The 144,179-nt window shown below is 36.0% G+C and overlaps 1 protein-coding gene across 1 annotated transcript; it reads right to left on the reverse strand.

Annotated features, from left to right (window-relative positions):
• Nucleotides 1-46,720: 46,720 nt before the first annotated feature.
• LOC149548350 (uncharacterized) lies at nt 46,721-119,104 on the reverse strand. The gene is made up of 12 exons (XM_089794251.1): nt 118,916-119,104; nt 115,488-115,567; nt 115,115-115,199; nt 64,657-64,737; nt 64,495-64,565; nt 64,375-64,399; nt 64,213-64,283; nt 47,687-47,759; nt 47,502-47,603; nt 47,164-47,286; nt 46,956-47,069; nt 46,721-46,828 (listed from the first exon to the last, which is right to left on the reverse strand). Exons 1-12 carry the CDS (start codon nt 119,102-119,104, stop codon nt 46,721-46,723), a joined length of 1,122 nt encoding a protein of 373 aa, XP_089650377.1.
• Between the last annotated feature and the right edge of the window lie 25,075 nt (nt 119,105-144,179).

Raw genomic sequence — 144,179 nt, forward strand, 5'->3', positions numbered from 1 at the left:
ATGAAGCTTGTAAATACCTCTTGTACAACTTGTAAATCTTATACCTCAGCTTGTAAATCTTGTACCAAAGCTTGTATCATACCTTGTAAATCTTGTATCATAGCTTGTATATCCAAATCTTGTCCAAAACTTGTACCATATTCCATCTTGTAAATAATCTTGTATCTTAGTTTGTATCCTATCACATGCACAAAAAGAATCCCATTTTCCTTAAGTTTTTCACAAAACCATCAAATTATCCAACTATCTTTCCAACACACTCTAAAATATTTCCATCTCACAAAACCCAAACATGAACAACCTTGTACATTTGTAACATATCTTGGTCTATCAGCTTGTACATCCTCTTTAGCTTAGTACCATTGTATCTATCCAGCTTTCATGTTATTTCATCCTTGATCAGCATCTTGCACACATCGCACAACCCTTGGTTAGTTATTCCAATGCATCCTTTAGCTAGATCTCCTATCACCAAAGTGTTATTCTTCTTAGTTCAGCTTGCTAGACGCATCACTCATCCAAATCCATCAGCTTAGGTGCTCTCCGATAGATCCTTGTAGGATATAGTTTTTCTCATGTCTGATCTTGGTCCGTTAGTACCTCGTCCTACCCATCTCATTGGCAAACGATTCTCTTTTAGATTTTCACTTTCTTTTGATTTGGAATCTTTCCTTTGGGTCTTGAAGTATCTTTTCCAAGAAATATTTTTCTTCCCTCCTCAAGGTTGCTACGATCTTCCATATCATGGTATACTGCGAATGGGGCAATCTGAACGTAAGGTTTTGATCAGGTCTTTTGTTTATTTTTCTTTTCTGCTTGTGGGTTACCCAGTGTCAGTTCCACGTTTCTTCCTCTAGGATTCATGTGTGCTACTGGGGCAATCCTTGCGTGTTTGTTTTGAGTCAAGTCCGTCAGTCCTCTAGATAGTTGGTGGAAAGGCTTTGATGTTCTTGGTAACCTTGGCAATTAACCAACAGTCCTATAGCAAATCTATTGCTCAACTACATGGTGGTACTTCTTTTTGAAGTATGCCCCTGCTCAAAAAGCTTCAATGGAATCCCTTCATCTCCATTATTCCCCATCCATATCCAGCATCTATCTCTCCTACCCCAGCTTATGCATCAGTATCTCTTTGAATCAATCATCACTCTTAGCTTTAGGGATCCACAATCTTAGTCTTAGGATCCGCCAATCAAATCAATCCACCAAGCCTTGTCTTTCGAGATCCACAATCCTAGTCCTAGGGATCTCTGAAACCCATCTCTCACCAATCTAGCTCTTTGAAATCCTGTTGCATCAACTTTATAATCCCCTCATCCTTCTCCCTATCTTGGATTCCTTTTTATGGTGCTCTGCTCCTTCATCCTCCATCTCCCCTAAAGTCTTAAGCTTGCTTCCTCTTGTGCATCTGATTCTCCTTTATCATTCTCCCATAGTGAGAGTTTGAGCTAATTCAACCCCTTCTCTTTGCCAATCTGAGTCTCCTTGCTTATCTCAAATTCTTGTATTTTTCAAGAAGCTGTCGAGCCTCATTTTCTCTCCCCACTGCCTTCTTGAGGGGGCATCTCATAGTCTAGTCTCTCCTTCTTATCCAAGATTGGGGCAACTTTCTTGTTAAAACATCTTCTCCATGTCGTTTATATCCGAAGTTCTTTGAAATAGTGTTGTTTCAACACTATGTCAAGGAGGGGCAAAATGTAGACACCTAAAATCCTTTAGAAAATAAAGTATTTTTATTTTTTGAAAAAGTCCCTAATGACATCATTATTAATTAATTTATCTATTTTTATGCCATTAAATCCCTTTATCTTAATTAAAAATATTTAATTAAGGAATCCCTCCCAAAAATGTTTAAATCTTATTTAAACATTATTTTCTTATTTATTAATTATTTAATTAATAAATTGACCAAAAATCCCAAAATAAATAAATAATTATTTTTTTGCCCAAAACTTGGCCAATTTTTTTAAGACCACTAACCTCTTCCAAAATATTCTAATCCTTCTTTAATTTTGATTAAAGGCTAATCCCATCATTTCTTACCCCTAATCCCAACTCGAAATATTTAATTAAGATTAAATATTAATCCTCATGTTTATTAAAAATACTTTAATAAATATCTCCTCAACCCAAACCCTTGAAATAAATAAAACTTTATTTATTTCCTAAAAACCTTATTTATCCTCATCCTAGGAAGTTCTAGACTCTTCTAAAAAGTTTTCATCCTCATCCAAAGCCTAGACTCTTCTAGAAGATGTCAATCCTTATCTTTGACCCTAATCCTAATCCCCCCCTAACCTTTTCACATTCCCTAAACATGAGTTAAGACTTGCTAACCCAAGCCAAAGCCAACAAATATCTCCTCCTTCACCTTCCCTCATTAAATGCCATCCACTTGCCCATCTCTAACAAGCCTAATCTAATCTTAACCCAAGCCTAATCCAAGCCTTAATCATTTGCACATTCCTAAGTCAAGCTTAAGACTTTCTTAATCCAACGCAAGTCAAAATATCTCAACTCTCTCACAAATATCCCAACCATAAAACTTTATGAAGCTCACAAAGCCATAAATGACTTTTACAAGCCCATTCATTGCTCTTACAAGCCATTATGAGGGTCTTTATGAGCTTTGAGCCTCCTTTGTTGACCCCTCAACTCCTGTTGCTCTAACCAATGACCCTATGACATGTGTCACTCCTTGATTGACTGTAAGGAAGCACAATCCATGTGCTCTCCTCTCATTCAATCTGAGCCCTCCATAAGCTTTCTCCTTTTCTTCCATCTTAGCCTTCCATCCCTCAAGCCTCTTGCCTATAAATTGGATCTTTCCCCTTTGCAAAAACAACACAATCTAGAAAGTAAAGCCATAATGCCATTTTGAGAAGCCATTTTTTTACATGAAATCCATTCACCAAAATCTATCAAAAATCCTTCATTAAAGCCCATTTGAGCATTTGAGCATACATACATAATCAAGCCATCTTAACTATTAGACACACCTCTACATCAAGTGATCATCCTCATTGAGAGAGCCTATCCATGGCTCATTCTCATTTGAGGACTTCACTTTGTCTCTCATAAAGTTATGTTAAATTAGTATGCAAATGCTTTTTGATTGTTTTAATTTAGTGTTTCTAACATAATAAAGTAGCATATACAATCACAACTACTAGGCTACAAGAAGAACTTTCTCAAGTTTCTAGAATTTTTGGTTTCTATACGTATTCATATTTGTTTTACATCTTGGCCTGTGGCAAAGAATGGAAGAGTTTACCACACTTTATTGGAATTAGAGAATGTTGATTTATGAGTACTATCCTCTCTTGCAGAAGAGAAAACCAGAAGGTTTCAAGGTAGTTCAAGACACTTTCTTGGCTAAATTAGTTTTTGAATTCCAAGGGAAAGAGAATGTGAGGATACCATAGGAATTTACTCAATTGATCGATATCTATGGTAGTTTCATTACACAAATTCAAAATTTCACCTACCTTAGGGTTGGAGGATATGAAGGAAAGCCTCTAAGGTTACCTCAACACTGCTTGGATCATTTTTTGTTGATTGAAATATGTAGATAATTCACAGAGGTAAAAAATAATTGTAAAACTTAGAAAGGCTCTGGCTACACTTTCCGCATTGAACTTGGGCATTACAAATGCAATACAATCCAAGATCCCCTTAAGCTTAGAGTTGAAATTAAATCCATGAACCTGTTAACCTATTTTGCTAGACCTAACTTTGGAAGTCAAGAATTTTCCCTAAGGTCCTTCGAGCTAGGTCCCTCTACTCTCCATGTTCCCTATTTAGAAGATTTATGGGCTAACTATCAAGATGATTTTGAGGTTAGGAAGAGGTTATGGTCTAGATTGTCACTAACATAGATTAAGGATTGTGGTCTCTCACTAGATACCTCTAGAGTTTTCCCATCTTACATTGAGCAAGTGGAAGCTTACCGATTGCCAGAAATTGATTGGACAATACTAGAGGATGATGACCTGCATATAAGAACCTTGTCTATCCTAACTAGAAAAGAAAAATGAATCATATGCAAGAGACAATCAAAATTAGTGGCCTATAGTGTTCAAAAGGTTCATTCTAGCTCAAGTTCACCCTTAGCTTTTCTTGGTACTAATGAAGTTGTTCCTTCTATCACTACAGGAAAACTAAAGTCAAGAGTTGAACTTGAACTCCCTGCTCAAGGTTCAATTTATCTTCCTCCTTCTATCAAGTGGACTCACTCTCATAGCAAAAAGAAATAGGAACAAACAAGTATCTTGAAAGAGAATTGTGATAAGTTAGTAGCAATTGATCTTGTCAGGCCTCCCCCTGACCCATCATAACATAGTATAGTAGTTTAGTTGCATTTCAAATACTTTATATTTTTGACACCTTGTTATACTTTAGACTTGTTTGGGACATTTATTCTGACTATTAGATACCATGTGATGATTACTATATGAATTCTTATTTATGATGATTACGACTTATTATGATGTTTGATGATTAAATTATATCCATGTTTCTAGTTTCCTAATCTATTGATGGATATGTAATCATGTTTTACTATCAATGTTAGATAAAATATATCATGTTTAGTTGAAGATGCACATTAGTTTAGAAATGGAAAATGTAATTAAAATTTATGGGAAAAGGTTATGTGTTATTTCCGTTATGGATATAGAATTGATTTAGGGTCTGTGTGTGTGTGATTTTTCTATCTCGGACTACTAACATGCGTGTTGAGAGTGCAAAAAATAACCATTGTAAAATAGAGAACCAAGACTATACCTTTGTATTAACTAAGAATACCAAGGTTAGATCTAATGAAGAGATCTTAACCTCATTGTTAAGTATTTTACTTCGTGAACGTGATGTGAATGAGTGTTATAGATTAAATTAATGTTTAAGTGTATATTTTATAGTGTCACCTAGCACTTGTGTTGTTATGTGTACAAGTGGCAAGTCAGATTTAGATATTGGAAAAAGACATCCAACCTTAGTCCTAACCAATTAGAAATGTTTAAGTTTTTTTCCCTTGCAAAAATATCATGTAGAAGCTTTAACTAGATTAAATTTTGGATTCCAAGTTTAGGGTGACTTTAGAGGGCTTTATTAGAGTCTCAGTGTATCCTTTTAGTTAAATTAAGTTACCTACATATTAGTACTATATGTTAGGGCTTTAATTTTGGTTTTACTTAAGTTTAAATCACTTTTTTAACCCTTTTAAAATCCCATTTTTCACGTATTGCAAAAATGGGAAGAAATATTACCCAACTTCTCACCTTATCTTTAGTGAGTTGGAGTTCCAATCAAATAGGGAAACATGTGTGGAATTAGATTAATTTTTCTCGTTCATCATGGAGAAAAAGAAGGATTTTAGTTTCTTATTGAAGGGAATTTGAAATAGAGTTTTCATTCACCCACTCTCTAGTTTTTTAGAATTTTTTTTGAAGGTTGGATATTTTTCTGTGTTTTAGAAATTATGTATTGTATTGTTTTTCAAAATAAAAGTTGTGTAAATTTCGCTACAGTTGCATATGATTATTGTTCATTGTCCATGTTGTATTGTTGGGTGTGGATGAATTTCTATCACCCTATATTCACTTTGATTTTGTGAGAGTATGATGTTATAGGTGTGGAAGGAAATCACTCACCCTTGGGAGGGAAGTAGTGGCCTTCAGGTGAAGGAGTTAGTTGGGCCTTTCCCCTAAGTGCAGAGTCTCTTCCCTAGAAGGAAGAGGGATAAGCATGTATTATGGGTTGCATGTGCCAATACATTGTTATGCACTTTGGGGGTGATAAGGGGAGAATTTTTATGAGTGTTGAAATTTATTTTATATGCCTTGTGAAGGAAAATTTGAGTTTCTATATATGGCTTCTCCTAGAGGTTTTTGGCACACCTTCACCCAGTCTATTGGTTGTTATGGTAACTTGTTGTGTAAGCTCAAAAGGGGTGTTAAATTTTGTATACTGTAATTTTTATTTTATGTGTTTGTGCTTGATTTTTATCCAGTTGGTCTTGGTTCTCCAAGATTGATGGGTGGTCTCATAGAAGCCTAGCGTGGGAGGTGAGCTCTCCATGGTTTTTAGTGTTATTTTCTATAGGTTTTCAAATGGATTTATGTTGAAGAAAATATTGAAAGATTTTATTTTCTATTAGAGATTTCAAGATGGTTTATTATGAATATTTGTAAAATTATTATATTGTAAAAGATCACATGTAGATATTCTTTCATGTATTTTGATTTTTTGTAAAGATCCAATTGTGATTTTAATTTTTGAAGAGACATTTCAATCTTGTGAATATATTTCACTTTAAATATTTCCTTGAATACGATTAAAAGTAATTGAAATTTGTAGCGATAATTTGTTAATGATTTGATATGATTTCTTAAAGTGTTTCAAAAAAATATTAAAATTTAATAGCATGTATGTGTTTGTGTGCATCTTGTTCAAAATTTGGGCATGAAAGATCTTTGACTTAAGGGAAGAAACCTCTGTTGGAAGCCCAAGTGGTGAGATAGAACAACATAATAAAAAAATAATAGAGGGAGCTAACACTTTAAGTTCAATGGCGCTCAATTCATCATGCGTGTTGCAAACCCCTCCTCCTATAGAGAATCATTCTATCCCTAATTGGTTTGAGTTGTCTATGAGTAAGAAAGGGAGAATAGTGCTAGAAACTCTCCTAGTGAGCAATATGGTATGAAAATGTATTGGGAAGACTCCTAAATCTAAAAAGGAAAAATTTGAGACTATATTGAACATTGATGAGAATATAAGGCAATGGGTAGCTAAAGTAATGAATCCAACGATTGATAAGGGCATAGATGAAATAATTCCCCAAGATTATACAGTTGAGAAAACCATCCTTGGTCATGCATCTAGGGTAGCAAATATGAAGATATGGATCGCAGGGAACTCTAGGATTTCCCATTGCATATGGAAGGATTAGAGGGACAAACAAGAGTTAAAGTAATCATTGCAAAAAATAGCTCAATATATGCATGAAATCAAGAACCCAAATACAAAAGCTCTGCCTACTGCCATTTATGTCATCGATGTTGAGTCTTTCCTAAACAAGAATTTTATTGAATAGATCAAAAGGGATCATTCCATTTCCCAAGCTTATGGTGAGTGGTTGAACATAGATCATGCCCAAGCAACCATTTATTTCTCCCACTTTATGAATACTAATGAAAGAGTTGATAAATTGATGACTACCCTAGAATCAGAGATGAATGCCTGGGAATCTAAAAAAATTAAGTGGTATGAGTATGTCATTGACATTTTGTTAAATGGATAGTAAATTTAATGATAATAGAATTGATCGTATGGTTATTTTTGGTGCATTTCTTTGATAATCGTGTGGTTATCTCATTTGATGGTAGTTTCGTATGAAATTCCTTTTTGCATAGATGTCATTTCATTAACTATGCTGAAGTTATGCTTTCCTTTTTTTTTAGTTTGACGAGCCTAATCATGATCTGTAATCTTGAAGTATGTTTCATATGACATATATCAAATATTAATTTCTCAATTTGCATTATTATTTTGTGTTTATGAGAGGATGTTTCACTTTCCTTAAGTTCTTCAGGTCAAAAGAGAAGATATTATAATTCATTTATAATAAGAGTTGTATTGATGAATCATTGTAGAAGGGAGTTGTGCCTTTAAACATAGAGAGTCTTTGCAAGTTTTCAAGACTCATTTGTGGTCAAATTTATTTTCCCTATTAATATAAACTGAAATAACTAGGAGGGGAAAACTATTTAGTAACACATATATACTAAGCCCCCCCTCTCATACACATACACATTTGATGATTTATATATTAGAGAAGTCAATCATATCTATTATATCAAGCTCATATATACATACACACACATATGTTTATGCACGCACACACACACACACATATAATGTGTAATGTAATATAATATAATTAGATGCTTGTTATCCATTACCTAATACTCTTGCTAATATTTGTTTGTAAAATTAATTAGTAGTGGTAATAATAATAATACTTAGGTCTTGTTCCAATCTGCCTATATATACACACATAGGGACATGACCCTATGTAGCCATTGGCCATGTAGTATCATGCCCCTATGGTGGCATGTAATTCTCTCCATATTTATAATGCTTTTTATCGAGAAAACATGATATCAATCACATCGACAATACCCTATTTCCTCTTTGACAGATCAATACTTTAAACAATACACTAGTCAAGGAAATAGTATTATAATGTAATTAATATCTAATATTATTAGATTATATTCAATCTAAATATATACATTAGTAAGTGTATCAAACAATCAGTCTAAAAGATCTTCAGACTTAATCAATTAGATTGAAACCAAAAATGTAAATAAAAGATCTATTTTCAAATATCTATCAGAGATCCTTGAAACATTTACATGGTATTAGAGCCATCCTAATAGAAAAATTCAATCTCAAAATTGTTAAATATTAAATTTTAAATATCTTAAATTTAAAATGGTGAATCATGTAAGGTTAGAAGAAAAACTTGAAGGGGCTTCAAACTTTTCCTCATGGAAGATACTGGTAATTATTATTTTAAGAGAGATAGAATTAGAAGACTCTATAGAGACAAATAAATTGATACCAGAAAATGATCCAAACAAGACAACATGGAAAAGGCACAACAATAAAGCCATGAAGATTATTATAATCAATTCTGTAAAGGATCACATTCTCCCCTCTATAATAAGTCTTGAGACAAATTTTGAGATGTTTCCACAATTCAGAATACTTTCAAAAGTAATAACATTGTTAGATTGATAACATTGAAGAAAGATCTACTATACATCAAAATGAATAATGGAGAATCAATTGTGTCTTATTTTGTAAGAACTTCAAAGTTAAAAGATCAACTTGTGACTAGTGAAAATCAAGTATTAAAAAGACTACCACTATCTTGGGAAACATTTATTCATGACCTAAGTTCTCAACCTGATCTTCCTATGTTTGAACTACTTAAAAATGAATGTACTCAAGAAGAGTCACGATTATTGGAGGAATCAATTTAAATCAAGAGGGAGACATTCAAGCTCTTCAAGTCAATACCAACAATAAGGAAAGAAAGGTAAATTCAAACAAAATAGAAAGACATTCAACAATTCATACAAGAAATGAGATTGGTCAAAAGTAAAATGCTTCAAATGCGACAAATTTGGTCACACTTATAATTTATTCATAGAATAAAAGAAAATTCAAGCAACTCTAGAAAAAATCAAAGATGAAAGCTTTGCATTCTATCTAGTATTTTCAAGTGAATTAAACTCCAATGAAAACACTTGGATTATAGATAGTGGAGTATTACATCATATCACAAGCTTTAGAGATAAATTTGAAAACTTTGAAAGATACTCCTCTGAAGAAGTAACCATTGGAGACAACTCTACACACCTAATAGAAGGTATTGGATCACATTCAACTCAACTAAATTTAGGTATTACTCTTCAAATTAAGAATTTTTTGTTTGTACCTGGTATAAAAAGAAATTTGGTCTCTATCTCTAGTCTTACTGATCAAGGGTATTGAATCACCTTCCAAAAAGATAAAGTACTATCTTGGCCAAAGAGTTCCAAAATCAAGAAAGCTATATCCATTGGATTTAGAGATGGAAGTTTATATTAACTTTGTAACTAGCAATATTTATCCCTAAATCATGAAACATCAAACTTAAATGAAATATGGAATAGAAGACTAGGTCACTTTCATTTCCATGCCTTATCATCCATAAAAAAATTTGTAACTGGGTTACCTAGTCTTAAATCTGATCATTTAGGCATTTGCAAAGGATGTGCCCTAGGTAAAAACACAAAAGGGTCCTTTCCCAAACGTGAACACAAATATAATTATGTACTTGAACTTAATCATACTGATCTATGTGGTCCTATGTTTGTACCTTCCTTAAATGGATGTCTCTATTATGTGATCTTTATAGATGAATATTCTAGGAGAACTTGGATTTACTTCCTTAAAATTCAAAGAATTCAAAGCCCTAGTTTAAAACTCTTGGACAAAAAATCAAAACCCTAAGATCAGATAATGGCATAGAATACATCTCAGAAATCTTTAAAGATTTTTGTGTTTCTATTTGGATTAAGAGGGACTATTCAATACCATATAATCCTCAACAAAATGGAGTCACATAATAGATAAATAGATCCATTATTGAATCAACTAGAGCTTTGATGCACGATCAAAATCTCCATACCTCTTTTTGGGTTGAAGCTTCTAATATTGTAGTTTATACTCAAAATAGATGTCCTCAATCAATATTTGAAAATACCAACTCCTAAAGAAGTATTTATAGGCAATAAACTAGACCTAAGCCAACTAAGAATATTTGGGTGTCTTGTTTACATTCATATTTTGATAGAAAAGAAAAGAAAAGAAAAAGCATCTAGAAATAAGGGTATACTCATTGGATGTAGTGAATCAACCAAATGTTACAAGATCTATGTCCTTGGACAAAGAACTAGTGAAATCAGTAAAGATGTAAAATTTTAAGAAGAAATTGTTTTTAATTTTTCCAAGAACATCGATGAGTCATACTCAAAACCTACTACTGAACTAGATAAGAATCCTTTAGTAGAGAATGATACTAAACATATTACACCTCCTATCCCAAATTCAAAGAATACTAAAAATCCTAACAATGAAAAGAGACCACTTTGGGCTAGAAAAATGATAGAATAAAATCATATAGAACCTGATGAAGTAGTTAGAAAAAATAAGAGGACAAGGAATCATTCATACTATATAGAACTACTCTCTAAACTTATCAAAATAGAGCCTACAAATATCAAAGAAGATTTATCAAGCAAATCTTGGAAAGATTCAATGATTGAAGAATTTCAATCCATATTGAAAAATGATGTGTGGGATGTTGTACCTAGACTGAAGAATAAATAAGTTGCCTCTTTTAAATGGCTATACAAAATCAAGCATGCACCATATGACAACATTGAAAAATACAAAGCTAGATTTGTAGCTCAATGATTCTTGCAAAAGGAAGGAATTGATTATGAAGAAATATTTTCTCCAATCGCCTGGTATAGATCTATTAGAACCATCATAGCAATTGTAGCATCTAAAGGGTGGAAGATACATCAAATGGATGTCAAAAGAACATTCTAAAATGGTTAAATTGAAGAAGAAGTATATATTGAGCAACCCAAATGATTGATCACTCATGAAAAAAACTCTCACATATGTAAACTAAAGAAAGCATTATATGACCTTAAACAAGCATCGAGGGCATGGTATGAAAGAATAGGCATGGTATTCCAAGAATGTATCTAATCCTAACATATACTTAAAAATAAATGGAGATGATGTGATTATTCTTGTATTCACTACAACATTTGGGGTCAAATTGTGATAGCAATTTTTAACGATGATATAATTTGTGGTGATTTTCATATTTTTTGGGTGATTGTACCTAACAGTGTCACAATACTAATGTTGGCATAATAATTGTGACACCCTTGAGAGGATTAAAAAAACAATACAATCATTTTCCATTTGTTTTCATTTTGGAGAGAGTTACACCTAAAAGAGGTGGAGAAGTGTGAACATTGTGATGGCGCCCTTGTGATCGATGCATTTGGTCATTGTGCCCTTGTGATCTCTAGATTTAATTGTCATGGCCTTTCTCTATGATTTCATTGTCATGTAGTACCCTTGCTTTGTGATTTCATTATCATGTCATGTCCTTGCTCTTTGATTTCATTATTGTCGTGCCCTTGTTATCTGTGTGCCCTAGCTTTGCGATTTTCTTCAAGGGTGAGAAGGGGTATGTATGTATTAAAAAAGATTCCTTGTAAACATGCATATCTTTATATTTTCTTTGAAATATGTATCTCTTTATATATTCAGAGAGATCTATTTCAAGGTACTTATTGCATATATGATCTAGCTACATACATATTCCAAAATCCAAATAATAAAACAATAAACCTCACTCAACTCATGCTAAGTGACTTACCTCAAGATCTTGCACAAAAATAATGTAGACCACAAAAAATGGGCAGTGTTCACAAGAAATTTTACAAAAACATATCATAGAAAACATTTTTAGAAAGAAACAAGCCATAACTAGTTAAATGGGTCTAGTTGTTGATTAGTAGGGTTGATATATACGTATATTTAACTAGATTATGGAATCTAAAAGGGAATGAGCCTCATGATTATGCATATGTGTTTGGTGCATTTCTTTCATGTGATATATATCTCTAGATTTTATTTTCATGCCCTTGCTCTATGATTTGGTTGCCATGCCCTTGTGATCTCTGCATTTGTTGTCATTGCCTTGCTCTACGATTTCAGTGTCGTGCCCTTGCTTTTTGATTTTGTTGCCATGTAATGCCCTTGCTCTATGATTTTATTGGCATTTTGTGCCCTTTCACTATGATTTCATTTACATGCCCTAGCTCTATGATTTTCTTTAAGGGTATGTAAATGTTAGTTTATTTTCCTTCTAAATAGGTATCTCTTTATATCTCCTTTTAAACATGTATATCTAGATATATATTTTAAGGCACTTATTACATATGAGCTACACAATAGAAAAATTGATCCAGCTACATACATAATTCTAGAATCTAAATAATAAAAAATAAACTTTACTCAACCCATGCTAAGTGACTTACCTCAAGATCATCCACAAAAATAATGCAGACCAAGAAAAATGGACAAAGTTTGCAAGAAAGTTTACAAAAACATATCATAGAAAATATTTTCAAAAAGAAACTAGCCATAACCAATTAAATGGATCTAGTTATTTTTTTGTTGGGTTGATTACAAATTCTTATAGAGTTGTCATCATATTAGGTACAATAAAATGAGCAATTAGTTGTTCCTAGCTAGGAGGATCAAATACAATTTTCCAAGGTGATAAAAATGCATATGTAAGGAATTGAAGAATAAATTTAGTGAATAGCTGAGTGTAAGGAGTTGAAGAAGCAAATTCTCATTCTGTATAAATGTCATAATCATGAGGCTCATTCCCTTGTAGAAGCCTCTAGCACAATGACATTACCTCTAAACCATGCAAAGGATGTTGAAGTGGTTCCCAACCTTCAAATACTCTTATAATAATTTGATCTCAAAGACACTTGCAAGTGATTCCAATGTCATAGTACTTACCACAACACTTTCCTAGATATTATCCAGTGGCTCCCATAATATCCTCTATGTTGTCTACCAATTGCTTCTATCATGCAGTCTCTTTCTAAAGCCACTCCTTCTCCTTCTTTTTCTAAAGCCACTCCTCCTCCTTCACTCTCATGCCTTAAGTTTTGATTATCAAAATTTTGAACATCTGCCTCTACTATATCAAAATCAACTTCACATTGTGTTGTAACTCTAGCATAGGTGTTTGACCATTGATAACTTTCATTTCAACATTCAATTTTTTAGGATTAGTCAACAGCCTCACTTGTAGACCTCTCATGCCAAGCACTTTTTGTAATATTTCAACACCATGTTCTTGCTTCTAAGCTAATAGTTCTTTAGGTGCATTTTCTTGTAAAACATTAATTTTGTTGACCAATTATAAACTCTTAGAAAGTGCATTGTTGTTTTCATGTATGTATGTATATATAATAATGAATAATAATAATATTTTCATGTATGTCAAAATAATAACTAACATTACCATTGGATCATATAATAATGAAGTAATCAACCCAATTAATTAGCAACTACACCTTTTAAATTGTTGTTTCCAATGCCATAGTACCTTCAGATGCATTTTCTTATAGAACATTAATTTTGTTGAACAATTGTAAACTCTTAGAAAGTGCATTATTGTTTTTATGTATGTATGTATCTATATGTGTGTGTGTGTGTGTGTGTGTGCATATGTATATATATTTGTATGTATTTATGCATGCATGTATGTATATAGAGAGGTCTTGTGGATTATGGATTATGGATTATGGATTATAAACAAATAAGAAAAGAAAACATGACATTAATGATTCCCCATTTGTTTTGATTGATTGTGGAGAGTTGTGTGTGAAAGATGATGGAAAGCTCTAAATGAGGGAGGAGAGATCTAAGAGTTGGTGGATATTAGTGGAGATCTATGATTTTGTTGCAGTTCCCTTGTGATCTTCATGCCCTTGCTCTGTTATTTTCTTTAAGGAGAAAGAGGTGCCTATGTAAATGTTCTTTTATTTTCCTTCTAAACATGTATTTCTTGTTCATATATAATAGCTTTGGTTAGATTCAAGGATAACTGATTATGATGATTGCATGCATATGTGCATTTATGTGTGTAAATCAATTCACTATGTGAACTTCTTTACATACATACACAGATAGTTGCATATTACTTGTACTACATTATATTAGTCATTCATGTCTTCAATTCACACAAGAAATTATCCTAAGCATTCAATCAAATTTATTAATACCAAATTAAGTATGCAGAAATCTATACTTACAGATTATATTATCTCTTGGTGATTGAGTAAAGATCTCATGCATAATATCGTCTAGGTAATGATCAAATGCATTCACATTAAGTCATAATAGGATTAAGAAGATGATCTATTTATGTTACTTTATACTTGTTTTCTTGAACATTTTGTTTAGCATACTCAATAATACTAGAATTATACAACTACCACTGGTACTCTTGTTTATTTTATTTAATCATATACATTTAAGACTATTATTTTTCTTAAAATTAGACTGTATATTGTTATCACTACAACAAAAATATAGATCTCTAATAGTTATCATTTTTAATTTCAAGATCTTCATATTTAATATGAAGAGTTTCCACTACTGGACAACAGAATAGCCACAATGAGGAGCCACATAGCTCATGGATTTTTCCACCAAATTATATTTGTATTCTATTTTTGTCCTTCAAAAATATTATAGGTGAATTTTCTTCTAATTCTCCATATATTTAATAATTTTTTGTTTTTCATTTGAGGTAATTTTCTATTATCATATAGAGACATCTATCATAAGGATGGACATGCCAATTTTGATCATCTCGCTTTCAATGTTAATTCCCTATCAAATTAATGAAACTACTTGCAATTGACACCCTAATTTTTTGCAACTTTCTTGATCAACCATTCACACAACCATCTTCCTCACACCCCACTTTCTAATCTTCTTTAAGTCTCTCTCCTCTAAAGACCCAGTACATGGAGCCATTATCATCATGAGTAGACTCACACTCCTTAGACAAATTCAATATAAACTATTCATACCAAAATAAGTATGCATAAATCTATAAATACAAATTATATTATCTCTTGATGATTGAATAAAGATCAAATATAGTTTTCCAATGTGATAAATTGCATATGCAGATGTATGTATATATGTATGTATGTATGTATGTGTATATGTATGTGTCTATGTATGTATATATGTATCTCTACATCTCATTGTCGTGCCCTTGTGATCAGGTACTAGGGGAAATATAAAGAGATACATGTTTAGAAGGAAAAGAAAAGAACATTTACATAGGTACCTCTTCTCCCCTTGAAGAAAATCGAAGAGAAAGCACTACTAAATTTGGGCCCAAACACCAAAAATTACACCGCTAGCACAAATTGTTGTCGTAATTTGACCCCAAATGCTATAGTGAGTTGCAAATTGCACAAAGATCACAAAGGCACAACATGGAAATGAAATTGTAGAGAAAGGGCGAGGAGATCACAAGGGCACAACAATGGAATACTAGATCTCCACCGATCTTCACCAAGGGCACGATAACGAAATGCAGAGATCATAAGTGAATGACAAGAAAATGCATTGATCACAAGGGCATGGCAATGAAATATCCACCAACATTCAAATCTCTCCACCCTCTTTCACACATAGCTCTCCACAATCAAAACAAATGGGGAATGATTTATGTTGTGTTTTCTTTTTTTTGTTTGTATCTAAAATAAAATTTACATTGTTATTGTAACTCTACCATAGGTGTTTGATCCTTGATAAATTTTATTTCAACATTTTAACAATCAATTTTTAAAGTTCTCTTCATTATGTAGTCCTTTCCACCCTAAAAACCACTTTGTTACTTCATTAAAATTAGGACTTGAACAAAGCCCATATTGAAAAAACCAAATAATAAAACAATAAAACTCACTCAACCCATGCTAAGTGGCTTAGCTCAAGATCCTGCACAAGAATAATGTAGACCAAGAAAAATAGGCAGAGTTTGCAAGAAATTTTAGAAAAGCATATCATAGCAGATATTTTTAGAAAGAAATAAGCCATAACCTAGTTAAATTGGTCTAGTTTTTGATTAGCTAGGTTGATTACAAATTCCTATAGAATTGTCATCAAATTAGATAAAATAAAATGAACAATTAGTTGTTCTTAGCTAGTAGGATCAAATACTGTTTTCCAAGGTGATAAAATTACATATGCAAATGCATCACTTTAATGCTAGCATGAAGCGCATTCCTCAATTTATATTGAATGGTTGGATATAAAGGCTCTATAAGTTGGCCCAACAATGGAAGCCAAGGATGTAACCATGCATGTATTGGCAGAGTTAAGGGTAAGTGCACCAAGTTGTGGTGCCAAAAAGATGACACCCTTTTTTTCTAACTTTACAAACCGTTTACATGCTATAGTGCACATGCGTTATGGCTTGGGTATCCCAAGACATAGCGTGTATGTGCTATAGGGAATATGCGCTATAGCATGTACGTGCTTTATAAAATCCAAAAAAATTATAAATGGGTTGCAAACCCGTAGCCCATTCATTTTTTCCTTATTTTGCAATTTCCTCTCCTCACAATGCGTACGCAAATTTAGCAAATTGAAAATTTTTTCCACCTACCTCCTCATCATCGAAGTTCAAGATTGCGATCACACTATATGTTGTCTAGCCTTGTTTTTGCATTGTTTTATATCTTTTTGTATTGTTTTATAGGTGTTTTTCATTTTTTCTTTAAATTTGTTTATTTATTTAGATTTTAATTGGTTTCTTATTAGGAAATGTGAATAGTGAACTGGAAAATCCCCAACAAGATCAAAACCAAAACCCTCAACAAGATCCAAACCAAAACCCTCAACAAGATGAGAATCAAGACCCTCCACAATAAGAACAAGAAATTCCACAACTTGCACCAATTGGAAGGCCTCCTCCTGGCACACAAGAGAACATAATAAATAAAATAGAAAGAGGCAAAAATGAATTAGAAGCACTCATTGGTAGGTTAACATTATTGGTTATCATAATATATTATATGTTCCTTCATGTATGACATTATTGGTTAACATAATATATTATATGTTCCTTCATGTATGAAATTATTGGTTATCATAATATATTATATATTTATTCATGTATTACATTATTGTTTATCATAATATATTATGAGGTTGCATGGGTACTTGTACCCACACCCCTAGTGCTTGTACCCACGTAACCAAGTACCAAGTACATGTATCCCAAGTACTGGGTACTCGATGGAGAGCATCATAGCTAAGGACCTTGATTGAGATTTTGGATTTTTTTTAAAAAAAATTTATTTGTGTATCAGCTCGTTGTTTATCAAGCTTAATTCAATACCTAATTAGTTCAAAACTTTGATAGAATAATGATTAACAATAAACTTTATCATTGTTCAAGCATAAGTTTATCATTTTCAACATGTCATTGTCATATGATTTATGATCTTGTTCATGTTTAAAGTTTTCCTTCTTTGTTATTTGTTTATCAAGCTTAATTCAATATCTAATCAGTTTGAAACTTTGATACAATATTGATCAATAATAAGCTTTATCAGTGTTAAAGCTAGAAATTTATCATTTGCAATATGTCATTGCCATATGATTTATGATCTTCTTGTTCATGTTTAAAGCCTGCCTTCGATGTTATGCATCTAAAAATTTATCATAAATTATTATAACAAGCATATAAAAAATCTAAAACTAAAAATAATACATTACATTTGCAAACTTTATCACTGTTCTTGATTTGAAAAATCATTGTCATGACTCATAAATTCAGGTTTTCTATAAATATAAAAGTATAATTAAAAAGAAAGTTTGACATACCCAAGTACCCCTGTCCCCTATTATAAAAAAAAGTTGTACCTGCACCCATACCCATCCTAAGTACCCCAAGTACCCCTATCCCTGTGTAACCTTTTATATTATATGTATATCTTGGTGTTTTCTCTACACCTATGTGGTCTATAAGATCTCTTGCTACTTAGAACATCCATGACCTTGCCCAACCTCCTCACCAGGTTAACTGATCCAAACTTGCAACATCACTCCCTTACTCTTCTAGGAACAATATCTCACCGATGTTTTATAGGTCTACTAGGGTACCATAGCACTCCCCAGTCCAACCAAAGTTTCCATGATGTCCCAAGGTATTATTGGAACACTTGTACTATTCTTGAATGGATAACAATAATGGGTTTGTACTTGACTTTAAGATTTCTTTACAAAAGGGCTATAAGGAGATCCTCTTTGTCTTAGAGTTTCAACACCTCTGGCCTTAAGAACAATTGATACATAGGACCCATGCTTAAGTATTTTTAAGGTCTCAAGGTGCGTACAAGCTGTACAAAAAAAAAAAGCAAAATTGAGGGTTTGGTAGGGTTTTCTTGGTTTCCTGTTGTCCCCACTTTTAAGACACCTTCCACACTTCATCAAGACTCCTCCTCCACGAGTTAGAACCTCCTCATACCCCTCTTCAATCCGTCAAAAGGGAAATTCTTCATTCTTCAAGCTTTATTCTCGAGAGCTCTTTCTTTGTTGACAATCCCTAGTCGAGCATTGCCTAGCTTGCCTAGGGCTTGGTCAAAGAATTCTTTGCACTCACTTTTAGGGCCCTTGCTTGAATAATATAATACATTATGTTCTATATCCTTGAAATCCAGAAGACCGTGGAATTTCCATGGTGGAGACAAGACTTATAGCCCTTTCATGATATACAACTCCAAAACTGGCAACAGACATGTATCTTTGAAGAAATTTACAAAACCTTTCAAAAATTGGTCAGAAACTATAAATAATGCATGGAAAGTGGAAAAAAAATAATAAGACAACTACAACATGTAACAAAATGATAATAGCCATGTGATTTGCCTCCAAACAAGATTTAAAACTAGTAAAATCTATGCTAAAATAGTCATAGTCTGCTGCATACATTCCAACAATATAGATTCATACAAGAAATGGGTTGCCAACCCTTGATTAGGTTTCCTTCAATCATAAATAGGTTTCTTTTTGGGTCAGAGATAGGTTTCAGGGATTTTTCAAAGCATCTTTACAAAGTACATGAAAATATTATACCTATGTTGGAACCCAATATTGGTTTACATGACAAGGAAGAAGATATTCTTATTTAGTTAAATATTCTTTCTTGGTAGTCTAGGAGAACTTGAGAAGATTAGTATAGAGCTAGTAGAGTTCTCAGGGAGGAAGAAGATATAGATGATGTTCTTAGACAAATACAACAAAGACAAAGACAAAGACAAAACCAAATAACCTCTAGAAACCAAGAATCCCAAATATCTTAGTCTGTGAACCATTATTGGGAAAATTGGAGTTTTTCATCTTGAATGTAAATTTGATGTAAAAAAATAGGGTCATATCCAGGTAATGTTAGAATATCCTTCATGCACTATTCCAACAAGAAGCCAACATATCCTTAAAACTCAGGGTAATACATTGTGCCCAAAGTAGCTAAACAAAGGTAAATATCATTTTCATCAAACCTTTGGTTCAAAATTTAAAAGTTCAATGACTCCAAAATCTCATTTGCTAAAAAAATCTATACTTTTGTGAGTCATCCAAAAGTTAAAAAATCCCCCCTATGAGTACCTTAGATCAAACCCTAACAAATTGGATAAGTTGATTGAATATGTCATAGGTTATCAATTTGTGCCTAAAGTTGTTGATAAATAATTAACTAATGTTTTATCTTTAGAAATTAGTCAAAATTATGCAATTAATTCCTCCATTGTTGAATTTGAGGCTAAAGCTGGTTCATATGACAAATATGTCTCATTAAATATGAAGCTCAAACCATTCTATATTTCTATGTTCATACACAACCATAAGATAAATAATTGTATAATTGACTCTAGGGCCTCTAACAACACAATTCCTTCTATCTTCTAAAATCCTTAGATCCACCCCCCTCCCTCCTAACTAAAATATTTGGTAAATGGTCTTTTATGGATTATAAGAAGGCCCCCTTAGTACAACAAATAAAAAATGCTCAATTTGCATTAGCCACTCATCCAGGCAAGACACTAAAGATAACTATTTTGGTTCCTAATATCCTAGTTAGTAATGACATGTCAAGAAAGAATTTTTGTAGGGACCTAGGAGGAAAAGTTAAATTGGATTGGTCCCAAGATACTATACTAGTGGGTAAGGAAATTGTGACACTCCAACCAAATTGAAAGTCTATGTACATTCCTTTCATCAGAAGATCCTCGGGCCCAAATTCTATGCAATAGGTGTTAAATTTCTAACTACATTATTTTAGGAGGGGAAGAGGTTGTTGAATCTAAAATTAATAATAAGGATTCCCTATAGGATATTGAGTTCAATGGTATATGTTCATCCAATAGTATAGGAGTTGGTGTAGTGTTGATATCACCACAAGGTCATAAATTCCCTTATTCTTTTAAACTAGAATAAAACAACACATACAACAATGGATTATGAAGCCTTGTTGGTAAGAATTGTTGAGCCTTGTTGCTAGGGGAATATTAAATGTGAAAAACTCAAGATTGAAGAAGTATCAAAATAGGGCATGGGATGAAGTAGAAAGATTTGAGGATTACCTTATTACCATAAAAAATAACATGTTCAAAATGATGTGTATGATCACCCTTTTACCTTCTATCACGAGTCTCCATCATTGGATGAGATGACATATACAATTGCCACAGTCAAAGATTGATGCCCTATGGTATTTAGTGACCCTTAGGAATGTTTTAGTTTGGCGTGCCCAAGAATGTTCGAGTGCTCAATGGGATGAGACAAGCTTGGGGCTAGTGTTTAGCTAGCCACCCAAAGCTAATGAAACAAATAGTTTGATCCCACAATGAAAGGTGAGATAGATTTGGTAGTTGGCAACTTTGTACTAACCAACACTACAAGTTTCAACATCACCTGAGATGGCATCGCAAAATTAAAGTAGAGTAAGATCACCAAAAAATGAGAGAAGTTATTGTAAGCCTCTGTAACACAATCTTATAGGACCTAGAATCACATCCATACCTTGCACGAGCTTTGAGATATGCCTCGTCAAAGACTGCTGCCCTATGGCATTTGGTGACCCTTAGGGAAGTTTCAGTTCAGCGTGCCTGAAAACATTCAAGCACTCAACGGGATGGGATGAGCTTGGGGCTAGGGTTTACCTAGCCACCTAGAGCTAATGGAATAGACAGTTCGATCCCACAATGAATGGTGAGGGAGATTTGGCAGTTGGCAACTTTGTACTGGCCAACACTACGAGTTTCAGCATCACTAGAGATGGCATCACAAAATCAAAATGGAGTAAGATCTCCAAAAAGAAAGAGAGGTTATTGTAGGTATCTACAATATGGTGCTATAGGACCTTGAATCACATCCATACCTCGCATGAGATCTGAGATATGCCATATCAAAGATTGCTGCCCTATGGCATTTAGTGACCCTTAGGGATGTTTAGGTTTAGCATGCTCGAGAACATTCAAGCACTCAACGGGATGGGATGAGCTTGGTGCTAGGGTTTACCCAACCACCTGGAGCTAATGAAATAGATAGTTCAATCCCATGATGAACGGTGAGGGAGATTTGGTAGTTGGAAACTTTGTACTAGCCAACAGTACAAGTTTCAGCATCACCCAAGATGACATCATAAAATCAAAATGGAGTAAGATCTCTAAAAAGTGAGAGAGGTTATTGTAGGTCTCTACAACATAGTCCTATAGGACTTAGAATTGGATTCATACCTTGCATAAGCTCTGAGATATGCCCTATCAAAGATCGTTGTCATATAGCATTTAGTGACCCTTAGGGATATTTCGGTTCAACGTTCCCGATAATGTTTGAGCACTAAATAGGATGGAATGAGCTTGGGGCTGGGGTTTATCTAGCCACCTAGAGCTAACAAAATAGACAGTTCAATCCCACGATGAATAGTGAGGGAGATTTGGCAGTTGGCAACTTTGTACTAGCCAACACTACGAGTTTCAGCATCACCCAAGATGGTGTCACAAAATCAAAATGGAGTAAGATCTCCAAAAAGTGAGAGATTTGATTGTAGGTCTCTATAACACAGTTCTATAGGACCTAGAATTGCATCCATACCTCGCACAAGCTCTAAGATATGCCCCATTAAAGATTGCTACCCTATGGGATTTAGTGACCCTTAGGGACATTTTGATTCAACATGCTCGAGAATGTTTGAGCGCTCAATAGGATGGGATGCACTTGGGCCTAGAGTTTACCTAGCCATCAGAGCTAATAAAACAAATAACTTGATCCCATGATGAATGGTGAGGGAGATTTTGTAGTTGGCAACTTTGTACTAGCCAACACTACGAGTTTTAACATCACCTAAGATGGAATCGCAAAATCAAAACATAGTAAGATCTCCAAAAAGTGAGAGAGGTTATTGTAGGTCTTTGCAACACGGTCATATAGGACATGGAATTGCATCCATACCTCACATGAGCTCTGAGATATGCCCCGTCACAGATCATTGCCCTATGGCATTTAGTGACCCTTTGGGATGTTTCGATTCGGCGTGCCTAAGAACATTTTAGCACTCAATGGGATGGGAAGAGCTTGGAGCTAGGGTTTACCTAGCCACCTAGAGCTAACAAAATAGATAGTTCAATTCCATAACAAATAGTGAGGGAGATATGGCAATTGGCAACTTTGTACTCGCCAACACTATGAGTTTCAACATCACCCAAGATGGTGTCGCAAAATTAAAATGGAGTAAGATCTCCAAAAAGAGAGAGAGGTTATTGTAATTCTTTGCAACACAATCCTATAGGACCTAGAATCACATCCATATATTGCATGAGCTCTGAGATATGCTCTATCAAAGATCGTTGCCCTATGGCATTTAGTGACTCATAGGGACATTTTGATTCAGAATGCCCGAGAACATTTGAGAGCTCAACGAGATGGGATGAGCTTGGGGCTAGGGTTTATCTAGCCACCTAGAGCTAACAAAAAAGATAGTTCAATCCCACGATGAATGGTGAGGGAGATCTGGCAGTTGGCAACTTTGTACTAGCCAACACTACGAGTTTCAATCATCTGAGATGACATCACAAAATCAAAATGGAGTAAGATCTCCAAAAAGAGAGAGAGTTTATTGTAGGTCTCTGTAACACGATCCTATAGGACCTAGAATCAAATCCATACCTTGCATGAGTTCTAAGATATGCCCAGTCAAAGATTGTTTCCCTATGGCATTTAATGACCCTTAGGGATGTTTCAATTTGGCATGTTTGAGAATGTTTGAGCACTCAATGGGATTGGACAAGCTTGGGGCTAGGGTTTACCTAGCCACCTAGAGCTAACAAAATAGATAGTTTGATCCCACGACAAATGGTGAGGGATATTTGGTAGCGGCAACTTTGTACTAACCAATACTATGAGTTTCAACATCACTAGAGATGGCGTCGCAAAATCAAAACATAGTAAGATCTCCAAAAATTAAGAGAGGTTATTGTAGGTCTCCACAACATAGTCCTATAAGACATGGAATTGCATCCATACCTCGCACAAGCTCTGAGATATGCCCTATCAAAGATCATTGCCCTATGGAATTTAGTGACCCTTAGGGATGTTTTGGTTTGGCGTTCCCAAGAAAATTTGAGTGCTCAATGGGATAGGATGAGCTTGGGGCTAGGGTTTACCCAACCACCTAGAGCTAATGGAATAGACAGTTTGATCCCATGATGAATGGTGAGGGAGATATGGCAGTTGGTAACTTTGTACTTGCCAACACTATGAGTTTCAACATCACCCTAGATAGCGTTGCCAAATAAAAATAAAGTAGTAAGATCTCCAAAAAGCGAGATAAATTATTGTAGGTCTTTCCAACATGGTCCTATAGGACTTGGAATTGCATCCATATCTTGCACAAGCTCTGAGATATGCCTTGTCAAAGATCACTACCCTATGGCATTTAGTGACCCATAGGGATGTTTTGGTTCAACGTGCCTAAGAATGTTTGAGTGCTAAACAAGATGGGATGAGCTTGAGGCTAGGGTTTACCCAACCACCTGGAGCTAACGAAATAGACAGTTTGATCCCATGATGAATGGTGAGGGAGATTTGGCAATTGGAAACTGTGTACTAGCCAATACTATGAGTTTCAACATCACCTGAGATGGCATCACAAAATCAAAATGGAGTATGATCTCTAGAAAGAAAGAGAGTTTATTGTAGGTCTCTACAATGTAGTCCTAGAGGACCTAGAATTGCATCCATACCTCACACAAGCTCTAAGATATGCCACGTCAAAGATTGTTTCCCTATGGCATTTAGTAACCCTTAGGGACGTTTTGATTTAGGATGCCCGAAAATATTTGAACGCTCAACGAGATGGGATGAGCTTGGGGCTAGGGTTTACCTGGCCAACCAGAGCTAATAGAATACACATTTCAATCCCACGACAAATGGTGAGGGAGATTTGGTAGTTGGCAACTTTGTACTAGCCAACTTTATGAGTTTCAGCATCACCCGAGATGGCATCGCAAAATCAAAGCAGAGAAAGATCTCCAAATAGTGAGAGAGGTTATTGTAGATCTCTGCAACATAGTCCTATAGGACATAGAATCAAATACATACCTCCTATGAGCTTTGAGATATGCCCTGTCAAAAGATCATTGCACTATGGTATTTAGTGACCCTTAGGGATGTTTCGATTGGTGTGCCCGAGTACATTTGAGTGCTCAACAAGACAAGATGAGCTTGGGGCTAGGGTTTACCCAGCCACCCAGAGCTAACAGAATAGACAATTTGATCCCACAACGAACAGTGAGGGAGATATGGTAGTTGGCAACTTTGTACTAGCCAACACTATGAGTTTTAGCATCACCTAAGATGGCATCACAAAATCAAAATGGAATAAGATCTCCAAAAAGAGAGAGAGGTAATTGTAGGTCCTCACAACACAATCCTATAGGACATAGAATCATATCCATACCTCACATGAGCTTCGAGATATGCTCCATCAAAGATTGTTGCCTATGGCATTTAGTGACCCTTAGGGACATTTAGATTCGATGTGCTTGAGAATGTTCGAGCACTCAATGGGATAGAATGAGCTTGGGGTTATGGTTTACCTGGCCACCTAGAGCTAACAGTATAGATAGTTTGATCCCACAATGAATGGTGAGGGAGATTTGGTAGTTGGCAACTTTGTACTGGCCAACATTACGAGTTTCAACATCACCCGAGATGGCATCGTAAAATCACAATGGCATAAGATCTCCAAAAAGTGAGACATTATTGTAGGTCTCCACAACATGGTCCTATAGGACCTAGAATTGCATCCATACCTTGAACGAGCTTGGAGATATGCCCTATCAAATATCACTTCCCTATGGCATTTAGTGACCCTTAGGGATGTTTCGATTCAACATGCCTGAGAATGTTTGAGTGCTCAACGAGATGAGACAAGCTTGGGGCTAGGGTTTTCCTGGCCACCCAGAGCTAACCGAATAGACAGTTTGATCCCAAGATGAATGGTGAGGGAGATTTGGAAATTGACAACTTTGTACTGGCCAACACTACGAGTTTCAATATCACTCGAGATGGTGTCAAAAAATTAAAATAGAGTAAGATTTCCAAAAAGTGAGGTTATTATAGGTCTTTGCAACACAATCCTATAGGACCTAGAATTGCATCTATATCTCATACGAGCTCTGAGATATGCCCCATCAAAGATCATTGCCCTATGGAATTCAGTGACCCTTAGGGATGTTTCTATTTGGTGTGGCTGAGAACATTTGAGTGCTCAATGAAATAGGGAAAGCTTGGGGCTAGGGTTTACTTGGAAAATTAGAGCTAATAGAATAGACAGTTCGATCCCATGATGAATGGTGAGGGAGATTTGGCAATTGACAACTTTGTATTGGTCAACACTACGAGTTTCAGCATCACCCAAGATGGCATCGCAAAATCAAAATGGAGTAAGATCTCCAAAAAGTGAGAGAGGTTATTGTAGGTCTCCACAACATGGTCCTATAGGACCTATAATTGCATCCATACCTCACACGAGCTTCGAGATATGTCTTGTCAAAGATTGCTTCCCTATGGAATTTAGTGACCCTTTGAGACATGTCAATTCGACGTGCTCAAGAATGTTTGAGCACTCAACAAGATAGGAGGATCTTGGGGCTAGGGTTTACCTAGCCACCTGGAGCTAATGAAATAGACAGTTCAATCCCACGACAAATAGTGTGGGAGATTTGGCAATTGGCAACTTTGTACCAGCCAACACTATGAGTTTTAGCATCACCCGAGATGGCATCACAAAATCAAAATAGAGTAAGATCTCCAAAAAGTGAGAGAGGTTATTGTAGGTCTCTGTAACACAATCCTATAGGACCTAGAATCACATCCATACCTCCCATGAGCTCCGAGATATGCCCCGTCAAAGGTCACTGCCCTATGGCATTTAGTGACCCTTAGGGACGTTTTTGTTTAGCATGCCTAAGAATATTTGAGTGTTGAATGGGATGAGATGAGCTTGGGGAAAGGGTTTACCTAGCCACCCAGAGCCAAAAAAAAAGACAATTCGATCCCATGACAAATGGTGAGGGAGATTTGGCAGTTAGCAACTTTGTACTGGCTGACATTATGAGTTTCATCATCACCTGAGATGGGGTCACAAAATCATAACAGAGTAAGATCTCCAAAAAGTCAGAGAGGTTATTGTAGGTCTTTGTAACATGGTCTTATAGGACCTAGAATTGCATCCATACCTTGCATGAGCTCTGAGACATGCCCCATCAAAGATTGTTGTCCTATAGCATTTAGTGACCCTTAGGGATGTTTTGGTTTGACGTGCCCGAAAATGTTCGAGTGCTCAATAGGATGGGACAAACTTATGGTTAGGGTTTACCCAACCACTTGGAGCTAATGGAATAGATGGTTTAATCCCATGACCCTTTTTCCACTAAGTTGCAAATTTGAGCAACTTTTACAACTTTCAATAATGCAACTTTGCACAAAAAGTGCAATTTTTACATTTTTCACTTAATTCCACTTCTACAACTTGGAAAAGGTTCAGTAAGAATAAAATAACTTATTTCCAAATGCTCAACCCTTTACTAATTCCCAAACTCCTACCATTCACAAATCAACATTCGACAAAAGGTCAAATCCTTCATGGTACTTGACCTAGGGCTTGATTGGAAAAATCACAAAACACATACTCTAGTCTTGAAACCCTGAAATCTTAAAAAGGACCCTACTAACTACCATTTCCCAAGTGGGCATGAAATTTCAACCAAGAAAATTGTAGTTAGAGGCCCATTTTTGCTATGTGCACCAAAATGTTGTCCTAAAAACCTAATTTCACTGAAAATACAATAACTTGAGTTAGAAAACACATAGAATAATGAGACCAGAAGAAAAAGAAATATTATTCAAAGCTCTATCTCAAAAATCATCACATCTAGTCTAAAAGTTCACACATTTCATGTAGCATGCAAAAAACAATAAAAATGACTCAAAAATTGAATTTCTTTCTTTACAACTTCTTCCAATCCGTATATTAATGCCCTCCAGACCTCACAAATGAGGTATATATATCTCCTACGTATATTTTAATGGTTAGAACCAATATTTTAATAGTTGTAACCCTTTTCCCACTAAGTTGTAAATTTGAGCAACTTTCACAACTTTCAACAATGCAACTTTGCACAAAAATTGCAATTTTTACATCTTTCACTTGATTCCAATTCTAGGACTTGGAAAAGGTTCCAACATACCTAAAACCAACTAAAAACAACTCAATCCTATGATTTCTTGACCAAAAACATTAAAAATCCCAAATTTTTCTAATGAGCAATTTTTGTTTATAAATTGCATAAAGTGCCTTAAGCATACAAAATGGTGTCTTTCTTTGACAACCATGGACTTCTCATCCAAGGGTTGTTTATTCTAACCTAAGTAGATAAGAAAAACATGAAAACCAAAATATAAACCAAGTTGCAAGCACCTATTGGCTTATCGGTTTCAAATTTGGTATAACACCTAAATTGGAGGTTGATGCTTTTTCCTATTAGTATGATGACAACTCTACCATGGTTGTCTATCATTTCATTAAATTGTAGGAAATCTCGTGATGCATTTGAAGAGGCCCTTTGATACCTTTGTATGCCTCTATGAACTTTGTAAAAACCACTAGATTGGGATAGTATCTAAGATCATGGAGGGAACATTGCGTCTACTAATCTTATTTATCATTATGATGGTCTATATTGGCATGTATATCTTCAAACTATTGTGAATTTTAGACTTGATGATCCACTTGGTTGTATCAATTGCATCATATGAATAATCTACACCATTTTTCCCAACAACTAGTCTCAAAACTCTAATTAGATACTTCTACATTTGTGCAATTCTTGCTCATTTGAATAAAGATCTCACAAAGTATATAAATATACCTCAAATGATTAGAAAACCTATCTCAACTTGTTCTATTAAAAAAAATTCATTGTTAATTAGTGCTTTTTTGGATTTGGTTGTGTAATAAATTCCACTATATACTCTAAAAATAGGTGTAAACCAAGTTCAGTAAGAGGTGTGAACAAAACAATGTTTATGTCTCCTTTGTTAGGTCTATTTCATATACAAGAATATAAACAAATTTGGAAAAGCTAGGACTTGACCAAATGACCCTAAGGACTATTAAAACCTTCTAAGGATCACAAAAATCCTATTTACATTGAAAAACCATCAAAATTTCTTATTTTTGACCCACTGGTACAATTTGGCACTCTAGCATATAATGGCAAGTAGAGCCCAATTGACCTTACACTTTGGTCTTATTACAACATTCTTATTAATATTCCAAATCCAAAACTAGGACCACTATCCATTTGCCTTGGTGCCCTGCACCAGTTTCCTTCAAGAAAAATGATGTAACCATCCCCTTTCTTTTCTAATTGTTACTTCGGGATGGATTATTAACATGTATCATATGTAATTATGCATACTAATGCAAGGAATAGTTAGAGGATGTAGTGATTCATGCAGAGTCTACACCCTTAATCCACTAAAACCTTCTTAAGTGCCTAGTAGCACCCAACCCACTGCAAGATGCCAAACAAGGTTTCCAGCCTTTACCCAATGCTAACCTCTATCTCTTCAAGTGGACTCCACTTCTCCAAGGTCTTAACCTCTCCCTAAGGTCCTTAGCAAACTTGGGCCAAAATAAGGCTTTACTGACACTAGCCCTCAACTAGGCCAAATAGGCAAAATTAGGCAAAATGCTTTTAGGGGTTCAAAAAAAGACTTTTTTTGTCATACTTAGTCCTATCCCACTGGAATTCATCCACTTTTAGAGTTCTCACACTACCAATAGACCTATTTCCCAAATCTAAGCCTAGAAATCCTAATAGTTATATTTTTAGTTTTCCAAGGTTAACTCCCAAAATCCCCAAACAATGTGGCAAAAAAAACACCTTTTTGGATACCTTTTTCTAGACTCTTGAATATTCCAAGAACTCATGGGTTGATCCTACTCCAGCATACCCAAACACCAACTAGGTTCACAGTCCTAATAGGCCTAATTAGGTTGGCTTTCCAAGGAAAGTGTCAAGAGATGGGATCATAGAATCAAAAAAACCACTTAGGAATCTTCCTCACCATTCCAACAATCCATTCCACTCTTCACCTAGGTCATTACAACAAGTTTGAGAGTTTTACACCAATTTCTCTTCAAAATCAAGCTGAACACATGATGATGTTTAGCCTAGGGCCTGCAAGCAAAATTAGTAAAACAACTTTTCTACCCCTAAAACTATACCATATGTAAGAATACACCCCTAACTTACTTCAAATCAAATGGCATCAAGATCCTACCATTGGATTGCAAGCTAGAGGGCCATAAGTGCAATCTAGTCAATTTACAGGCTTACTTAGGCAGCCCTCAGTAAAATGACAATATCTTACACAAATGAATAGATCAAAACCTCAAACCAAATGAAAATGAAAGATAATTTAAATACCTATCCAACCATATCAAATTTTCACATGTGCCAATCTGTACACATCTTTATAGCAGCAAAACACAGGAAAAATGACAGAAAATTAGGTTTTTATTGCTTCAAAAGACATCAAATCCATACAACCATCACCTATTGAGGGTTGTATGGTCATCTCATACATATGTGCTTCCATTCCAATAGTTATAACCACATTTTAAATGGTGGTTGTAACGTACACTTGGTTTTTCAACAAAATTGCAAAGTTGACAACATTTTTGCAATTTTGCTTTGACAATTTTCGCAATTTTTGACATCTTAACTCCTAGACATCTAAAACTTAACCCAATGACCCTAATGATCTCTATACCTTCTAAGAAACATAAAAATCATTTTTTCCTTGAAAAATCACTTATATTTTTCATTTTTGACCCCTTGATTCAATTTGGCACTCTAGCTTATAATGGCACCTAGAATCCAATTGACCTTACATCTTTGGTCTTATTACATCATTTTGCAACCTTGTTCCTGATTTAAAACTAGTATGACACCTATATATTTTCCTTGGTTCCCTACACCAATGATCATCCAACTAGACAAGTTTGGAGTGCTTGGGTGCATGAAAATGCATTAAATTTGATACCATAGGTATAGCAGCAGGAGATCTACCTAAAGAAGGCCATGGTTTTATTTAAAAATTTCAAATTAGTCATCATAAAATGGTGTAGGATCAACTAATAGGTCCTAGAAGTGATTTCTTGGTTAGATTTGAAGAGGCCCTAATTTTTGGCCTTGTTTGGTGAGGGTTTCATAGAAAGCAAATGTAGAGAATTGATGGGTTCAATCCAATTGAATAATCTTCACTTTAGGATTATATTAAGATACTTAACCAAGTTGTATGGTTGGGGGATTATTATTTCATATAGTTCCTTTGTAAATGGAGGGGTTTTTATGCTTAAAAAGTGGCCCATAGTGTAACAGTAGAGACTTGATCCAAAACAACCATACCTCATCTTTTGATATGTTCTAGAGAAGCCAAATGGGTATCCTAATCTTCAATTTATTTTCTTGATGTTATGGAAAAATGTGAAAAAAAAATGCAAGAGGACAACATTTGAGGGCTAATTGGAGCTTGTAGGCCTAGTAGGCTGGGATGATTAGTTTACCTTAGAGATAGGCTCTTTGTATTTGGTAAACTAGTTATTTGGGGTGCATTAGGGTATTCAAAACCTTTATATTACTAAGAAGTCTTTGGATAAGTCATTTACCTGATTTGGGAAACTTAAGCCTTAAGGTTGAATTTATAAACCTATATAATTCAAACTTCTACTACATCCAAAATACTTTCTAATACTTCCAACTTGTTAAATGGGCTATCTCTTAGCAATTCCATGCTAGGGACCCTTACCTAAGCTAGAGACTTATCCCTTAAGTTGCTCATTGCCTTATGGCAAGGTATGCCTTGAAATTTAGGCCAATTAGTGACTCTTCCAAATACATTGTGACTTCCTACACCCTAGCTATCACAGCTAGGTCTAATGAACCTTATTGATGCAGAGCACACAACCTAATTTTTCCACTTGGTTCTTAAACCTCTAAGGGTACCCAAACCCACTTCAAGATGATGTCTTGGTTACCAGCCTTTGCCAAATGATGACCTTTACTTATCCAAGTGGACTCCACTCTCCTAAGGTCCTTCCCTTTTCCTAGTGCTCTTGGAAAACTTGGATCAAAATATGGTTTTAGGGACACTAAAACCTCAACTAGGCCAATTAATGCAAAACAAGTAAAAAGGTTTCAAGACTTCAAAATTAGACTTGATTCAACATTTCTAGGACTAAACCACTAGGATTCATGCACTTTCAAGGCCCCAACACCTTCAAAGGATCAATATCCCTAACTTAGGCCTAGAAATCCTAGTAGGTCAAAATTTACTTTTCCTCAGCAAACTTCCAAACTTTCCAAAGGACAAGGCCAACTTATCACCTTTTCAAATACCTTTTACCTAGTTCTCGAGGACTCAATGAATTCTCAATTATCTTTGGATTAAAATATTAAACAAATGTAAAAAATGTTAGATTTTTAAGATAGATATCAACTTTAAACAACATATAAAATAACACTAGCTTTTTATGTAGAATTACCCATCTCAAATGAAAAAAAAAAAAAAAGTTCTACCCAAAAAACAAACACATGAACTATCTAAACAAATTATAACATAAAATATACTATTTAGATGAAACCATGAATGATGATAATGTACCTTGATTGACATGCACATCATCATCAACTTTAACATAGAAATCAACATCCCATTTAGTGAGTGTTGTAAAGAAGTAGATCTTGATCTTTGCTAAGAGCTGATGGCAGCCTTCAACATGTTAGAGTCTAAGGAAGTCATTATGCTCTACATATTCTTCTTTAATTGCACAATCCAAAATGCCACCTAGTGTAGCACTGTACCCAATCACAAACCTTATCACTATCCCCTTCTCCTCCTCCAACTTCTTTTTCTTTGCCCCTGCCATTCTCATTTCCCATTTCCCATTTTATTTGTGAGCTTCAAACAAGACATAATAATATTCAAATTAAAAAACTTACAATTGTTACAAGTGTTTTAATTGATTATAGTTGTTGACCTTTTGGCATCCAAGTATGTCGGATAGAATCACTTCATTTTCTATTGATAAAATCAATGTTGATTCTCACCACAAAAAATGTTTTTTTGGCAGAAGATTTATTTTCTTTTTCCACTCCATTCATCTTCATTCCACTCACAACTCTTATTACTCCTCTCCCATCCCCTACTCTCTCTCTCTCCTCTCCCATCCCCTTCTCTCTCTCTTTCACTCTCCATCTCCTACTCCCTCTCTACTGCCTACTCTCTCTCTCCCCCATCCCCTACTACCTCTCTATCTCTCAGGTTACTCTCTCTCCCCCCTCTCCCATCCCCTACTCTCTCTCTCACTCACACACTCTCATCCTCCTCTCTCTCGCTCTCCCTCTCCCACTCCCTCTCCCACTGCCTACTCTCTCTCTCCCATCCCCTACTCTCACTCTCTCTCCCATCTTGTTCTCTCTCTCTCTCTCTCTACCACCCCCTACTCTCTCTCTCTCTCTCTCACTCTCCCATCGCCTACTCTCTCTCTCTTACAAAAACTCCCATCCCCCCTCTCCCACTCCCTCTCCCACCACCTACTCTCTCTTCCCCATCTGCTACTCTCTCTCTCTCTCTCCCCCCTTTCCCATCCCCTACTCTCTCTCTTTCATAGACACTCACACTCCCATCCCCCCTCTCTCTTCCCTCTCCCATCCCCTACTCTCTAGATCTCTCACACATACTCCCATCCCCCTCTCTCTCTCCCTCTCCCACTCCCTCTCCCACTACCTACTATCTCTCTCCCTCTCTCTCTCTCTCTCTCCCTCTCTACTCTCTCTCTCTCCCATCCCTTACTCTCACTCTCTCTCTCCCATCCCCCTACTCTCTCTCACACTCTCTCCCATCCCCTACTCTCACTCTCTCTCTCCCATCTTGTTCTCTCTCTACCACCCCCTACTCTCACTCTCACACTCACACTCTCTCCCATCCCCTACTCTCTTACACACACTCCCATCCCCCCTCTCTCTCCCTCTCCCACTCCCACTCCCCTCTCCCACCACCTACTCTCTCTACCATTTGCTACTCTCTCTCTGCCCTCTCCCATCCCCTACTCTCTCTCTTTCACAAACAGACTCCAATCCCCCTCTCTCTCCTCTCCCATCCCCTACTCTCTAGATCTCTCACACCCACTCCCATCCCCCCTCTCTCTCTCCCTCTCCCACTCCCTCTCCCGCTGCCTACTCTCTCTCTCTCTCTCTCTCTCTCTCCCTCTCTCCCTCTCTCCCTCTCTACTCTCTCTCTCTCTCATCCCCTTCTCTCTCTCTCTCTCTCTCTCTCTCTCTCTCTCTCTCTCTCTCTCTCTCTCTCTCTCTCCCCCCCCCATCCCCTACTCTCTCTCACACTCTCTCCTATCCCCTACTCTCACTCTCTCTCTCCCATCTCGTACTCTCTCTGCCACCCCCTACTCTCTCTCACACTCTCTCCCACCCCCTACTCTCTCTCTTACACACATGCCCATCCCCCCTCTCTCTCTCCCTCTCCCACTCCCTCTTCCACCACCTAATCTTTCTCCCCGATCCCCTAATCTCTCTCTCTCTCTCTCTCTCTCTCCCTCCTGTCTCCCATCCTCGAGTCTCTCTCTTTCACATACCCACACACTCCCATCCCCCCTCTCTCTCCTCTCCCATCCCCTACTCTCTAGATCTCTCATACACACTCCCATCCCCCCCTCTCTCCCTCTCCCACTCCCTCTCCCACCACCTACTGTCTCTCTCTCACTCTCTCCCTCTCTAATCTCTCCCATCCCCTACTCTCTCTCTCTTACACACACTCCCATCCCCTTCTCTCTCCCTCTCCCACTCCCTCTCCCACCGCCTACTCTCTCTCTCTATCTCTCTCTCCCCTCTCCCATCCCCTACTCTCTCTCTCTTTCACACACACACACACCCATCCCCCCTCTCTCTCTCTCATCTCCCATCCCCTACTCTATCTCTCACTCACTTTCCCTCTCACTCCCTCTCCCACCACCTACTTCCTCTCTCACTCTCACTCTCACTCTCACTCTCACTCTCTCCATCTCTACTCTCTCTCTACCACCCCCTACTCTCTCTCACATTTTCACACTCTCTCCAATCCCCTTCTCTCTCTCTCTCTCTCTCTCTCTCTCTCTTACACACATTTCCATCCCCCCCTCTCTCTCTCCCTCTCCCACTCCCTCTCCCACCGCCTACTCTCTCTCTCTCTCTCCCCCATCCCCTACTCTCTCTGGATACTCTCTCTCCCACCTCTCCCATCCCCTAGTCTCTCTCTTTCACACACACACACACACTCCCATCCTCCTCTCACTCTCGCTCTCCCTCTCCCACTTCATCTCCCACCTCCTACTCTCTCTCTCCCCTATCCCCTACTCTCAATCTCTCTCTCCCATCCTATACTCTCTCTCTACCACTCCTATCTCTCTCACATTTCCTCTCTCTCCCATCCCCTACTCTCTCTCTCTCTCTCTCTCACCCTCTCTCTCCCATCCTCTACTCTCTAGATCTCTCACACACACTCCCATCCCCCTCTCTCCCTCTCCCACACCCTCTCCCACCACCTACTCTCTCTCTCTCTACTCTCTCTCCCCCATCCCCTATTCTCTCTCTCTCTCTCTCTCTCTCTCTCTCTCTCTCTCTCTCTCGCTCCCTCTCCCACTGCCTACTCTCTCTCAACCATCCTGTACTCTCAATCTCTCTCTCACATCCCATACTCTCTCTACCACCCCTAGTCTCTCTCTCTCATCCCATATTCTCTCTTTGCCACCCCTACTCTCTCTCACGCTTCCTCTCTCTCCCATATCGTACTCTCTCTACCACCCCTACTCTCTCTCACTTCCTCTCTCTCCCATCCCCTACTCTCTCTCTCCCCTCTCCCATCCCCCCCTCTCTCTCTCTCGCTCTTGCTCTATCTCTCTTCTTCCCTCTCTATGCACTATTTAGGTCTCAATAATGCGTGTGCACTAAAGCGTGCACGTGCTATTAAGGCCCAAATTTAAAAAGCTTTAAATAGTGTGCATGTGCTATAGGGCATACACGCTATTCAAACCTTTGCATTCTACCAAGCCTAAGGCTTGGTTTTTCCTTGGGGATCCAACCCAAGGTTTGGAGTCTATAAATAGGTCTAAGACATGTTTTGTTGCAAACATACAAAAAATGATTGATTTTTCTTGTGTGCTCTACTTCAAGATTCCTCGTGGTTGAGCATCAATAAGATCATGTTACATGACATTGTAGGTCTCTATGTTAGCTATATAACCATATAATTTATTTCTTATTTGAACTATTTCAATCCTTTCATCTATAATTTCTTTTGAATGTATGTCCATTTTTTGTCAAAAACCAACATGTACTAATTGGGTTGTAGATTTTAGCTCAGTCATCGAATTTTGTAACAACTTAGTCTTTTAGAAATTAGACTCCACTCTACACACTTTGAAAAAAATAATTTTTGATTTTAGATTAGTTTCAATCATTTCTAGGGGGATCACCGAGATATTTCACGTTTTTCGGATGTGTCTAGTTAAAAAATTCATTAAAAAAAATACATATTATAAAATTACCCAAAAAATCTGAGATAAACTACATGGTGTTAAGTAACTTTTGACCAAAGTGATTAAAGAATTTAAAAAAAAAAAGTTAAAATTTTAGGGGGGCCACACTTTTGTACTATGTTATTTTTTTTTGGAATAAACAGTACCACTTTCTATGGCCCTCTTTTTTGAGAACCTAAAACTAAACCATTTTGAAAAAAAATTAGTAGATTAGAAACTAGATTCAAAGAAATACTACTTTTGTTTTTGTCATATCTTAAAATTTTGAGCGTAACTATCTTCAAATTCTTGTTGAAGTTTAGAAATTGATGATTTCAGAAAAAAGGTGTCCACTTATACCCCACTTTTGGCACCACAACTTGGTGCACTTACCCTTAATGTCATTATTAATGGCATTATATTTCTCCTATATTATATATATATATATATATATATATATATATATATATATATATATATATATATATATATATATATATATATATATATATATATATATATATATATATATATATATATATATATATATATATATATAGCCCATTAACTCTACATTATTTTTGTGCTAAGTTACTTAGCATGGGTTGAGTGAGTTTTATTGTTTAATTGTTTGGATTCTAGAATATATATGCAGTTGGATCATTTTTTTGTTGTGCTAAAATGTAATAAGGACCTTAAAAAAGATCTCACTGTATACATACATACATACATGTATATATCATGTGGACATCTAGGATTTTGTTTCCATACCCTTGTGATCATTGCATTTTGTTGTCGCGCCCTTGTGATCTTTGCATCTCATTCATTGTTGTGACATTCTGATCTTTGCATCTCATTTATTTTATTGTACCTAATATGATGATAGTTTTATAGGAATTTTTTGGTGTGCCCTTGTGATCTCTGCATCCCAAGTATCTACTATTGGTGTTAATTTGGGCATCACTATATGAACTAGAATGTTATGAAGTACTAAAGCCAGTAGTAACTTCTCTCATGTCTCTAGAAAACGTAGCATAGGTTAAGGGTCCCTTGGCTCCCAAGAATTTGTAGCAACTATTCTCATGGGTGGAATGACTTGTTTCTTTCTAAAAATATCTGGTATGATATGTTTTGTAAAATTTCTTGCAAACTCTACCCATTTTTCCTAGTTTGCATTATTTTTGTGGAGGATCTTGAGATAAGTCGTCACTTAGCACCTTAAAAAAGATCTCTCTATATATACATGTATGAATGTATGTATCATGTGGAGATCTAGGATTTTGTTATCGTGCCCTTATACATGTGTGTGTGTGTGTGTGTGTAGACAGAGAGATCTTGGCACAATAAGAAAACAATAAAACTCACACAACAAGTAGCATGCCCACAAATGCGATGGCAATGCCTATTGGTAAGTAGATTCCTCTTTTTTTCTCTCATATTTCATGTGTTTATTCACTTGAACTACTATTTCTTAGGGGGCATTTCTAGTATTGGATTCATTTTATGCAAGAGGTGATGAGGACATTCTTGGATGTACCCATGTGATGAATTACTCATGAGCAATGAAGTTGCTCAAATGCATAAACACCAAGTGGAGCAATGAAGATGTTCAAATGCATGCATTTTTTTTTGAGGTCTTTAATTAGGTATTAAATAAATGTAATTGTGTTGTTTTTTATCAGCTCCTTCTGCTATCCATGCATTTGAATGTAGTAAGCATTCTTGATTTAGAGTACCATAATCTTATTTTGGAAGCGATGGAAAATGACATGCACCAAAAGATGGGAAAATGATGTCACTTTTGTAAGTATGGAACCTTTTTTTGTACTTTAAACATTGATCCTTTCTTAAATATTTTAGATGTTAATGGAAATTTAAACTATTCTCAAAACCAAGTGAAGCTCAATATTAACCTATTTTACAATTGTAATAGCAAAAAAAAATGGAATGTATGACATTGGAGAGAGTTCTTTTCTAACAAATATATTTCTAAAATTCAAATTTGGTTATGAACATTTTTAGGAGACTACTCTTACCCCTATAACTGGTTCTCCTGTTATTTTTATCTTTTGGGAGAGACCGGATGATTCTTGTGACTATCAAAGAAGCATAGTCACAAGAATCATCTGGTCTCTCCCAAAAGATAAAAATAATAGGAAAATCAATTATAGGGGTAAGAGCATTTCCGTCTCCTGATAATGTTCATAACCAAAAGTTGAATTTTAGAAATAGATTTGTTAGGAAAGTGTATATTTTTTCCTACCACATAGTCATTGCAACTCCGATGGCTAGTCGTCGGTTCCACAGCATTGTTGCCACCTATCTGTCACTATTGTGATGGACAAGTATGATGACTAGTCACCAAACCCACAACATTCTTGTTGCCTGGACGTTGCACATGTGATGGGGCCTCCGACGATGTATTGCCCCCTGTGGATTCAATTTACGATAGCTTGGGGTGTTGTAATTGAGATGGGAGACTTTGTCATCACAATTTCCAATGGCAAAAGTCCAACACTTGTCCAACGAGAGTCAATTTTTGTCAGAGTCGCTTGGGCGATGGGTTCCCGTCACCATTGTGATGTTTTGCCATTACAAATTGGGTCCAAATGTAGTAGGGATTCTATGTTGATGACACACTAATAATGAGCGAAGAACATCTTATAGCTAAATGCAAACATGAACTAACAATAGAATTCAACATGAAAGACCTAGGACTTCTTCATTACTTCCTAGGCTTAGAAGTCTAGCAAAAGGAGAATGACATCTTAAATCAAGGAAAATACACTATTGATATTTTAACTAAGTTTGGAATGATAGATTGTAAACTAGTAACTTCTCCTATGGAAGCCAATTTACATAAACTAAAGAATGACATTTGAATCTAAATCTACTGATCCTACTTACCATAGGTAGATCATTGGGTCATTGGTGTACTTGGTTAACACTTGTCTTGATATTTATTATGCAACTAATGCATTAAGCCAGTTCATGTGTGAACCAAAGAAGATATATCTTATGAAAGCTAAGCACATCTTATGATACTTAAAAGGTTTACTTGGTATGGAACTAAAATATGATCAAGTTGAAATTAATCTTCATGGGTTTTTAGATTCTGATTGGACACATAGCTCTAGTGATCGTAAGAGTACCACAAGATGTTTTAGTCTTAGGTCAGTAATGATTTCTTATTTCAATAGAAAAAAATCTTTAGTTGTCTTAAGTTCCACTGAAGAAGAATACATAGCCCCATCTATGGCAGAGAATAGTATGGTTGTGAAAGCTGCTAGTTGGATTATTCAAGAAGTCTTTGAAGCCAACTATCATTCACTACAAAATCAAATTTGTGTCAATCTTTTGGAAAATCCAATTTTCCACAATCAATCAAAGAATATTGAGATACCTTATCATTACATTAGGGATATGGTAGATCAAGATGTTATCAAAGTAGATTACATAAGTACAAATGAGCAAACATAAGATGTTCTTACTAAACCTCTTGCCAAACTCAAACTAGAATTTTTTAGAGGAAAACTTGGTATGATCAAATTGTAATTATGGATATTGAACTTAAGTTTCAATTTTTATGTGTATTTATGAATCTAATTCAATAGTTGCATCATATACGTAATGAAAGGTGGCAATCTTTCATTGACACATATATTCAAAAGGTAATTGTTGTAAGGTGATGATCTTACAAATGATAGGCCTATTATCATGATAGATTATGTTGTTGTTCTAGATAGCTAGAAGCCATTGATAACAAATGTATTATGACTAGACGACAATTTAATTGTTGACCCAGAGTGCTAGAGATCATAATACTTGTTATAATAGAGTTCATGAAAATGTGGTTCCAATTATTTGACAAGTCATTATTTCAAAATGCTAAAGTCAAATAACAGTAGAAGTGTTTTGTATATGACTCTCTCTCTCTCTCTCTCTCTCTCTCTCTCTCTCTCTCTCTCTCTCTCTCTCTCTCTATGTATGTATGTATGTATGTATATGTTTATGTATGTATATGTATATGTATGCATTTATATATATGTATGTATGTATGTATGTATGTATGTATGTATGTATGTATGTATTTATGTATGTATATGTGTGTGTGTGTGTGTGTGTGTGTATATATATATATATATATGTATGTATGTATGTATGTATGTATGTATGATGTGTAATGTAATATAATATAATCAGATGTTCATTATCCATTACCCGGTACTCTTGTTAATATGTGTTTAGCAAATTAATTAGTATCGGTCATACTATACTTCTCAAGTCTTGTTTCAACTTGTCGATACATGCCCATACAGGGACATGACCCTACGTGGCCATTGGCCATGTAGAGTCATGCCCCTATGGGGGGGCGTGTATTTCTCTCCATATTTATATTTCTTTTTGCTATTAGATTGTATTTAGTCTAAATATATACATTAGCAATTGAAAGATACTCAAACTTAATCAATTAGATTGAAAGAATAAAAGTAGAAAGAAGATCTATTTACAAATCTCTATTAGAGATTGAAAATAACCCTCTTAAAATGGCGACTTCCTTTAAACAAATGAGTGTCTTATAATGTGGCACTTACTTTTAGAACTTTGGGTTCATTTCAAACAAAGAATAAATAGTATTGGGATAAAAATAATATTGATAATTAATCAAGTATGATATATTTATTTTGGGAAAAAATAAGGAATCATAGCACCATATATTACATTTTTAGTGTTTACTTTGTTGGCAACTAGATGGTGTTTAGTTAAATCATTTACAACACAGAATAATAGTCATGTATGATTTCTATATTTTGTATCCCTTTGAATAGTCTCCTTGCACAACCACTCATTTTCAAGGACAAACTAAAAAATAATTGGGGAAAACAAGGAGATGGAAAGAACCATGAGGTAGATGCCCATTTTTTTATTGATTAAATTGAAACTCAATGTTCTTCCATATCCCATATTAGTGCATACATGTCATTATAAAATTGCAATTTCATTCACATTTTAGCAAGGTAAGTAACACAACCTATTAAAGCCAATGCAAGATAACACATTTCAATCAATTACATAAGAATATCATTTTTGACTCAATAATTTTCTTCTCATATATTCATCAGGAAGCATATCACAAGATAAGGAAAATTCATTCCAATATCAGAACTTCATCAGGTAGTTCATTCACTCTCATAGTGACTCATATTTCAAATCAATATAATCATGTCACAATAGACCTAAATGATGACCACACTTTCAAGAAGCTTTACAAAGCTAAATTTTGTGAGCATTATTTCCAGTTATTTTATCCAATGAAGACAAATACTGCTACGAGTGCAAACAATAACATCTATTAATTAGAACTATGCAAATCCCATTCTTATAAAATGGACCTTTACTTTACAAGAGCACAACTTAAAGAAAACTATACTTCTCTTTAAATTCCATATTCTACACAAACTTTCTCACACAAGGAAAATTTAATGAGTAATGAAGACACATTTCATAATCCTTAATTTGCAGGAATACCTAATTCTTTTATAAAATCACAAGATGACATTGTTTTTTGAGACACTTCTAAAATGCAACATTCATCGCCCATAGAATATCACAATTTCATTTAAGAACCAAAATGTTATACAAGGAGGTCACTTGAGTGCATATAAAAGATACTTTAGGAATATGTCAACTCATCAAAAAAGGTAGCAAGAAGGTTTGTCAATTTTTCCATTCCAAATGAGCTAATTGAAAGAAAATCTCCTACTCATGCACCAAACACAAAGATCATATTCCAGCCATTCATTTTCAAGCTAAGTGAGAATAATAACACCAAATGTTGAGATTTCAAAATAATTCCATGAGTCCTAGTGTATTCATCCGAGGAATATTACACAAAGATGTTAACTTTTCAAAGGCACTCTATCCCTCTTTATCATAATCATTTAAAATCTTTAGGTTTTATGTAGACAATTATGACCGCTAATGTTCTTGCTAAGAAGAGTTAATACACCACCGGATAGCTAGCAATTTTTACTAACCATTCCCTATCTAAGGAGGCGCACGGTACTTTGGTAGAGGTTTTGTTAAAAAAAAAATATTTTGTAAGCATAACATCTGATTACTGTCAGAATACTACCCAAAAAAAGTCAATGGCCTGCAGAGTTTAGAATCAAAGAATGGAAGTGTGGCTATGCTAATTTAATGGAATTTTCAGGGATTACGTTAATTTATGTATCGCTAAGCTCAGAATGCCCAATACCTAAGCATTTATAGTGGTTTTCCATTCCATCAGTTATCTGAGTTATTGAAGTATGCACACTCTTAAGGTTTTACTCCAATATTTATTTACTCTTTCAACTGATACTCTAATACTAACTAAACAATTTCTTTATACACGACCTCTTCCATAATGCTAACTAATTTGTTTTTCCATAATGCTAACTAATTTGTTTTTGCACGACAAGCAATAGAGTTGATTAACTATAATAGCTATTCACTGAAAGTATATAACTAAAACAAAGCATTTTCTTTTTAAATAAGCCCAAGACTTGGCATTCCTTAATCTGATTACTCCTGAAGTATTAATAGCTAGAAGTTTGAAAGCAATCTAATGGTCATTAATGCCAACAAAACAAACACAGAAGACAAGAATGGAACCTGGTACTGTTTGCGGTTGCCATTTTTTCTAAATGTTGGGTGATGCGACGCACTCCGGTTAATTATGTAGTGTTCCATGTTCACTAACAGTCATGGCTTTTGGTGCAACGGCAAATGGGCCCTACAATTGGTATCAGAGCTTGGTTTGGATTGGTCATGGGTTCAAATCTCCCGACCTGCGTAAGCACCTGGTATGTGTGTCGAGGGGGAGATTGTTGGGTGATGCGACGCGCTCCCCTGCCCACAAGTGGTTAATTATGTGGTGTTCCATGTTCACTAACAGTCATGACTTTTGGTGCAATGGCAAATGGGCCTCACACTAAAAACTTGTTTCCCAACCTCCTCGCTTTTCTAGAGCCATGTTCCTTCTCCAGCTTCTTGGTTGCCGCCGCCTATGTCTTTTCCAACTCAAATCTTCAGTGGGTATCTGGCTCATGAGGATGCTTTGAAAGACTTTCAAATCATTTTTTTTTATAATACAATGCAATATATTGTAATCTAATTAATGTGATAATCTGGCTTAGTGGAGTCTTGGTATTTATATGAGGAAAATAGGATACTCAAATTGGTAGATGTGAACCTGATGCAATTGCAATTCAATGAAGACATGATAAAAATGATTAACCTTCGTGTCTTGTGTAAACATGTTAATGTCAGCAGTTGTTGAAATGATGGAAAAGAGTATGGCAACACCTGTTGCACAGTCTGGATATCTTACTCAATTATAAGCTTGGGAACTGGCGGCACAATGGAAGACAAGATCTTCAGGGTTTTTGGAGAAAAGCTTAAAAATTGAGAAAAAATCATTTCTTCCCTCTTACAAGAATGTTTCCAAGTATATTTAACTACGCCCAAAAATGGATGTTATATTCTGTTCTGAAGATAATTAAATTCATGCCTCCATAATGGATGAGCTTACTATTATTTGTATTCATAAAGTGAAGAAAGAAAAAACATATTATCGAGAATTAAATTCACCGATCTAATATCCGAATGCTACACCGGTGCATTTCTAAACTCAAAGCAATTGAAGATAATTGTGCATTATTGTTTTAGGTTAAACATGCCTCCTTAATTGTTATATATATTCTTGACTTCTCCATTGGAATGAATGTAAACAGCACCAATAATTTTTCCAAACTATCACCTAACGTTTCTTAGGAAAACAAAACCCTAAAACAATCCCTCTTCCATAATCATCAGATGGACATAAAAAATGAACATATTTATTTAAGCCTAAAATTTTACCATCATGTGAACATATGTTTCCTAGTGATAAATGATATGATACCATATATCAAAGAAAATCTCAGTAGACATCATTTTTAAAAAAAAATCACAATTGAGATCTCTAGCATTAAATGCATTTTTTAAAAATCACAACACAGAGAAACTTTTGAGCAACCTTACTTGTATCATATTTGTAATTAACTATTAACTGACACAAATTTTAATCATATTTTAGTTGTCATAAAAACCGCTAAATGCAATTATGCTAACTTCTAAGATATTTTCAGTTGAGTAAAAGCTTGAATAAGATAACAAAGACTTTTTAAAAGGAAGAAAAAATTTCAAGTTGGAAAATAATGTTTCTTATTTCTTTCGTTTATGCCTCAATGATTTTAGAAACCATTTGTGCTCTATGGTTTCTTTAATGCCTATATACTTAATGTTTGAGTTGAATGATAAACAAGTTAGTTAACAAGTTGCTGAATCAAATGTTTTTTTTACATCCATTTAAGAGAGATTTATAAAAATATATTAAAGTGGTGGTTTTTGGCATAACAAAATAGATGAATATCTTCACAATTATTTCTATAAGAGAATTTTTTTTTTTTCAATTTGCATATAATCATAGGTTTTCATTTAGTCTAAGCATTGAATTTCATCAATACATTTATTGGACTAGAGATTGGATAAATTTCCAATCATTTCCCCACATTTGTTGTCAGAGCTTAATTTGTATATATCATTTATGGCTTGGTTTTGTGTGTTAACATTTTGTAAACTTTTGAGCTTGGGAGCCACAACACTTGACATGAACATTGTTATTGGGATTTATGTCAAGATCCTTCGGTCTAGCAATATATTATTCTCATCTCTCACAATTGTTATGTTCCTTTGGTCATATGTAGTGGAACGGGGTCCATGTTATTTGTGTGATTTTAGCCTTGACACCACACGTGAAACCACCTGTGTTTTAGACTACAATATGGAGGGCTTATGTTGGGTTCATGATTTCCCTGTTGGTCACATAAAAGTATTGAATGGCTAGCCTAAAATTAGTTGTTTTATGACCTAAATACTCTTTGACAACTTGATAGGTTTTGTTCTAAAAGTTGTGAATGTTCAGATGTTGAAACAAATTTCACATTTACAATTTAAATGACCTTGCAAGTTCTCTGTATTTGCTAAAATCTATGGTATATAGATAGGTGGTAAGATTACATTAAGTATATTCTAAATGAAGGCAATTATGGTGTTTGAGTTTTATAAACATGCTATACCTAATCATCTCTATTACGCTATACCAACATGATGTTGAAGATTTCAGTTATTTGAAAATTGGTACACTGTATTTTCTCCTCTCATAGCATATTAAATTGTCTAATGTGTATTTAGTTTGATACCTTTGGCAATGATGCATGCAAATTCATCATATGTTTGGTGATGGTTCTTGGTTTAGATTATTATTGGTATTATGACATAAATTTTGATTGGAGTATTAGCATGATGCAAGTTTTGAAACCTTGATATGTTATTTAGAGCATAGATTCTTCATAAGGAAATTATAGATTACAATGACATGATATGTTTTATGTTTCTCCAAAACAAAGTTATATTGATTTAACTCAATTGAGAGATCAATACAAATCTTAGATGTCTTTGTGTGTTTAGTTGTGTTGTGCAACATTGTTGATATGTTTTACGTTTTTCCAAAATAAAGTTATAATGATTTAACTCAATTGAAAGATCAATACAAGTCTTAGATGTCTTTGTGTATTTAGTTGTGTTTTGTGACATTGTTGATATGTTTTATCTTTCTCCAAAACTAAGTTATAATGGTTCAACTCAATAGAAAGATCAATTCAAATCTTAGATGTCTCATGTGTTTAGTTGTGTTGTGTGACATTCTTCTTTTTCTGATTTATACTTCTTATTGCTACCTTTTTAATGGTGAAATAATGCCAATGGGTGATTTTTTACATTTTATGTTTATATATCATGTTATATTGATAGATCTAGGTATAAAAGGTATTAAAGAGAGCCATATTTTCATGGTTTTTTCTTATCAAAACAATTCAATTTTCAAATTTGCACTCACAAATTCTCATTGGTTATTACTTTATGATAGATTTATAAAGCAAGATAAAGTGGTGTTTTTGAATGGATATCTTCACCAATTTTTCATATCAAGGATATAATCTAAGCATTGAATTTCATAAAAATTATTGGATTAGTGATTGGGTGCATTTATAACAATTTTGCAACATAGAAATTACATTTAGCATCTTTAGTAAGAAAAAATTTCTTTCGTCATATTAACTAACACCATCCCTTCAACATATGTAAGATCCTTAACATGTTTTCATTAGGAAATCCAAAAAATGTCAAATTAGCTTAGTTCCTTATACATTTAACCTTTGGAATCAAAACACCTCAAGTTTTCATTCGCCCTCTTTTATGTTGTTCAACTTCATTTTCCAATAATAGAGATATATGTTTGATGTCTTGTCCATGAGTGTCATTGTTTTGTTTTACCACATCCTGTATGCAATAAAAATGATATGTTACCCATCCATTAAAAAATGTAATTTCTCAATAATAATATTCATAACAAATATTAAAAAATCATACAAAACATTATTAGAATATTAAAGAGTAGACTACAAACCTCAAGTTTGTGAAGAGCAAGTGTTGGATGTTCAATTTGATGTAGAGATATTTCCTTTGCTAATTTTGTCGATAGATTTGCTTTAACAATTTCAAGAGTGCTCATATTCTTAAACTACAACACCAATTATAAAAACAAAAATTTTCAATAATAAAAATGTATTCTATTATGTTAATTTGTAAACTTTTAAAAAGGAAATGACATATACATATTGATGGTTGAGAGCCTCCTTTGCAGTGCACTGATGAGTAGGATCAAAGCACAACATTCGAGACAATAAGTCAAGTGCTTCCTTGTCAATGTTACCTAGTGTCTCATTTAGTTTTCCAGCCTGGAATATTCAATACATGTTCACACAACAATTATGATTGCACTTTTGAGGGTATGATGCTGAACATTGGTCTTTTAGTAATAATACTAACTACATGAATGACTAATATTTGATTGGAAGGATGAAATAAATGAAATATAGCATTATACAAATTAAGGATGTTTATATTTTATGGAACTTAATCAAATTGTGTATATATATTTCTTTCAAACTACCTTTCCGGGCAAAGATTTCAAGTATTTTCTCCATTTATAACTTGGTATGCTCTCTATATCCTTCCAACATGGAGTTCTGATAATATTAAATATTTCATGTAGCTGTAAAAAAGGTATTAGTCAAATTAAACATTCCACTAAGTTAACTATTACAAAAACTAATGCAATTCAATAAATTATATTACCATTTGAAATTGATATTTATCATGGTCTTTAAGGAAACGTTCATTATCTTTTGGCGTGTCATACTTTTCAAATCTGTCAGAGGCCATTTAAAAGTAGTCATTTAAACTAAAAATTAACCATTTTTATCATAATAATTTTTTGCACTAATAAAACGTCAATATAAATAATATTATATTTATTTGCTTAATTGTTTCAAGAGAGACAAAAAGAATTATATTCATAACCAATAGCATAGCCCGGTGGTGTCTCGATCCCATTTGAAGAATCAACTACCTTCTGCTTTGGAGCAACATACAAATCGTCAATGTTGATGCCCATCTTTTTTGCCATAAGTTGCAACATCATATCCATTCGCCTATTTTGCTCCTGTTGCATACGACGCCCCTTCTCTAATGTACTCAATAATCTAAATATTACATTTTCTTGATCTGGATTGATATACATTTTGTCAAACACTTTTCCCTCTATCCGGCTATCTATAAGATCTCCACAGGATGGCAGGACTAACAGCTCTGATACCACTGTAATGGGCACCCACCGGTTATAACTTTATGAAAGACTTTGCAAGGAAGCTCTGATACCACTGTAATGGACACCCAAGAATGCCCAAAAGCTGAATCAACTGATGAAATTATATTAATTCTAAAAATGTTGCAATCAAGTACAAAGAGATGTATTCCAAAGGCCAAACCCTAAGGGAATGACGTCTAGAATGTTACAACAGAGAATGAACATCCTCTATTGCCAAAAAAGAGTGTGATTCACACATCCAAGCTCTTATCAAATGCAAGTCATAATCATCCGATACAATAATCTCATGCTAAACAATGAGACTCTCACCCCTATTTATCCTATTCCTTCACCCTTGTAGAAAGAACTAAAACATTAATTAATTGCAAGTGCTAGAAGCTTCCCCCTTCCAATAATTAATGTACTCTCTAGAAACTCCTCTCTTGCAATAATTAATTGTGCTTCTAGAGGCTTCCACCTTTCCAATAATTAATACACACTCTAGACGCATCTCCTTTGTAATACAATAATTAATTAAATTAATTAAATATAAAGCCACCTTTTAATTTTAATTGAATGACTTTATAAGAAATTAATTTAATTTCTTCTTATCCTCCACTTAGACTTTGGAGAACGTGAAGGCCAAAAGATGGGATCATTACAAATCCGCCCTCCTTGAAATTGCTTGTCCTCAAGCAATTAAGTAACATAATGGACTCCAACCTCCACCTGGATCCCAATATGTGATATCCATATGGAAGTTAAACAAACTAAAAATGAACATCATTAGGACCAACCACATGTCCTGCAAGTTAGCTCCCAAAACTTGCGCTGATGAAGTATAAGTTTGGATGTCACCAGAAGGCGGCTCCATAGAAGATCTATGAAATCTCTTCTTCCCAACTGCTGCAACACAAAACCGAATCTTTGTAGATGGAGAAAAAAAATCCCAACTCCACTCAGGAGAGTGATCAATATCGATCGCAAACATCAAATTATCATAAGACAATGTGGCATCCATGTTGGACATAGTACTATTGCAGAAGTGAACATCAACACTTTTTTGATCAATAGTATAATATGACTCTGTCACTATATTACTCACCTCATTAGCAATAATAGGTGTACAATGATCACCAAAGCACATATCTACAACTGCATGCATACTACTAAACTCCTTGTTGGATGGTTCAATGGACACAAAAGTGGCTGCTGATATGACAGTATCCTCGCATTCTTCTAATCCCATCATTGTTGCATCGCCATCCCCTGACAAAGCTTCATATGTGGACTCCTGACTATCACCAATAGCATAGCTCGGTGGTGTCTCGATCCCATTTGAAGAATCAAGTACCTTCTGCTTTGGAGCAACATACAAATCGTCAATGTTGATGCCCATCTTTTTTGCCATAAGTTGCAACATCATATCCATTCACCTATTTTGCTCCTGTTGCATACGACGCCCCTTCTCTAATGTACTCAATAATCTAAATATTACATTTTCTTGATCTGGATTGATATACATTTTGTCAAACACTTTTCCCTCTATCCGGCTATCTATAAGATCTCCACAGGATGGCAGGACTAACAACTCTGATACCACTATAATGGACACCCCTAGATGTCCCAAAAAACTAAACCAAATTGTTGAAAGGAATTATGTCAAACAGTTTGCATTCAACTTCTTAAAACCCCTTATAACTCCGGAAATCAAACGTTTATTTGTTTGTTGTGTTTCATGCATGGAATTGGTATCATACAACATAAACAAAAAAGAAACTACAATAATATGCAAAGTGGAAATGAACTGCTACTAATAAAATTTTATTTTCAGAATTCATAAAACCAAATACATGGCAGATTTATCAACTCACTAATTACTTCAGCAATATTGTCATAATACTCCAGCCCATGCTTACGAACTTGCTGCTACAATACTTTGTCCTCCAATCAGTCCACTACCTTCATAATACCATTCCCTCCAAGCGGCATAAGCGTCGGACAAGTAGTGAAGAAGATATGAGCAAAATATCAAATCTGCCTGTAGCCGGAAATGCAACTAAACTGCCTGATAATGAAGCCAATAAGAAAGAATTCCAAAGGCCAAACCCCAAGGGAATGACGTCTAGAATGTTACAAGAGAGGATAGATGTCCTCAAATGCCAAGAACAAAGCTACAACTCACACACCAATTTCTTCTCATATTCAACCTGTCTAATGAAGCCACAGATGCTTCCTTTTATTCTATTCCCACGGGTCCGCTCAACTCATATGGGCAATGTGGGATAAAAGATGTGTAATATAAAACATATATTAAAATACCCCTTATGTCTCCCTTGGGTACACATCACCATAAAATAAATATTAAAGTAACACTTTTATATTTTACAATTAAATTAGACGTTACTTTAATAAAACTTCAGGCATTAAAATGTATTAACAATCGGACTTCGAATAATGCGAGTGATAGCTCATCGAAAAGCTCTCACCGAGGAGTATCGAATCCAATCACCAAAATTGACCTGCACTGTGTCCTGCCGACTTACTAAAAATAGTAAGTATGCCTGAAACTGAGTAAATCAACTTCGTTTTGGCCCAAACTGGAAATGACTAGGCCAAAACACTCCAAGATCCCATTAAACCCTTCATTAGCCCTCGGGACCATGTAGAACAAGGCTAACGCACACACACTTGGTCAACTACTAAAATGGGGACATTACAGTCCGCCCCCCTTGAAATTGCTTGTCCTCAAGCAATCTCAGTCCAACCTGCTGAATAACCTGCTCACTCTCCCATGTAGAATCTTCCTCCGGCAGGTCTTTCTATCTGACCAAATACTCCTTCACTATCCTGCTTCTAAGCTTCCTCTCTCTGGTATCCAGAATAGCCTCAGGTACTAACACAAGCTTCCCCTCCTCATCCAAAGGGGGTAAATCTGTAGAAGGCACTACACTCTGACCAATGGCCTTCTTAAGCCTAGACACATAAAACACATTGTGCACTCGATTGCCCTCTGGAAGCTCAAGCTCATAGGCAACTTTGCCCACTTTGCGAATCACCCTGTATGGACCATAAAATCTAGGTTTCAACTTTTCAGCTCCGCTCTTCTTGAGCGATGACTGTCTATATGGTTGTAGCCTCAAGTAAACCATATCCCCTACCTCGAAGCTGCGCTCTATTCGGTGCTGATCAACATACAATTTCTGTTGATTCTGAGCCTGTTGTATATTCTCTTTGAGCACTTTCAGGATGTCCTGACTATCCTGCAATAAGTTTTTGGCTTTGGGAACTCTACTGTCCCCCAAAACTAAATCCATGAAGCTAGGTGCTTCATAACCATAGAGTGCCATGAAAGGAGTCATCTTGATGGACATATGATAAGTGGTGTTATAACAATACTCTCCCATATGCAACCATCTGATCCAAGCCTTTTGTTGTGTAGTTACATAGTTCCTCAAATATCCTTCCGCCCATTTATTCACAATCTCTGTTTGCCCATCTGTTTGCGGATGATAACTAGTGCTAGGTGTAAGATCTGTACCACACAACCTAAACAACTCTTGCCAAGAAACACTCATAAACTTACTATCCCGGTCGCTGACAATGAATCTGGGCAACCCATGTAACCTGAATATCTCTTTAAAGAAAAGATCTGCCCCCTGTGCTGCTGTGTAAGTGGACGGAATAGCAATGAAGTGAGAAAACTTCGTCAAGCGGTCCACCACCACATAGATGCAATCCCTTCCCTATACTCGTGGTAAACCAGTGATGAAGTCCATCGAAATACTTTCCCATTTCCTATCAGGAATGGGCAAGGGCTGTAATAAACCTGCAGGAAATGTGTGTTCTCCCTTATTCTGTTGACAAACCACACACTCCCTGACATACCTCTGAACATCATCCTTGAGCCCTTTCCATGAAAACCGCTCTCGGATCTTCCTGTAGGTCTTGAAGACCCCCGGATGTCCAGCTGTGGGTGCATCATGAAATGCCTTCAGTATCGCCTCTCTCAAATGTGATGACGGAATCAAATAAACCCTGTCCTAAACTCTGATCAATCCATCTATCACCTCATAGAGATCATCTTGTATGGTACCTGAAATCAATCCAGAAGCCCAAGCATCTCCGACATACTCTGCTATAATCCGATCTCTCCAATCTCCTGAAATCTCTGCCAGAGCACATACGTGAGGTCTCCGAGATAAGGCATCAGCCACCACATTTTTCTTACCTTTGACAAACTCTATGTCAAAGTCATAAGCCTGCAATTTAGTCACCCATTTTTGTTGTTGGTCATTAAGATCACGCTGGCTCATGAAGTATTTAATACTGTTGTGATCAGTCTTGATCACAAAACGTCCACCTACCAAATATGATCGAAATTTGGCCAATGCATGCATTATGGCCAACATCTCTCGGTCATAGACAGAATAACTTTTCTCAACTCCTCGGAGCTTCCTACTCTCGAATGCAATGGGATGCTTCTCCTGCATCAATACTGCTCCAATCCCGTCACCTGATGCATCACAATGAAGCTCAAAAGGCTTCATGAAATCCGGTAGAGCTAGAACTGGACATGAAGACATTACCTGCTTGAAATGCTCAAAACACCTTTGTGCTGACCCTGTCCACACGAAGGCTCCTTTCCTAGTAAGATCTGTCAAGGGTGTAGCAATCTATGAGAATCCCTTAACAAACCTCCTATAAAAACCACATAAACCAAAGAATCCCTTAAGCTGTGTAAGGTTTGTGGGAGTAGGCCATTCTACAATAGCTCTAATCTTTTCGGGATCAACCCGAACGCCATCTGCACTAATGATATGCCCCAGGTAAAGGAGCTCAGTCATGCCAAACTCACATTTAGATTCCTTGGCATATAATGACTCTCTCTCCAGAATAGATAACACCTCCTCTAGATGATGTAAGTGCTCCTCCCAGGTCTTACTGAAGACCAAGATGTCATCAAAGAAGATCAAGACAAATCTCCTCAGCTGCTTCCTGAATACCTTGTTCATACAACTTTGAAATGTAGTAGGTGCATTGGTTAGACCAAATGGCATAACCATGAACTCAAAGTGGCCATAGTGACATCGGAAGGCTGTTTTCTCAATGTCCTTTGCTCTCATCCTGATCTGATGGTATCTGGATCGCAAATCAATTTTGGTGAAGAAGCATGCCCCATGCAACTCATCAATCAGCTCATCAATCCTAGGAATGGGATACCTGTTTTTAATTGTTTTCTTATTCAGTGCCCTGTAATCGATGCACATGCGCATCGTCCCATCCTTCTTCTTTACCAATACTACTACTGAAGCAAAAGGACTCTTACTGGGCCTGATATGCCCCATCTCCAACAAATCCTTAATCGCCTTCTCTATCTTATCCTTGTGTTTCTTAGGATGACGATAGGGAGTAATCATAACTGGTTTGGCTCCCTCCTCGAGCTCAATAACATGTTCCATCCCTCTGTCAGGAGGAACCCCATGAGGAATATCGCTAAATACTTTAGCGTGTCTATCAAGTATCTTCTAGACATCTAGTGGATGACTCTTTTCTTGTGGCTCTGGTGAAGTTGGCATAATGTGGCACTCTGCCGCCCACTCTATGTCATCATGACGAAAAAGTCTCTGCATTCTCCTCAAGGACACTACTCTGCAACCTCCATCTGAAAGCCCTCTAAGTACCACAGTTCTGCCCTCATGCTGGAATCTCATCTCCAATTTCGCTAGATTGAGTGTGAACTCAACTAGTGAAGCCATCCATGTCATGCCGAGGATGACATCATAATCTCCCATGTCCACAACATAGAACTCATCCTCCAACTCGTAGCCATCTCCAAACCTAATGCGAAGATTAGATATCTTCCGAGTGCATAATAACTTATCACCGTTAGCCACCATGACTCTAAACCCATCATGCTCCTCTGTCTGTAACCCTCTCCTGGCTACCAACTGTGCATCTATGAAGTTATGTGTAGCCCCAGTGTCAATAAGAGATATCACTTTCTGCCCCTGGATAGTACCCCTGACCTTAAATGTGATTGCCTTTTGGGCCCCTGTCAAGCGTGCCAACGATCTATCATCCTTAGGAATGTTGCTCTCCTCTATAGTGTTACCCTCATTTGAATCGGAGTGTTGATCCTCCCCTTCTGACTCTGACTCTTCTGCTGAAAAATACTCCATTTGATTTGCCTTAGCCTTGAGAGAACATTTATGAGATAAGTCCCAAGGCTCTCTACAATGGAAGCACAGCTTCTTCTTTCGAAGTTCATTCAAGGTTTCATTGTCTAATCCTTTTGATCCTTCTTTGGGTTTGCTATACTCTTTCTGAAATGATTTTTGGTCTTTGTCCTTGTGGTAGGAAGAATCTGTTGAATGGTTTTTTCCTTTGTATACCGAAGGGGCTAAATCTCGTGCCTTTTTAGTTGCTTCAGCTAACATGAGTGGATCATGTCCCTTCACCCAACCTCGTAATGGATCAGCAAGACCATCACAAAATAACACCACCAATCTCCTAAGAGAGATATCAGTAACAAGTACAGACAAGCGCTGAAACTCGGCAATGTAAGCATCCACAGAACCTGACTGTTTTAACTGTGCTAGCTCCTTGAAATGTAACTCGGGATCCTTAGTGTCAAATCTCCCAATCAATGTTTCGGTGAATTCCTCATAGGATGTAATCTGATTATGCCCCAAAGTCACCATGCCATGATACCACCATTCATGTGCAACGCCATCCAAGTGCATAGCTGCATACTTGATAGCCTCCTCCTCTGGCATAGGATTTAGCTGCAAGTATGTATCTACCTTCTGCACCCAAGCTCGTGCAGTCATCTTCCCTGAAGCATCATAATAAGGTAGAGAAAGTTTTCCAACTTTCTTCCTCAGCTCAAAGTTTTGATTCCTCCCTCCTGCTTTAGGCATGTGTCTCATCCTCAAGTCCATATAATCTCTAAGAGAAATATCCGCCTGAAACTCTGGTCCACTAGCCTCCCAGTCCCTCCTGAACTGATCCTGTAACTCGATAATCTGCAGTTTGTTTACTGGATGAACCAGATCTCTGGGTGGAAAAGTGGGTAGAAGAGGTCTCGAGCTCACAGTCCATGCTGGGCGTGCAACGTGTCTAAAGTTATCAACCTCATTCCCATTATTGCCGTGTCCATTATTACCATTAATGTTATTCTCAGGACCATTGTTGTTGCCTTGGCCTTCATGGTTATTGTTTCCCCCGTTGTTATTGTTTTCCTCGTTGTTATTGTTTCTATTGTTGGCATCACCTGGATTAATATTGACACCCATCTGTCTAGCCATGAGCTGCAACATCATGTCCATTCGCCTATTCTGCTCCTGCTGCATACGCTGCCCCTACTCTAATGTATCCAGTAACTGTCAGAACAGTACCTCCTCTTGATCTGGACCAGCATTTCTGCCTCCGCCTAATCCTGTATTCCTGTCATCTCGATCACCCATATTATTGTCCTGATCACAAAATATCTCCTCTGTGTCTGTATGTTTGAATTCAATGTCCCCCTGCACAGATTTACTAGACTGTTTGCTTTGCAAGTCTGAAATCCTATTTTGTCTTGCTCTGGTATCGCGGAAATTATAAGACCCCTGTCGCATGCTCAAACATAAATGCTTAGCCTGTATTTTTTACTTACTTTTTCCCTCTATCCGACTGTTCCAAATTCCCTATAAGACCTCCATAGGATGGCAGGACTTATAGCTCTGATACCACTATAATGGACACCCCTGGATGTCCCAAAAAACTAAACCAAATTGCTGAAAGGAATTATGTCAAACAGTTTGCATTCAACTTCTTAAAACCCCTTATAACTTCAGAAATCAAACGTTTATTTGTTTGTTGTGTTTCATGCATGGAATTGGTATCATACAACATAAACAAAAAAGAAACTACAATAATATGCAAAGTGGAAATGAACTGCTGCTAATAAAATGTTATTTTCAGAATTCATAAAACCAAATACATGGCAGATTTATCAACTCACTAATTACTTCAGCAATATTGTCATAGTACTCCAGCCCATGCTTACGAACTTGCTGCTACAATACTTTGTCCTCCAATCAGTCCACTACCTTCATAATACCATTCCCTCCAAGCGGCATAAGCGTCGGACAAGTAGTGAAGAAGATATGAGCAAAATATCAAATCTGCCTGTAGCCGGAAATGCAACTAAACTGCCTGATAATGAAGCCAATAAGAAAGAATTCCAAAGGCCAAACCCCAAGGGAATGACGTCTAGAATGTTACAAGAGAGGATAGACGTCCTCAAATGCCAAGAACAAAGCTGCAACTCACACACCAATTTCTTCTCATATTCAACCTGTCTAATGAAGCCACAGATGCTTCCTTTTATTTCTATTCCCACGGGTCCGCTCAACTCATATGGGCAATGTGGGATAAAAAATGTGTAATATAAAACATATATTAAAATACCCCTTATGTCTCCCTTGGGTACACATCACCATAAAATAAATATTAAAGTAACACTTTAATATTTTACAATTAAATAAGACATTACTTTAATAAAACTTCAGGCATTAAAATGTATTAACAATCGGACTCTGAATAATGCGAGTGATAGCTCATCGGAAAGCTCTCACCGAGGAGTATCGAATCCAATCACCAAAATTGACCTGCACTGTGTCTTGCTGACTTACTAAAAATAGTAAGTATGCCTGAAACTGAGTAAATCAACTTCGTTTTGGCCCAAACTGGAGTATTTGGTCAGATGGAAAGACCTACCGGAGGAAGATTCTACATGGGAGAGTGAGCAGGTTATTCAGTAGGTTGGACTGAGATTGCTTGAGGACAAGCAATTTCAAGAGGGGCAAACTGTAATGTCCCCATTTTAGCAGTTGACCAAGTGTGTGTGCGTTAGCCTTGTTCTACATGGTCCCGAGGGCTAACGAAGGGTTTAATGGGATCTTGGAGTGTTTTGGCCTAGTCATTTCCAGTTTGGGCCAAAACGAAGTTGATTTACTCAGTTTCAGGCATACTTACTATTTTTAGTAAGTCGGCAGGACATAGTGCAGGTCAATTTTGGTGATTGGATTCGATACTCCTCGGTGAGAGCTTTCCGATGAGCTATCACTCGCATTATTCGGAGTCTGATTGTTAATACATTTTAATGCCTGAAGTTTTATTAAAGTAACGTCTAATTTAATTGTAAAATATTAAAGTGTTACTTTAATATTTATTTTATGGTGATGTGTACCCAAGGGAGACATAAGGGGTATTTTAATATATGTTTTATATTACACATCTTTTATCCCACATTTCCCATATGAGTTGAGCGGACCCGTGGGAATAGAATAAAAGGAAGCATATGTGGCTTCATTAGACAGGTTGAATATGAGAAGAAATTGGTGTGTGAGTTGCAGCTTTGTTCTTGGCATTTGAGGACGTCTATCCTCTCTTGTAACATTCTAGACGTCATTCTCTTGGGGTTTGGCCTTTGGAATTCTTTCTTATTGGCTTCATTATCAGGCAGTTTAGTTGCATTTCTGGCTACAGGCAGATTTGATATTTTGCTCATATCTTCTTCACTACTTGTCCGACGCTTATGCCGCTTGGAGGGAATGGTATTATGAAGGTAGTGGACTGATTGGAGGACAAAGTATTGTAGCAGCAAGTCCGTAAGCATGGGCTGGAGTATTATGTCAATACTGCTGAAGTAATTAGTGAGTTGATAAATCTGCTATGTATTTGGTTTTATGAATTCTGAAAATAACATTTTATTAGCAGCAGTTCATTTTCACTTTGCATATTATTGTAGTTTCTTTTTTGTTTATGTTGTATGATACCAATTCCATGCATGAAACACAACAAACAAATAAACGTTTGATTTCCAGAGTTATAAGGGGTTTTAAGAAGTTGAATGCAAACTGTTTGACATAATTCCTTTCAGCAATTTGGTTTAGTTTTTTGGGACATCCAGGGGTGTCCATTACACTAACATTTAGAAGATGCTACAATTTATTGAACTAACACATTCAACATAACAATCTTTATGTTTTAAGATAACAATTCCTTGTAGGAGCATAGCTCCTGCATCCGGCTTCAACTCTTGCGTCCGATTTTGACTCTTACATCTGGCTTCAGCTCCTAGGTTCAGCTTTATGGTGGCCTCTCTAGCTTCCATTCTGGCTCTAGCTTCTGTTGCTTTTCAAGCTAGGGCTTCTGCTTTGGCTTCTATTTTTTTTCAAGCTAGGGCTTCTCCTGATCCTAGTGGAGATATTCATTCCCTAGGTGTTGTGGGTGGTTCAACCATTTCCTATGCTAATGTGGCTACTTGTGAGGCTGGTCTTGGTGGCTAGGTTGTGTGTCCAGGGCCCTGTGATGCTATGCCTATTGTAGTTAGTAACCCATTAATGATTGATTTAGAGCCCGATATTGTTGATGAGGTCTCTATTTATGTGGATGACCTCTCCTCCAATGTTGCTATCTTTTTTTTTAAGGGTTTTTGGCCCTCTTTGCCAGAGCTACATGCTTAGATCTCCCGTGTTTGGAAGCCCTTCATTTTAGGTACAACTCAGATATACCTTGTGACAGGGGGTTTTTTCATTGCAAAATTTGAAACCTTAGAAGATAGAAATGCAATCCCGTGTTTTGGTTTCTCATGGGGGAGAAGTTTCCTTTGATGGCTAAACCTTGGTATAAGGAGTTTGACCCAGTGATGGAATCTTTTAATAAGATTCTTCTATGGGTCAAGTTGCCAAATCTCCCCCTTCACCTTTGGGTGGATTTTGTCTTGGAGGTAATGGGGGAAGCCCTTGGGGGCTTCTTGATGGTAGATATTGCATCTTCCAATGTGTTTAGGACGACGTATGCTCGCATCCTGTTTGAGATCGATGTCTCCAAGGGACTCCCTAAAATGATTACATTGAAATATTTGCATGGCCCTTGGATTCATCGTCTTCATTATGAGGGCATCCCCTTCTGATGCAAGATGTGTCACAAGACCGGCCATCTTGTTGCCCGCTACTCCTCTGAAAAATCTAGACCAAAGAAGTCTCCTCTTAGTGGAAGGGTGTCTTGGATGATCACTATATAGTTCAAAAAGATTCCTCTGGTGGGAATGGTGACTCTTCTCAGGACACTGTGGTGGTGGACTCAATTGCTGTTTCTAATGGCACGACTGTCCCTACGGTGGTGACTTCTTTTGATCACCTTCTTCTAAATCCTATCTCTGGCATTTCGACTGTTGCCCCACCTGTGGCATCATCTATGGATTTTGTTCCCCATCTCTGGACATTTTTTATTTCTCAGCTACAGTTCATTCCCTAACTGTGGGGGTTTTAGGGGATGGTTGTGGTGTTGCTGCCTTTGTCGGGTAGAGGGCAACTGGTTTGGTGGAGGAGGGACAGACCGTAGTAAAAGGTAAAAAGGTTAAGCCCTCCGCTCCTTTTAATATGGCATCACATTCTCAAAAGTTGGGAACGAAAGGGAAAGCTTGATTGTGGTTGCCCCTTTCTTTGGTTTTCCTAGCTCTTTTGGTCTATTGTTCTTGTTGTCTGACATGGTAAGGGACCTATTGTTTATTCTTCTTTTTTATCATGGGGTTTCAGGTGCATGTTCAAAACTTGTTTGTGTGGTTGATGAGTATTGTGTTATCTGTGATGCCACTCTAGTCACTATGTCTTGTTGGGTGACCTATTTCACCTTTGGACTGTAGTTTTGTTTGATTTGGGCTTCTTTGAAAATTTTATAATTGTAAAGGGTTTCAAGCTCCCTTTAAAATCTGTTTTTCTTATCAAAAACAACCTTTATGTTTCAAATCTCTCAATACAATACTCTTCATTTATCACATTATAATTTATTAATATTGTATTATTTTTTGTAATTCATATATAAGTTCTTTTTATTTACTTGTAACATGTACTTTAAAATCATATTTTAATTATTGATATATGCATCTAAAAATACCAACAACAAAACTATCCATAGTAAATAAATTGGAATTTCTTAGCAACAAATACAATAGGAGCTAAAAAGAATTGACATCATAGAGTAATATGGAGAAACAACTTGACAAGTTGGTATGTGACGACTCCTAAGATCTACACAAGTAGTCAATACTTGGTCATAATATGTATATGGTCCTTGTAACATTTAAGGTTTATATATATATATATATATATATAGCATTAATTCTATATAAAATACTTCTTGCCACATGTTTATTAAGATCCATGTCAAAAGCCTTTCTAAAGATTGGTGTGCAGACTGATATCTTTTGGCTAAATGGGATGGTAATTAGAAATTTATATCCACATCATAGACTTGTAGTCAGCCTATATGTAAAGGTAGTTTGAGGCTATTAGATCCAAGAACATAAGGGTTTTGTTTGACAACTAAATGTGAAAGATTTGAGGGCATATTTTCCATCTTATTAAAATGTGATACTTGATTCATTTGTTGGAACAAAAAAAATCTTTATCAAGAACAACCCCTTGTTCTAAGGGAGTCTACAATGTTGGAGACATTTGGTATTTTCAAATGAATAGTGTTGGAACAAACAAATTCTTTATCAAGAACAACTCCTTGTTCTAAGGGAAATCTACAATGTTGGAGAGATTTGGTAATTTCAAATGAATAGTTGGTTTCTGTGGCATATTGATAAAACTGATAATACTCAAGTCAATACGAACAACAAATATAAGGCATTTAAAAAAAATCCTTGTGTAGTCTTTGGCAGAACTCAATTTCTATGATATTATGTACCCCTATCAAATGCCACCATGAATATTGGCTACGGTTGTCATCCCATCAATTTTTTTCCCCTTTAAAAGAAGGTATGCTTGAAGTCTAGATCCAATGAAAATTTTGGTCAAAACTAAATGCTCAAATTCACAGATCAAACCTTGAGGCTATATATATATATATGAGATATAAATTTTATATTTAAGAGAAAAATACAATGAGAGCGCGAAATAGAGAGAATGTGAGGTGAATTGTATTTGGATGTGAAATAAAAGGGTCATCTTAGGGTTAGAAAGAAAAAAATATATTTAAAATGTTATATTAAATAAGTTAAACCCGCTTAAAACCTTGGTCTGCCTATCGATCCTTGAGGGATTTTGTGCAAATCCAAATGAATCCATTGTGTAAAACAAGGATCCTGCCTAGATCAGCACAAATCCAGGCACGAATCCGGCTCTGGATCAGATTTAAATCTAGATCCGATGTCTAGGGCACGAATCCAGTAACTAAGGTTTTCTATGCCACTTGCTAATGTTATGGCATGTAGATTGGACACGTTCCTATTTTTGTTTTAATAACAGCTGGTCTACTCTACATTGGTCCAAATTTGATACAATATTATTATTTTTACGTTGTGATATAAATTACAACGCTTGTATCATTTATACAAGTTTTCCACCATAACTAAGATGAATATGAAACCAAGATTTAGCATAAGTTAACATTAGTTATATGCATGCACAAAGAAAGGGGATTATACTAAAGGCGGTCCCTACTTTGTGCAGATATTAATGGACCAAATAGCAGGTGAAAATGGTGTTTCATGAATAAATCATTAGAACCAATTACTAATGCTAACACCCCCCTTAATTCCAACAAGAATGGAGTAAGAGTGGGAAAACCTTGTGGAATTATTATAAAACCCTTATATTAAATTATTTATATTATTTACTTTTGATTACTTGTATGGGAGTTGGGATAAGGGCTTTTTAGAAAATAATAATTATATATATATATATATATATATATATATATATAAAATTTAGGAATAATATATATTTTTATATGATGAAAATTTCAAATTAGTATATGTTCTAATAAGTTGTTGATTCAGGTTCGGGGACAGATTTGGGTTCGTGGGTTCGGGCAATTTATTTTCCCTATTTGGGTTTGTGGGTGGGTTCGTGAGTGTGTGTGTGTGTGTGTGTGTGTGTGTGTGTGTGTGTGTGTGTGTGTGTGTGTATAAACACACAAAAGAGAAACATACATAGTTGCAAAACAAAGTCATTTCACAATATGAATAATTGTTGCTTGATCATTGATCAATGCCAAATGTCAACGATAAACATTAAATACTCACTCATTAATTGAAATTCATGATTGTAAAGAAAATTATACATTGAGTTACTAAATTACAAAGCATAGACTAGTTCATCAAATAATAAAGTTTGAAACATCATGAGAGATCACAAGTGTTTAGTAGTTTATCAATAATCATCGTATCAAATGCCCTTCAAGGGTCAAATGGATCATCATAAAATGAGGGGTCAATGACTTCATCCCCAACTGCAACTATATCTAAATTCTCATCATTGGAACCCAAACTGGTTCCACTAGTCCCATACGCTACTATATCATCCTCCTCCTCAACATAAGAGATTAGATGAGTGAAATATCTTTTATTAAGTTCCTTTTAGAGGTATATCAGGAAGAAGAAAAAAAAAACACTCTTTAAAGTTGTTTTAGCCCCAGGTCCTGTTGGGTTCGCTATGGGTTCATCTAGGTTCGCTCCAACAAGGACCCAGGTGAACCCACAGTCCAAACTATGGACCTTGCCTGGACCTGTAGTGAACTTGTGGGTGAATTTGGACCCATGCGGACCCGGACCCGAATCCGAGCAATAGGGGACGAATTCTGCAACTTAGTGTTCTCAAATCTGGTGTATATGTGTGTCTTTTCAGAATGTTTCAAGAATAACTAGTGGGTTTATAGGAGTGGAGAGCAAAATGGAGGTCAAGGTATGATGTCCCTCATGGAAGTGTGGGAGTCTAGGGGCATTGCTCCACATGAGGCGTGGAGGCAACATCCCTAAGCATTCCCCGTTACAATATAAGGTGGCCACCAAGCCCAAACTAAGGCCTTCAAAACAACATAAAACTTGTCACGCACCATTTCACAATTTTATCACTTAGGAATAAATTAGATGTTTGGCACCTTTTTTTAATCAAGAATATTCTCTCTAAGTGCAACAAAGAAGAGGCCTTGGAATAAAATGTGATTTAAAAAAAAAATTAAAAAAATCCATTTTTTTGTCCTTTTTGCCCCATTTGATTCCTCTCAAAATCATACATGGTGATTTTAAACCATTCACATTTTTTCACAATTTAAAGGCTTGAGGTCATCATCATCAAATATGGCATAAGCATGCCATTTGTTAAGGTGTTGAATTTTAAAGTAGGCTACCCTAGCAACAATGGAAATGTGATTTAACTTCACACAAGACAAGACCAGTGAGTGTGATTTGAGCTTCAACTTGCACATATTAATGATATACCAGATAAAATAAACTAACTATAACTAGAATCCCTAAGTAGAAATGCTCACGACACTACCAAGCCATTAAAATGGTAATGTACACAAGAAATCCAATCTAGCTTATGCACTCAGAGAATAGAGACAGATTTTAGTGTTCAATGAAAAAAGAAATAAATGACTTGGCATCTCAAAATGTTTGACCGCTAATGATGTTATTTCGAGTTCCCATCATCCATTTCTAGCATACTTGAAACTGTTAACAAAGTGGGACAGTTTATAAGCATCTTTATATTGGTATGTTCACCCACAAGTCTACCATTATCAGAATGTATACAAAGTTAGACCAGTAGTTGTGTATAAAGTCATGTTTTGTTTCTATGCTAATGCATGGTATGACATGATTTATTGCTTCTTTGATCTAACAAATGCATATACAATCAAGTACTCGAGATCAACAAAAACAACTTTATGATAATGAATCAACAAATATTTTTCGTAAGCATTAGAACAAGCTAAATTACTAATCCCTCTCCCCTTAATTGTGAATTTTTTCTTTCTCCTAAATGCAGTACAAGTAGGAGAAACCAATATATCACTCATATAAATAATTATAATAAATATTGTTTACTAAATTTTTAGTATAGTTTGAAAGGAATAGACTGAATTCTTCACACTTTATGTCCCAATCCCAACCAATTTAATAATGGTTCCATAACAAAAATACATATATTAACCTAAATTTAGCTTTCCTTACTTTGGATGAAACAAATAATCGCTAGAATAATCAGAATCCTTTACCTGTCGAGATGTTGCATTTAAAAGTTCCTGATTAACATACAAACATGAGCTTAGAATTGCAATTAACTGTGACAAAACTGGAAAACAAACCTGTCATAAATATATAATTGTCTCTTACCCAAAACATGCAGCCCAGAGACCATCTACATTTAAACATTTTCATTAGAACATTAACAAGAAAGAAATCGAAAGATCAAATTATAAACCACGGAACACTCTGTAAAGAATTAGAACTCACATATCAATTGCAGAAGTATAATTTCCATGTGACATTATAACCTCTGGAGCCCGATAATTTCGTGTAACAACCTATTTTCAGATCCTTACACATAAGAACTGTGTACAAACATAGTCAAAGTCCAAAATCATCACAGTATGTGGTATGTTTATGGAATCTCACGACTGATGTATAGCGTCTTCGTGATCTTGGGTATTGTCTTCCTTGTGCAGCCTTATTTTGATCAAGCATAGCCTCTGAACCCTGGAAAGAAAATGAGGCTTGCTTCATTAACCAGTAATTTGTCAAGAATGCCTCAAATATAATTTGGATATATATGATATAACTACTAAATATGAAACTGTGTAATCACACTTTTAATAGCTTATTTTGTAAAAGTATAATAAAATAGACTTAATTCTAAGGTAGCAAGCAAAGAAAGATTGAGAAGGGCAACCAAACCATAAATAGTACTTATGAGGTAAAAAGTCTAGAGGACAACCATTTGAGCAATGCAAAGGTTCATTTTGTTAGTTTCAATCATACATATTCATCTACAAAAGCATCATCTAATGCATGGGGTGAAGTGAAATGCTTACAAGTAGAAATGTGTAGTACAAATAGTGTGTGCTTGTGCATATTTTGTGTGTGAGTGTGTATTATTCCTTTTAGATTTTATTTGGTTGAGAACTCTCATAATTCTATCTGAGGAGCTTCAAAAGATTGTAAGCATGCAGGAAATGGAAAAGCGGACTATGACCCCATTCACTGAAATGCCCTAATCTGTAGTTTTCCAATGAAACATAGGAATATTCATAACAATATCATTATTTATATAATAATATTATTCAATATGAATTATTTAATGTGAATCATATTAGATAATGATGAAGAGAAATTAGGACTAGTTAGATTTATGATTAAATTTATTAATTTATCAACTAGATATAATTTTATATGATAAGAAATACGTTAGAACATTTATGTAGGAGGTATAGTGCATGTTGAAGGTTTTCTTTTGGGCATCTTTCTACTTAGGTCTTTCAGTATTTTCTGCTACACCCCTGGAATCTTAGTGAAATCTATCCAGAAATCTAATGGCCATGCATGTCTCTTCGTAATATGTATCAAGGAAATGGGGGTTGGCAATAGTAATCATCCCAAAACCCAATCAAGGTTGAAAAATGAAATCTACATACGAGGAAGGTGGAGAGTTAGATTTGATAGATAATGCCTTCAAGATGTTAATATTAGGTGTGATTTTAGCTTTCTAGTTTTTTATCTCATATATTGAATGTTTTCATAATCCTGCAAGGTCCAATCCTTTTTATTTCAACTTATTACATTTCTTTTTCTTGAAGGATCAGTCTTTCCTCAAATGCATTACAACTGAAACCCCTCCTTGAATGTCTTAAGCATCTTAGTAGATGTACTTTTCTAGATGCTCCTTTCAGGGCATTCTCCTGCTGTCTGATAAGTTGCTGAGCCACTTCAATAAAGGCTTCTGGATCTTCACTGCTTTTTTTCAATTAGCAAAATAGCGGATCCAACGCCAACAAATTCAGTTGAGGAAACACTAGTTCCTGCTAGTTTTATTTTGTTATACATCTCAATAAATTTCTCATTTCACCGGTTCTAAACTTCACATTGCCCATCTATGTTGAAGGGGATAAGCGGGACTATACTCCCTTCTTGTAGTAAATATCTTCTAAAAAAATTGAGTTGTCTTACTTACATTAGTATTTTATTTAAAATACAGCATAAATGGGCTGTCTTAGAAAAGTGATCCTTAACAATAAAAACAGAGTCAGAAGCCCTATAAGTTGAGTGATCCAAGCACAAAATACACTGCTTTAGTGGCATAAATATAGTTGTAAATTATTGGCACGATTAGGCAGGGTTGGTAAGTAATTTAGTTTCAATGTAAGGGAAGTGCCTGAAGAGCACACGGTTGTACTGGGGGGTCGGTGGGTGAATCAGTACAACAACAAATTTTATCAATTTAAACTTTATCGATCACAATAGCATCAGTTACTAAAAGTGACAATTATATTGAGTGGCACAGTCTTCACACAACTACAATCATTCCATTTAAAGAAGCTCAAACTCCTTATTGTAATTATGTCATAGATATCGCATATAACATCTCTGTTCATTTGCATTCTACACTCCATTTATCTTTTTTCTAATCTCTCACATAATCACATCTCTTGCAGACTCACAGTTCACATTTCTTAAATTTCTTTTCTTTTGTTTTACTCCTACACTACAGAATTTTCTCTTATAAATGTATATGAATCGGATTAATATAACTAATTATATACATCTTTTTATTCACCTGAAGCACACTGCTCTGCCTTGTCCGCCGCTGTCCTTCAATTTAAAAACAAATTTGATTAAGTAGCGGTTTTGTTTTATTATAAGGTAGTGATTGTTTGATTTTCTTATTTTAGAGTCAATATCGAAATATTCAAGTTTAAAGACAACATCTCCTGCTAGTAAATAACGGAAAAGCTTTTTGATATCTGCCACAGTGTTTGTTCTGAAAAAAAACTGCTAAACAATTAAGATCCTTCTGTTGAAGTATTCACTGAGCTAATGATTTATGATAGCCTGCAAAGGATGGAAGAAAGCTTTGTTGGATTCAACCAAAACTACTAAAGCAAAATCTCTGTCTTGTTTAGCATTTTGCAACCATGTCATGCTCCCTTTGACTTGTACATTTTGTAGTAATTGAGATAGCCAACCCTCACGTACACTAGCATTGAAGATATCTACCACAACATAATCAAGCAGAGATCATAGTCAAGGAATGTTATGATTTTAAATGATTTATGGGTATCTACAGATCTAATGTGGACGGAATAGCTATTGTCAATTCATAACAAGAAAGAGTTAAGGTGTTAGAATCTTTGGTGACTATACCTATCCCTTGGTGAGTTTGTGAGCATCGGGAAATGCTTCACCCACGTACATGAAAATTTATTCAACTAATACAATACCAATATTAGGTACCAGTTCACAAGAGAGCATAATCACACATGTAGTGCAATACTTAATGACAAAAGAGGAGACATTTCTCAATTTGTTAGTGGAGTAAACATTGGAAATATGTTGGGAGCAATTTAATTCACATTGTTGTTAGTGGCAAGTAGATCTGTAGCGAACTGTGAGTACATGGTGCGGACATCTATACCAGAAAACCAAAGGAAAACTCACAGGTCACTCATTCTGACTGTGTTTTGACTTGAAGAGGAGCACGATACTTCCAAGCAGTCACTGAAGAAACACGGAGGAGGATTAGGCAATACAACAAGACCATTAGGAAGTTAAGCTCTTCCAATAGACATATTCAATCATACTCCATTTCCTTGTGCATTGTTTTTCCACGAATATAAACTGGTGTAAATCCTTCCATCAAGAAGCTACTAGTTGTCCATATGTATACACTATGCAGGGTCGTTCTGTTTATAATCTCAAGGATTACAAGTCAGCAGAGACTCACCAACGAAATTTGACCCTTGGAACTGAGTCAATGTCAAAACATGTACATGGTGAGAGGATCATAATGTCCTCGCTATATGGATATGGTATCCCATACAAAATCTATGCTCTTGGCACTTGCTTCTGCTTCCTTCTTGTGTATGGATTCTTCTCCTAGCAAGTTCCCAATGATGCTTCCTCTACTTTTGTACTCCTCTATAATGGATTAATAGACTTTGTTTTTAAGTCTTGTATTATTTTTTCTTTTTGCATGTGCCTTTTTCCTATTTTTCCTTTTATTTTGTTCAATTGATTCCCCTCTTCTTGTATTTCTATGGAATAAATATGAAAGTCTCTTTCCTCTCTTTATAAAGCTTCAACTAGGACCCATTAACAAAATCTTTCAAGGGATTTTTGTCCAGAGTTGATAACCTTATTGCTCCATTTGTCCCTACTTTTTTTTGAAAATTCATTCATTTCAAATTGTTGTCTTGCATTTTGTCACCACAAAATGTTGGTAATAGCACGAAACTTTTTCAAGCTAGTTTCACGTTTCTCTAAGCTTGAATTTGATATTCAATTGCTTAATGTTGATCGATTGATTCATTTCAATTTAAATATCAAATTGTTTTACTGAAGGCCTTCGTCAAGTCTTTTTCATTTTGCTTTCTTTCGAGCCTTTTCTTGATTTTTGAAGCCTTCATAGTCCGTTCTTTACTTTTGAGTTTGTTTTTGCTTGTTTTTAGTCATTTGGTTTTGCTTATGTCATTTTTTTCGATTTTTCCTTCGATTCGGTCTAACCTAGAGGTCAATCGGAGTTGTCAATCAAAAGTTATGCCCGTTTTAGTGCCTCAAAAGTGGACATTTTAGGTGCAACAACATGAATTAAAACTATAATGTTATATTTTCATTTTGACATTCACTTTTTGAAAATATAATATTTTACTCACTTTTTGTTATGTTTTTAAGTTACTTAATTTTTTAAATTATAACTTAAACTGACTATAGTGCGCTTTATGTTATAATTTTAAGTTGAGTTATTTTTTAATTCTTCACTTAACTATATAGTTACATTTTAAATTTTTAGATTTTATAACCAAATACTTATCTAAATGTCATTTTAAAGTAATGTTTATGTATTATATTGAATAATATGATTAATGAATATTATTTTTGGCCCATTTAATGACATTTTTATAATTTTAAGTGAAATACATGACTAAAAGACCTCAAAAGTGGACTCTTTATGTGCAACTGCATGTAAAAACTATGAAAAGTGGAAACTTTTCATGTTATTACATATAAAACTCACTTTTGAGAATACTTTTCATGCCATTACATCACAAGCTTGTGAAAGTAGACCTTTTTGATGCAATGACACAAAAAGTAGAGTTTTTATGCTTAAGCATCAAAAAGGTGAGACACATTTTAAAACATGTAAGTGGCCTTAAAAGGTCCAATTTTGCCCATGAGTGTTTTAAAACATGCAATGCACTCCAAAAAGTGTGATTTTGCATAAAGACATATTTTAAAACATGTAATAGACCTTAAAAGGTCCGATTTTACATGAAGACATGTTTTAAAATATGCAATGACCATGAAAATGTTCAATTTTGAGAAGAAAATGTGTTCTTGCTCCCTAAGAATCCAATTTTGGTCATAACTCAAGATTTTCTCCATGGATTTGAACAAAATCTCTTGCATTCAAGGCATTTTTGTTTGTTGATCATTTTGCCTCCATAAAAAATGAGTTTAATGAGCTCAAAAACATTTTTGGATCTCCCAATCTAGGGCACGTTTTTGCAAAAAACTCCACAGATCTTCATTTTTACCAAACTTTTTTGCTTGGAGACAAGTCGTTTTGGCCTTATTGGTGGATTGCATTGCATTATGATCCATATTTTGGTGTTTAAACACCAAAATAATTTACTTGCAAACCATGAACAAACACATTTTTTTCAAAAACATCTCAAAAGCATGAAATTTTAAAAACATTGGAAGTTGGAGACAATTTAGGGAACATTTTGGCATCTTGCAACTTAATCTCCTTGTTTTTTGCCCTCTGTTATTCGAATTTGCAAGATTGGAAAAGGTCTCACCATTTTTGAAGAATTTTTCAAACAAAGAGCATCTTTTTCCTTCATATTTGGGACTTATTCTCCATGTAAGTGGACTTCTTCTTTCTTGCAATTTAATTCATACTTATCTTTGCTGATTTTATGCATGAAATCATTAGATGGTTGCCATTTGTAAAAATCTTTGCCTTAGAAAGTGCATTTTTCCTTTAAATATGAACTTTTCTTTCATTTTCATGTTTTTGGTTCTTCCCCAAGTCCCAATCTCGAATTTGAACTTTGGAATGCATTGCATCTTGGCATGTTTTGAGTTGTTTTGAAAGGTACATTTTTTCTTTTGTTCTGGTTTTGTGTGCTTGTTTGTTAGTTTTTCTCAATTTGGAGAAGTTACAAGTTTTTTCCTAAAAACTTGTTTTCATGCGAAAGTGTCATCATCTTTCACATTTCATTTCCATTTCCATGTCATTACATCTCATCCGACAAATATGATTACATGATTACCATCTCATTCATCATTCACACATGCATGTAATCCCATTTTTCATTTCCATTTTCACTCATCTCACTTTTCGCTTCCATTCGCACGACACGATTACATGAAATGTCTTGTGTAATTGCATCCAAAAGTTTCGATTTTGACCAAGTCACATTTTGAAAAGACAAAAAGATGTCATTTTCACTTCCCATGTACTTTGACTTCTCCTTTTCTCCAAAAATGACTATAAAACTCATTATCTCACCTCCATTTTTCATTTCTATCTCATACGCATTCATGCTTGCATGAGTAAATACATGTTTCCACCTCATTCCATGCTTTACATCTTAGCCTTCATCTGCATATACACGTAAAGTGTGTCTTTCACTCGCACTTGCATCTCATTTCACCTCCACCTTCTATTACATGTTGCATTTACATGTGCGCATGTTTCATACAATAACGCCTTGAAAATGTTAAGTCACTTTTGAAATTAGCAACTTTCACTTTGCACGCATTCCCATGTATTTCACCTTCGCACATTTGTATTCCATTTCATTTCATTCCATTTTTCATTTTCACGCTTTCATATCATTTCATTCCAGATTCTATTCATTTCATTTCACTTTCCATTCCATTGCATATGCAAGTCTTCTCTTTGTATGCCTTCTCTTTGAAAGTTACTCATTTTTCAAATCTTCACTGCTGCTACAGAATTCACTTGCATGGAGATTCCTTTTGATGATGTATTTATGTTTTGGGATTTTTGTGTTGCAGCACAAGCACAAGATATGTCCTTGCCATCCAAATCCAAAGGCAAAATGAAATATCAATATGGTAAAGAATTGGCTTATGCAGCTCCTTCAGTCACATGTTTTGGATAACGTGCTAGACACAAAGATTGGTCATGTAGAAGTGATTGATTTTTTACAAAGAATTGAAGCTGTAGCTACTCATGAAATAAAGCGCATTAGAAGAAGCCATATTCACTTGGTGTCTATGTTTCCCATGGCGGCTATAGAACCTGACTTTGTTTATGGATGTGCATGGTGGTTTACACCTAAGACAAAGACTATCAAAGATGCTGACGGCAAGGTTATCATCGACCTTGACCCTGAATTTATTGAACAAATCTTCAAAGTTCTGCATAAATCAGAATGTGCTGATTTAACTAAAGAATCGTCTTTGGCTTGTTGGAATGAGCAAAAGAGCAATTATCAGAAGTATGTCAACCTTTACTAGTTAGACAATAAAAGAAGCAATTTTTTCAGGTGGCCAAAGACTCTTCATCGATCAAATTTTAAACAGGAATACAAGGATCTCATCATCCTTCTTAGCAGGATTTGTGGTCTTAAAGATTCTTCTAATTTTGAGCCGTGGATGTACAAGTTTATGTTTCAAATTATGGACAATAAAAGACACATCTTTTGGGGGGAGCTTATCAGTACTACACTCTACCAACAGATATGCAATGTAGGAACATTAGTGCCTTTCTATATGAATTCTTATCTAATTTACATTGCTGCTGCCATGGGATCTTTTTCTGGTCTTTTTACTAAAGGAGATCGTCTTCAAGTACCTATTTGGGATTACTATGACCAAATCACTTTGGCTAATAGTAAATTCCATTGCAAAAGAGTCCAAGATGCCTTCTTTGGACATTACAGGTGTTTTTTTGACAAGCAGTTATCTATCAAAAGAGTATTTGATGCAACATGGGAGAAGGTGAACCAATACAGCTGCATTTTTCTCGAGTTTCCCACTTTCACATACTTGAGAGTTGAATATTTCAAGGGAGAGCCGTATACTTTACCTAGGTATGCTACAGATCGAATAATTCTGATAGAATTAGCAAGACAACTCATGGACGTGCAGAGTGATCAACATGCTTCACATAGGCTCAGATTTGGCATTACTTCAGCTAAGCCTTTGTCTATTGGCAATTATTCAATTATTTTTGTGCCTAAAGAAAAGAATATGAAAACAAAATTGTAGTTGATTACATTGAAGAAGTTCAAGGCTAGATTTGATTCTGATTATTGAAAGATGAACTCTCAGATAAAAAGAGCCTACACTCGTGTCCATCGCATTGAGGATATTTGGATTGATATGAGAACAGAAATTGACATCATGAAGATGGATTACTGTGAGTTAACCTTGCAACAAATAATTGATCTTAATATGTTGGAAATCCCTCCAAATTTTCAAGTTGAAGATGATGGCGACATCGTTGATCCAAAATTTCATCAAGTCAACTTTGATAAGAAGTGCTCTTTTCCTATTCAATGACAACAAAAGGAAGGTACATCTATCATGGGCAATTTTCAATCTATCCTAGTAAACACTAACAAATGGTTGAAAAGTAAAGGCCTTAAAAGAGTAAATCCTAACATGGCCCTGGATTATGGAAGATTTGGTCTTCCTGGCAAGAAATCACAATTGGAGATTACAGAAAAAGATGGTGCCTCATCTTCAAATGCTAAAAGTGCCCTCAAATTCAAATTGAAGGGTGGAAAAAGAACTAAATCATATCAAGTTCCTGAGCCAATTCAAGAATCAACATCAGCATCAAAAGAAGAATTGGAAACAAAATTTGATAAAGAAGTTTTAGATGAAGAAGGGGAAATCATGATCACATCTCCCCCAAAGCCTACAAAAGCCTGCACATCTTCTATATATGAAGAACCCTTTTATAGGAGGTTGATGATGATGTAGATTCATTCTCTACTATTTTCACTCATTCCATTCCAGTCTTGGAGGTTAACACTATGGCTCTTCCTATTTCATTTGTTGCTCCTCGTGTTCTGCACATGAACAATATGATCACTTAGCAAATGTGTTTGAAGATTTTCTGACTGTTACCAGTGGTCAAGTTTCCCAACTTGATACATCTTTGACAAGATTTGAACTCTTCATGATGGAGTCTTCTCAACATGTTCCTATACCTTTAGTAGTACAGACTGAATCATGCTCAGTCACTATAGATATACAATCTGGATCAATGCCAATGGTCTCCACTATGTCTGCTTCTATAGATGAAAGTTTTGGCATGTCTGCATGGTTGAGTAGAATAACAACAAAGAGAAGGAAAGTGGTTGTTCCTCCTGACAATCTTCCTATGAAGATGACTAAATCCAAATCTTTGAAAGATAAGATTGTTTCTAGAATTTTAGTTGATTCTAATAAAATCAAATTTGTTGAGATAGTTGAACCTTTGGTAGATAAACCTGTTGAAAAACTTACTCGTTCTGACTACAAGTTTACTAAAGTTGAAGTTAGAAAGCAATCCTGTTTGGGTTTTTTGCAAGATGCTCAAGATGCATTGACAAATGTATTGAGAAACAATCATGAACTTTGGGAAAAGAAGAATCAGTTAAAACAAGAGATCTCTCATTTAAATAAGGTTATCCAAAAATAATCTTCTTAGAGTGTTGTAATATCTCAAACATCTGAAGAGAAAATGTTAATTGAAGTTGCCAAGTCTTGGATACAAGAAATCATTTCTGAAAGAGTTCGAGCCATCATAGAGACATTTGCAGTTCTTAGACGTGTCAAAGAGATGAATGAAATAGAACAAAACTCGATTTCTTCTTTGACCCTGGAAGTAGATAACCTGAAAGAAATCCTTGATGATTGGGATGAAATGATAAAATTTGGTCTAGATGCTATGGTCTCATGTGATATTCTTCCATCATGTGAGATGTTCTTCAGATTTAAGGGGCTCATTGGTTATAAGAAAGAGACGTTAAGGAAGCTGATTACAAAGTTACAGGTCGCCTGGGGAGATTCTCAAGCAGTTGAGACAAGTGTTACTTGTGATTTGGAACAAATGGGATGCCGTGTTACTGATGATTTTGGTAATCTTTTGGCAGCAAAGAGAGTGACTTTCGAATATACAATCAGGATCAATGCTGATGTAGATTCTGAAGATTTTGGTTCGCATACAATGAACAAGTTTGTTTTGTATAAATCCTTGAAAAAACACTTGTTAGCTATTATAGCAGCAAATTCCAAAGTTGTGCAATCAGCATATGAGAATGCAGTAAGAATTGAAGCCATATCAGAGACTATGGAGATTGTTGATCTTTCAACAGTGTATGACATCATTGTCAAATTCAAGGCACTAAGAAACAATCTCTAAGATTGTTGTTTAATTTTTATGTTAATAGTTGTTTAGAATGCATTACATGAAAAAGTGTAATTACATGTAATGCGAGTTATATGTATGTAAAAGGATGTAATGCAAGTTGCATATAACCCTTTATTTTCTATAGTTAGACTTGGTCAAAGTTGGTTGAGTTGCTCCCACTTTTTCCTCCACCTTTTTCTCAACTTCTTTGCCTATATAAAAGAGTGCCCCCTCATTGTAAAATCATCATTATCTGTAATGTCCCCTCTTTAGTACGAGATGGCATTGTTTGTAGATTTTCCTATCACAAACTCTCATAGGCAGATGGGATTGATGAGAGGGTCATTATGACGTTTATTTGGTGATTGGATGGCTCATTATGCTCTTGGAGATATTATTTTATTATCATTTTTTTTACGGGGCCTACATGTTATAATTCTAAGTTGAGTTGCACTTTTTTTTATAAAGTTATTTATTATAAAAGTGCACTATAATGGGATGTTATAATGTATGTTTCTAGAAGTTCTTAGTAACTTCTTAGAAAAGGATGCTTCTAGAAGTTCTTAGTAACTTCTTTAAAAAGTAAATAAATAGAGGGCTTGGCCTCTCATTTGGAACACAGGAATTTGATGATTTTGCTACCTTTTCTCTATGAGCATTTGTGGCACCATCTAGGTCTTCAAATATTCAACATAATCCTTGAGAACGATACCTCTCAAGAGATTGCATAACTAAGGAAGTGAAAGACCTTCTAAAGGGTTGCACATTGGATGTGGTAATTAGCCATTTCATGTTGAACTTCATTGGTGTATTCAGTTTTGGATAGAGATTTGGTTAAGGGTTTGTGATTTGTGTTGCAAGAAGGCTTGTGCTTCACTTATTCATCGAGAGGATAATTTTGGGAGAAATTTGAAAAGAAATCAGGGCAATTTTGAGGAGTTTTTGATGGGGCCTGTTATGTAATGGAGACACATTTTTGCTCATAACTACCAATCAGCTGGGAGTCTGATTTTATAATTTTGGGAGGGCATTCTTCTAACCCAGGTGCCCCTTTTCTTCACATTTTCGGTAGCTAAAACCCCAACAATTATTTTTGCTAGAAGCCATACAGTTAGTACAGGTATGGCTATACCTACTGGCCATACAAGAACTGGTTTGGGAGCAGTTTATGGGCTGCAGCATTGTTGTTTCATCATCAACATTCGACTACAGAATTTTGGCAATAATCAGGTTCCATTTTGATTCCACTTGATTATGAAAATTGCATATGTTATATTTAGATATAAGGGTCTGAAAAAATTTAGTCACTGTGCATGAATACTGTCATTTTGTATTCAGTTAGAATCTATTGTGTGAGACAATGAAGTTGTAATTGAAATATATATTGAATGCATATATATATTGGCACTATTATTTGCATCATTGTATTGTGTGGATTTGGCATCAACAATTTCTGCAATCAGTTATTTACTAATACAAGTGTTTGACGGAATTTTCAGATTACATATTTAGTTTCATTCTTCAGCAGTACAGTCTAGATTGTATACCAAGTGTTTGACAAAATTCCATACTTTAGCATTGGTAAGTCCTAGTGGCTTTTTAGCAAGGGCTAGTACATTATCTTTTATGCAAGAGAGCTCTAGAGAAATTTTTCCAGCAGAACTTTGTTTGTGTAAGCACTATTTTGAGAGAAAGTGAATACAAAGGAGCATTTGAGACTTAACTTTGATTAAGTGAGATTATTATTTGTGTGAATTGTAAGATTTGTCTATAATTCATCCAAGTTGTCTTTGATTCATGTTATCTTGTGTTATTAGTAATTGTATCTCGTGAATTGAATAGAAAAGAGTTAATAAGCAATTAGAGTTAGAGCTCTGACCAAGAGCAATTGTGGAAGTGTATAGCTAGAAGCTTTGTCTGTAGCTTATGTTTTCTTCTTAATTTGCAAAATAACTAAGTATTCTTACTTTTAGGAGTCTTTGTGCCCTAATTGTAAAGTTTTTCCATATAGAAGTATGGCCGGACTTAGAGCCAAACTGGTACATTTTCAACTAGCCTTTGAGTTAGCGAAGGTTTATCGGTATCACTATTTCCAGCTCTTGATAGAAGTGTTGTTAGAGATTCACCCTGCCCATTACTCGCTCCACGAGTAAGTGGATTCTTTCTTGAAAGATAAGAAGAAAGAATATTGGTAACACCCATTTTATAAAATCTCTCAACTTTTTGCTTACCTTGAGTTGATCCAAGGAACGGTGAGAAGGGGGAGCCTTCCCTTTAAGGTAGGAGAGACTTTGTTTCACACGTTGTGGCTGGTCATCCTATTTTGTGATTGGATTTTTACCCAAAACTGTCGGTTGCAAAATATCCACCCAACACAAATGTTTATCATGCTAAAATTTCCTTCTTTGTACTACCTCCATAGCCCATTGGAGCATCATCATTCTTCTATATAGTTTCATCAAGGCATTAAGCCTTTCCTTTAGGCTTTGCATATCTCCCAATCTAGGTTCAATGACCACTCTCAAGCTTGGTACTCTATAGTTCAAAAGCATTACAACTTCCTACCCATACATTTAGTGAAAAGTGGTTTGCCCAATGGTGGCCTTATAAGTACTCTAGTACACCCAGAAGACTATTGGAAGCCTTTCTTCCCAATCCTCCTTTTCTACTTCACATGTCTTGTATAGTATGGACACCAATACTTTGTTTGTAGCTTTGGCTTGTCTGTTGGCTTGAGGGTAGTATGGACTAGAGAGAGCATGAAAGATCTTGAACTCACTTGTCATCATCTTGATTACTTGATTCACAAAGTGTACTCCTCTACCACTCTTTGACTATAGGGGTATGTTAAACCAAGTCACTATTTGTTCATAGAGAAATCTTGTAGTACTCAATGTCGTGTTGTCGGGAAGTGTCTTTACCTCCACCCATTTTGTGATGTACTTTGTTGCTACTACTACATATTAGCATCTATTTGCATGTTACTAGTAGGTAGTGGACCTAAAAAATCCAACCCCCATCTTTCAAATAGCTCCTAAAATTGCAACAAAAAAGTGGCATACAATCTATTTTGAGGGTCTTGCTTGCTCTTTGGCATGTATTGCAACTTAGAACCCAGTCTTGAGCATCCACATAAAGTGTAGACCACTAGAATCCTGCTAGTAATACTTTGCAGGTTGTAGCATCTGATCCCATATGATCTCCTACCAGTTCTTCATGAGACTCCCTTAGCACCATTGGAATTTCTTCCATCACACATTTCCATAGTACCTCACTATGCCCCATTTTGTACAATAGTCCATTGATAAGCTGCAATGTCTTACTTTTCAATGCAACCTTTCTCCTTTTTGTAACTGGCATCTCTTTGGGAAAACTAGAAGTTGATAGGTACTGACCAATTCCATTATTCCAATGTTGTAGTACTGCAATTTGGAAATGTACAACAGGAAAATCCCCATTCATGCCCTTCCCAACAGGCTCTTCTAATCTTATCTTGGATAACTAGTCTACAATCACATGACTCCTTCCTGGATGTACTACAATTTTAAAGGTGAACTCCTAGAGGAGTATCAACCATTGACTTACCCTCTCCTGCATGATGGGCTTGTTCATCAAATACATTAAAGCTTGATGATCAACAAAGAATGTGAACAGGGTGGCCAACAAGTAGTGTCTAAACTTTTGAACAACATAAACCATACTGAGTGTTTTTCTTTCCGTTGTATTGTAACTGTTCAACCTTTGAAAGTAGCTAACTCTTGAAGTACACTCAATGGTCCAATCCTTCCTATCCAATCTATTCTAGTGTGGCTCCTATTGCATAGTTGGAAGCATCCACATAGTCATGAAACTCCTTATTCCAGTATAGGTATATGATAATCGACACTCCCATTGGTCTCCTCTTCAATTCTTGCAAAGCCTCCTCCTTTTTCCAAATGAATTGTTCTCCCTTACTAGTTAATTTTTCCAAGGGTAGGGATATTTTTGCAAATCCTTTCATCAACCTCCTATAGTAACCCACATGCCCTATGAATGATTTGGCGACATCAAATTGACTTTCTATATTAAGAATAAATTTGATCTTGTCAGGATTTGTTTTCAATCATTCTTTGCATACTGTGTGGCCCATGATTCTGCCTTGAGGGACCATAGATCTGCATTTCTTCCGATTTAATGCAAGCCTTTCCCTTCAACATCACTCCATGTACTCACCAATGGCTTTCAACTAGTGGTCTTCCTCATTGTAAATGACCAGTCTTCTAGGAAAGCTTTGGAATTCCCTACAGACCTTCCCGCAAAGATTTGGAGTACAATTATTTGGAATGTTGTTGGTGCATTGCATAGCCCAAATGGCATCCTGTCATGGGCATACATCTTGTCTTCCACTATGAACGTGGTTTTCATTTTGTCTTCTTCTACAATGCTAATTTGATTATATCTTGAAAACCTATCCATGAATAAGTATACTTCATGACCGACCACCTCTTCTACAATGCTATTAGTAAATGGGATTGGGAAGGGATCTCATATTTTTACAGCATTAAGACATCTGAAATCTACGCAGATCTAAATTTGATTCCCATCTTTTTTCAACGATATAACTATAGGTGAAACCCACTCACTGGTTTGCACCTCAAATATTATACCTACATCTGGCATCTTGGTAATCTCTTGCTGTAATTTAGCTGCATAGTTTATGTTTATCCAATAGGTCCTTTTGCGTACTAGTCTTGCTCTCAATATGAGTGGTATCCAATGTATGCATAATTCTGGTGGCACCTCTTTTATGTCCTTATATGTCCACGTAAATAAATCCTTATATTCTAAGAATATTCTAAAGGTTGTTGGTTTTAATACTAGGACCTAGTCATCTCCTATAAGAATCTCCTTAAGATTATGCTCCCCTAAATTAATCCTTTCCCCTCTGTCTTTATCATATTTTATTTCCTTGTCCTCCTCAAATTTGTGAGCTAGAGTGTCATCAAGTTTGATCGTACCCTTCTTGTACTCCTCATACCATCTTGGGTATTCTTCCTAGGATCTTGTCTCTTGAATCTACATCATATTGCATTTCAAATGAAATTTCTCATAATCCCCCATTTTCTAGTAGAACAAACCATTAAGGGAATTTTTTTCATCCTCCCAGCTGTAGTATACCTTCTTTATTTGGCTTCACTCCCTCACCATTCTCCCCCTCGACTTCTGAATAAGATGCCAATTCTTGAGTTATAGTTTGGTTTTGTAGGTCAATGGTATACTTCCATCTGTCTACTTCAATTGAGAGAGAATTTTTTCCAAATTGTGGTTCGCCTTTGTTGTTACCAGTAATCCTTTACCTAATAGTGCATTATATTCCTTCTTATCCAAAGTAATCACTACGAAGTCTAGGAAGAACTATTGTGTGCCAATAATTAGTTTATGTCCCATTAGTGTCCCTATAGGCTTGATTCCATGTTGGTCTGCTCCTACCAATTGGAATGTAGGTGGCCAAAGAGATGGCTTCCCAAGGGCTTTCCAACATTCTTCAGGGAGGACATTAACACCAGAACCTCCATCCACAATAGTGTTTGTCAATTTACATCCCATTATCTTCATTTCCACCATAGCAGGTGTCCTTCCCACCCCTATGGTAAATAAGGTGTTAGTGTCCTTCCTTAGCTTTTCTTCCTCCTTCCCCTCTTCCTTGGGATTTTCTTCCTTAGTACTTCCCCTTTGTGTTATTGCCACTCTTAGTTGAGGTAGTGTTTCCAACATATCGGCAAGTACTTGTTGCATAATGTTTGTTTTAGATATTGACCTATTAGAGGAGGGTTTAGGGAAAATCATTGGTCCTTCCCTTGCCATGGTATCATGAATATCTCTCCTCACCTCCTTAAACCTTTCTTTCTCCTTTCTTGCATTAGGCTAAGTGAGTTTTTTGGCTTGTGTTCTTGTATAACTATGACTTCCTTCCCTAGGTCTGAAATTTCCAACATTTTCACAATCTTTTGTCTAGGATAGTTGGCATCTTCATGGTTATTAGGTCCACACCACTTACAAAGCATTCCTCCATTATGTCCTCCATTCTAACAATCACAAGCTAAGTGTCCCCATTTGTTGCATCTTTTGAATTGTACCATGGGACATCCCCACATGTCATACAAGATTTGACTCTGAAGTGTATTGTTATTGCTCCTCCTCCTGTTATTTCGATATCCACCCTATGATGCCTCCATGTTTGTGTTTCATCGGGGTGTGCATAGTTCACCTTGTGTAAAAAATAACTAGTGCTCCATGCTTTTAAGTTGTAAGGAAATTCCTTAATGGAGTGTCCTATCACCTGACATATATCACAAAATGCTTTTCTTGGGCAACTGGTTGTGGTGTGTACTTTATCAAAGATTGTACACCATAACTCCTTCACCTCTTTCAATTCTTCCTTGTTGTTGGCTATTTCATTTATCATCCTCATCGCATCCTTTCATAGTACTTGGATTGTTTTTGATTCATCTCCGCATCTTTTTGAACTCTCGCTCTTGCTTCCATGCCTCCTCCCTTTTGAGATTTTGCTTTTACTTTCTATATCCATAGCACGAATGCAAGTATCCCCGAAGGATGATGGTGGTACTACTTTCAATTTCCTATGTAGGGATGGTGTTGGACCCTCAATAAACCATCTTTTCTTTAACTTATCTGCTGGTTTTCCCAATTAATTCTTTCATCCTCCCACTATAGGCTCTTATAGATTCATTCTTCCGTTATTTAGTATTGAGTATTTTTGTAACTATCTCATTATCATCTCGTAAGAGTCTAAACTCTTTCTCAAAAGCTATGCGAAGGTACTTCCATGTAGCTTTCTTATCGACATCTAAATTTATGTACTAATCAATGACGATTCCCCTTAGGGTAGCCAGAAATGTCTTTAACCACTTGTCCTCATCATTCTCCCCATTAGCCTACCATATGGTTAGGCATATTTTACAATGTCATAATGGGTTGTCCGAGCCTTCCCTTATGAATCTAGGGAATTTTTATTTTTCTATAGCCACTTGGTTCCCCCACTCTTTCCTTGAGTGTTCATTCTTGATGGAATTACTTCAAAAGTACTAGTCCCTAACTTAGTTTCTTCTCCTTCTCCTTGTAGTTCTCCCCCCGTGTCGCCAAAGTCCTATTCTTGGATAGGGCGATGCTCTCTATGTGCTAGGATTTCCAGATTTTTCCACCCCTCCTTCCTTTCTGGTACTTCTTGCTCCCTATTGCATTGGATCTGTTGTAGGGAAGTTTCCCCTTCGGTTTCTCCTTCTGGTACTCACCTCAGGTCCTTATTTGGAATTGGGGCATGAATTATTTTATTGTCTGGTTGTCCTTGAATTTTCCCTCTCCTAGAGTTTGTGTGCTTATTTATGCAAACCATTAGAGTACTTGTTTCCTTCTCCACTTTGTTTGCACTTTGGTTCTTTCTTCCTCCACTTTGGGACTGCTTTAATGAAAATTTTCTAATGCTGCAGATTTTGAGAGTGTACACTAAGCATTGTCTTCAAATGTTGTCTCATAAAGCTAATGACATTGAGGAGACTCATGCTGAATCAACTAGAGATACTTCATTCTTTATTGGTGCCAACTTTAGGGGATTAGGAAGATTCTCCTTCAATAGACCATACGCATAGCTTCTTTTCAGCAATAATGTCAATTTAATACCTTCAAAAGGATTTGAACAAAATAAAAATGTCTCAAGTTTGCAAAACAATATAAGTATCCTCATCTACTAGGGATCTTGATTTTGTATGCTTGGAGAATGAGAATGATTTACTAAAGTCTGCAAAGTCTCTAAAGGTCCTAGCAAAAAATCATAAATCTAATGCGAAGAGGGGGAATGAACAAGATTCATATGAAATAATTGCCAGAGGAAGACATTGTTGTAGCAACAAAGTAGGACGATTCACCCATCATTGGAGTCATTGGAGATATTTTAAGACCTAATTGTGTTCTTCAAGAGAGACATCTTCCATGATTGGGGACCATGTGAGTAGGGTATGCTTCCATAACAGAGAGAAACTAGAGGATCTACTTCATTTGACATCTGAGGATCTTAGTAATCTTGGTTTTCACTAGTGATCAAAAGATTGTACCAGTCAGAGGACTATGACTCAAGGGATAGAGTCCCATGTATGTAGCTTAGAAGGCCTTAATGTGGACACCTAGGTCATGATATTCCTAGATAGATAGATACTTAGCGAGATTTGGATTCACTAAGAATTATGCATACTCCAACCTTGTTAATGAGTTTTTCTCCGTAAAAGAGAAGTTTGAGATTTAGCCCTTGTAACATTCTACTAATGTGAGAATTCCACAACTACAAAGGTGGGAGGATGGGCTTGGTTCTAAGGGTTTAGACTAATGAACCCAAGCATCTTGGAAAGGGAGGTTGGTGAACAAGTCAACAACAATAGGTAGATTAATAGGCACTGTTGGGCTACTAAGGATAGGTTAAACTCAACTACATGAGGATTCATATCATGTTCTTAGATTGGTAGGGTGAGGTAGGTTCATTTGATAACTGAGGAATTCTTTAGCGAAGAGTTCTTTTTCTTGGTCGAACAACTGTGATATAGGTAGGAGGGACACCTCTGGGCCCAGAAAGGCCTGGAGTTTTCAGCCCTTGTAGCATTTTTCTAAATGAGAAAAGTTTAAGGTATCGACCCCTTGTAGCATTATTCTCCATGAGAGAAGTTTGAGGTATCAACCCTTGTAGCATTCTTCTATGTTCTCTTTCTTGGTCGAACAACTGTGATATAGGTAGGAGGGGCATCTCCGGGTAGAGGCTACAGCCTGGAAAGGCAAGGAGTTTTCAGCCCTCGTAGCATTCGTCTAAATGAGAAAAGTTTGAGGTATCGATCCCTTGTAGAATTATTCTCCATGAGAGAAGTTTGAGGTATTAACTCTTGTAGCATTCTTCTATGTGAGAGAAGTTTGAGGTTTTAGAGGTATTTGTACACTCGATTTGTGTCACACTCTAAACCCTTCTATCCAAACGATTCCATGAGTTGGAATGCTTGGATGCCGACTTAGAGCTCCCTATCCACGGAGTGCAAGGAGTTAGTATTTCAGCATGAAGGCTCTCAGCCAAGCCTTAGAAATGTACTTCTTGCTAGTAAACCATGCAACGGGAGGTTCTTTGAGACAAGAGCAAGAGTGCAAATATCTTCAAGGAATCCCTCAAGAATGCAATGCAAGTATGAAAACTAAGCTAAGATGATAATGCAAAATGCAGCTATACTAAGCATGTATGAGATTGTTACAAAACCAAATATTTAAACTATGTGATATTATTGCAAGAAATCAAAGTTAAACTAAAATGCAACTATGCTAAGAATGCCATATGATCTTATGCTAATGTGATGGAATGAGAGAATGAGACAAGAAATGAGAAGTTCTCCACAAAGCTCCAAAGAAACCTATTAGAAAACCTGCAGCATAACAATGTTCAAAAGATGGATCGAGGGGGAAAGCTCTCTCCCTTTTAAAGATGTATGGATGGTAGAGATCAAGACAAAGATGGTGGATGATCAACGGTGGAATTTGAAAACAGGAGTGATCCATGTGCACACACAAATCAACCAATAGAATATAAGTTGACTTGTCATATAAGACAAAAGTCACAAAGCCTTTTCTTTTAATTGCAAAATAGAAAAAGGACTTTATGTGTGCACTTTAAGTGGGTTAGAAGAATGGGGTATTTTATTTAATTAAAAAGGGACATGTTCTTTTAATCAAATAATGAACTTAGGATAGCATAGTCAAACTATAGGTTATAATCAAATAAATTGATTATTAGCAATTTGGTCTAGGTAAATGATTAAATTAATTTAGCCAAAATGTTGAAAAGGGGGCTAATAGTCTAGATGACCATTTTTAGGTGATTACATTTGCCCCTCTTTGACTAATGCGTGATCGATCTGGGAGCACATTACGTCAAAGAAAATCGAAGCCAAGTAGGCGATGATAGATATAGATATCTGATTTTGAAGAACGAAATGTAGAAAAAGATAGCAAGTCCTAAATGCACAGCCTAATAGCAGTAGTACTGAACACTAGGAAGAGATGATGTCAGAATTCAAGAAGAATACTAACACTTAGAAAAGCGGATAGAGTGAGAGCAAGTGAGAAGATCAAACAAATGCTCCTAAGCAGTGATAGAGTATTTCTGCCCCCTCGGGATCGAAATTGAAATGAGGTAAAGGGATGCAAAAACTGGCTAGACATGAAAAAATAAGAATATAGCAATGTCCAAGATGACAGATAGATGATTAGAACCCAAGAATGACTATATAAAAAAATTGATAAAATGCCCCAGTTTGACTAGAGTTGACCTTGAAGGATATAGCGTAAAAATAAGGTCAAAATGAGTAGAAAGGTGATTTTAGACATGAAATAGTGAATTTAAGTAGATATGAAGTATGAAAATGATGAAGACATGAAGAAATGAAGATGTCCCAGTGATGATTCAGAGATTAGACCTCAAAAGGTCAGCTAACTACTCAGAAGAAAGTAGAATTTTAAAAGACAATTTTGACCATCAAGATGAACTCGAATTTGGATTTCGATCCCGAAAATGAATCTAGGACGTCAAAATTATTTAAGAGGTCAAAACTTTATATAATGTGACGACAAGATAGAAAAGAGATGAAGCGAAAGATTAAGAAGGTGAAAAGACATGAACAAGAAGAAAGTAAAGAAATATATGAAAGGAGTTAGCTGATATGTCCATGAAAAGATGAAGAGAGAGCTCTCCCCATATGCAAGAATGCAAGACTAAGCTAGAAAATGAACCTAAAATTCAAGCTAATATGCAAAGTGGTTTACCAGCAAGAAGCGCATAACATTTAGACTCTTAATTTCATCATTGAGCATTTATTAGGGACATCATGAGATCATACAACCATCACTAGTATAACTATGAGGATATGAATATGATCGATATTAGATAGGTATGTGGAAATCCAATCTAAGCATCAGAGACATGTAAGTCAAGATAACTACACGATTAGATTCCCTAAGTTTAATTTAGCAAGATTACACCTGTATCAAGGCATAAGTGCCAGGATAAACCCTGAGTGCGGTCTTGCAAAACAGTCAAGGATGATACATTTATAAGTCAAAGTGTTGAATAGGTCAAGCATAAATGCTTACAATACTATAGACAAACAAAAGTATATCCACAAGCAGAAATCAAGAAAATATGTCCCATGCCCCCAGTCTTCTAGTCAATGACATCCTTGAAAGACTATTAGGGAGGGAACACCTGGCAAAGAAATCATCATAGACAGCACACAAAGTAGATAAAGATCAGCATAGCTCAGTCGTTTAAGTGTTAAAGTGCGTGTGTGTAAGTCACTTGGCCATTTCTTCCAGACTTGATTCTGATAGTGAGATATCGCGACATCGGAGACCGTAGCTAAACTATCTGTAAAGTGTTAAAAAACACTTGATGTCAAAGTGGGGGAAGTGTTGAGAAACACTATTTTGTGAGTTGTCAAAGAAACCCTAATCCACAAGAATACCTCAATAGGCTAAGTAGCTATGCCCCCAAGATGAGGACAAGAAACAATTCCAAGCTAGGAAATGTGTAGCAAAGTGGATGATTGAGATTGATAGACATAGGTGCAAGGGTTTCAAGTAGCGCCTGTTTCCAGGTTTTTTTTTTTTTTTTTTTTTTTTTTTTTTTTTTTTTAGGATTTTTTTTTTTTGGTGATACATCAAAGCGAGGTTTTCACTAAGATGATCATTTTTTCAGGACATTTTCTGATTTTTAAGATTTTTTCAGGCTCATAGATATATACAAGATAGCTGAGCAGCAAGCCTCTAAGTATAGAACTTCTTCAAGTGTAGGATGTTGATAGGTTCTGCAAGTTCTTCACCCTCTGAAGTAGACAACTGGTAAGCACCAGACCCAAATGATGTTGTGATAATGTAAGGACCTAACCAGTTAGGTTCAAATTTCCCTTTCTGTTCTCGATTTTGCTGATTTTTGGGATTCTCTCTAAGCACGAGTTCACCAACTTGGAACTCACGGGGGTGAACCTTTTTGTTATATTGTGTAGACATGCGCTTCTGATAAGCTCTCATGTGATCAAAAGCAGCCTTGCGCCGTTCATCCAGAGTCTCTAATTCCTGTACTCTCATAGCTCTATGGTCTTCATCGGTTATTAACCCATGTAAGGAGATGCGCAAAGAAGGTATTTCGACTTCTAATGGGAGAACAGCCTCAGAGCCATAGACTAGAGAAAAGGGTGTAGCCCCTGTAGGAGTACGAATAGAGGTTCTATAGGCCCAAAGTGCCGGATTTATTTGCAAGTGCCAATCTTTCCCAGACTTGTGAACTGTGCGATGTAGGATTTTCAGCAGCGTTTTATTAGAGGCCTCAGCTTGGCCATTCCCTTGGGGATAGTAAATGGAAGACCAGTGTTGCTTAATTCCAAACTTTTTGCACAGCTGTTTTAAGTCTTTATTTTTGAATTGTCCTCCATTATCTGTAACAATAGAGGATGGGATACCATATCGACAAATGATGTGATTCAGTATAAACAGGGCAACATGTTTGCCTGTAGCAGCAGATAATGGTACAGCTTCAACCCATTTAGTGAAATACTCCGTTGCTGTGATGATAAATTTATGACCACTGGATGAGCTTGGATGGATCTTTCCTACCAAGTCAAAGGCCCATTGTTGAAATGGCCAATATGTCACAGAAGGGATTAACTCTCACCCAGGAGCATGTATCAAGTTACCATGGAGCTGACATTTCTGACAGGACTTTGCATAGCGCACAGCATCAGCTTGCATGGTGGGCCAGTAATAACCCATCCTAAGCAATTTTCGGGCAAGTGCAAGGCCATTAGAATGCGCCCCACAAATGCCATCGTGGACTTCGGCAAGTGCCTTCTCAGACTCTTCTAGTTCTAAACACCTAAGCAACGTTCCGTCTAGACCCCTCCTATACAAGTCACCAGAGACCAAAGTGTAGTGTGAGGCATTACGAAGGAGTTGGCATTTTTGGTTGCGCGTGAGGGTTTCGGGAATAACCTGATCACGTAGGTAGGAGAAAATAGCCGCATAGCGGGAGGAATCATGACCTACAACAGTGTAGATCACCTGGTTATCTGAAGAATCATAGGCTGGATGACACAATTCTTCCACCAGGAACTCAAATCGCGATTCATGTTCTTGTAATTGGAGGATAGATGCTAAGGTGGCCATAGCATCAGCAGCCTTGTTTTCTGCTCTAGGAATTTGTTGGAATGTTACAAAGGTAAAATAGTTCCTTAGAGCATCTATCAACTTTTTATAAGGGATCAATTTATCATCCTTGGTTTGATATTCATTATTCACTTGGTTCACAACCAGTTGAGAATCCCCATAGATGTGTAGCTCAGTTATTCGCCATTCAAGGGCCATTTTGATCCCATTTGTTAATGCTTCATACTCTGTAATATTGTTTGTACATGGGAACAATAATTTGTAGGATTTTGGGATCGTATAACCATGAGGGGAAACAAACAACACCCCTGCTCCTGCTCCATTCTGTGTATGGGATCCATCAAAAAACATTTTCCATGTTCTGTCAGTAATGTTCATGATTGAGGCATCTAGAAACTCAATTTGTAGAGGTGCTACATCTTCAAGTGGGAAGTCAGCCAACTGGTCAGCTATGACTTGTCCTTTGATTGCCTTACGTTCAACATACTGAATGTCAAATTCGGAAAGAATCATCATCCATTTAGCAAGGCGACCAGTAAGTGTAGCTTTACTTAATAAATATTTCAAAGGGTCTATCTTGGCAATCAAGTGAACTGTGTGGGCCAACATATAATGCCGAAGTTTTTGGGAGGCAAAAACTACAGCAAGGCATGCCTTCTCTATACTTGTATAATTTAGTTCATAAGCCACCAAAGTTCGACTAATATAGTATATGGCTCTTTCTTTACCTGTCTCATCACTTTGGGCTAAGAGTGCTCCTAGAGAAGAATCTGTAGCTGAAATGTACAGAATCAAAGGTTTTCCCAGAATGGGTGGCATCAAAACTGGCGATTTTGCCAAGTAGCCTTTGATTTGGTCTAAGCTTTGTTGACAGTCACTGTTCCAAATATGGGTAGATCCTTTATGCAGATTTTTATTGAAAGGTTGAGCCTTATCAGCTAATTGAGAGATAAATCTTCTTATGGATTGTAGCCGTCCTTGCAGACCTCTAAGCTGACTGATAGTCTTTGGTGGAGGCATATCCATGATAGCTTGGACCTTTTCAGGGTCAACCTCAATGCCTTTTGCTGAGATGATATAACCTAGCAATTTTCCAGAAGTGACACCAAAGGCACATTTTTTTGGATTCAACCTAAGTTGGAATTGTTCCATACGGTCCAATATCAAACTAAGGTCTTTGAGATGTGTGTCTCGTTTCTTTGATTTCACCAGTGTGTCATCAACATAGTCTTCCATGTTTTTATGCATCATATCATGAAAGATGGTTGTCATTGCTCTTTGATATGTAGCGCCAGCATTTTTGAGCCCAAAAGGCATGACATTCCAACAAAAGGTACCCCATGCACATGTAAAGGCTGTCTTTTCTTGGTCTGCTGGAGCTATCTTTATTTGGTTGTACCCAGAAAATCCATCCATGAGCGAGTACATCTCATAACCTGCAGTCATGTCCACTATCATATCGATGTTTGGTAGTGGAAAGTCATCCTTGGGGCACGCTTTATTGAGGTCTCTAAAATCAGTACAGACTCGTATGGATTTGTCATGCTTGGAGACAGGTACAATGTTGGAAATCCACTCAGCATAATCAATGGCCCTAATGAAGTTTGCATTCAATAGTTTTTCTAACTCTGTCTTGACCAGTAGAGCCACATGTGGATGCATTTTTCTTAACTTCTGTTTGACAGGCTTGACATCTGGTGAGATTGATAAGTGATGCATGATGAGATCTGTATCAAGCCCTGGCATGTCAGAGTATGTCCATGCGAAGTTGACCTTCTTGTCTTGAAAGAACTGAGCAAACTGTGTCTTTTCTTTGTTTGACAAAGATTGAGCTACATGGATAATCTGAGGACATTCTTCTGTTCCCAAGTTGATAGGCTGTGTAGGTTCGACTAGAACCGAAGATCTATCCTGGAAATAGCTTGGCAGACTACCAAGTACCTCATCCACAGGTGCCTCAGAGAGGTTTTCACCATTAGATACGTCTTTATTTTTACTTTTTTGAGGGTCAGACACCGCCACAATGTGGTTTTCGCCATCTGATCGCTTATTTTTTCTTTTAATTTTTTGACTGAGGTACTTGATATCTGATTCCGTCATGTTAACCGCGGGTTCGCTGGTGGAAGAAATGACAGGTTCAATTGCGTTTAGATAACAAGTGATCTCATAGTCATTTTGGAAAGACCGTATTTCAGGTTTTTGATTTTGGATAGACCAATCTATGAGTTCTGGGTAAATTAGTGAGAGTGAGGGAGAAGTTTTAATGTGATTGATATGGAAGGAGTCATCTCTGGTGACCTGTGAAGTTGAGCCTATATAAAATGTCGAAAAAGAGTTCAGCTCAGGAATAGTCCTAGAGGAACTAGCGTGATCCATTAAGACATGTTGTGAGTCAAACTCATCTGACCTCATACTAGACCATTCGACTACATTGGGTTGGGTTGCATAGGCATGAATGACATCCACCCCTAGCTCACAAGATGCATCAGAGAGGCTTTCCCATTCATACTCATGAGAATCTGTACTTTGACCCCTATTTATGAGATGAGCAATATTCTGCCTAATTCGTCCTCTATTTATGTCCTCAGAAGTAGACCCTTCTTGTTCCTGTTGTTGGGAGGTAGAAGCTTCTTCATTATTAGCAATAACTATGTCTTCTCCCCAAAGGAGGGAAGTGAGAGGAACAAAGTCTTCGTCTTGTGTAGTAGTAGCAATTATGGGAGAGTCATCATCCTCTGATTCACTAGACATGAGTAATATTTGACTACAGTTCGGTGTATTATTGTCTAGCCCAAAGCCTAGACCAGCGGTGTCTTGAGCATCATGACCTTGAGTGTGACTTAAAGGTTCAACTAGAGCATTCTTACAACCAGTTAAGGACCCGTGGCCCTGGTAGCCCATTTTTGTCAAAAATTTATAGCCTTTTCCATATTTTTTGGGAGAAATAGGGGTAGTCATTGTAACCTCCTCGTCTTCCTCTTCTCTGTAGATCCAGTCCCTAATGGCTTGTTCTTCCTTCTCTGCTTCCAGTGGTATGGAAGATTGCACAAAAGTGCCAAAAAGTGTCATAGAAGAACCAGAAGACTTCTTTGCAATAGTTGGTTTCCCATAAGACTGAGGGGAAATTGGTAAGGCAGCAATAGAGTCCAAAGTGTACTCGCCCATACCAAGGCTCATCATTTTCAGTTTTTGTTCACATTCTGTGAAAGATGGTGCTAGCTCATGAGAAGAGCGATTGTGCGGGACTAGCGTTTCGGCAGTAGATAATGTGTTGATAGACATGGAGTTGTCACCAGGGACAACCACTTCAGTACCATTAAAAGGGAACTTAATGCACTGATGGTATGTAGAGGGTACTGCTTGCATATCATGAATCCATGGTCGTCCCAACAACAAGTTGTATGCAAGTGGTATGTCTAAGACTTGGAAAATGACATTCTTCTCAACTGGACCAACTCTGATTGGAAGTACAATTAGACCTTTAGAAGGCCTTTCAACCTCATCATAGGCCTTTATAGTGATTTTGCGCTTAGGATCGATGGCAAATTCAGACATGCCCAATTGTTGGATTACATTGAACGAAATGATATTTAACCCTGCACCATTGTCTATCAAGACTCGACGAACACGGGTACGAAAGATTTGAACTTCAACATGAAGAGCAAGGTTATGGGGATGACTAAGAGCTCGGTCATCTTCTTCAGAAAAGGTGAGATAGTGGGGTGAGGAGATGTGGTTCACCATAGCTTGGAATTGTTCCGCATCAATATCTGTGGGAACATTGGCAGAATGTAAAGCTTTCTCAAGGATATCCCTGTGCAAAGGAGATAACTCTAGTAACTCAAAAATGGAGATTTGTGCTTGTGTGCATTGCAGTTGGCTAACAAGATCATAGTTGGAGATCTTGGAAGTAATTGGTTGCTTAGATGATGAAGCATTTTTAGGATCATTAGCAACTTTTAGGACAACCTTAGATTGCCCCCTAGTGACAGCGTTAAGTGGTTCACCCTGAGAAGATGAAGACTTAGCCACTTGGAGTACCACCTTGGGTCTAGTATCAGTATGATCTTGAGGAGTGGATCGTGTCCTTAAGACCACTCTTGTTCGTTCATCTTTAGTGTCATAATTTGGCCAGTTGTCATTGTTGGAGCTTGCCATACATATGTATTCAATAGGCTCAAGCATGTTTATAACATTATTAGTGTTAGCGTAAGCATAACTAATTTTGGCATCATGATTCTTTTTGGCAGCTACCCTTGAGGTCTCACCCTTTTCGTATTCAGGTAATGGTTTTTGGAAAGCCTTATGATCAGTATTCTTAACAAGGCCATCTGTAACAACTTTTCCAACTTCGATGAGGTCTTGAATTACATCTTTGAGTTTGACGCAATTCTCTGTGTTATGTCCTTTACTTTGGTGATAGCTACAAGTATGATCTTCTCTCCACCATGGAGGTCTAACAGGTGGATCGTAAGGACGTGAGTTGTCTGGTAAGGTAACCAATTTGTTTGCAATTAAGGTTTTTAAAACCACTTCATAAGGTTCGACCATAGGTGTGTAAACACGTCGCTTCTTCGCAAATTTAGAGCCTTTGTCAAAGGGTTGTGGTTTTGAACCTTCTTGTTGCTTTGCTGCATAGATGGCATTGGAAAGGTTAAATACAGGCTCCTTAGTCTTAGGAGTGTCCACTACTCCGTCATTGACAACATACTTGTTTTTGTTCCAAGGTTTGCCTTTGTCTTTATTGCTCCCATTGTTAATTCTATCCTTGTTTATGGTAATATCACCTTTTTTGATAGCAACATCCTCAATGCGATATGCACTTTCTACCATGGCGTTAAAGGATGTGAATAACTGTTTTCTTAGATCAAAGTATAATTCGGGTACAAGCGTGTTGACAAAGATATCAATTTTTTCAGCCTCGGGCACTTGCCGAGGATACCGAGAGTATAAAGATCTCCATCGTTGAAGGTATATTGCAAAAGACTCTCCTGGTCTTTGTTTGATGTTGCATAAGTCTAGCACTGTCACAGGATGTTGAATGTTGTACGAATATTGCTGGATGAAACATTGTGCAAGTTCGTCAAATGTTTTAAGAGGACTCAATTTTGTGAACCACTCCATAGCTTGTCCTCTTAGACTTCTAGGGAACAAACGCATAAGAAAGGTGTCTTCATGCATAAAGTCCATGCTAATAGCATAGAAATGTCTCACATGGTCATGAGGGTCACCATTTCCATCGTATTTGTCATACTTAGGAACCTCTATATCCTTAGGAAATGGTAGCATGTATAGACCCCTATCAAATGGAAGAGCGCAAATTGATTCAACAAATGATGTCTTAGGTGGCTCTTTTGAAGTTTGCAGTTGTGTAAATTGTTTTCTTAGTTCTTGTATTTCTTCCCTTAAGATTTCAGCCTCAGTGGGCTCTCGTTTTGGGATAATATGTTCAACATTAAAACCTTTAGGGAGTTTCCATCCCCTAGCTGCCATGTATCGGAAGTATTGGTCTCCATTTTCCTCTAAAGCTCTGAGCATTAGTTTTTGGGCGAAGCCATCTTGTTGAAATTTGATCACATCTTCGCTAGTTACTTCTTCATCACTATCATGATGAGATGGTTTAGGTGAAGGACATGCACCAGTGGCAACTGTAGGAGTCCTTGGAGGTGTGTGATTACCATCATTATTTTCAAAGGGATTTCGAGGACAAGTTCCTTTATATCCTTCGTAGCGTGCCTGATTGTCAGTTTCAGCTTGTTGATTTTCTCTCTCCATAGCGTATATAGCCTCCAAAGTCTTTTGGGTTTCACGTGCTTGTTCTTCTAAGCGACGTTTAATTTCATCAGGATGCACCATTGTGACTATACTACTCGTACCCTCGGGTGTCTCAAAGGGTGTGCCAAAGGGATTTTCAAAACTATAAAGTGGGTTGTGTCGAACGTTAGCTGTTTGTGTTTGATCAAATTTGAGGTTCTTATCACAAGGTTGTTTGCGAGGACGTTTGGGTGGTGTTTCCAATTGTTTGAAAATGAAAGGCGTGTGGCTACCGTTACCACCTTGATATCTAGTTGTGACCGGCATGTAAAGAGTTGTCTTTGTTTAGTAGGACAAGAAGAGCGAGCCAAATTTGAAGCTTTTACGATCAGGACTAGTCACTTGTCAAAATGTGATTAGATGGCTTGTCAAACAGTGCTCAAGATCTTACAGCATGGGTGACTCGAGCCGAGCGGACGAGCGAGAAGCTCAATAGTGGATAGCTAGAAAAATAATAGCTGAATTTTGACAAGTGATTTATCAAGACGTTTCAAGACTTACATTCGATGGACTAAACCCATCTTTTCAACTTAGGATGAATTCTTCACACACTGATACGTGGCCAGGATCAATTTTTTGGCTTGGAGTTCATTTCAATTTTGTCAATCAGATAGTTGTTTCAATCAGACAGCATTTCGTCTCAACTTGTATCAGTAAACAGCAAGGTTTGTAAACAGTAAGTGTTGTAACATGTCTTCAAAACAATTGATCAAGGGTAAAAACAACCTTGTCAATACGCACTTGGGATATCAGAACAGCCTTCCTAAAAAATCTTTATCGGAATGTTTATGTTGCAAGAACGTTAACACTGGTCAAAACATCGAAAACAATAGCCAAGCAATCTACCTTAGAGTCATGGTTCATTACTCAACAACTTAGCCCACGCTTGATGCTCCTTCGCCTCACACCAAGTGGTTGCCCACAAGAGATATTGGCTTTGTCATGGAAATGCCATAAGCATAACCAAGGGAACACATATGGTGAGTGTAAATCTTGGGGTGATCCGGGTAGTCCACTAGGATCGATCCTTGCACCAAGAAGTTGAGCGGCTAAAAAAGGGTAGTTACTAACTTAGAGTGTTTATATAGGGCTTCCGTTCATAGTGTTCCTCTTGCTCCCAATTACGGGACACCTCACCTTGCGATGAGTAACCGATCTCGCGATCACAAGAGTACCTTAAGCATTCTTGCCTAGTGATCTCCCTATGGTCGAAATCCCATAAGCGATCACACTAGACGAAGATAAACACTACGTCTACCAAGGTTTTGTGTCCTTGATAGCCTTGAGTTTATAGTGGGTTGGAAGAGCCAGGTAATCGGCTTGTTCCCACTTGGGTCGTTCCTCTCAGGTTGTCCGAGAGCAGGCCCTCTAAAGGATTCTAACTACACAAAGAGTGGATCAACTTTTGAAAGTCAAGATTTTTGATTCACCACAAGGGTGAAGAGCATACTCTCCTATTCCAATCATTTTCTCCCAAACATGCCAAGAAGATTCAGTTGCCTCTTACTCTTGAAACCAAATGGTAAGTCAAGATTTCTGATTCACCACAAGGGTGAAGAGCATACTCTCCTATCACCAAAAGATCCCAATTGTAAGTTTTAATGTGCCTAAAAATAAACAAATAGTATATGCCGCACATGTAAAAGTAAAGAACAAGAAAAATTAGGTTTTTATGCATTGGGCAGCCCTACAAACAATCATTAGTAACCCTTGTGCATTTGAAGCTTTGACATGCGTTCTTTTTATGCAATGTTTCAATTTTTTTTCATAAGGATGGCAACCTGAAATCACAACTTGTTAGCAACAAAATTTAGTGTGAAATAATATAAAAATCTGCAATAAAAAGTGGTGAGTTTCTTTAAAAATCTAATTTATCTTCCAACCAAGTACATGCAAAGAAAGTGCAAGTTAATCACAAATGCTTTCATTTTTACTCTTTGGTTTTGACCTAGTCAACAAGATTGGACTTTTTTGCTATGATTTCGTATCCAAAAATGAAAATAAAAAAAAGAGACCCCTATTAAAAATCAGAGAGCTTTCCAAAAATGCAAGAAATTTTAAAAAATCTCTTCATTTGCTCCCTAGAGATTGATTTTGTCAAAACAGGCCAAATTTATCAAATCGAATTTTTTATCCTTAATACGATCTCAAAATTAAAAACACAAAGAAAGAACCCCCATTAGAATTCAAAAAGCTTTCTGAAAATATAAGTTTTTCCAAAAAATGCGCTGATTTGCGATCAAAAACGGCTTTTTATGAAAAATAAAGAAAATATCATAACTTCTGAAACTCACGACAAAATGCTCTGAAAATTGGACTGAGACATTTTGAGCATATACGCAACCTGCAAACAAAATTTCAGAACCAAATTCTAAGCGGTTTAAAAGATATGATCAAATCTTTAAACCAACTAAGTTTTTGGCCTTCAAACCAATTTACTTATGGCTTGGCCTTAAAACCAAAGTGAAAATTCTACAAAAGCATTTGATTAGACCCAATATGCTACTGTAAAAAACCAGAGATAAGAAATGAAAGCAAATGGAGCTGAAAATTTGATTCAAGCCCCACGGTGGGCGCCAAAATGTACACTCGATTTGTGTCACACTCTAAACCCTTCTATCCAAACGATTCCATGAGTTGGAATGCTTGGATGCCGACTTAGAGCTCCCTATCCACGGAGTGCAAGGAGTTAGTATTTCAGCATGAAGGCTCTCAGCCAAGCCTTAGAAATGTACTTCTTGCTAGTAAACCATGCAACGGGAGGTTCTTTGAGACAAGAGCAAGAGTGCAAATATCTTCAAGGAATCCTTCAAGAATGCAATGCAAGTATGAAAACTAAGCTAAGATGATAATGCAAAATGCAGCTATACTAAGCATGTATGAGATTGTTACAAAACCAAATATTTAAACTATGTGATATTATTGCAAGAAATCAAAGTTAAACTAAAATGCAACTATGCTAAGAATGCCATATGATCTTATGCTAATGTGATGGAATGAGAGAATGAGACAAGAAATGAGAAGTTCTCCACAAAGCTCCAAAGAAACCTATTAGAAAACCTGCAGCATAACAATGTTCAAAAGATGGATCGAGGGGGAAAGCTCTCTCCCTTTTAAAGATGTATGGATGGTAGAGATCAAGACAAAGATGGTGGATGATCAACGGTGGAATTTGAAAACAGGAGTGATCCATGTGCACACACAAATCAACCAATAGAATATAAGTTGACTTGTCATATAAGACAAAAGTCACAAAGCCTTTTCTTTTAATTGCAAAATAGAAAAAGGACTTTATGTGTGCACTTTAAGTGGGTTAGAAGAATGGGGTATTTTATTTAATTAAAAAGGGACATGTTCTTTTAATCAAATAATGAACTTAGGATAGCATAGTCAAACTATAGGTTATAATCAAATAAATTGATTATTAGCAATTTGGTCTAGGTAAATGATTAAATTAATTTAGCCAAAATGTTGAAAAGGGGGCTAATAGTCTAGATGACCATTTTTAGGTGATTACAGTATTGACCCTTGTAGCAGTCTTCTCGGTGAGAGAAGTTTGAGGTATTAGCCCTCACTCAACCCTATGGTAGTAGCCATGATATCACATCCTCTAGAAGAATCCATGATGGTTATCACCATGTATAGTTCCTCAGAAGGAATCCTCTGTAGCTTAGGAAGTGTTAATTTTTTGCAGCTGGATCAGATCCCTTCTTGGGCTGACCTAGAGCTACAATATGTTGATTGGCCTTCAACCTTAGCAAAAAATATTGTCGATTAATAATAATAATACAATTATATTGAAAATATAATTATTATATTATTGTGAGATTGAGATAATACTATATCATAGTTATATTATTTTGTGATAATATAACTATATGAGGGTATGTGCAGGATCATGGTGTACCAAACTATGACCTTAAGTGGCAGTGAAAAATCAGCAAATCAAAGTTATGTCAACTTGACACATAATTTTAAAGTGGTTTTGGAATTTATATCAAAAAGTTGTAAGAAAATAATCTGTAGGAAATTGAATCTAGTTTCTAAACTACAAGGCTTTATCTGGAGAAAACATTATTTGATTGGTCAAAAGTTTGGATTTTAATGCACTACTACAAAAATAAAAAGTAAGTGTATGTCTGACCACCTTAATCATAATCAAATGATAATATTTTTAAATATAATTTTAGATATAAAAAGTAGACTCATGCTTGGATGTGACGCATATTTTTGGCAATTTTTATTCCAAATAAATAATTAATTATGAATTTTCTACTATACTATTTTCAGAATTAAAAAACTCCTGTGTCTGACCACCTTAACTAGTTCAAAAAAAATCAAAATTAAGTTTTTCTTTTTTTTTTTCTTATAGTAGTCAAAGCATAGAATGTGACACATCTTTTGGATTTCACAAATCTTATACCATTTGAAAGTTATAGCTATTTTTCAACCAGTATGTCAATCAACACTTTGTAGCTAACTCCATTAGAAAATAAGTAATAATTACTTACTGAACTCGTAATTTGACAAAACTTACATTTATGAAAAGCTAAGAACATTCTTAAGAAACCCTTTTCATTACATCAAATTTTGGTTAAAAAAAAGTCGTCAGCTACATGCTTGAAGTAAAAAACACATAAGAACATGCCAAAAACACATTTTTGGGATGTTTTAAAGATGACCATATAAGGTTGGTATTGAAAGATATAGTAGGAATTATAAAGGTATTAATTGTTTTCATTTAGTATCAGGATGGGTGGGAAAAAAGTGGGAATAGATTTTGAAATTCTTTGAGGCATTTCAGAATTACATATTTTTCAGATCACCACTTTTTGGCACATCATGATCCTGCACATACCCATGATGATTATAATAATTATATGATATCATTATCATATACTAACATACAAATTATTGTAATAAATTAAGGGGCCCAACACTATTATATTAATATTTAATTAATGAGGGCCTAAACTCTAGAAGATAAGCGTCACTTTGTGAATCCCTTTTTTTGGTATAAATCTTTTAGATGTAGGAAAAGAATCTAAAATCTGGTTTTTTGAGCAGATGTTGCACTGAGAGGTGATGTTAAGATTTTATCATCTATGGTTGGGAAAGAAACAAATCTTATGGTTTGCCTATGGTTAATGAGCACTACCATAAAATCAACATTACTTAATTATTTTCCTTGTTGTGAAAGCAATGCACATGTAGAGGTTTTATTTGAAGGATCCTCCATGGTTCTTGACATGCAATTTCTTTTTTACTACAACTTCCTTATCTCATCATTCCACCTTTGTTTTAATTCCTTTTCCTTGATATTTTTGATCAAGAAATTCATATCACATATCCATGTATTGTAATTTGTAATGTGAAACTGAAAAATAAACACAATTATCCAACTTTCCATTATCACTTTCTTTTCCTTTTGCCTTATCTTTGTATTCTATGATAAATGGTTAAAGCTTTGTGATCCTACCTTCTCAACTAACTGACTTCATGTAGAAACCTGTAAGGGCTAGCTTCATGTACTTTTCATCTTGGATCCTTGAACATCAATATTTTGTTACATCTTTTGAGTCTTCTTACTTTTCCTTTCCATAGAAGCCACATTTCTTCTAGTTTCAAATATTTTCTATCTTTAGTTAAGTCATCCATAGTGTGTTCTTTAGGCCAATGTAGATGCCAATATTTTGCCTTCCTTGATACTAACTAGTAGTTTCCTTCTTCAATATTTCTTTTTTTTATGCATAAGACATCAAATTGTCTTGATCATCTCACTCTTTTCTCCACCTGACTAGAGGATAATCTCATACTTATCTCCCCCTGTGAACTTATGATTCTCTTTACATACTAGGGGTCACTACTTTCTCATAGAAAGCATAGTGTTTATCATTCTTATTCTTTTTGTCATCCTTGTCGTGTTTCTTTCTCCATACGAAGGTAGGCCTTCCTTGTTTGCTCTTCCTATCCTTTCTCTTGTATTTTTCACATGATTTCATAAGATCGTATCTGCAACACTGTGTTTTCTTCCCATAGTTATTACAGTTATAGAATACAAGGTTATAATTCAATTGTGAAAGATATGAATTATAATTTCTGCTTCTCCATCCATGAAGGTTTCCATTCTGTGTTCTGCATTTTCTTGCCTTGTGACCAAAGAATTGCATGTGTATCAATATGTTGGAGCTTAGATGTATATACTTGCCTCAAAGGGAAATTTTTTTGAAATTTTCTGTGTTATCTTCATTTTTTATAGGGTTTATCAAAAATTCAACATATCTTTCAAGGTCCTCCATTTTTAATTTCTTAGGTGACTCTTTCTCTACCTTCTCTACCATGTTATTTCCTTCTTTGAGAATGCCTTCGAATGGATTAACATGATTCTCTGAATTATCTTCATTGCCCCCACTATCTTGCTAGAAGATGCTCTTTTCAAACTTGAAACTAGTATTCAATTTGACAGTAGTTTTCTCTAAATCCTTTTTCACTATAACAATTTGTTGCTCTAATTTGGCATAAGTCACTTCTTTAGCATTTAAGTGTCTCTTCATCTCATTTTGAACTTGTTAAGTTCTTTTGCTTCTTCTAGCAATACTTCATTTAATTCTTTTTGAGCTTGACAAAATTTTTGAATTAGTGCCTCTTGCTTTGCAATCTTTTTCTTAATTTTTCATTTTCCTTGTAAGCATAATGACTTGTTCTTTCATGCGATTAATATATCTAATTATATACGTCCTTTTATTCACCTAAAGCGCAATGCTCTTCCTTGTCCACTATCATTCTTTCTTTAAATGTCTTCCTGCTTATGTATCCCAAGTCACATATGAATGACAGAATGCATCATTTTGTTTTACAAACAAATTTGATTTAAGTTAATGACTTTGTTTTATTATAAGGTCACAATTGTTTAAGTTTCTTATTTTAAAGTCAATATCTGCAGGTCCACAAATATTCAACTTATGAGACAACATCTCCCATTAACAAATAATGGAAATGCCTTTTGATATATGCCACTTATATAATCCCATTAATTGTGTTTTTTTTTTTAATATATTGCTTCTTTTTATCACTATTGGCTTCTTTAGTAATCACTATGTATTTGTATTTGCCATGGCTTTCGTATACTGATATGTAGTTGCTGAGTAATATTATTTGTTTCTTACGTTGTAATAACCCCAATGTGTTACAAGTACAACTTCAATTCTACATGTTTGACATTTTTTCAAACACTTTGCATGAAACCTCTACCTCGTTTTCCTTTATCTCAGATTGTATTTGCTTGCTTCAAATGCTTTTAAGTGATGTTCAAATTCCTGCAAGTTAACACTACAATTGACTTAGTGAGAAACTAGATGCAAATGCAACTTCTTTGGTTCACTACATGTAAAATGTGCACCTATAGCCAACTGTCATTTTCAAAAAACACTTGCATGCAATCGAATCAATTGATAAGAGCAGTTCACTTATGACATTACATTAGCATGCCAACTTTATTAACTAAAAGAGAGTTTACAAAATCTACTATGCCAAAATAACAATGATGCCAGCACTTAATTTTTAGATTAATAATGGAACCTAACAATACCCTAATCTTCGCATTTGAAAAACCTAACGATTTGCAGCAACCATGATCAATAATGTTGGCTCTCCATCAGTAAAAACATATCCAAGAAAGTAAACACAGCCTGAAATGACAAACGCAGCTCCTATGTAGCTGAACACAGCCCTTACTCAGACTTCCACGTGAGTTGTATATGCAAAGAAGCTTCCATAATTCGTTGCCATTAACAATTAAGCATTCCTTCACTTACTATTATCAGTAAACAAATAACCTTCAGTCAATACAATCGATCATACAGCAGAAAAACCCAATCTCAGACCCTAAAGCCAGGATTCACTATTCTTCCAATATGGATCGATTCATCAAATTCAGTAATGCTCGACAACAGAAAATGGCATAAGTAACTATATCATCTCAACACTAACTGTAGATACTTAAGAAAGGACTAACTTATCGGATTTCAACCAAACTGTATTATCAACTCTGTCAACACCTGGGTCCCAATCTAACCAATAATCACATCCAACTGCACTACGGAGATGGTAATAACCATGTAATTGTCTGTAGCCCAACCACTATCTCCAACCTCTGCCAAACTGTCCTGGATGTGCCAACACTGCAAGTAATCTAAGTTGTAGTTGCTGTCCCCATTTGCGAAAAATGGTGCTAACCCATCCCATAGCGGATTATATAAACTTGGAGCCGATCTACACCAACAAATCAACAATTCCTCTAATTGAATAGATGCCATGCCAAGCCTCTCTACATACCCAATAACATAACTCTGTATTGTTGGTGTGATTTTTCACAGTATAGAAAAATCCTCATATTTGGATGAAAAATCAGTTAAGTCTTTGTTTCTTGCAGACTAGGGTTTCATTTTGTGAAATCCTGAAAATTGTTAGATTATCCTAAATGTGCCATGTTCTGTAGGTTGTGTCTTCCTTTTAATTTCTTAGGGTTTGGCCCTAAAATTATCCATAAAAGGGTCCTAAGTGCGTAAAAAAAAAACCCTTATACCTTTGTTTTGTGTTGCCCTAGTTTTCAAAATTTTCAAAGGGTATTGTTTCAAAATATTTTGGCACGGCATTTTATCTCAAAGATTTGTTTGTATCAGAATAACTTTTATCCTTATTAATAAACCTTTTTTGCGCTCTAATTAGATATTTTATTTCAAAAAGGATGCCAAACTGAAATGTTTTTCAACACCATTGATTTTCTCAAGATCAACGGATTCCCGCTTTCCCGCATTTTCAAACTGCGCAGTTTTTAAATAATGCGGGAAAACGGATTTGTGACACGTAGCCCCTGATGGTTTTCGAGATTCAGTGCGCCACAAAAGGTCTGGTGTGTCAGCATTTGTCAGGACACTTTTGCAGATTTTTCAGATCTGTCAAGACACGTTTTATTTTCCTCCACTGCCATTGGTTGTCTAAATCAATGAAACTTCACCTTACGAGCAATATTCATCAACCGTGGATCTTGTTTAGATCTATGGTTCCTGCATTCCCGCATTTTCAAAGTGCACGGTCTTTAAATAATGCAAGGAAGCGAGCTCATGACACGTGGCAATGGTGACATCATGGGCCCGCCTTTTGCAGAAAGGTAATTACGTTATGTCCTCCGTGGCAGTTGTCAGATGACATGGAACGAAGAGAAAGCATTTCATTGGTCCGTTTAGATTGAATGAGTGCACAGTCATCACAAGTTTCTGATCACCGTTGATTGAAGCAAGATCAACGAATTTCGCATTCTCACATTATCAAAGTGTGCAGTATTTAAATAATGCGGGCAAGCGGGCATGGTGGGACCTGGACCAAGCTTTAAGAAATACGCCGAATCATGCCACGCTGGAAAAGGACTAAACGAAATGGAACACGCTCATTGGTGGTGGGTGACAGGTATGCCAGGTTGGAAGTAGCAATATCATGGGCACGGAAACTTTAATTGCTGTCAAAAGCACATGGACAAAAGGGTAAGTTTTCATTGGTCAAGTTGATCTAGTGGGCCGCTAAATAAAGAAATCTTGGTTCGCCATTGATCAGGGTAAAATCGATGGTGCCCGCATTCCTGCATATCAAGATGTGAGGGTTTTAAATAATGTGGGCAAGCGGGCTTCCAACGCGTGTCCAGGGATCCTAAAGTTTTAAAAGGCTTTTTGCTTTTAAAATAAAGCCATCCGATGCATGGGAGATCAACGGGTAGAATTCAAATTTAGGATACAACATGAAAATAGCAGTTGCAGAAATAAATATGATAAAGAGTTTCCTTCGTGCGACCTAAATACTTTGATATAGCATGCGAATTTGCCATTGTTAAAGCATAGTTATAGATTTTTGCAGTACGAGAGGATTTCCAGAGCTAGGGCACAGAACTTTTCAAGGTTTTCAACATAATTCGCAGAAGAAACTACAGAGAAAGGAGGGAAAATCTGGCAGGTAAGTGATCTGTAACCAGTAGAATAAAAATTTTCTGTTATAAAGTTTCTAAACTCTTAAAGATGCCTCCACGAAAAGATTTCTCCGGGCAAACTGAATATTCAAAAAGGGGTGTGCATGATGATTTTCTGGAACAATTCCCTTTGTTAGTACATGAGATAACTAAGGGGAGGGAGTTAATTCCTAAAAACCCTAGAGTAGCTGTAGTAGAGGGTTTTTATGACAAGGCCAATTGGATAAGAGATGCTCAGGTATCCATGGGAGGTTTCAAATTATTCAAAAAATGGTTTTCAGAGTGAAAATTGGATACTCCTATGAGCAATGTTTGGGAATTTGATATTGGAAAATTGATAGTCCCCACTGTTTTCTTTGATAATGATTTATTGATGGACCTAGCAAAGAAGTATGATCCTATCACGGGATGGGTAAAAAATCATTCTGGAGTCAATCTTTTTAGGGTTTTTCCTTAGCTGTTTAGTGAGGTTTTCAACCTTAACCCTAACCACGCTGTGCATGAAATCATTGATATGGATGATTTGCAAGCCAGATATGATGCACAACAAACCTACTTGAAAAGAGGGCCACTACAGGAGCATGCTACCAAGGTTGGTAATTTGTCTATAATTACTATTAGCACCCCAGAGCCATTATTAAAAAGACATTTTAACATTAGGGCTAATGCATTATATGTTTCCCTTTGTAAGATTTTTGGAATAGATGAGGTAGAAAAAATTCCAGGCTCAATTGTCCTCATCATGGCACAAACCCTTCAATTTGGAATGAGCTCTATCCTGGATTTTGCAACATTTCTAGCAAAAGAGATTCACAATGGTTTGGTTGGAATAGCAAGGGGAAAAGTAAACAAACCATTCTGCTGGTATTCATTGATGATGCATGTATGCTTATACAAAGGATATACTTTCTTCTCCAAGGGTATGGAGTTGGAAACAACCAAGGATGGAGAGAGGAATCCAGTGCAGTTGTGGAGTGTGGATATGACTTCAAAAGCCACAAATGTTAGTTATGTAAGATTTGACAGGGATTTTGCATCAAAGCTTAGACTACTTTTAAGAGGAGATAGCCCTAGAATCCCACAAGCGTTGTTAGAATTGGTCAGACCCAAGGATCATGCTAAAGGGCTACTTGTCAGTCATAACTGGGGGGATATAATTCCCTACAATGTTTCCACAGTAATAAGAGTGTATAGTTTTTTGGGAAAACCTCATGTGCTACCGTTTCATGTGCCTTTGAAGATAGGAGTTGCTGAGCTGTTATGGCAGATAGGTACCATAGATGAGAGGGAGTTGGCTAGGAAGGGCACATTTTTTCCAATAGTCACTATGGCCCATGATTTTGTTTTTGTAAGGAAAGGTTGGAAACATCTGAACTTGTTTTTAGACAAATACAACATGGCAGAATCTCATGCCAGATTTATTAATCCTAAAGGTTTCTATGATATCTTCAGGGAGAGAATAAAAGCTTCTCGCATGATCCAACAAGTCTATTATCCTGAAGATGTGATTAGAAACATTTTCACCTTACAAGAACAAGAATTGAGAAAAGAAAAGTGGATGGTGTTTAGCAAAACTCTTGAATTCATTAATGCTTTTGATCCCCACTATGACCCATTGAAAGAAAAGAAATACTAGGGAGCCAAGATGCAGGCCTTGATGAATAATTTTGTTGAGATAACGCAGGCTATGAATGAAAAAAGGGCTACCTATGTTAAGGCATACCCAAACAAGGCTGCAGAAGTGCAGAAAAGAATTAATAGTAAAAATATAGTAGCTTCTGGCCAATATACCTTGTAGAAAAGGCTAGGTTATGTAATGATTCAAAGTGTGCAACAGGGACCTCTTCATCAAGGAAAAAGACCAGGAAGTCCATCTACAACCAGTGCTCCAAAAAGGTAGAAGTTAGAAAAGGGATCTTCTTCTTCTCTGCTAGAAGCCAACCCCAATTAGGATAGATGATGAAGCATCTTTAGGGGAACAATTAAGACAAATTGGAGGAGAAGAGGATATAATTATTACTTCCATAGATCTGGAGATTGGGGAACCACAAGAACCCCTTGCACCTTCCTTGGAGCTTACTGTTGTTGACTACAAAGGTAAGGAAATTGATCCTATAGTTGCCCAAGCCTCTAAGAGGTTTGTAAATGATGAAAATTTTGTGAAATCTAGAGCATTTGCACAATTTTTGTGGAGGCTGAATATAGGCAATTTTGAAAATACTTGTAAAAAAATAAAAGCAGAGCAACTAGATAAACTAGACTCAGTTATTAATGAAGAGGTAAAATCTAAATTTTTGAATGATTTTACCTAGTTTACACCTGAGGTCGGGAGACAATTAGTTAAACAATCAGGAGTACTTATCTTACCTGAATGGGACATAGTGAATGCTATGGTTTTTGATTCAGTAAGAAAACAAAAGGATGTTCAGTTACAAACTGAAGAAGAGATATTATAGGCTCATAGACGAGTTAAATTTAGTGATGATCATCAAGCCCTTGTAATTTCGTCAATTGAAAAAAGGGATAAAACTAGGATGGAGGAAATCTCTATTGTAGAACATACTGGTACATTGACAATATACAGGGCTAGTGAAGTAAGTAGCAAGCAAATAATGGGAATGGCCTCAGAAGTGCTGAAATTTGGTGGTATTGTATCTGGCAAGGAAGAAGATAGATTTACCCAACTCAATGCTAGATTTGAAGAAGTTTTAAAAGCATATGAGGAAAGGGGTATACAGATACAGTCATTGAAAAACAAAGTGTCTCAAATAGAGAAGATAAATGGGAAGAGAAAAGTGGAAGAATCTAGTGCACCTAGAATTGCCTACCCTTCACAGTCATTTGTTGGAGCAACCCCTATTGTTGAAATACCAGACACCCCTGAAAGGCCCCAATTCTATACTGCAGAGGACTTTGAAGAAGAAGAAACCAAATTACATGAGCTACAGGCAGAATTAAAGAATCAATATGAAGGAAAATTGAAGCAAGGTGTGATGTATTTAAGGGATAAAATACAATGGTCAACCTTATTTGATCAGTTGACAAGAATTACAACTCTCATGGATGAGTTGAACAGAGATGAGGTTAAATTAACTCCTGTGGCATAGAAATGGAGGGAGAGAAATAATGATATCACATTCATGTGCATATCTGCCATTCAAATGCCCTATCATCAAGTAGAGAAAATTTTTGATTTATTAAATAAGCTAGTAGATTTTGATGATAAAAGGATTATTTGCGAAAAAGATTAGCATTTTATTTTTCCAAGTATATTGCTAAAAATTTCATTTTATTTCCTTGTGCTTTAGAATCTGTTGACACAATAAAGGAAAAAGAAAAGTGGAAAAAGGAGTTAGATGAAATATTTTATGAAAGGATCAAAAACATTATGAGTGAAACTAGTTACTGATTTTGGGCAAGGACAAACGAAGAGTTGGTAAAGATACAATTATTTTATGGTGCCATCAGAAAAGAGCTTGATGATTTAGAGGAATTGGCAAATTCTTTAGTGATTATACAAAGAGGCTCTAAATTTTGATTGGCCAGATGATGCTGCTTATAATGAATGGAAAAATCAGTTCTTAGTACAAATGTCAGAAGATGATGAGGAGGAAGATGCAAAGGTAAAAGTTACCCTCATAGTTAGTAATGAAGATATGGAAAATCCCCAGATCAAAGTAAGTTTGCAGGTAGTTGAAGATGATACATCACTTTTTAACCTTATGGCCACTTACTCTGAGGATGAAGAATAAATGAAGAATCAGATCATATTTTCTTGTCTCAACAATTGAGAAGCATAACAGAAAGGGACCCACCAAAGAATGTTCTATGTAATAACCTTTCTGTTATTTGCTTTTGTCTTTTATGACAGATGTATGTCAGTATCTTTTAGAAGACACCTGTCACTTTCTTTTAGCCTGAAGCTTGTTGCATCTCACACTATTTAAGTGAGATTCCAAGGCTAAAGAATGGTTCGAATTCTATTTTTCTAAGTAATATGCTTAGTCTATTTTTGGTCCAAATTTTGAAAGCAAGTTTATGATGTATTTTCTCTGTCAATTCTCTGCGAATACATGAATATAGAATGAGTTGTGTTTCTTTCTGAAGGTCATTTTGAGTCTATTGTAAAGGATATACCATTTTCAAAGAAAATGAATACAAATTGTGAACTGTCCCTATATCAGTTCTTTCTTAATCTTGTCTCCTTCCAATTACTTGGTTGTCTTGATATTGTATAAGTAAAGGCTTGTGCAATTGAATGCAATCTAGTTAGGTTGTATATCTATTTATCACTGCTGTTAATTCAATAGATTAAATAAAAGCTTTGATGAATGTGATAAGGTTTCTTTAGTAGTGGAAAGGATTTTGAATGATGGATTTTGATAAGAATTGCTAATAGAATTTGTTGTAAGGAAACAAACTAGATCTAAGAATTTGCTATAGACTCTGAACCCCAATGGATTAGGCACTGATCAAATTGATTCAGTTGAAGGAGAAATTTATCATAAATGATTATCAAAATGCAGCATCAAATCAAATTTTACTTTTATTTCCTGTAGATCTTCAAAGCTGGCTAGCACTTGTCTACATGGAATATTTTAGCTTCAGTTAGCCACTATTGTTAAGAACATCTGCAGATCTATAGAAGAATTCTTGGCCATATCTGTTTTATGGGATGTGTTTATCAAGTTAGTAAGAATTATGTATATGTTTGAGGATTTTGAAATGAGAATCAGAATGAAACTAAGAATAATCCTCATATAGTTGTTCCAGTTTTGAATCATCCCTGGGTATACCCACCCTGGTTTTGCAGAGCCAAAAGAGTAGAAAACCATCTTCAGTTTTGTAGAAGTTGGATCCAAATGTTTTACACATGCAATTGTTAACAAAATTGGCTAGTCTTTAGATTGTATGAGTATTATCATCTTGGTATTAAGCATCTTGTTGCTTAGTAGTTTTAGTTCATTTTAAAACACCAACATCTATCATGAAAGAAGTAGAGATATTCTGACTTAAGTGCCTCCAAAGCTCTCTGGACGAACCTCAAGTCACAAATATGAGTAACAACCTCAACCCAATACCATCTTATGTGACTTTATAGGTAATTTCCAATTGTAAGAGAATATTTCTAGTTTATCATACAAAATATTAACACTCAAATCCTTGGGTAAAAAGTGATGATATTTCACCAAATCAATAGTCTTAACTTTAAACTGGTGTATATAATTGCACTATTTGAAATTTTGAACTGCATTAGTCCTATCACTCTATGTACTCTTTATGATGATATTGATGCAATGGAGTAATGAATACCTGATCTGCAATATGTGAATCTTATTGTCTTCATAGTCCTGTTGTTTGGATATTTCTTATAAAAAAGAAATATTAGTTACAGTTCCCAATAGTACTTTAGAGGTGTACAATGATGCTGAAGGTGTGGTCTGATCAGAATTCCCATTTGTTAGTGAAATGGTAGAGAGAGAACATCTAGTAATGATCTGATATGAATTCATATGGTTGCAACTCCTTGATTTTCCTCTTATTGAAATTCATTGCCTCCCTTAGTATCTCCTGTATACATTAATTGACTATTGAATATATACCTTCCTTGACTATTGCTGTGCTAATTAGTTCACTGTGACTGAGCGATCATCTTGGTCTGTATGTCAATGCTGATTGTATTTGGTGCTGACTGAGTTTATATGGGGCGTTGAATAGATTCTCTCTGAGTATTGACCTTCTTTTCCCTTCCCTTGACTTGATCATCCTCAGCCGACTTATATATCTCTCTAATTGAATGGTTGCATCTTTAAATGACATATCCTTTCTCATAAGAGATCACACCCTTTAAGTAACTCATCATTAATTCTTATTGTTAGTCAACGTTGTTAATAATGTTACCTCTTAGTGTAATAAAACATCTATTATGATATATTGATTAATCTTAGTCATTGTCAAATGTGTATGTCTGTGTCTATAAATCTGTCACATGCTTACATTGCATATTACCGATTATGTGAGAATCTATGATTTGTCATTCTTACATATGATACAAGGTATTCGATCTTCTATATTGGCTATATAAATTTACGTCTGAGCCATTTGTTCTATCACCAATTGAGTATTGGATGTTATTATCTTGTTACACACCGATTGGTAATCAGTTTATCTGTCTTGTTTTACACCACCGATTAGTTTCAGGTGTGTTGTGATTAGTTCTAAAAAGGTGTAATTATATATATGTTGAGCCATGACCACATAGGGTCATGCCCCTACATGGTTATGTTTCAACATATATATACGTGTTCTATTTCTATCTGCAGATCATATCAATCACATTGGCATATCGATCTCAGGTTATATCAGAATTTACTTCTCATATATATTGAATATATATTGTATTTACATAAATCATTATTATTAAGAACGCATAAGAAGAAGAACTCAAGCATTCAAATAAGAAACTCAAAGATCTCCAGAATTAAACAATCTCAAGACTAAAAATACATTTGGTTAGTCTCCACCAATAAAGATCTATTAAACTTTACATGGTATCAGAGCCAAATTGGTAGAGAAACTTTCAAATTTAATTTTGAATCAAAAAGTCAGAGTAGAGGACAAACTTGAAGGAGCAGTGAATTTCTTCTCTCCGAAAATTTGAATTATTACAATTCTTGAAGAATTAGAACAATCTTTTATTGAATTAGACATTTTGACACTTGAAGATGAGGCAAAAAAAGCCACTTCAAAAAGGCGAAATAATAAAGCCAAGAAAATTACTGTGGATTTAGTAAAAGATCATATTCTTCCATCCATCTCAAATCTCAAAAAGGCATTTGAAGTATTCAAGACAATTAAGGATACATTTGAAATCAACAACTCAAGTAGATTGATTACATTAGAAAATCAACTGATGAATACAAAAATGAGTAAAGAAGAAACAATTTCATCTTACTTTGGAAAGATTTCCAAAATTAAAAATCATCTATCTTCTATTGGAAGCAAAGTAGAAGACCAAGAACTATCAATAATAGCACTTAGAGGATTACCCATATCTTGGAAGCATTCATCCAAGTTGTCAACAAACCTTCAATACCAGTTTTTGATCAATTAAAAAATGATTGCACATCAGAAGAATCAAGACTAATTTCTAGAGGGATCATCTAAAATCAAGAGGGAAATAATCAAGCTCTCTTCTGAGTCTCTTACAACAAAGGAAAAAAGAGGAAATTCAAAGGAAAGAAATATGACAAAAAGAAAGGGAATCATAATTACTAAAGAAATGACTTCTCCAATGTTAAATGTTATAAGTGTGAGAAATTTAGACACACATTCAGAAGGGAGAAAATCTTAGCCTCTTTAGCCGAAACAAAGAATGATGAAATGTATTATTCTACTTGCCTTATCAAGTGAGATGAAATCCAACGAAAATGTGTGGATACTAGATAGTGGTTCTTCCCAACATATAAAAAGATTCATAGATGAGTTTGAAACTTTTGGAAATGATCTCAACAAAGGAGTCACCATTGGAAACAACTCCACCTGTCTAGTTACAGGAATTGGGACTGTTCTATACAATTAAGGACTAGGGTCACACTAAAATTGAAAGATGTTCTTTTGGTACCAAGCATAAAAAGAAATCTAAAATCAATTTCTAGACTAGCTGACGAAGGGGTTTCAAGTCACCTTCAATGAAGAAAATGTTTTGTACTAGCCCAAAAACACTAATCTTAAAAATGCTATCACCATAGGGACTAGAGATGGGACCCTATACAAACTATGCAACATTCAAAAGCAAGCTCTCAACCATGAAGTGACAAATTTTTTATGATGTATGGCATAGAAGACTCAAACATATTGGATTTAGTTCACTTCCAAATGTAGAGAAGATCACCACTGGAACACCTAGCTTAAATTCAAAACATATAGGCACTTGTAAAGGATATGCTCTAGGAAAGAACATTAAAAGACCCTTTCCTCCTAGTGAACACAAGTCTGAATCAATTTTGGAACTAGTTCACTCTGACTTATGTGGACCTATGCCAACACTTTCTCTAGGAGGTTGCTCTTACTACATAATATTCACTGATGATTTCTCTAGGAAAACTTGGGTCTATCTTCTAAATGTCAAGAAATCAAATTAGGTTCTATCAAAATTTAAAGAATTGAAAGAAATTGTGGAAAATTAAACATCAAAAAGAATTAAAACCCTAAGATCAAACAGTGGGGGAATACTTTTGAAAATTTTAATTTTTTTTGTAATTTTGTTGGGATTAAGTGGGAGTATACAATACCTTATAATCCTCAATAGAAAGAGGTAGCAGAAAGAAAAAATATAACCATTATTGAAGTAGTAAAAGCCATGCTTCATGATCAAAACCTACACTTCTTATTTTGGGCAAAGGCCACCAATACTGCTTTATACATTCAAAACAGATGCCCACAATCAATACTAAAAATTATACCACCTAAAGAAGTTTTTACAGGAACTAAACCTGACTTAATTCATCTTAGAATTTTTGGTTTCCCTATTTATATTCACATACCTAAAGAAAAAAAGCTAAGTTAGAACCATCTAGATAGAAAGGGATATTTGTTAGGTACAATGAAAACTCTAAAGGGTATAGAGTCTATGTACTTGTACAAAGATTAGTTGAAGTAAGAAGAGATGTCATACTCAAGGAAAACACTGCATTAAAACTATCAACAAGTAAAAAAGTTGAAAAATCAATCCGAAAAAGAAAAATGCTACTTGGCATATATAATATTGATTTTTATCTATTTTATATTTGAGAATCTTATTTGACAATTTTATCTTTTTTTTAATAAAAGAAGTTTCTTAAATGCCCAAAGACATTTTCTATTTTAAATTGATTTAAAAAAAGATATTGTAACTCACATCAAATCTGTTTTCTGTTTTGTTTGTTAATAGTTATGATTGCCAAATGGCATGACTTGTTTAAATATAGTTTTTATAGTTTTTGGGAATGCCAAATGGCATTTTGTTTTTGAAATTGATTTAAAAAAATGAATTTAGTTTGTGACTCCCATTAAATTTCTTTTCTTTTTCTATATGTTAATTATTGTGATTGCCAAATGACATTACACATTTTATTAAAAACAAATTTCATTTGTGACTCATTAAATTTCTTTTCTATTTCTATTTGTTAACAATTATGAGTGACAAATGGCATTACACATCTTAATTTTTTTTTAAACTGTTTTGTGAATGCCAAATGGAATTCACTATTTTAAATTGATTTTTAAAATTAAATTTGTTTTGTAACTTCATCAAAAAAAAATTCCTTACACGGATTATTCTTTGGAATATTCTCATGCTGGTATTTGCTTCTCCCATTGTATATGCCTCTCGGCATAATGACTTTCAACTAATAAACTCAAAACTATAATTTGTCAACAATCTTAAAACAATTAAGGAAAAAATAGTTGTTTTAAATCAAAGGTGAGGAAGTAGGATAAATGCACATATGTAAAATCTTACACATGGCTAAACTTTAACCTTTAATTAAGAATTGCAGATATTAATCATGAGTAACTTAGGATTAAGTGGGTGTATGATGGAAAAGAACCATTTGTGTAAACAAATAATGCCCCAAAAGTGTTGTCTCGACAACTGTTACATCAAACAAATTAGAAAAAAACAGAACTACATAGTGTTAGTGAGAGCAATTCAAGGGCCTTGATCCTATGGATATGGATATGAGACAACCAAGAAGGTGAAAGATGCCTTGTGTATAGGCGCTTTGGACATAGTTATGTGGTTATTCATTTATCATCATATTATAAACTTATAAATATCTAAACTTTGTAAACGAATGATTCTCATAAATGTACTACACCCGGTTGGGCACTGAAAGTTAAGGGGGTATGGGACTAAGAGAGAATCTTGGTGGTCTCACACTTGGTTATACGCCCGAAAACCAAGGGATCTTGTTTATAAACTTGTTGAGAACCTTGACACAGTCGCAATCAAACTATGAAAATTCTGCAATGTACTCTACACTGAGATGGAGTGTAAGTCTCTATCAAAGCATTTAGTATTTCTCGTCCTTAAATGAACACATCCCGAATAGATGGAAGAAAAACCTCCAAGTCACTTACATTATCCTCTATCCAGTATAGATAGAGATTAGGTCCTGATGACCCCTTTTGATGGAGTGTAAGTCTCTAATTAAAGCATTTAGTATTTCTCATCCTTAAATGAACCCATCCCGAATGGATGGAAGAACAACCTCCAAGTCACTTACATTATCCTCTATCCCATGCAGATAGAGATTAGGTCCTGATGACCCCTTTTTATAGCCTTGTATTCTAAATTATTTTATATTTAGGGGAGGATAGATGTGCAAAACTTCAATTTTCCACTAGACAAAGTTAATATATTATTACATTAATAAATTATTAAACTATATTTTATTAATTAATATTTTATATTCTTTTGTTATTCTATTAAATTTATAATTTTTAATAATAAATTGTATTATAATTTATTATTGTTTAATTACTCATCAAATATTTCATTATTTGTTATTAAAATCCTAATTCAAAATGAAGGCATCACATACAAGACTCTTAATGATCTTGTACTTGGTCATATGCCCAAAATCTAAGGGAGGGTGCAGAATTTAAGCTATTAATCTAAGGGAGGGTGAATGCCTTACCACTAGGAATGTGTCTATTCTTGACTGCTTATGACCTTCATCAATATGGTATCAACCTTGTGGTGTATTCCTCTTTCTTGGAGAGTGTATTGGAAAGTTGTCGTTAAAGCCATTAATGAGTTTTGTACTTAGCCTTGATCAGAAATGAATATCAATATGCAGATTTATAATATCCAAGGGGGTGTCTAAGAAAGAGTCCCACTTTTCTAACAGGTGCCTTCGTTTTCCCTATAAGGATTTTGACACAAGTTGATTTAATTTTTCTCAATCTTTTTTCATATGTGCTAGATTAGAATTAAATCACAAAGGAATTAAATAACTATTCAAAATTTTATAAAGAACACTATTATAGTGATTCACCATCCATACAGGTATTTGCAACCATTATTATGAACATGTAAAAATGATATGTTGAGTGAGAATCCTGATTTTACATCGTGTATTGAAAATCCTATAAAGCATATGTTGAAAAAAACACATAGACAAAAGTATCACTGTACTAGACAGTTGCCATTTTGTCAAAAATTCATCAATATACACAAAAAATTAATCACGATACTACAAATGATCTCTATTAGAATTTCATTGGTTGGTTATAAGTTATGCCTTTTGTAAACCATTTCATTGATTAAAATGATATGAGTTTCTATCAAGCAAATAATTTTACAGGAGATAATCAAATTTTCCTTTAGTCTATACATAGAAAACACATGACATAGTGAAATGGCTTACCTCCTTAGCAGAACGTGAAAGGTTAAAGTCACAAATTTTAGCTATCATTGGGGAAAACAATAAAACATTATCAGGCTTGAGATCCCTGCAAAATAAATCAAAAATCAAATAGTTTAGTTATGTGTTTTATTTGAATAAAATGATTGCTATACCACCCACACTTAGAACACTAGTTTTTTTTCAATACATACACAAACAAAGTAGCACAATGGATATTCTTCTATTAGATTTATAAAAAGGGAAAAACAAGTGTTCCAATGTTAAAACCATAATTATCTATTAATTAAAATAATTAAAATGAAGAAAATGAGCAAGGTCCAGTAATTTTCTCAAGATACATAAGACAGATAAGATAATGATATTAATGTCCAACAAGAGACCAGTAAGGGTCCAAGGGATTGGAAGATACAACACTACATAAAAGAGCAACCCAACAAGAGCGCCAAATGACATCTGAGAAAGAACAAACAAGAAAGAAAAATAAGGGAAACAACAACAAACGAGAGGACTAGCTATCCTTTCTCGGATCATAGAAATCCAACACCGAAGAGTAAGGCCTAGGACGAGCAAGGGTCCAAGCCCATCTTTGAGAAATGTTGGAGATATGGTGCCATTGTTTGAGGAATTCACTATTTAATGTACAAGGTAAATGGTTTATTAATGCATTCAGACAATAGACAAGAACATGTAACACAAAAGTATTCCTTTTATTATTCGCATGTATACAGAAGATACTACAATATTCGATATGACTGATTACAATGATGATTACGATTCTCCTTATGATCCAAAGTCCATTCCGAATGGTGTACATATACCTTCCTGAAGGGGTGACTCAACTGTCACATGCCCGTTAGGATACAATTATACCCATCGGCTACAATATAGATTTTCCAAACATCATCCCCCCAAAAGAAAAGTCATCTCCAGATGACAATTAACAAAATGGAATACATTAACTGACTAACTATAGATTTTTTTCTATTACACCACTTCCACATTCGCCCCATGACTGCAAAAAATTGGTCTTCAAAACATGTTGCATCTGTAGCCTCTAGTAACACAACACTGTCACCTTAGCCAATTTGACCTTGATAGCCACTTGTGCCACCTTCTCTACTTCCAACACCTGGGTATGCTGAGCCAAGTGTCACTCTATTGTCTCCAACTAGATGGTTAGCTCCTCCCAAGCTCTCTATGCATCCACCAAGACAGCCTCACGTTCAAAACCTACTCTGAGTGCCTCAAAGCATAGCACCCTTCTCAAAAGACTTGCTCTAGTGCTCTCTGCACCTCTGGCATACAAACACACCATGCTTACAGTAGCTCCAGTTCTCATCAACTGGTCACACTTCCCATGATTGATAACTAAACTGACTGAGGGTCTAGGGGGCATCACCCTCAAGTCGAGGAGTAGCACTCTCAAAGCCACACAAAACTCCATGGAACACACCATTTTTGTGATTTTCTTTTGATCCCATATTTTTTCTACCAACTACTTATGTTTTACTACTTGTTTATGTCTTTCCCTTCCCTTCGGCATCATATGTTATTCATTATGAACATTTTTTACTTGTCATTTTTTTTTTTGCTCCTGCTTCCTGAAGAGTACGACTCCTTCCTCTTGAATGCTCTGGTACAGTGTTAGAGGGTTATTTGGTACATCTGCTCTCTTTCAACACATTTCCTTTCTCCTTTGCAAGTTGTAATCCATACGGTACTCTCCTATACTAACACAAGGTCTGTATGGTACTCTCCTTTTATCCTCTTAGTCGTATGGTAATTGAAGATGTGGCTCCCTGTTTTGGTGTACGAAATGGCTTCCTTTCCTATTATGAGTTCTCTAGTTGCTGATGTTATATGCTCCCTATTCTCCTTTTTCCACGTCATATGGCTTCCTTGCTCCCGTTACCTTACATCTAGCTGTATGGTTGTGGTGTGTACTTGCGGCCTTTACCTCTGGCTTTGATTGTACAATGTTTCTCAAGAGTGGTACAATGTACTAGGTTTTACTCTCCCACAAAAGATCGTACATTTCACTCCTCCAGAAGTCCATACTCTATACAATATCCTCTATTTTTGAAGCTTTCAAGCCGTACATTATTCTCCAATACCATATGGTGCTTACTCTTCTAATCAACTGTACGGTAGCTTTTCTTCCTCCACCATATAGTGGTGATAACTTATTTCAGCTTGTTGTACTATGAGATGGCTCTCTTGCACTCTTCCCTGCTTTATGTCATACGGTCTTAAATACTCCTTCATGTTTGTACTTACTCCTTATGAATTTCATATGGGTTGTATAGTGTGTCTTCATGCTTGATTCCTCTTTCCTGAGCTATATGGTTTAAATGTGCATCGCTTCCTTGGCCATACGGTCCCTTAATTGACTATATTTAAATTAATAATTTTGTTCTTCCTTTCTTGCTTTCATATTCCTTTATTTTAATAATTCTATCTCTTATTACTTTATTACTTCTTTTGTGGTCGTACTCAAAAATTATTTTCAATTTTATATTCTGTCTACATTTATTTAATTTACATAAATACATTATTTATTGTTGTTCTTCTCTCTTAGTTGTTCATCCACAGAGGTGCATTATTTCTTTCATGATAGACTTTCAGCTTTGACTCATTCATTGCTTCAGCTACTTCCTTCCTATCAAGCATCCATAATTATATTGCTCTGTTATCGCCCACTTCATGGATTTTATATGGCCCGACCCACTTTATTTCAATTTTTCCTAGGCTAATCTTGTTGCGCCCATTATACTTAAGCACCAATTGTCCCAACTAAAATCTGTTCAACTTCAAGCACTTGTTATGCCATGCCTTATGCCTATTTTGTATAACCTTTGTGGCCCATTGTGCCCGCAATCGTCATTCATCAAGTTTATTTCAATTATACCATCACTCCCTTTGACTTTCCATATCTCCAAGCTTGTTTTCAAATGCAATCCTCAAACTTGGTACCATGAATTTCATTGACTGCCATTCCTTGCTGTCCATAACTGTATTCTTAATTTTAGAACCTTCACTTCGTACTACTGAAGTTTTTATTAAGCCCATCCTCTTTGTTTCTTGTGTAGACTATGCGACGTGTTTTCCTTGCTGTCAGCACCTTTCTACTATATCCGTGGTGCAGCATAACATTTTCTTTCTACACGGTTCATTCACCATGTACCGTATAGTGGAATATTTCCTTTTTTTTGGGTTCATACGGTATGTTCTTCCCTTCAACTTCCACCCTAACTGCCTTTCCTTCTTCTGCTTCTCTTTATTCCTTCGGACATTCATTTTCCTTTCCTTTCTCACCTCTGTCGACCCTTAACATATTATAGCTCGAAAAGAGCTTGTAATCCTCCATCTGCCAGTGGAATAGGCCTTTCACCGAGTCTAGGTCGTCATCATTCAACCCTCCTATTCTCAACACTTTTTTGTCCAGTTCCATTTGCTTCTTACCTTCACCCTATCCTTCTGAATTGGACGATCCGACTTCTTCTCCCACCATTTCTCTATGTAAATAAATAATAAATCTCCATCCTTTGCTCTCCATTGATAGTGTATTCTTCTTCCAGTTATGTTTAACCTTTTCTTGTACAAGCCATCCTCATCCAAGAATGGCGTCATATCCCCTTCTTTTTAGTGGGATGACTACAAAGTCGAGCAGGAACGATTGTGTTCCAATAGTTATTGGTTGTGTCATCAGGATCCCTAGAGTCTTAATGCCATGTTGGTCTACAGTTAGCAATTGGAACATGGGTGGCCACAATGTCGGTTGTCCCAACTTCTTCTAGGTACCTCTGGTAGGACATTTACCCCTGAACCTCCATCCACAATTGTGTCTAAGAGGATTTTTCCCAATATACCCATTTTTGCAAATGTCGAATGCCTTCCTGATATGAGGGTTAGTAGCATTGAGTCTGCTGCACTTGTTCCACTTTCCTTCTCCTGCCTAGGTTCTTCTAGTAGTTTAGCAGTCGGAGCCATGTTTGTGAGTATCGTTCATAATTGGGGTATTGTGAGGATCAAATCATTTATTTTTACTGGCACTTTAGTTTGTAATATCCGCCTTATGATGTTCTATTTTGCATAGTTCCTCATTGAGGTACCCGCAGTGTCCCCCTTTTTCGTTTGTGATATCTTTGTCTGCATCCCTTTCTCAATTTCTACACGTGCTTCTTCTAGTCTCTTCTTTTCTTTCGCAAGGTCTGGGTACAACTTTGCCTGTTTACGCATAATTGCTAGGACTTCCTCTTCATTCATTCCTGATTCGATACTGATCAAATTCACTCCGGATTTCAATTTCGAGCACTTGGCATCTTCATGGTCTCCAAGACCACACTATTTGCATAACAATTGCGGTGTGTTCATTGTTGTACAGTTTCATACAAAGTGGCCCCACAAGTTGCATGCTCGACATTCAACCATCGGTCGACCATTCGCATCATACTGAATTTGACTACGACCCCTGTTATTATTGTTATTATTGTTATTGGTGTTGTTGTTTTGTCCCCTTCTATTGTTTCTATACCCACCTGAAGTGGCACCATCATTGTTTTTGTTTTCGTTCCCTCTTGACATGGATGCTTCCTATGGTAGGAGCACTTGTTGATGCCCTCTTGTTTTCATATTGAATGGGCATTCATTTGTGGAATGTCCCGCAATTTGGCAGATATCACAGAACTGATTCTTCGGACAGAATCCCTTAGTGTGACCTATCTTGCATTCTATGCACCATAACTCATTTTCTCTAGTCTGCCTATTTCCTTTCTGCATATTCTTAAACTCTTTCATCATCCTAATTGTATCCTTTTGGAGATCTCGGACCTCTTACTGCCCTTTTCATCACCACTGCTATCTTCAGAAGAGGATTCATCTGAGTTGGATAATCTTCTTTTCTTCTCCTTTTTTTGTTTTTTGTTCACTCTCTAAGTCCATCGCTTGATTGTATGCTTCAGTGTATGATGATGGTGGTGCAATCTTCATTTTCCTTTTGAACTCTAGGTGTAGTCCTTCTATGAACCATCTCTTTTTCAACCATCTGCTAGCTTACTTTCCATTTTATTTACTAATTCTTTTAACTTTCTAGTATATACACAAACTGTTTCATTTTTTCCTTGTTTTGTGGTATATATTTCTGCTCCCATCTCATTGTCGTCTCGTAGTAGTTGAAACTCTGTAATAATTTCCTTCTTTATGTTTTCCCACGTGCTTAGCTTTTCCTAATCGGTGTCCAAAAACCAATCGATTGCTACACCTCACAAGGTAGCTAGAAAGAGCCTTGCCCATTCACCTTGGTCATTTTCTCCATTTGCTGTCCAAATTGTCTCTCAAGTTTTGCAATGTCTGATTGGGTCAGCCATGCCATCCCCATCAAACTTTGGTAACTTTTCCTTTGGACCGACCATCGGTACCCTCTCTTTCTTCTATTGTGCGCTGTTATTGGTACCCGCATTGTTCTATATTTTTGTACTGCTTTGAACACCTACGTTACAGACATGTATGTTCTCAAGTGGCGTGAAGGCTTCATCAAGGACTTGGTTGTTTCAACCAAACTATATTTTCTCGTCAGGTGTGTTAGGGACGAAGAGTTGACCCCATGCTCGTGTTCCTTCGACACTCTGAGTCGCGTTGGTCCTTTCCCTTTCGTTCGGATTCCCCCTTGGCATATACTAGTTTGCCGATTCTTCCTTTATTCCTTCGATCACCCTTCACCTTTCTCGGGCTTCTTCTATCAACCTTTCCCTTGATCGACTTGGCGACTGCACTCCATTCGTCAGTGCTCCCGTGGTACCGTGGTAACCTCATATGCCACCACTGCCGTACCATTCAGCAAGTTGTTAGAGTCTGTCCCTCGGATCAATTTGTTGTGTGCGGTTTAATACTTCCCATGCCACCCTTATGCCATCATCTTTTGGATTCTTATTTCTATCTTTATTCAATGTCTTCGACTTTCATAGCACCTTGTCCTTATAGGCAATGGTGCCAAATGTTTACCCTACAGAGTAAACGGTCTATTAATGCATTCAAACAATAGACAAGAACATGTAACACAACAGTATTCCTTTTATTATTTGCATGTATACAAAAGATACTACAATATTCGATATGACTAATTACAATGATGATTACCATTCTCCTTATAATCCAAAGTCCATTTTTGGACGGTGTACATATACCTTCCCGAAGGGGCGACTCAACCGTCATGCACCCATTCGGATACAATTCTACCCATCGGCTACAATATAAATTTTCTCGACAACATTCACAATAAGGTCTAACCGATTTGGTGTGCCCAGAGATGGATGTGGTAGGTAACCGTTTCATGCTCCTAGAAGGGGACATGGGTGGAAAAAAGGTTGTGATGAGATGACCAGAGGCATGGCTCTGAGGAAACATGAGTTGTAGAGTATGCTCCTGGAGCTAGGAGCTAGGAGGTCTACCACAGATAAAGAGCTAAACACTATTGGTTAGGATAACTAAAAAGGCTGAGAGGGAATTGTAGTATCTGAATAAGCACTAGAACTTGCCTCTGATCTCATAGTAGATGCGGCATTTGAAAATGGAATTGATCTCTGTCTCCATCTCAGATAAAGTGAAAGGCAGAAATCTAGTACTCTCTAATTAGATGATGATCTATCTGGAACCAAAGCTGGTGAGAGTTGATTCTAAACAACCCCAGAGAGATGCGGACAGCGTGACACCAGTGTTGGCTCAAGTAAAAGGGATGAACAATAATTCCATCATGGACCTCCAGGAAGTGCTCAAAGTGGAAGGCCATTCACGGGTGCAAACCCCTAGGAGGGCTGATCCAAGTCATGGAGATGTACCATCTATAAATGTCTAGTCTAATGTGCACATTCAACTCCTGTTGTGAGGGGAGGAGATGTGTGGGAACATCTGAAGAGAATTGGCAAGGCGAAAGACAATCAATGTCAATCTCGATCAAGCTTAGTAAGATAGTGACCTAGGTGTACCGACAATGGGCCCTAGTCGCCCCCACGGAGCTGGCAAGATCCACTGAGGAGTAGTATGCAAGGTAGGACTATCTATAGCAATCATCCATTGAGTTTGCAAAGCCTTTGAGGTGGTGAATGAACTAGATCAAGTCAAAGATGGTGCTAAGCCGAAAAGGATGAGCCTCGAACTCAGCCAGAACAATATTGTGTGGAGTGCATTGGTGACAACAAATGATCCAAAGAAGGAGAAGGGTTTGAACTTGCTCAATTGAGGCCCAATCAGGATCCAAAAGAGAGGGCCCCCAAATCATTGAGCCATATTAAATTGTAAGTTTGACCAAAGAGTCCAAGAGGGATAACTTGGACTTAGTGTCTTAGAAGTGATTTCAGAAGCACTATCTCTCTAGAAGAGTGAGGGAGCCCATCCCATTGGCCACTCTAGGAAGGTGGGCAAGTCTCATGCTAAAGTAGGGACCAGAAAGCTTGACCCCGAGATAAGTGTATGATGAGACAATCTCTATCTATCGACCCTGGAATCTAAAGTGAAGATGTGAAGTCTTCAAACAGTTGAAGACCATAACCCAAGTCTTGCTCAAGTTCACCACTAGCTAAAGCCAGTCACAGAAAGAGGCCAGCCCATTAATAAGCCTCTAGAGACCCTCTAAAGAGGAGGCTAGAAGAACCACATCATCGATGAACATGAGAATGGACATCAAAACCTGGTGCAAGAAGCAACCATCACCGGGGAGTGAAGCCTCACAAAGAAAGGCCTTGAGCTCATCAATATAAAATATCCACATAGGGAATACGATTTGTTATTTTGTATAACATTAAAATTTCTTTATGGGACAAGAATATTTCAAAAAAACCAAAGCATGTGTTGAGCTCTACTAGTGCATTTTTCTTTCCCATTTTTGGTTTATAGATATTTTTTCTCTGTGTAAGTACGGTAAAATGGATTTTTTCATTCGAAGTTAGTCCTTTTTTAACCTTTTGGATAGTAAGTGTGTTTTCTTCTAAAATGGAAAAATCCATAATATATGCATATATTAGTGCAATGGTAACCACTATACTTTCACATGAGAATGTCATTTCTTTTAAGTAATCATTGCCTAGTGTAAGAGATTCTTGAGTTTGAAAATTCTTTTCAATGGTTTGAATGCTTTACTGGATCATTTTTTTGGATGTACAACCTCAGAAGGTTTGTTAGAAAACTAGGTTCAATCCACCTACCAACTTCATGGTGTAAAAATTTGGTCAATCAAGACTATAAACCAAGACTTTGTTCTATTCAAGTTTTCCAATTATAAACATTGTACTATCAATATTCAGAATGGATCTTGGTTTATCCCCAATAATCTTGTCTCACTATAGACTAGGAATTTTGTCAACTCTAATGGAAGCAAGTGGATGACACATATTCAATAGGTTGAATACTCACCCTGAGATAGATTTGCAAGAGGGTATAGTATTAATATCAATCTCTGTTATTGGTGACATATGCCAGCTATTTTTATTCCCAAACTATCAGTAGTACTAGTGAAGGTTATTGAATTGAGTCTATATCAATGGCAACAAGTGAGCCTTCCCTTATGTTATTCATTCACTGGCTATAGAGTTGATGGGAAGATTTTGGGTTCCCTATTGTGATATGGTAAAAGAGATGTCACTGTAGTGACAGTCATATTACAATGATGTAGGCTTCAGTAGAACTGAACCTCCAATAATCATTATTGATTATTACTTAACAATCTGTCCCATGAAACACCTTCTCAGATGTTGGTAATCTCCAATCTTTTTGGGCACTCAGAATCATGTTTAGAATCTATCAAGGATGGTGGTTGTTTCAGGAGCATCGTATAAACTAGGATTTTATATTGGATTGAATGACTTATTAATGGTTTTTGTTCTCCTGATTGTCTTTGATTAAAATACTGCATTTGTTGAATCCCTCTTAGTGACATCAACTTATAGTCTTTGACTTACTATACTTGGCATTGCACAACCTATAAAATTTTTGGGTATGTCTGCTCAATGCTATTACATCTAATATCTATCTATGTAGTTAATTTTCATAAATTGGAGTTTTTTATCTTCTGTGATGGTTGGATGGAGAAAGACATCTCTCCTCTTGATCTCTTCTTCCTTCTCCTCCTCCCATATTGATCAATGTGAATGTTTCTTTTATACTATCTTCACAGAATGAAGAGTTGCGTTTGAAGGAGACATGCCTCATATACTAACCAGCCTAGTTTAAGTTCATAATTAAGATTAGTTTCTTCTTATTATTAATTTAATCATCCTTAGTATGTATTTTTAATTTTTTCTATCTTATATAGTCAAACTGTAATTATAAAATGAAATATATATTAATTATTATAGTAAGCCTACTATAATAATATACAATTGTAAGAAAGAATGAATGGAAGAAGAATGTGAAGGAAATAAGGAAATGACCTTTTATAGGGAAGAAATGATGAAGGTTTTTAATTATGAAGGGTTGTCATCTATGCTTCACGAGGATGCATTTTTGGCCCTTTTATGCTCGTTCCTGTACCGGATAAGCAACGGGGACGTGGGTACCTATTTCTGCCATCCCCTGCGACGTCCTGAATTGGGGAAAAAGGGTAATGTCTCCAAAACATGTAAGCTTTTTTGGAGATGGGGGCACAAAATATTGTACTAGGGACTCCGTTCCCATCCCTCAATTGTCCCCTTTTGGTAAAGCCGTCCCCTTTTTCCCAGCTGGTGACAGCTAAGTTAAAAGAACAAAAAAAAAAGTTTTTCTTAAATTTTTTCAATTCCGCTTGGCCCCCCCACATGGACATTGGAGGATTCTAAAATAAGGAAACCCTAATGTGGCTTCAAATAACAAGAGGTAAATACTAAGAGCATTGTTCATTTGAAGTTGTTTGCAAGTTGGGAAGAGGAAGAGGAAAACAACAACAAAAAAAGATGAGTGTGTTTCAGAGGTGCAAGAGGAGGTTTTGCCTTCATTTCTACTTCATTTGAGGTATGTTTTTAATTTTATTTTTGTTCGATTCAAACTTTATTGTTGTTTGTTGTCATTTTGCAATTTTTCCAATGACATAGAGAGGGCATGTTGAATGGAACATTGAAATGTTTTTTTTTTCCATAACTTGCAGCTGTATAAAACATTGTAAAATCCAAAGGCAAAAACATGAGCAACAGTAAGAGTGAGGGAAGTAGTGATAGAATGGATGTTGCCATGCAAAAACAAGTGTCACATTTACAAAGACCAACAAAAAGACCTAGGGCAGCCATGGATGATGAGCCTAATATAGATGTCCCTATGGAAGATGCAATGCTTAATCCATTTGAGTGCCCTTCCAAAGCCCTAAAAAAAATGCCAAAGGCCCATTCAACCCTAAGAAACCCCTCCTACAATTTTCCATAAAAGTAGACAACAATAAGAAGAAAAATTATGGGGGTAGTAGGGAATGGGAGTGTCATATATGTAAGAAGCATTATTTTGGGAGCTACACAAGAGTGTATTGTCATCTTTTATGGATAGGTGGGCAAGTAGTGAAAAGTTGTAAAAAAATTAAGGATGATGAAAAACTTGAGGCCAATAGGTTGTATATGGAGGGGGAGTTATTGAAAGGCCAAGAGAGATACCAATGTGGCTGATTTATTTAATATACAAGCAAAAGAGAGAGTTGTCCACTGGCAGATTTCTTGTTGCTCATGGCATATCATACCATGTTTCTCGTTCCTCATTCTATAAAAAAATGTGCAAAGATATTTATGTTGTTGGTCCCTCATTTGTACCACCAGGAGAGACTAAATTACGCACCACTATCTTTGACAAAGAGTACTCAAAAGTAAACATTTTGATGGAGGATATGAGGTAAACATGGACGAGTGATGGATGTTCTATCATCATGGATGGTTGGACTGATATCAAACATCAGCCACTCATCAATCTTATTGTCACTAGTATAGCAGAGGCCTATTTTCTTAGAGCCATTGATTGTTTGAGAAAAAAGAAGGATGCATCCTTCCAATTTCAGATTTTGAAGGATGCTATAGAAGAGGTAGGGGCTTCAAATGTTGTGCAAGTAATCACTAATTCAACTCGGGTGTGTAAATCAGCTGGATTGATAGTAGAAAGCACCTATAGACACATTTTTTGAACCCAATGTTGTGTACATGCATTGAATAACACCTTGAAGGACTTTGGGAAAATTGATTGAATAAAGACTATGGTGTCTGAGGCTAGAGACATGCAAATGTTTATTTGCAATCATCACACATCTCTTGCATTATTTAGCACATTTTTCAAAAAAGGATTTCTCAAGCTTGTGGAGACTCGATATGCTAGCTACTTTATTTTGTTGGAGAGGATGCTTGAAGTCCAAGAGGCTTGACAATCCATGGTGGTCAATGCAGAGTGGAATAGATGGCATGAATCAAGCACCTTGGATGGAAGACTTGTCAGACGAAGAATCTTGGATGAGAACTAGTGGACCATAATGAAGTAAGAAACTTAAATAATTGACATCATAATTGTTATTGCTGATTTGATAAAAACATTTCTGATTTAAGCACTTGCTGATTTTTTTAACATATGATGTTTCCCACTTGCAATTTTCTTTCATTTGCAGATACATTTTCTCCTTCATTGACCCTATTGTGTAGGTCATTAGATACGTTGATACTGACTCTCTTAGCCTTGGAAAGATTTATGAGACCTTTGATAGCATGCTTGGGTAGATCAAGCAAGCCATTAAAGAGAAGGAACCTACTTTGGAGTTCTATGAGGAGCATCTTAAGCCCATTGTAACGAAAAGGTGGAACACTATGAACACCCCACTTCATATGGCAGCCTATGCAGTCAATCCGAAATGGTATGCACCAAGGCCTGGGAGAGTGCCTCCATCTAGTGATGAGGAGGTGAGTTTAATTTATGTTAAAGATTTCTAATTTTATAATAAGTTTTTAAAATTTTGATTTTATTTGTAAAGTTTATAAGCTCTAACTTCTTATTTTTTGTTTGTTCAATATAAGTAAAGGAGGGCTTCTTCAAGGCCCTTTCAAAAATGTATAATGCAAAGGATGCTGCAACAATTCGAGGGCAATGGCTTCACTTTTCCAATCTTCATGGTCCAACATTTGGTAGACCAGAGGCCAGGATTGATAGAGCTACATTAGCTCAAAGGGATCCAATTGGATGGTGGACATGGCATGGTAGAGACGAACCTAAGCTGAAAGGCCTTGCCATCTGTCTTCTCTCACAGATTGTGAGTTCCTCTACTGCAGAGAGGAATTGGTCTACATATAGCTTCATCCAATCAGTCAAGAGGAACAACCTTACCTCTAGACGATTGGAGAAGCTTGTCATTGTTCGTAGTGTATTGCGACTACAAAAGCAACAGAGTCTTGAGTATCGACAAACTCCAACACTACATTGCAATGTTAATCCTAAGGATGCATTGCAGATTGATGAGGATAACACACCTCCAGGGCTGCTTGGTGTTCCATTGGATGAGGACCCTCTGCCTACCCTTGCTAGTGATTCAGAGGAAGAGACTGACACTGATTTTGATTTAGATAAAGATTTAAATTCCTAGAGGACAACCATATATTTGACTTTTCACTTTGTAGATACTCAAATACATTATTGCTTTTGATTATTATGGAGTTGGATATCTCATTTACACTTCTAGTATTTACTTTCATTATGTCATTTTGATTTCATGCATGATGACGATACATTGATACTTGGAGCCTTTGGGCATTTTTGCTAATTGTATGTGATATTCAGATATATCATCATATCATATTCTCATTTTGATTTTAATCTTGATAGTTTTCAATTTCCATGTATTCTATGGAGAGTAGTTTATCAATATTATCATTGTTATGATATGCATATTTGAAATATATTTCTAAAGAAGTCTAATTCTCCATATATAAAAATTTAAAAATACCCTATATTTTATAGCCGTCCCCTAAGGTCCCATCCCCTAAATTTTTGGCTTTGGCCCGTAACCGTACCAGAAACATGTTCCTATCCCCTAAAATGTCCTCATCTCAGAAACTCTGTGGAGCATAGGTTCTCACTCTTGCCAAAAGGCACACATGATGAAAAAGTGTAACTTCTCCCTCACATTGGAAGATATAAAGGGGAAGAAAGATAAAAGAGGAAAAGGAGCAGAGGGAATTTAGAAAAGATTCAGAGCAAAATTATAACGAGCATTTGAAATAAGAATTGGGAAAGAAAGAAGAAAATAAGAAATGCAGATCTTAAATTGGATGTGTGCAAATTTGAAAGGTGGTGAAGACAAATTTGAAAAGTAAGATGTAGGTGAAGATTAAATAAGAAATGAAAGGGGCAACTATTGTCAAACAAAACTATCTTTCTATAACAAAAGGGTGTGACATTTCCACAAGGGCATTAACAAATGAAAGAGTGTGAATCCCTACACTTAAATAAGATATAAAAGGGAAGAAATAGTTATTAGATTATCAATGTGATTTTATAATGCATTTTGGTCTATTGTTAATAAATATTAAGATATGAACTTATCCAAAAATAGTCAATCATAACAAAGTGGAAGAGTCTACAATTAAGGGAGAATCCTGGGCACCCTATTGCAGTGGCAATTGAGGAACAATAGCTATGAGTGCACCCTACAACATTGTGATTAAGGGAGAACGGATATGGGTTGTTGGCTGTGTTCATGTGGTGATGAAAGATTTAACTTACTAGAACACATAATTGAAGACACCATTTATTTGGTAATCCTGCCACTAATTTGCTGCAATTGTTATTTAGGGGAACTTCGAGGGAAATTTAGGAAGGGGAAATCACACTCTATTCTTCTATAACCACATTTGCACTTGAAAAGTTCTTGCTAGTGTTACATTGATGTGTTTAAGGTTGTTGATCCAATGACACACCTCTACTCTCATGCTGAAACCTCAGGATGGTAGTGTGATGTCCCCTTTTTGAAATAGGATTTAATGACAAATAATAATAAAATTAATGTAAAGATAAATAAATAAACAAATAGATAAGTAATGTTACTTCAACATGATTACAAAAGACAAAGGGCTTGATTAAAGATAAGTTAAACAAAGACAGTGTTTCCAACACATCAACTAATTGCAAATAGACAGATTTCCAATAAGAAGGAATTGTGTATTGGTCAATTATATGTTTACTGATTAAACTTTGTCAAAGACAACTTAGTGACAATGTTACATTCTTTGAGGTGACATGAAACATTATGAATAAGAGTAGTTTAAGAAAATTATGAAGACATTGTATTCTTTGTAACGATGTGTACTATTAAGAATTAAGAGTTGCTAAAAGAATATAAGGTTTTTTGTAACTAATGGTCTTTATTGTTACAAGTATAGAATATGGTTAATAGTTTATATTCTTGGTATTCATTGAGAACACAAATCTATGTAGTCAAAAATAATCTTGCAAAAAGAAGCTTAAGATTGTGATAGCCAATTCTATATATTTGAAAGCCTAATAATAAAAAGGGAAGGTAATGATATAAACTCCTAGTTGATGGCCGACACTGTAGGGTAGCCAACTACATCTCCATTTAAAAAGTTGACTCTTTCATATCTAAGAATTGACATCCGTATTAAGGACAAGTTAATGTGTATATTAAACAATTATACAATGAAGAGAAACATCATATGATTATAGGAAATAATTGAGAAGCAAGAAAATCAAAGAAAAGAATGAAATTTCCAAACATAATAATAATAATACAAAAAAGATAAGCAACGAACAATGATGTGTACAAGACAAGATAATTAATAATTGGAATGATAATAGTGACAAAATGATCATAATAAGGAACCACCAAGTTAACATTGATAAGAAGAAACTAACATATTTATCATGGTTGAGGGTCGCTAAGCATTTTGTATAAACAGAAATTTGCATGGCACTGACATAAATGAATTTTCCCGAAGGCTATAGCATCTTTATAAAAAGATGTTAGGTTTACGAATAGAATTATTAGGAATCAATAAATGTTATGAAGGCAGTTTGTAAGACAAAAACTTGAAAGAAAGATTACTTATAAACAAATTCTTAGAGAGACCAATAATCTATCTTTACGAATAGACATGATGAAAGATAAAGATCAAATGGAAGGGCACAATATAGAAACGTTTCAATGGAGGAATTTAGAATATACTAAGATTAATAATTATAATGAAAAGTGGTGATAAGAGAGCATTCACATTTATTCCAATAAAAATCATTGAATGGGAGATTTTGTCAGAATCAAGTATAAAAGTTGATACTCAGAATCAGTGAACAGGAATTTATGATCTGATCCAAAACAGTAGATAACAGAAAGAAATAACTCTATATTATTTCTGTAAATACTAATTAGTGTATGGCAATCAAAACCATCTCTGAACATTCTCAATAAAGTCTTGATAATTAAATACTTTCGAAATTAAATTGGCAATCACACATCTCTAAAGCTCAGTGTACATTTGTTATAATAAATATGTAAGAATATAATGAATGCATAGAAAAATCAGAAGTTACAATCTATGAACTTACAAGTAAGACATGCCTTAAAACCTTTTGAAAGGAAAAATGTGAGCAGCAAACGAATTCTTCAACAAAATGCAATTTCAATTTTCCATACAACAACAACAGATGGACTCCCAAAACAAGAGGAATCAGGAACTCTCAAACTTCAAAGCCCTCACAATTTTATTATCAAAATACAATAGACAAGAGACTATCTATTTGCTTCATGAAGCCCTCTTTTTATAATGCAACTTGGCTTCACTCATACACATTTCATTAGAGTTGCTTCATCAACACAACTTTTAATTAGAAGCTTCCATTTAATTCTTTTAAATAAATAAGTTTCTAACACATGGCTTCATGAAGATAGTTCACTTAAGAGGTTTCAACTTCACAACAAAGTGTTTTTATAATAATGGAGCCTCATTAATAATTTAATAATAATTTGGCCACCTATTATTTCCCCATGTGACCAAATGCACTTTCCTAAAGTAGAAAGGGTCCCTCCCAATCATCACCTGACTTTCCATAAATAGCAAGTGCATGAAACTAAGCCTAAATGAAGTTGAAATTGAGTTAAACAAAGACCAATCTGGAACATACTAAATTGTGAAGAAGACAAAGACCCTTCAATAACCGAGCCTCTACCTTAGACCCTCTATCCACAATAATTATCCTACAACGATCACAATAATAGGCTAATCCCTCAAACTCTGATGCTAGCAAAAATGGGGAAATTAAATGTTCTAGGATAACCACAAGGGTAGCTAGATCCCCAAGAGGCCCTTACTTTTAGGAGGCAACTAACCTAGTCATGGTCTCTTCCCAAGGAATAGAAGGTGAGAATGAGTCGTCATGACCCACTAAGTTAGAGAGTTGTGCCAGGACTTAGTGTAGAAATGGCTCAAGATAAGGCCTCCTTTCCTCTTACCTTTATTATGTACAATCTCTAAATGCTCTTTTATATATATATATATATATATATATATATATATAACTTATGTACAAGTTCATCCATTAAGGATCATCGTAAAGCAAGAAAATACTTAGCAAGATGGAAGGGGGCATTACAAGAAGTAATAGAGCATAATCTTGCTATCTTGTAAAAGATATAATTAATGCAGACATATTAAAATAGAAAAGGCACAACTACCATGAATAAAAATTATTTAATAAACTTAGGGATTTCATGGAACAAACTAAAGAAAGATTTGAAATAACTAATCGATAAATCCTCCAAGCTATTCAAATCATGAATAACAATAACTATAATGAGATTCATTCCAAATTCAGCAAGAGAGACCCATTCAAATCATTCTGAAAATGAACAATTAACCCAAATTTCCATCCTTAGGCCAACCATGCCTTCATTCCTACCAAAGGAGGAACCCATTATGGAAGAAGAGGAGTCAGAGATAGACAATGTAGAGGATCTAGGACAAATGTATGCTAGATTAGACTCTAAAGTACAAAGACATATACCCTAAGGAATATTATGAAGCCAAAATGTGAGCTAACCCAACTAGGAGAAAGTTGACAAAGCCATTGTAATCCAAGAAAAATAAGATAACCCTACCATTTTTTCATGGTTCCGAGAAGTTCATCGTGCAATCATGGGTCCAAAAGCTGAACACCTATCTATCTTGCAATCCTATGACCAAGGAAAATGCTATTAAATTTTTTGTTCTCCATCTATTGGGGATAGCCCACGCTGTATTGTGTCATGACCTCATCACTCTAGGCCATCAAACTATAACCTATGTTGAATTTATACAAAAACTAATTAATAGATTTGACTAAACACAACTAGGCAACATGGAAGACTCGCCCAAAGAAGAATCCTTATTAGGAGAAAGTTTACAAAGCCATTGTAATCCAAGAAAAATAAGATAACCCTACCTTATTTATTGAAGTTAAGGAGTCAATTAAGAATATAGTGAACCCCTCAAAACCTGAAAGTGAAGGAAGAGAAACATAAAGGCCTAGAAAAGTTGACTCCAAATCTCCAAAATAAAAACCCAAAAATCCTCATCTAAGGCACAACATAAGTATGAAGGTTCCTAAAAGAATGATAAAGGAAAAATATGTTATTTTTGTAAAGCACAATGGAATACATGACACCAATGCCAAGGCGAGGAAGCCCTCAAACAATAAGATGAATCAATGAAGAAATGTTTGTGTTTAGATGCAAAGAATCAAGACAATGTGAACATCACTGCAAAAGAGGATGAATATACCAAACATAAGAATTCTTTGATTTGGAATAAAATGAGATCCCTACCAAAAGTGCAAGGATCAAAGCAATTGCGCATGATCCACCCTAGCAATCATTTCTCAAGTGCATGAGTATAGGTCATTCAAAATCAAAGGAACATAAAAGGAAACAAAAGCTACTCACATTGAGAGATTTGTATAAAGAATAGCATTGCTTTGGGACAAGTAATTTTGGTTAAGAAAAAACTATGATATCCCCTTTCTAAAATAGGATTTAATATTAAATAAAAATAAGAACAAACATGTGAAGATAAATAAATAAAATATATACTGCAATATAATTAAAAAAGGAAATGAGCTTTGTTAAAGATAAATCAAACAAAGACTGTTTTCAAAACATATCAACTAGTCGCAAATAGATCATTTGGAACATATTCAAAATTTGTATTTTAGAAGACTAAGGCATAGTTTTATTTCAATAAGAGATGTTGTTCAAAAATTGGGAAATCATGCCAAAAGATTATTGCGTATGAAACAGTCGTCGAAACAATCGTCGATTGCTGGACAAAACAAAGCTCTAAATGAAGTAAAGCATAAAAAGGAAGACTCTTTTTTCAGCATAAGTTTGTCCCTTCCTTCTGACCCCTCCCTGTACAATGAGCTTCTTACGATACTCAAAAAAATAATAAGTTCACTTAGAGATTCTATTAGGGAATGGATAGGTTCACTTTTGTTTAAGCTTAGAGATTCTATTACGGAATGGATAGGTTCACTTTTGTCTAAGCTTAGAGTTTTTCTTATCAAATGGATAAGTTCACCTAAAGATTTTATTATCAAATCAATGAGAGAACTTTTCTCTAAACTTAAACTTCAACTTAAAAAATTTCTAAATTTTCTTAAAAGGAAACAGAGAAAATTGATAAATTCTCTCATAAATAAGTTGGAAATTCAATGTATCAAGTTGGCTCTTGCATATCAAAGATTTGAGTGTCATATTAATGACAAGTAATGATATTGTATTGAATGCTTATATAACATAGAGAAATGCCATCTCATTATTGGAAATAATCAGCAAAGGAAGAAGCTAAGAGCAAAGAATGATATCTCCAAAGAAAATGATAGAAGCACAAAGATGAGCAATAGAAAATGACATGTAGAAGACAAGAAAATAAATTGTTGGAATGAGAACAGTGACAAAAGGATTGTAATAGGGGATTGGAAATTTAACATCTCATAAGAAGCAACTGATATACTTACAATGGTTGAGGATCATTGACCATCATGTATAATCAGAAAATTGCAAAGACTACTAATTGTCTTTGGCTTCTACTTAAATGATTGTTTTTGGAGGCTATTGGGTCTTTCTACAATGATGTCTAATTTCAAGAATAGAACTCTATAAGGAAACAATGTATGTTATGCAGTTTGGTAAGACAACAATCTAAGAGAAGATTAGATATCAACAAATTCTTAGAGAAACTATTCGTCAAAACTTGATGACATGGATGGCTAAGAAGAAATATTGTTCTCATCAAAGAATTAATAATATCTTAAAAGTATCTCAAAGTTAACAATCCTTAGAAATAGACACAATAACAGATTAAAGACTAAATGAAATATGAAATTGTGTCAATGGAGTTTAGAATATTTAAGTTGAATTAAATAGAATTAGGAACGAATATGGTACAAATAATAATTATAATGAAGGGATGTGATGTTGTGTCCCCTCTTTAGCTCTGTATAGCAATGACATGAGAGTTTTCCTATTATGGAGTCCATAGGCTAGCAATGGTGATTAGGGACTCAGTCAGGGTTATCAATGTCCGCATTTGGTATTTTAGGCAGTAGTAGATCAGTTGAGAGCAATTCCTTGCTTTTACGAGAGTCCTAACTTTTAGGAGGTTGTGATGTTTCCCAAAGTTGAGGTTCTATGAGATTACCACTAATCTCAATTTCAAGAGATTTGGGAGTGTTCCCTACTTTTTAGGAGTATCCCTAGATTTGAGGGTGAGACTGCCAATTGGCCCAGGTTGTCCGACATCACTCATAGGCAGGTGCAAAACTCAATTTCACGTCTTGGAGGTGTTTGGGTTGTTCCTTGGCTACTTGGGAAATATTTTAATATATTTTAATATTCTCCTAAGTTAGCATTTTAATAATTTAAATAAGGCTATGTGTTTAGCCATTTTGGAGTAATAAGGAGTTTTCTGGCTCCATTTGGATCGATTTGCCTATGTGTGATAGCTCATTGAAAAGAACTCAGTCTCTACTATTTGATTATCAGTTGGCGGAACTTATTTGATGCTTGGAGCTATTTGTAATTGATAAAGTAATGATTTCTCTCTATTTGGATGCCTTTATTGGGGAATTAATGTTATATTATAAAGTTCAAATGGAATCCACTTTAAGGTTCTTTTAGAGTTCAATTTGCCTTGGAGAGGGGATATAAGGAGATGGTAACATAAAAGTGAGTATCTTTTATCACCTCTTCAACCTATTTTGGATGTCATTGCTCTGGAAGAAAATTCCTCACCTTGGATGCAAACCCTAGTGCTGAGAGCAGATTTGTTGGGACATAGCCCTCAACAAGATTAGATTCAAATGTTATTATGTATACAGTTTGATCAAGGCAAGGGATTGATTTCTAGTATTTCAGTTACACTTTGCAGGCAGTGGATTTTTAGGGAAGGCAGCCACTTTGGTTCAGCTTGGCATTCTTTATAGCATCTCACCTAGATCCTATTTTTAGCTAGAATCAACTTTGTTTGAAGCACATCTGTATTGGTACTATTCTGAAATAAATAAGATTCTGTTGGTATGGTTTTAGAATCATTACCAGATTAGTATGTATTGTTGCATATGATTTCTATCACTTCTACTTTATTAGTTACTGTTATTAATTCATTGTAATTCCTATATTCTGAAAAATTCAAAAAGAAACAATATTCTTCTGCAACTTCTGTCTAGCTCTATAAGATCAAAGAAAAATATACAGGAAAATATAATTTATATAATTAAATATTATAGCAGCAACAGAGCAAATATCCATTTGCAATATTTCAGTGGTATCAGAGCTAGATCTTTCCAACCTATGAATTTGATTACAAATCTATGCATCCAAGAGTTGAGATACATAGATTTTACACGTGCAGGAGAGCCCAACTTGAGCAAGGTTTTGGAATTAAATAGGGAAATACTATGGCAGATGAACAAAGAGGAAACAGATAGAAAACCACTAATGAGGATGAAAGAGAATTGATGAGGACTCTCATCAATACTCAGCCTATAATAGTCCAGATACTTGAGAGGATACAAGGAAATTTGGAGAGGATGGAGTTGGATAGGCAAAGAGGCAAGTAGGGACGCATCAAATCTATGTCAATTATTTGGAGTCATAGATCCCTTGCATCGGTTGGGAGCTCCCTTCATTCCCAAAGACAAGAATGATCTCATATACCAGCTATGGATAGACCCTTGCTTCCACAATTTTTACCTGGTGAGCGGCCAACATAGGTCGATCCACCTAAGATGGGATTCTAGGACTCCATCATGGCAGCCATAGTTGAGTGGAGAGCTCTACCCCAAGAGGTTAGGGATGTTTTCCCTCTTCCCCAGTATTGTTCATAGTGCACAGATACTGCCAGGTTCAGAGAAGAAAGAGGCAATAGGCCACAACAGAACAATGATCTTAGTAGAGCTACTAGGAAGATTTCATTGACTACATATGATGGCACTAGTGATTTGAGTGCATGAGCTTGGGTACATAAGCTGGACATTTATTTATCCTTAAGACCCATACCAAATAGAGAGGCTAGATAGTTTGTCGTATTGCATCAAATGGGGTTGCCTATGACTGGTGCCACCATGGTTTGGTTACCCAGGATCACGCCTTGATTCATTCCTATGCTGAGTTCACTGAGCGGCTAATTACCCAGTCTGACAGGAATGACACCAAACTCTACTATAGGGAGTTGGCACATCTTAGACAGACTAGACATGCAAAGGTGTTTGTTAATGAGTTCCAATGCATTGTAGTTATGGTACCTGATATGCCGCAGAAGCGTAGTGTGATGCTATTCATTGAAGGATTGCAGGACAGGCTTAAGGGATTGGTTAGCACTTTCCAACTAGCCACTCTTAAGGATGCTATTGATGTGACATTGAAGTTGGACACCACTCCTTATCCATTGGATAAAAGGCCATTCAGAGATTCACGACCTCCATAGAAGGCCAACACCTCACAACTTAGGGATGGTCAATCCACTAGACCTCCTAGGATGGACCCAAAGACACAAAATGATTTGAGGAGGAAGAAACTATGCTTCTCATGCAAAGAACCTTGGAGCCCGAGCACTGTTGTATGGGGAAGGGCAAGGTTCATTTGATTGAGGTGACATCTGAGTATGGTGATGAGGAGATTCCTAACACTAACACTGAGGACAATCCTGAGGAGACTCGTCAGGAGCAATCACAGTTGGAGTTGGACATGCTAAAGTCATTGGCGACAACCAAAGTGACTATGGCTACCTTATCTAGTTATCCCAGATTCCATGCCTTTCAGCTGAAAGGTACATTACAAGGCCAACGAATCATGAGCTTGGTCAATACATGAGCTACACATAACTTTAATGATCAAAAATTGGTTGAGAAACATGGGTTGCAATCTAAGATATTTGAGGGTTTTGGAGTAAAGGTTGGAGACGATGCAATTTTGGGCTGCACTAGGAGGATCTCATACCTTAGTATTCAAATGGAGAAGTTTACTTTGATAGATGACTTCTATATTCTACCCTTGGAGGATTATGATGTTATTTTGGGTATGCAATGGCTACACAAAATCAATAGGTATATTATTGATCACCACCACATATAGTTAGAGTTTATGTCTGGTGGGAAGAAGGTGATCTTGAGAGCAACATCAGACAATGGACCTAAGGAGGTGACTTCTCGCAAGATGGATTCTATTATTAGACATGAAGATATCATTTGGGCTACATGTTTTTTTGTGAAGTCCAAAATACCCACTCCTCAAGATGGCAAAACATTTCATGTTGATATTTAGCCAGTAATGATTGACATGGCATCATTTTTAGTGACATACCTCCTAGTGTACTTTCGGAAAGAGGGTTTGAGCATGGGGTAGAAATGGAGGATGGAGCTAAACTAGTGATCACCACCCCATACCATCATCCTAGGGCATACAAGGATGAGATTGAGAAGACCATTCATGAGTTGTTGGACATGGGCTTCATACGCCCTAGTTCTAGCCCCTTTGCTTCTTCTGTGGTACTTGTCAAGAAGAAGGATGAGATCTTGTGGAAGTGTATAGATTACAGAGCACTGAAAAAAAAGACAATCAAGAATGGATATTTGATCCCACACATTGATAAGTTGTTAGATGAGCTTCATGGGGCTATCTACTTCTTTAAGATTGATTTCCATTCAGATTCTCATCAAATTCATGTACGATCAGAGGATGTACACAAGACTTCTTTTCACTGCCACTACGAACATTATGAGTTCTTGGTGATGCCTTTTGGCCTTACCAATGCACTGGCCACCTTCCAATCATGCATGAACCACATCTTCAACAAACAATTGAGCAAATTAGTGTTGGTATTCTTTGATGATATCTTAATTTATAGCAATGCTTGAGAGGACCATCTTAGACATGTGGAGGAGGTACTTGGAATCATGGAGAGTCAGTCTCTATTTGCGAAGTTATCCAAATGTGAGTTTGGACTTAGAGAGGTTTGATATTTGGGACATGTGATCAGTGTTGGAGTAAAGGTGCATGAGGAGAAAATTCAAGCGATTCGTGACTGGCCTTTCCCTTAGAACATTACTGAGTTGTGTGGATTCCTTGGTTTGTGTGCTTATTATAGGATATTTGTAAGGGGTTTCTCTCAGTTGGTAGGACCATTAATGGACCTCTCAAATAAAGGAGCTTTCAAATGAGAGGGTATGGTGGCAGGGTGTGTAGAAATGAAATTTCTACACTGCCATTTTAATACGGTTCATCCAAATCTCCATAAATCAATTCACACAGTCCAAATCCTTTCAGGTCTATTCCCAACCATGATTTTATGAATATCCTTTGTCATTACTGCTCTGGAACTTTAGAATACGCAACACAGAGAGAAAGGAAGCTTGTTTTGTCATGAAAATTGGGGCCAAATGAATCTACTGCTCATTTCTATCAATGCCTAAGAGCATTTCCAAAGAAATATCTGAAGATGAAATGACAATGTGACTCACAATTATCAGCTCATAGTCATAAGGCTATGGTCTCATAAATGGTGCTACTTGAAATCTTTTTATAGGGTATTTGATGAGAAAGGGACCATGAATCTCAAAATTAATCTGAAAGAAAATCCTGCACAAGAAGATAATGTATGCAGTTGGTGATTTGGCTATCTCAAATTCAATTAAATATGGAATTGTTTAACCCTGCATGGCCTACGGCTTCATCAACATAGACCTGCGGCCTTACAGGCAAAGACTAGTATGCAAAACATTGAAGGTGATACCATATATCGAGCAGAGTGAATAAAGAACATTTGCATGGTTAATTTTAGCTTTTTCCCCCTGCCATGATGGTACATGGAAATGTAGGATAATGTGGGCATTGGCATTCGATCGTTATACTCTTTCCTTGAAGCAACTATTTCTAAGCCGCCAAGATAGGTCTTCTACTAACATGTGAGCAGAACATTTGAAGATAATTTGGAAATGAAGCAAAAATAGTAAACTTCACCAACAGGCAAGGAGCGTGTGTTTCAAAGAGTGTCTATAATTTTTTTGACAAAATAAATAGCCTGACTGCTCACACTGAAGGATAAATGTGGAAATATACAAAACCTTAGCCAAGGGACATAATTTAAAGTGATCAACATAATCAAAAGGAAGTGATCAAGCTACCAAACTATCGTAGCCTATCTCCATATAACTTGCAACATCCAAAAGGGGAGGAATATGTCAAAAAGAAAAAAGGGCACATGAACATTGGCATAGCTATTAGAAGCACAGGCCAAGCCATCTTTCTTCATACACATACATGTGTGCATTTCATTCAAGACTGACATGCTGCTCCAAAAGAGCCGGTTGAAGATTCAATTCAAATCATTAACTAATTGCTCCAGGTCAGCAATATTAGTTTGTAACAAAAGCATATGCAACTTTGATAGCCATGAACACAACAACAGTACAGTGTGCCTAATTGTTTGACAAAATGCCAAGTCAAAAGTGTGCTCATATTGTTTGACGAAATGCCTCTGCTTCATCTAAAAGTTGGATTCTCAAAGTGAAGTGAAGAAGAAGATATAACATCAAGTTTGATATAAAGAAAAGTGACTATTGACTTTGCATTATTGCTAGGATAGCCCTTAATAGGTGATAATATGAGATATCAATTTCAAGGTAAAGAACCTCCTATAATACTGAAAAGCACGCTTCCCAAAATATCTGACACAAAAATGGGGCATTTAGAAATTGCAAATTTCTGGAACATGATGAGCAAAGAAGATAAATCATCCCTGGCACATCGAACGCTGCAAAGTGGCCTAGCCCATGCAGGAGGACATCCGCTCGCAGTTCAATGTGTGGAATTGGTTTTAGAATGTATCAAAGCATATGATCAAAATTTTAGAGACATCAAAACTATAGGAGGTAATGTTGTGGCAAGGTTGGACCCAGTATCTATATCCATCACATTCAGATTGCCAATAAGAGAGGAGTTCATAGAAATTTCTAAAGAAGGTGCCTAGGGTTATTTCCATCAGAATAAGAAAACATGTCTCAATGTTATTGCTAGAAGTTGGCTCGATCAACCCAGGCGAGGACAATCACAGTTGCCAAGAATGTTACATAGGAATATCTTTAATGAAGACATTTATGATATGATAGTTCTTCTCAATAGAGTGGTGGAAAATCAGACGGCTGAAGATTTTTAGGATTCAATGTTTTTGTATATTAATACCATCACCACTGGAAAACAACTTATGGATTGGGGAGAAATGATTAGCGATGCCCTCCATCACCAACTGACCAGATTCAATGCAAATCAAGGGTTTTACGTGTCCTCATATCTAATGTACACAATTGTAAGTATGAAGTCATGGCCCAGTCTAAATCCTTATGGGGAGTATAGCTTAACCACTCAAATTTATAATTATTACCCCCAATTGCAATTAAAACAGAGCAATGCACACTTCTACAGGGTGAATGATGCTTTTTCTATGCTCACTGCCAAGGAGCTACAAGGAGACATAGGCCTCCGAATTTCTCCTAAAGCGGCCAATCTCATTAGTATTTATGGTAGCTTCTTCATACAATACCCTTGATTCACTTACATCCACATTGAAGGTTTCCAAGATTGTCCTCTCATGTTGCCTCGCTTCGTAGATGACAGGTTGGTACTTTCAGAAGTCTGCAAGCAAATTGGTCAAGTAAACAAAAAGTGCATGAACAAAAGATCAATCCATTTCCCAATTGGCATTGGACATTACAATTGTTTATCTTCTTCAGATTCTCAAAATATTGAGAGATCCATGGTGAACATAACTCTACACTCTTTCTACAGTCGCTTTCCATTTGATGGTAGCGGGTATGTTAAAAACAACTTGGCACTTGGACCTGGCTATCTTCATTTCCCCACATTGGAAGATTATTGGGCGAATTTTGAGAATAATTTCAAAGTTAGAAAAAGGGATTGGATGAGATCTACAATACAACAAATTATTGATTACAAAATGGGATGGGATGTGATAGGCATAACAAAGGACGGGTCAGACTTGATTGATCCTTACTTCTTTGAGCGGATAGAATTACTAGAATTACCATATATTAATTGGTCGCTGCCAGAACTGAAAGACCTCAAGGAAAGGACTTTCTTTGTGATTCAACAAACTGAGACTTGGTTAAAGAATAAATTCAAAGAAGCCACTACTACTAAGTCAACAGGAAGAAGTAGTGTAAATAATAATAATATTTCTCAAGAAGGAACATCAGTTTCAACCGTTCTGTCTTCTATTCCTACATCTTCAGGCTCTTTACATAGCACACAAGGGGGAGATGATGGTGAAGATCCAGATAAACAAGTTAACCTAATTTTAGCATGTGAACTCAATGTGATCACCAGGAAGAAGAGATCAAAACCCAAGGAGAAGACCTTAAAGCCAATTCAACAAATGATTGATGAAGCTCCTGAGATGAATGCTTTACCATCATTTGTAGATGAGATGATTCAATCCATAGCATCTCCTACATGCTCATTGTCTCTTGAAAGCACAAAAGCAATCCAAGAGGATCTAGTTGTAGAAAATGTGCATAACTTGAACTTATCATCTATAGTCTTACAGGTTCCTTCAATAATCAGCCCATCTGCTAGTATTTCAACATCTTGGTTACAACAAAGTTTAGAGAGAAAGAAGAAAAGGATGATTCAATTGGAAGCACCCAATGTAGATGTTGTAGCTAACTTAATGCACAGAAGTACAAAGATAAAGAAGACTAAAATGGATTCCACACTAGCAGCGAACCCTACTTCAGGTAATTTATCTGTTGAAATTGCACAACTAGTCATGGAGAAGGACATAAATGAGGCAAATGAATCTAATTTTAGCATCACTAAAGTGGATCTAGGCCAGACTACCCGTGAAGGGAAAGAACACAATTTTCAAGTGTCAGCTACTGTCCTAATAGAATAATCAAGGAGAGATAAGCAAGTTAAGAATCAACTCAAGTTTCAAGTCCGAGCTCTTTCTTCATGCATCAGATTGATGGTTGGTGACTCCTTTCTAGATCCTAGTTCATCCACAGAAAGTATAGAAGATCTGAAGAAGATGTTTGATGAAGAAACCATTCAAAACATAGGAGAATGTCAAACTTATGGTAAGATGGTGAAAGTGTGGTTAAAAAGCATGAAATAATAGGCATCAAGCTTATTTCAAGATTTTCAAGGTACATTTACCAAAGCAGATCATATACAACAAAGCATTCAAAAAGAACTGACAACTCTCAAGGAACAACAAACATTCTGGAGAGAAATTGATGCCAATTTAGTAGAGATTAAAGGCATGGACAACAATATAGTCAAGTCACTAAAGTTAATCAACACTGGAGAAGAAGAGCAAATTGATATATGGCTGGAAAAAATCTGATGAAAGAATGATAGTATGAATGAACAATTGAGTGAAGGAGAACAATTCTTGAACTCATGCAAGTTACTGAAAAAGAAGGCCTTGGGGGAAACACCAATGATTGTAGAAGGTATTCCTATTAGTGAACATACTCAAAATCCAGACATATCTTCCATCTTGAAATGCATAGAGACAAAAATTGACACCAAACTTGGCAATAAACAAAGTTCAGATGCTAGTGTTATGATGAGATTGAGCAGTCTCTCAGTAGCATTGAACTCCTATACTCAAAACTTGTCAGGTTGTGTCACAGAATTGGATGAAATTAGAAAGAGACATGAGTTGTGTAAGCTGAAGATGTAGAGTTTAATCATCATTAAGAACAAAACTTTGGCTCAAGTCATCAAATCATTAAGAGCGTACAAGGAAAACTTGACTCTGTTGCTGGTAGCAACTATAGATCAAGGAACAAGTTCAAAGAATTAAAAGTTAGAAGTATTTCTATCTAAAGTTGTCTTAGAACTTTATTGATGTATTTTGTAAAAAGGTCAACTTTAGAATTAACTCTAGTTTTTATTTTTCTAACCATAGTTAAGCTTCAAGGGTTAGAGTTGGTTATGAATCATCTTTAAGTAGTCCAAACTCTAACTTTTTGGGTAGTTACGAACCCGAAAAGTTGGTTATTCTAGATTGGCTATAAATTCCTGGAAATCAATGTAATAAGGGACTTTTTGGGACTTGGATACAGGGAACACTGACGCTCTGATAACAAAGCAATTTTTGGAAAGTGTGTACAATTGTTGTTTTCGTGTAATTAGTTATTTCTTTCTTTCTTGGTGCAAGAAATAAAAGGAAGTTCATTTGGCATTCTCTCTCTAAGGGTTTGAATTGTTGAGGTGTTGATTCATTTATGAGTATTTTCATGGTATGGTGTGAGTATTCATGAATGGTTAAATTAGCATTGTGTTGGTGAAAGTTCTCAAGTGTAGTCCTTGATTGCTCTCATTAATAGTTTACATCATTTTTATGAAAATGTTGAAGGCATGTGGTGCATTCACTGTCAATGGTTTTCCTTTCTATTTTCTAAGTCCTACTTATCTTTATTGAAAAAGCACAAGTTTTATCTTACGAGGGAGCTACCCCTCTAAACGCAGAGGAAGGTCGGATATCAAGGGCCTATCCAACTGTTGTGAATGATTTGCCACATG

Source organism: Cupressus sempervirens, chromosome 7, assembly GCF_028749045.1.
Source record: "Cupressus sempervirens isolate cs-2001-9-10 chromosome 7, ASM2874904v1, whole genome shotgun sequence".
NCBI lineage: Eukaryota > Viridiplantae > Streptophyta > Pinopsida > Cupressales > Cupressaceae > Cupressus > Cupressus sempervirens.

What these genes read in the sequence shown, in the direction of transcription:
- LOC149548350 (XM_089794251.1), bottom strand. Translation starts at nt 119,104, where the DNA reads ATGGCTCCGACTGCTAAACTACTAGAAGAACCTAGGCAGGAGAAGGAA. An exon ending in AGGCTCTCAACCATCAATAT is followed by an intron (nt 47,070 to 47,163) that starts GTATATGTCATT and finishes TTGGTGTTGTAG; the next exon opens with TTTAAGAATATGAGCACTCT. An exon ending in TTGCTCTTCACAAACTTGAG is followed by an intron (nt 46,829 to 46,955) that starts GTTTGTAGTCTA and finishes TATTGCATACAG; the next exon opens with GATGTGGTAAAACAAAACAA.